The sequence below is a fragment of the Watersipora subatra genome, chromosome 7 (genome assembly GCF_963576615.1).
Source record: "Watersipora subatra chromosome 7, tzWatSuba1.1, whole genome shotgun sequence".
Lineage (NCBI taxonomy): Eukaryota > Metazoa > Bryozoa > Gymnolaemata > Cheilostomatida > Watersiporidae > Watersipora > Watersipora subatra.
Genome location: NC_088714.1, coordinates 14,718,573 through 14,824,206, shown reverse-complemented (window position 1 = coordinate 14,824,206; position 105,634 = coordinate 14,718,573). Strand labels below are relative to the sequence as shown.

At 35.7% G+C, this 105,634-nt stretch overlaps 3 protein-coding genes across 4 annotated transcripts; 1 reads left to right on the top strand and 2 right to left on the bottom strand.

The window, feature by feature from the left end:
• Positions 1–27,630: 27,630 nt before the first annotated feature.
• LOC137399839 (uncharacterized) lies at positions 27,631–68,927 on the bottom strand. Its single transcript, XM_068086075.1, has 26 exons — positions 68,849–68,927; positions 68,506–68,579; positions 68,301–68,335; positions 67,508–67,598; positions 66,815–66,921; positions 65,607–65,697; positions 64,944–65,069; positions 64,714–64,816; positions 59,577–59,671; positions 56,435–56,536; positions 55,044–55,160; positions 54,113–54,217; positions 51,936–52,088; positions 49,958–50,144; positions 49,317–49,402; positions 48,469–48,603; positions 47,923–48,027; positions 46,734–47,522; positions 42,915–43,043; positions 42,422–42,529; positions 40,763–40,945; positions 35,850–36,071; positions 33,776–33,949; positions 29,192–29,353; positions 28,621–28,755; positions 27,631–28,029 (listed from the first exon to the last, which is right to left on the bottom strand). Exons 2-25 carry the CDS (start codon positions 68,546–68,548, stop codon positions 28,649–28,651), a joined length of 3,555 nt encoding a protein of 1,184 aa, XP_067942176.1. The 5' UTR covers positions 68,549–68,579; positions 68,849–68,927; the 3' UTR covers positions 27,631–28,029; positions 28,621–28,648.
• Positions 68,928–69,528: 601 nt separating this feature from the next.
• LOC137401077 (molybdenum cofactor biosynthesis protein 1-like) lies at positions 69,529–86,609 on the top strand. Of its 2 annotated transcripts, none has more exons than XM_068087425.1 (11): positions 69,529–69,677; positions 75,976–76,157; positions 76,810–76,915; positions 77,005–77,172; positions 79,096–79,266; positions 81,320–81,453; positions 81,578–81,730; positions 83,455–83,565; positions 83,910–84,030; positions 85,096–85,143; positions 85,731–86,609. In XM_068087425.1, exons 2-11 carry the CDS (start codon positions 76,011–76,013, stop codon positions 86,426–86,428), a joined length of 1,857 nt encoding a protein of 618 aa, XP_067943526.1. In that variant the 5' UTR covers positions 69,529–69,677; positions 75,976–76,010; the 3' UTR covers positions 86,429–86,609. The 2 variants fall into 2 exon arrangements, with proteins under 2 accessions (XP_067943526.1, XP_067943528.1); XM_068087427.1 differs by having other exon boundaries at positions 85,096–85,158; positions 85,731–85,872.
• A 145-nt stretch (positions 86,610–86,754) lies between these two features.
• On the bottom strand, positions 86,755–104,004 carry LOC137401076 (RNA-binding protein 25-like). The gene is made up of 16 exons (XM_068087424.1): positions 103,941–104,004; positions 99,856–99,986; positions 99,682–99,764; positions 99,449–99,538; positions 98,634–98,726; positions 98,313–98,462; positions 97,296–97,526; positions 96,454–96,534; positions 95,265–95,470; positions 94,795–95,097; positions 94,389–94,620; positions 94,173–94,263; positions 93,960–94,076; positions 90,965–91,104; positions 90,120–90,266; positions 86,755–87,049 (listed from the first exon to the last, which is right to left on the bottom strand). The coding sequence occupies exons 2-16, from the start codon at positions 99,926–99,928 to the stop codon at positions 86,960–86,962; spliced, it is 2,127 nt and encodes a 708-aa protein (XP_067943525.1). The 5' UTR covers positions 99,929–99,986; positions 103,941–104,004; the 3' UTR covers positions 86,755–86,959.
• Between the last annotated feature and the right edge of the window lie 1,630 nt (positions 104,005–105,634).

Genomic DNA, 105,634 nt, shown 5'->3' with positions numbered 1-105,634 from the left:
GACGAAAGTCAAACAGCCGTGACTATTTTACGAATTAGCACCGATGCCAGAGCCCACTTTACCTGGGTAGCATGTAGTGCAACTTCATTTGTTAGCCTTTTGTTAGAAGCTCAAATTTTTAACAAAGAATCAAACAACAATTTGGTTAATTAAATAAAAATGGTTGCAAAACAGTTTAAATAGCTGCAGCATTGTAAACATATCCCGCAACATTTATTATGGTTTTTTCTGGAAAAATAGAATTCAGCATTTGCTGAAACCTAAACTGTTTTAAAATGTCTTAGTTTAAAGTTTCTTTCCATTTACTCCAATTAAAGCTTTTTATTGTTTAAACTTTTTATACGCTTTTAATTTGTCATAGATATACAAATAAGACTTCTCTGTTTATCACAAGACATGAGTTGACTTCTTCAACATAAATATGGTAGATTTCTTTGAGCTAATTTTCAAACATTTAAACTTACAGATTTAAACATTTTTAGCACTAGAACACAATGCCAAGGTCACACTGAAATGACAGCATAAGTAGCGTTATGTGAGAATACATGAACAGTTACAAGGATACAGATTGTATATATTTCTTCCAAAAGAACATTGTTCATAGGTTAAAGTCGGCCTGGAAAGATCGACGTTACAGTGCCAAAAAGAAGTGGTCGGATCATAAAGTAATAAATAAGGCAAAGAATTTGTAGACACGAGGCTGGGTCAACTATTGCTTTTAGTGACTTTGACACGCTGTTCTCGGCGTTGATAAACAAATAGAAAGAGGTACCATGAATGGTAATAAATAAGGCGTGTCATCATCAAAAAGATTGAACAATATCATAGGCCAACGATAAATTTATATTTTACAAAAATCGACATTTTTTGGAAGAAGAATCAAATTAGGTCATGAACATCGACTAAACGATACGATTGAGAAAGCAATCCTACCTTTTCCAATCTGTCTATACTAACATGTTTAACCCAAAGAAACAAGTGCATTACAGCGTGAAAAAGAATGTACACCCTTACGTTCACAATCTGGAATTCTTGGAACGCTCCATCGGCCACTCCACAAACATTGAATGGTTGAAGTCACTCCCTCCAAGCCATTGTCCTGAAACTCATAGCCTGAGGCACAAGAGATATCTACGACTTCATCATAGATGTAGGGCGACTCTTCTGATAGACCTGTTGCTTGTGTCAGCATTAGGTCAGGGCAATCTGTCAGCAAGAATCAGTATCAGTGAATTGAGACATTTTATAACAACACATTATTGATTATACCAATAGGAGTGGAGCTAGCTCACAACAAAAAAATATTGTAGCAAATAATACCAATGTTTTCCAGCCATAACTAGCTATATATAGTTGATGATACTATGAAGACTAGAAAACAGAAGAGCGATTAGCGAGTCGGGCGAGATGGACAGTGTAACTGTTGCTGAGGGTGTATAACACAGTCCTAGACTTTATTCAATTACTCAAGTTTGGAAACAGCATGAAACAAGGAGAACTGTATTGTCGTGAAGATGCTCATGGTTATCAAGCAGACAACTCCAAATATTATTGCATGAAAGCTGATTATATTATGTAACACAAACATGAAAGCTGTACACAATATAAACAAATGTTTCTGAGCTTTTTAATCATTGTTTTTTGTGAAATACCTAAATTAAATCAAACCGGTAAGTTAGGGTGGAATTTTACAGCGGATAGAATATAAAAGCAACCTTTTGTGAGCAGGTGGGCCGACTCGCTAAAGTAGAGAAAAAGGTCTCAGGAGATGTCAAGGTTAACCAAAATGAAAAAGCATGGTTTCATTAAGTGAATGTGGTCTCAGTGATGCACAGTTTGTCATCACATCTCTAATCTAAATGACTCTTGCTTTTAGCCTACACGAGCGAAACATGGTATCAGAGGTAGAGTGGTTGTAGGTAGATTCTGTCATAGTTGTGAGAACTTATCAAAACCAGAAATTTAATTGGCTAGAAATCTAGTAGCTGAAGTTGTGACACACTGTGATGTGCTACTTGAGAGAGAATTAATGTAAAACAGCAGTTAATATGTATAGTTGGCTATACTGAAGGGCAGAGCTTTGGATAACAATTAAACAGATTTCAATGTTTTCACGACGGATAATAAAAATGAAACAACGGCCGACGAAAAACATTTATAAACAAACAAATCCCAAAAAAAATTCAAATTTAGACTTGTTAACTTGAAATTGTTAGGATAAGCGTTCGCTATGATTGGTCCTTGCCCCAATTTATTGATTTACGGCTGTGAACTTGAACACGACTCGAACTAGAGGTATCTTGAAATTGGCTTGCTGACTATTTCAATTCAAACTAGCAGCACAGCTCCACAATGTGCCAGCTATGTACTCAGCGTCTACAAATGTTTAATACAGTCTACCAAAAGGATCTTTACCACAGAACTATCGTGGTTGCGCCTTCAAAAGCACTCGTGCTGCTCATTATTAGTTGTTTCTCCTGCAAAGTGTCTATCTTTAGCTGCTTTAACAATCTTCCACCTATTAGTATTTTAAAGTATCTAAAGTATTTTAAACACTTTATATAAACTTTATTATAAACACAGTCAAACTATTTATTTGATTTTAGTGGCTAACTGTTGCCATTTTTTTCTTATTTCTGATTATTGTGGTATGGCATAACTTGAAAAACAATTATATTTAATTGAAATTATCGCCAATAAAGTAATATTAATATATGCATATTTATTTTTATTATAAGATAAACCAGCGTTAAAAGCTGTGGTTTTTTGGTCACACTTAAATCATTTATAATAGATTCCACTAATTTTTACAGAAGAGCTTACTTTCTGGTTTCGTATAACAAGGAAAATTAGAGTTATATTTATATTAAATGTTTATCATTTATGGTGCTCCAAATTTTAGGATTATGCTAATTTTAACATCAGGGAAATTTTTAGAAGCAAAAAAAGATGAAAATACCTGGTATTGCAATATAATCAGATGAAAATACCTGGTATTGCAATATAATCAGATGAAAATACCTGGTATTGCAATATAATCAGATGAAAATACCTGGTATTGCAATATAATCAGATGAAAATACCTGGTATTGCAATATAATCAGATGAAAATACCTGGTATTGCAATATAATCAGATGAAAATACCTGGTATTGCAATATAATCAGATGAAAATACCTGGTATTGCAATATAATCAGATGAATAAGTTAAATATTCAAGGAAAACCTTGAGCTTCAACACTGGTGTCGCTAATAACCTGACAGTAATAATAATTATAACACTAGTTCTACAATGATATCAATGTGGGAGCTGCCTACAGCCAGCCCTAAAGGTTGTATGTGGTGAACATATGGTGCAGTATGAACAGATAAGTGTTAGGTATGGTGTAAGAAGATTTACAGTAAATTTTGTAGAATCTTCTTATCTGAACTCAACTCAAAAGTGAGTACTAATAAAAATTTCTTTGGCTGCTGGCAACATCCCTTTAAATTAAACTTTCTAATTGGCAGCTGTCATGTCAGGTACTGCAATTAAATAACTACATACTCACTTCTAGAAAAGTAGATCTTAAATCCTTCGATACCAACATTAGCGGTGACAGGATTTGTAACGAGGCGAATGATGATGGAACCGATGGCAGGATACTGTCCCGAGGGAGCAATTGTGCTGTACGATGTTATCTGTAGATCATCATTCAGCTCAACTCCAGGTGTGTCAATCTACAGCAGTTTGTGACTAACCATTACAGCAACCAATGTTTAGTAGCTGACGATAGTAAAAGTGTGTAGTTGGAGATAACAAGATATTCTAACTAAAGTGATTGAGTTTTTGTATCCTATTTCTATACACTGAAATTTGAATATTTACTTACTGCGATCATAGTGAGGACAATTATTTTAAGTTTAGAACAATGTACAGAGAGAAAGAAAGAGAAGGAAGAAAGAGAGAAAGAGAGGGAGAAAGAGAAAAAGAGTGGGAGACAAAAAAAAAGTAAGGTCACCGAAGGAGCGCAAATGGGCCCAATATTGTGTCCTTATATTTCCGGTGACGTTACTTTTTCTGTACTTTACTCTGAGAAACTAGAATAAATTTAAACAATAAAATATCTACTTTTATCAAACAACAGAGTAAATTATATTGTAGAGACCAGTGTTTGAATAATAGCAAACAGCTATATTTTGCAGAGCAAATGTAACTATGTGTTTTTTGCGCATGTGCAGTAGTTTAAGACGAAGTAAAGTGTAAAAAGATTTATATCACAGGAAGTATAAGATCGCTATATTTATTTTCCATAAAGTGATGACCACACGCAGCTCTTTGTGATCAGAGGTTGACAACAAAGAGTTTTGTGATGACAGAGATTTTATAATAAATCCTTTCTGATTCAATACTGAGAAAAAATTTACGTCGGACACTCTTTCAATATAGCAAAGTACTCATACTAAAAGTTAAAGGCCTCCATGTACCACACTGAAACATTCAGTAAAATAGAAACTTTCTGACCATCTTATTATCTCTATTTATTTATTCAGAATTTAAAACTTTTCTCTTTATCACCTGACTGACATACTCCGCCCCAATGCAAGTAGCTCCAGTTTTATTTGAGCCACAGAGATAAACTTATTCTTTAATCTAATACAGCAAACTTCAGAATAAGTTTGCTTCCTGAAATCATTAAACAGGTATCTACACATGTATCTACAGATATCTACACATGTATCTACAGATATCTACACATGTATCTACAGATATCTACACATGTATCTACAGATATCTACACATGTATCTACAGATATCTACACATGTATCTACAGATATCTACACATGTATCTACAGATATCTACACATGTATCTACAGATATCTACACATGTATCTCACCGTGAGCGAATCGTCAAGGTCTATACCAAACTGCTCATCAAACCAGAAAGTGAAGTTCCCATCATCTGGCATGCGGATTTCATAAGAGCAGTCATAGTTGAGCGGATAGGGAACTGCCACACCTGCCGAGTAATGCCAACAATCATATTAGCTGACATCAAACTTAAAAAACTTGGATTCTCTGCACATTTTATAGCTTTTAGGAACTGAGTGAGATGAGACATACAATTGAATGTTAGAGTTAGAGTCATTGAGAGACTTAGAGTTATTCTGTATAAGTCGCTTTCAACAGTATTTGGTAGATACAGCAATTACTCTCTCAAACAAACGGCTATACACGGCTGAATCCAATAGAAACAGTTTTAGTATTCACCAAGCACCGTTTGTCCCGAAGTTGTCAGATACTAATTGGGCTCTTCACTTCAATTAGCCAATCTATTGAGCACATGGAGCTTTCATCAATGAGTTTTAAGGTGTTTATTTTTTTACAATTGTGTTACTTAAGGAAAAAATAAAATTTAATTTGATTGTATAAAACCTATAAACATTAAATATTTACAACAATTTTGCACTACAATATTTAGTGGTAGTAAGAAGTCTGCTTTAACTCACTACCAATGAGGTCTACATAACTCGGTTAGCATATATCATTGTGTACACCAATCATCGCAAGAAACACTGCAATGCTTTTATAATCACTAGGGGCACACAATTGCTACACGAGTGTCTTTTGTGCTCCATACTCACACAGAACCTCCGCCAAAAAATTCCGAGGGTTCTTTTAAAATAGTGATGAGTATTCATTGATTTTATGAGCTCAGCTTAGAGACCTTGTTTACCTATTCGCTGTAGCCATGTTAAGAATTGTATAACTTTTGTGATTGCTAACTTAAGGAAGATTTTATCTTCCAGTAATCTCTCACATCAGGTTTTAGATTCTCCAGCACATGAAAAAACGTTGTCTTTGTAATAAGACAGTGTATTTTATCTTTTGCAGCAGCTAGGAATAGGCTTTAGACCATTTTCAGATTCCAGTTATGAAAATGGATAATGCGATCAACTCACCTTTGTTAGTTGTATTATATCCTGGAGAGGTGAGGTATCCAGCAAATGCGGAAAACACCTGCTTGCATTCTGCAAAAGTGAAACAACAGAAATGAAACGGAAGAAAAGCTTGTAGGACTCACATTATGAGGTCTTCAATTGATTAAATGTGGTTGTTTAATTCAGCATGAGTAACTTTTCTTAACAAAATCGAGAATCATTCATTTGGCTGCATCGGCTTACAAACATAGAACCTCGGATATATCTATAATTACTCATGTGGACACATCTAAAAGAATACATCTATGAATATATGCTAAGTATAATCAGAACTCTACATTGTATACGTATACAGCTGTATATTTAGATACATGCTTTATAGCTATACAGAAACATAGATGTGTCATTAAACACATCTATGAGTTGACACTTGCCCGTAGAAAGGCTGTGCATAAAGATGCAAACATATTGTTTATACATATACATATACATGAACAACATAGATGTACATGTATTTATTGATAAAACTGTCTACTTGTGTCAATAACTGTACAGTAAGATACATCTGTAGTTACCGATCTAGATTTACATCGAGCCTCGCATTTGAATATGCAGTATAGGCATATGCGGTAGGCTATATGAAAAGTTTTAGCTTTTTATTGTCACAAAGTAAAATGGGTGCGAGAAGCTGCTTTGTAAAGAACACCTGCGCTTATTATATAATATATATATACCGCAAAAGCAATTAGCCCCACCGAAGCACCTATGTTACCACTTGTCAAATACTACAGCTATATACATGTACATTCTTGTCTAAACTGCTGCCTAAGTTTATACCCACATAAGTGTGCAAAATAAGTTGTATCAGCTTGTTGGAAAAATAAAATTCTCATTGACAGCAATATTACTCATTGTGAATTTGGTTAATAGTCATAAATTATATATTAAATTAATTGAATGCCCAGCACTGCTCGAGTGACATAAGTATTTGCACTGAAAGTTTAAAATCCACATTTTGTCCTAATTTTAAATATGTAAACTACACAGCTATAAAATTATTTTAATGATTATCTAGGCCAAATTTTGAACCTTTCATCTTAAATGGTTGAAGTTGACAAACGGTGCAGATACGATTACATCACATACTTTATTACATGTATTTGCCTATTTCAAGCCATATACATGTACATGCATATGATTGTTGCCTGTACCTACACCTACACTGTCGCATAGTTTGTGGTTAGAGTACTGAAGACATCATTGCAGTTTTGATCTCTATGCATACATACATTACTAGTCAAAACCAAGGCAGCATACCAATCGCTGTGCTGATTATGAAGGAGAGTTTAAAACCTCTGCTCAGCCAGTGAGGTCCTGGACCAGTTCTGTATATGACAGAACACGTATGAGTTGTAGAGATGATTGAGGTAAAGTCCAAAACTTCTCCTCCTCTGAAAATCGTGAGGAGCACAGAATCTCCTCCATCAACTAGTCCCCAAATCTCAAGGACGCTGCCTATATCTAGTACCGTGCCTTCATCCAGCTGTAACATATGCCGTATCAATGGTAACAACAAGCTCAAGTGCTTCTGACATACTCGAGCGAGATGCAAGCTGAAATGTCTCACTATGGTCAATAGAACTACTTCTATTGCTACCTACAACTAGGTATGTTTTCAAGACTGAGCTCTCTGCCTAGTCTTTTAGTATGGCTGGTTAAACAGGGTTCCAGTAGTTGGAAAGGAGCAGTCTATGGCTCTCTGGTGTGCTGAGCAAAGGTTGTACTTAGGAACAAGAATGCAACTTAAAGTCTGTTATAGTATTATCGTTACGATATTTATTCATAATAGTATAAGTTGTGTTATAAATGTATTGTATTACAGTAAACCACTATGTATGAGTTATGCTTAACATATTTTAGGTAGATATATAGAACGATTAGCAATATGATTTTATACCGTTGACAAAAATACTCCAATATGGGTTATGAACTATTCTTCACTGTGCATACTAGCAAATTAAAATTTTTTTAAAGAAAATTTTGTTTCTCTAAAAAAAACTTCTGCAAACTTGATAATATATTTTCACATGTTGCACAGATGCACTTTTTGTTTCTAGATAGCCTGATTTATTACTTTTTAATACCTTTAATATTTTTAACACCACTAGCATCTAGTATTATCAATTTTTATGTATCGTACTCTATATCACAATGTATTTTAACATTTTTAAAATTGCCAAAAAAAACTTCCCCAACATACCACTAAAATGTTTTTCATAAACAATTTTTTTGTTATCAGAAATCAGTTAAAGTTTAAGATTATCAACCTCAAGGAGACAGTGACATCAGTAAGCAGAGTTACAATCAAGTTAATCAGATGAGGGAGCATCATAGGTTTTCAACTTACATCAAAGACGATCTGGGTGAAAAGGTCAGCCGTGAAGTACCAGGTAGCAGTGTAGCCAGGTAGTTCTCCGCTTAAGTCTGTGAATCCTGGTGATTCGATGTACCGGAGACCATCAGAAATGGTTACAGTTATGAAGACTTCAAACCTTGATGGAGGTATGCTGACTGTAATACAAGAAGTTCAATCATATAGCATAGTCTTTGATTTATAAAAAAATGAGAACTCGAAAGCCATTTAACCCAAAGCTTGTGAAATAAATAGTAAGTTAGTTCTCCATTAATAGTAGTTATAATAATAATAATGAATGTCTCTACTGAGAGTTGATGTGAAGAAATGCCGATTAGTACAATCTGTCAGGCAAATAGCAAGTGGCATGCAACTCTCATTACTTCTCATTGTTTATAAGATAAATTTTAATACTCAAGCAACACCCGATAGCACAGCTAGTCTACCTATATATATATATCTATATATAAACCTCAAAGTTTGTCATCGCCTGTCGTTATCTGTCTGTCCATTTACCTATCTGTTCAGTTATCTGTCTGTTCAGTTATATGTATGTTCAATTATCTGTCTGTCCAGTTATCTGTCTGTTCAGTTATCTGTCTGTCCAGTTATCTGTCTGTCCAGTTATTTGTCTGTCCAGTTATCTGTCTGTCCAGTTATCTGTCTGTCCAGTTATCTGTCTGTCCAGTTATCTGTCTGTCCAGCTAAAGCTATTATAGTCTTAAAACGAAAACTCGCTTCTTGCTGAGTTTGAACTCACAGAGACTGCAGCTGCAAGTTCCTAACCACACATTTAACCCCTGAGCTACACAGTTCTTATATTTTAATTGTTTTTATCATATGCCGCATACCCTTTTCTCGATTGCGAACGCTAAATGACGTATTAATCGATATATTGTGCCCACGGGTTACGATACCCCTGTTATACAATATTTTTTGCCTAACTCTATAAAACACGATGTTTTTTTGTCGTCGCCATACTCAGGCAAATTTGTTTTCTGCCATACAGCATCAACAATAATTTCTCTCTAATTTAAAATTTAGCGATTGTTGTACTGACTACGAGAACATTACAAAAATGTTGATATTTTTTTAGTGTCGACTTTTTTGTTGTCTTTTTTATTACCCGCACCACACCAGGCATTTATCTAGTATATATATAAATCTCAGTGTTTGTCATTTTGTATTTTTTTAAACCCTGTCCAGTTATAGCGATTAACATCTAGCGGGGAAAAATGTGCATGACACTGGATTTGATCTCGAGACCTTCAGATCTAGAGGCAGCTAACTTGACCATTAAGCTATGCAATGGATACATTGGGCAAACAGTCATTACATTAGTTAAGATACTCCCACTTGAAGCGCTTTCTTGGGGTTGATAACTAGCACTGTTAACCGTTATGTGTAACGATTGTTAAGCTGGCACAAAACGCTGGTATCGTTTTAGGAAATGTTTTCGTAGCGATCTAGCTTTCCAGGTAAGTTACTCAAATTTATTAGGTAATTATTCTATCACCCCTGTAACGCCGGACATTCAGTTAGTTACTAATATAACTGATATCACAGATCATCCAGATAGTTGTTACTTGTAGGTCTTACAAGGCAGGTTGGTAACGCTGAAACCCCGTCCATCTCTATTTGTCCTGTCATCAGTTCGGAGTACAATAACCATAAGGTTATTAGAGCTGTAAACAAATCTGCCTTGCAAGTCTGCAGCGTTGGTGAAGCGTCCATAGAGTATGGCTGAGCTTATGTCTAGACTGCCCACGTATATCTCTATGAAATCCTGATTGTCATAGCCGAGTTCAAAAACATCAAACTACAATTAGAATGTATATAATCAGTAGTTTAAACAACCAGAAGGTTATAAAATAGAAATTTGGTTTGACTTGCAAGGATTCATAGAATCCTCACAATATCTCTTGCAGCTGTACAAATGACGCCTGCAAAGCGCTTTTAGTATTATCAGTAAGTTTATGAATTCGCATCAATTTGACAGGAAGTGTTGCCTACTTATAGATGTTACACCATTAAATATAAAACTAAATCAATATACCAAAATACTTTCGCTAAAGCAATTTTAATTTCTTCTCACTTAAAGCCTTGCTTAACAAGAGAGAGCTTGGATGTGACTGGAGTTTATCAGTCATAGGCCTAGCATGTCAACATTTATTTGCAGCCACTTAGCGTTGCTCACATCTCACTGGCCAGGAGTTTAAACCATAGTTTAGTGAATCATATTCAACTAGAAAAACAATTCATGCGCTGAATATTTAACAGATGTTAAAGAACTTTCCCAGCAGAATAAAAAGTCATGTATTACTAACAAAAGACTGTAGACTGTTTTCCTGTTCGCAGAAAAATGTGTGAATCATCAAACTGCAGCTTTGCTATTTACCTTTTTTGTTCATTGATAATGGCGCTTAGTTAGGCGTCAGGAATAATCTAACAGGAAAAAGCTATTCAAGTTTATGCCTTATTTTAGGAATTCACTAAATTGATGTGTTCAATGCTTCACGTAGGCCTACTTTTCATATTATGTTTCAGGTTATAAATTGTTTGTATGCTGCTAAAATGTTACGTGTTATATTTTAATCAATTAGCTTATATCCTAAAAAAATTATATAGCATGTCATCTTTTCCATAACATACAGTTTCTATTTCAAGATTTTTCTCAAACCGACAAAAACATGAAATTTCTTTTTGTTTGCTTAGAGTTGTATTCTCTTTGTGCCGTAACACTATTTGAGAAACCAAAGTTTTTGCTAGGAATTTAATATCAATGAACTCTCATCAGTTTTGGTATTTTTAGACTTGAACACTCGAAACTGCTCTTCATTTTGTCAAGTTTGCTAACAGCTTATACAGAAATTAAAGAGAAGCAACACACCAAAATTTTGAGAATAAATTCTGAGGAAGTGAAAAGCTTGTATATGCACACGCTGCCAGCAGGGTAGCCGCCATCAACATAGCCAGTGCTTCTGAAAGTTGAGCTTATGGCAAAGTCATGGAGAGCGTCGCATGATACTTCCGGTGGAGGAATCTCTCCACATTGAGAGAGCTCATCAACGCAGGTACCATCATTGCATCGCACTTCACCTGCAAGACAGAACACGCGTGTCGTAAAAAACTGCATGCAAGAGACAGCTGAGCAGAATTTTTTTTCAAGCGTTATTGGACTAACAGCCACAGTAGTTGACAGATATTGACAGGTAGTTGCTAGATATTGACAGGTAGTTGATAGATATTGACAGGTAGTTGATCGATATTGACAGGTAGTTGATAGATATTGACAGGTAGTTGATAGATATTGACAGGTAGCTGATAGATATTGATAGGTAGTTGATAGATATTGACAGGTAGTTAATAGATATTGATAGGTAGTTGATAGATATTGACAGGTAGTTGATAGATATTGACAGGTAGTTGATAGATATTGATAGGTAGTTGATAGATATTGACAGGTAGTTGACAGATATTGCACCGACAGTCTTTGAGATGAGCAAAGATTTGTGCACCCAACTTTAGCTGTAATACTTAATATCGCTTCTGATATGACATCACTAAGCAGTGTACTAGCCAATTACATTTTAATTATTTATAAAATAAGGCATGCTGTTGTTGTCTTAACAATGACTTAAATGCCTAAGACATTCACATGTGTTTTATTATCTACATCAGAGAGCTTACCTGCATAACACGACCACTCGCACAGGAAGTACTTCTTGTCCTTGCACTTCTTGAGCTCCCACTCAAGGCCTCCCTCCTCTCCGTGCTTTGATTTTTTCCCTTTCTTTTCTTTGACCAAAACACATCCATAGTCTTTCTTGAGGCTGGGCTGGCGAGGTCCCCAAAATCCGATTTGATCGAGGCTAAATTCAGCTCCGTCCTTTTCTCTTATGATGTCATAATACTGGTAGTCTTCATCTGGTTGACTGCCACTTTTTTTCTTTCCGCTATGGCTGTGGGAATGACTGTGGCTTTTGCTTCCACCGGGTAAAAACCCTCTCAGTCGAGCACCTGCCAAGAATGCCACGATATGCATGTAACTTATAAAAATGTAAAAAACTAATTTAGTTTTTAATGAAATTTCTCATGATTTGTAACCAGCTCAATAAATTTGATGAAAGGATTAATGAGCAATTTTATTCGTTAGTCTTTGCTAGGCTTTCTAAATGTTTTAACAATGAGTAAAACAACGTATTGTTTAATTAAATAAGGAAGACAGTTTGTCAATTTGTTCATGAAATTATCTATTGCAAGATATTTTAAATAACATTTTAACATCCTAATCCTATGTAGTGTTGTTTTTTCTGTAAAAATAACATTTAGCAGTTGTTGAAACCTAAATTGTTTTGAAATGGCTCAATTTAAGCTTTTTTTCTTTTGACTGCGATTAACTTTTTTTTATTGTTTTAGACTTTTTAAATGTTTTAATTTGTTATAGATACACAAATAAGTCCTTTCTGTTTATCACAAGACACGGGTTGACTTCTTCTACATAAATATCCTAGATTACTTTGAACTATTGCCAAAGTTAGAACCTAAAATAACGTTGATGTAACTTACTATATGAAGAGATGAGAACCTCATGTTATACAAGCTTTTTGAACCGACATATGTACAATAATAAATGTACAGTTGTTTATATACACTGTAAATGCTAATATGATTAAATTTATATAATAAATACATAACGCCAGTTAGTTTTGATTGCTTATTAATATTCGCAAAAGATTTTAAATAGCCACAGAATAATGAGCTTCCCAGTGAGGTACATTTGGGTAAACCACCAAGGCCGCAATTAACAATCATTCTACCCAACTCTCTAAATAGAAATCTTTTACCTGGCAAACAAGCGCCTTAGTTGTTTCGTTAGGTTTTTTTATCAGTTGAAAGTTTTTGGTTTAGCAAGTAGTTTGAAAACTAAAATGCTAAAAAATGCATTATTTAGTTATTTGCTAGAGTTTTTTGTCAACAACATTAGTAATAAAATGTATATTATACTTACCTATCCAGAATTCTTTGTACAAGTCAATACCGTTGAACACCGCTTGCGTGATCGTGTAATCACCAAGCCAGGCAAGATTTCCTCCCTCACTGCAAGCATCAATTGTATGTAAGCCAGGACCACTAATAGCCAGATGTATTATCCAATGGTAACCATGGTTTTACACAAAACAGCATGGTAAAGAATAGATATATATCTGTCAAAAATATATCAGCTCAAAAGTTAAAAATAAATCTATCTACAAATGCTTACATGCCAGCATGTTAGTCACAATTTTATTTGACCATGTACTATGGTTTTTTTTAAGCTTATGTAATGAAAAATATCATTTTGTTAATTGGCCAATGCCAATCAAAGGTTATACATACATACTATGAGCAAAAAAATGTCTTTCCTTGAGCTCATTACATACAGCAATTGTGACGAGATGCTATTTCACCCCTAGCTTACTTGCGTTCATAAACTACTATTGTTGGATTGAACAGTCTACACTCTATTAATATATTTTTCTTGCTGTCCCTTAGTAATAAACAAGCAGCTCTGAATAACCTTGACAAACAAGAAATTCTTATCTAGATTCGATGTCATAATATGCGGTTGTGAAACTCACTTGGCACAATATTCCTGAGAATCTGCAAAGTCTCTTTTGTCCTTGACAAATTTGAAGCACCTATCAAGGATAGCTGTATAGTCTAAAATAGAATAAGCGCAAAATACTTCTACACTCAATTTAATATTACAGTTCTTTCAAATAGTAATGTAAAGTTACTTGTGATGGTATTTAATCAATACTTCACAGCCTAAAGCAGAGATGTCAAATAACATTAATAATTATTCACTGTATTACTCACTAATTAGGAAAATATTTAATGATCCACTAAGAATCAAGCACTCTGCTTTTTATATATTTTACTATAATACGTGTATTTTACTATAATAAGTGTATTTTACTATAATAAGTGTATTTTACTATAATATGTGTATTTTACTATAAGGTGTGTATTTTACGATAATATGTCTATTTTACTATAATGTGTGTATTTCACAATAATATGTGTATTTTACTATAATATGTGTATTTTTATGATATGTGTATTTTACTATAATGTGTGTATTTTACTATAATATATGTATTTTACTATAATACATGTATTTCACAATAATATGTGTATTTTACTATAATGTGTGTATTTTACTATAATATGTCTATTTTACTATAATGTGTGTATTTTACTATAATTTGTGTATTTTACTATAATATATGTATTTTACTATAATACGTGTATTTCACAATAATATGTGTATTTTATTATAATTTGTGTATTTTACTATAATATGTCTATTTTACTATAATGTGTGTATTTTACTATAATGTGTGTATTTTACTATAATATGTCTATTTTTCTATAATATGTGTATTTCTATAACAGAGTATCTATTCTCATGTGCCATGGTTTTAAAAATTTTGTGATAGCCACAGACTAAGACTCGAAGATGCAAGGAGAGATCCATTTTGGCCCATGTCAATAATATCTGGAAATTAGAGCTGAAAAATTTAGAGAGACTTTTGAAAAGTCTGAGAATTAGAGCAAAGTCTGACAGTTGGCCATGGCTAGTTTAGAAGGTCAAGACAGTAGATCAGTTTAGCTGATCCAACTATAAATAGAAGGCAACCAAGTGGCTGCGATAGTCATGGTTGAAGGTTCATTATGAAAAGAGATTTGGCTTTCAAAGGAAATATCCATTTGCGTCAGATCAACAATGTCATAAGCATGCGAGTTGAAAAGTCTGCCGCCCATGCAAGCTAATCAAGCGTAGCCAAGTTCAAATTTAAATTAAGCCCTGACACATCCAAAATTTGTGAACAATTTCTAGCCTAAAGAAGGCGTAAGCACCCGAAAAGGCAAAGCCAACCAAGTAGGTAAAATATCTTTATCACTTCCGGCAATAAGCCAACAAGAAAATTTAAACCAATATGGTAGAGACTCACCGTTTGGGCACGCTGCCGCTGTAACCTGAGAAAAGAAAAGATGATAAATTAAAATAATACAAAATTGAACTATTTAAACTCGACGCCCATAAAGAGAGAAACAGCAAATGATGGGTGGGTCTGCACACGTTGCCTCGAATCACACAATAGAGTTATAGAAACACGCCTATAGCCTATTGATCAGTGACTCATACATAAGGAATAGTCAATAGAGAAATGGTCCTGCCCTGTACAAAAATGTCATGCATCTTGATAAGCATAAAACTATATTGAAGGGAAAAGAGATTTTGAATTACATGCACGTATCAAGTAGTACAGCCATTTTCAAGATGTGCTGTGCAGATGTAAAGCTAAAAATCCTATATGTTTTGCTTGTTCTCGTCGCCATTTATCACACTCCCGTAGTTATTTTGTACACTTTCAAAGTCAATCTGTACACTTTCATTGTCATTTTGTACACTCTCATCGCCATTTTTCACACTCCCGTAGCTATTTTGTACACTTTTAAGTAATTCTGTACACTTTCATTGTCATTTTGTACACACTCATTGCCATTTTTCACACTCTACTTTCACACTTCACTTGTCATTTTGCACTTTCGTAGCCATTTTGTACACCATTGACATCATTTGTACACTCTTGTCGTAATTTCGTACACTCTTGTCACCATTTGTACACTCTCGTAATAATTTTGTACACTCTCATCATCATTTTGTACATTCTTGGTGCTATTCCGCTCACTCCCTTTGCTATTGATAAATCTGACATCCTGCCTGTTCACACAGTAAGTAGTGACTGCTACTTGTGCTGCTCTTAGCTAGAGTTCAACGATAGTGAACATGTGATAAGCATGAAGTTCTGTTTGACTTTCTTGGTAAAAGCTGTCACTACAAGCATTCATTGCAAAATATGAGAAATACATGTAGTTATTCTTCATCTTGCAGCTAGTTAGCATTTTTGTAAATCTTTATATTAGGCAGTTATTGTAGGCCAAAGGATCAATTTTTTTGTCATCAAAACGATCTTTTGAACTTTTTCAACAAAATATTTGTAAATATGGTTTTTAGTCAATTTCAGTAGCTGAGCTTATTTCTACAACCTTTTATGAAGTCAGCAATTAGCACTGCTGCTAATGTGAAAGTTAATATAGCCTTAGCATTGGCTCGCACACAAACAAAAACCTCTTTCGTAATGGATAGGCTGAACCATTATAGTAATATATGTTCTATAGCCTTTTTAGCTACCCTCTCTGTCTACTCACCACATTTGAGAGCAATAGACAACTGTCACAATGCAACTGAAATGTAAACTTTTGCAGTTGAAACTAAGGTTTAAGGTCGAAGAGGGTGCTGTTATTGATCTCTCCCTATATTAATTTTATATGAAACACTGGCTATATCAGTAATCCTGAAAAGCAATGATAAATAGATAATGTGCTATAGAATGCATTTATTCTAGTGTAGATTTACAGAGAGCAGCCTAGTAGAATTATATAAGTATAGACACCGCTGTCTCTCTCTCCCTTTCCAGTGTAAATTACTTTAGCATTCTTGGCCATTCGGAAACAATAGTGTGCTCGTCTGCTCGGTGTGAACCACTCTGATCAACAAATATTTGCATGCATTCTTATGAGGAACTCATATGAATTCTTCTAGGTGCAGCCATGAAGCTTATATTACAACGAACTCAATCGTTACCACAAAGTTATCCACTCTCGACTTCTTGAGCGCACAGGCCCTACCCATTCAATAAATAGTATAACTACTTAATGCATCCCTGATATGTTTCAATTCCCAAGTACCAGATATCTGATGATTTTATTTTGTACTCACCAAAAGATGCACTCAACATGCAACATGCACTCTCAATGCAATGTATTTGGATCATTAATAAATAATGATTACATACAATAATAAAGATGTATTGTTAATTTGTTTAATATTTTGTCAAAAGAGATAAGTTATATACTAACTTTAGTAGATTATCTTCCTTGTTTAAATTCTTGTTTTTGCGTTTATGACAACCTATGGAAATACTTTTTTAATTATTTGTTTATTTTAGTGGCACCATATGTAAAACATCTTCTTTATAAAAAAAAAGGGTTATAGACTGCCCAGTGAGAGTGTATATAGTTATACATATACCCAATGCTCAGCATTTGCTCTCCTGATTCCACGGCTTTAAAATATGACACAAAGTTTGAAGTCAAAAGTGATGCTTACTCTATTTATAAAAACACTCCTTTTTTCTGAACCACTATTAAAATATCCAGAGCATGCGCATACTTAGGAGGTTTAGGGATAAACTAAGTTAAAAAATCAATTACTCAAAGTCGATCAAAACCCAGGAATGTACGTGGAAAGTACATAGAAGCATGTGCCAGCCAGTTGTCTTCAACTTTAAAAACTGCACTATCCTCACAATAATAGTGCCTTGCGAGAAAATCATTCATAAAGCAGGTTTTCTGATAAAGTAAGTTTAGCTTCAGCTTTAAGCCCAGACTAGACTTAACAGTAATTCCAAACATGAAAAGATAGATGGTAGACTACAAAGTGATGCAACTTCTAGCAGACCTAATTGAGAGAACTACTTTTGTGGTTACTGGTAATATGCAATATTTATGGAAATAAATTAGAGTTTACCCAATACATACAAATGAATTGTAGCCTAAATGGAGTGGTTCATTGGCTCACAATGGATGTGGAACAGGATTTTAGAAGAATATACAAGGTTTCGCGTTGCAGCATTTGGTGAATGGAATGCTTTATCAAAGCACAGGCTAGTCAAGCGCCCACAATAGTTTGAGCAAACTAATATTATTGTCAAGGTTTGGTGGGTGTGCCTATTCAAAGTGAAAGTTTGGAGACCTAAGGCACCAAACTGTTAAAAGTGGTTTCCAAGAAGTGTGTCATATTTAGCAACAGAGAGTTGAAAATTACTGATATCATTATGTCCAGTACTATTATGTGCGCCATACATTATTCTACAGGTTGCCTGACAGCTGCAGAGATAGTGACAAGAAATTACGACTAAAGATATCAGTATGAGTTTAGGTCAAGGACAGGGCAACCTGTTGCAATGTGTAAAGCTTTTGGTTGATGGTGAAATGTCTGCTTTCGCATGAGGAATACTATATGCTAATTTTTTTCCATTATGACTAACATTATACCGTGATATAAGTAATAACTTAAAATAGAAATAAGTAATGGAGAAAATGGAATAAATGGAGAAAATGGAATAGAAATAAGAGTGCAACATATTTCATAAGCCTGTGGATTACAGTGTTGAAATATCTAGATGGGGGCAATGCATATTGCTCTGAAATTATTGTCTGCAGGTATAGTTGTAATAACTACTAAAAACATGTGCTAGTACAATCTAGCCATTTAAAACTGGTCTTTCAAAACACGCAATGTCAACGTATTGATTTGCAACTTCTGAGTGAATATTCATTAACTAGTTTGACTGACTAGCCTTACTACCTTGGCTGTAACCTATATGTACAAGTTAAATACAGCGAAATCCTAACAGAGGAGGGCAAGACAATAAGTTAGCCACATCAGCGAGTCTGAGAGACCAAATAGTAAGTGAAAGTAAAGTGGACTTACCAACTGGGGTGGGGCAGCAGCCAGAAGCAGCAGTACAGCCGCTGATAGCAGCATGGCTACCGACTAAACTGTTTTAAAAACTAATGCTTATTAGCAAGTGCTAGCGAGTGCTTGTACAAGCTAGAAGAGAAAAAGTGTCATATAATGACACCGGTCGGCAGGTATATAACCTAGTTATACAGTGGCCAGCGTAGGGTGTGTCGAACGAACACGGACTTGCGCCGCTCCATAAAATTCTTTTCGTGCCTAGAACGCAGCGTCGAATGAGTAATTATGTTTGTGCGTCAGGATAGAGCAAAGAATACTTTAGGGCGGCTACTCTGTATACACTACAACACTTTTATTCAATCGATTGTCAAAGGAGAAGAATAGAGTCTTTAGAAACTCATAATAATGATAATACTACCAGTAAGTGAAGCTATGGGGAAAACAATGCTTATGGAATTAGTGCTAGCGTTTCGACTGACATTATAAAACTTTCCTTTTACGACCCTATGAAAACATATGTTTATAAACTAAGTAAATTTTGCTGCTGTAAGACATACTTATAATAATAACTGTGTTATGAGACCAGACTGAATGATGCTGATTAGCTCTAGTGTAATTCATGCGAGTAGCCATTTATTTTTCACAGTTAACTTATAGTATCATCAGAGTTGCCTCCTCTGTGAAGACAACTCACTCGCAAACAAAAAAAATGTTAAAGGGTTTTTACATTTAATTGTAAATTTTCTGGTAAACGGTGACTCAGTATTCATTCTCATAACACAAAAAAGCTTAAAAACAGATTTTTCTTGAAGGTCAAGTGCTACTATGTTCAAAAAGCTGTGCCATAACCTGTAATAACACCAGATTACAATTATATTATTTGAACACCTCAAAAACTAGCAACATTAATTTTCAAAAAACAAACTAACAATTATTGACTTGTAAGAAGAAAGCTAACCTCATTATTGTTTGCTATGATAAGAGATGAAAAGAGACAAGAGTACAGAGTGCACTATTGCCCAATTTCAGTCGTGGCTGGAGCTAAAAAAGCAATTTAAAGTGTTACATTAGGAAGCAGGTCGGAACATGTATCATCACCGGACTGCAGAAATTTAAAAACTTTGTATTCAATAAGCAAAAGCACTGGCTAATAGTATTCATGTAGTGATTTTGATTTAGTCATGGCGATGGCTACAACAAGCAGCATGGTGGGCACTGCAGCGAGCTCATAATGTTAGTTTGCACTTGGCCTCAAGATTTGACTAGACTTCCTGGCAAACACTGACAGTAATGTTAAAAATCTTTCGCACAAACAAGCATGTATGGGTAAACAAAATGGTTTTAAAAACTGGCTAAAATTACAAACTCTAATACTGATGAGATTTTGCTCCTAAAGTTAGAAAACGTTGTAGGTCGTGGTAAGAAATAATGGCAAATGGTATAATAAGAATGCATCGCATAACAATATTTTACACCATTAAACATCACATTACGTTTTGCCAGTACGTATATCAGTAGTGATTTTCTCATGATACGATGCAGCAAACAAAGGTCAAAGGGAAAAAAGTTTCTCCTCGAGAAGCTTGAATAGAATTCTACTGATGCTGTCTGTTGATAACATTTAACATCACTAAACACACTTGTTTCGGCCTGACAAATTGAAGATGAACAAATAGATGAATTTATAAGTGAAGAACTAATTGTGGGTGTATTAAATGTCACAGCTCTATTATTTAAAACTATTAACTTGGCAAGCTCATGTGCCGGAAGAGATCATCAGGTGAATAGGAATAAATATGTGCACAATTATGCGGTGATGTTTGAAGTGAGTTGATTGGTGCAGGTGTTATGGTGCCGGGTGGCTAAACTGATAACCAACAGTTCAAAACATACATGAAGCAGTTTTTTACCAACTTCCAAGTATTGCTGCAAACAGACGTATGGCCACAACTTTTATTACAGCACAATTATGAAACTAAACAAATAGAATTCTGCAAATACTAGTCCGAAAGTAAAAAAAATAAATATATACAGAATGTTGTGGAATATTTTATATTGTACATATAAAGGTTTTCTACAATTGTATATGTGACATTTATTGCTTCTTGCTTTTCCATTATACAGGGTTAGGCTTGACGCTATGCAATACATTAAGCATAGCGTAAAGTAGTTTATGTTCGTTTTGAAAAGGTTGAATTTAGCTGGTTGTTGTGTGCTTTTGTTCTTTTGCAATGCAATCTGTTTATTATCACTCATTCTGATCTTGCTCCATTCAAAAGTATGCATAAGCAGGCCTGAACACTTACTTAATTTGTTTGATATGTAATACTACGTACTCCTATTACAGCTGTAGTAGCTATTTGCTACGATTTTTTGATAAGTAGTACAGTCACTAACCTACTGCAATACTTGCAGTACTAACAAAATTACAGCGTAAATCTAAACCAGTTCAAAATACAAAAATAAGCAAAACACTAATATACTTTTTCTTAGCCGGCGTTGTGAATTTTTTAGTTTACAATAAAACCTGAATAAGTTGGTCCTAAAATAAGTAACCTGAAATAAGGTCTCTTCGTCATACCTCACATTATTAAGCAACCTTGAATAGCATCGGCCTATGTAAGTCTATGGCAGTGTGATACAAAAAAAGGTAAATTTACAGAGAAGGTCGTTCAATAAATCCAAATTTTTATTATATATATAGTTTGACACAAGTAGTTGGCACTACACAAAGTAGTAAATGTATACTATATTATAGGATTGTCAAACAATCATAATGAGCCCTAGCAGTACTAGAGTATTGTTAGCGATCGCCTGTGCTAAAAAGCTAAAAAAAGCAGCTTTTGGCACAAGGAATTAGCTTTAGATGCACACCAAGTGCTCCAATAGATTGTGAAAAGCACATAAAAACAGTGATATGAAATCATCGAAACAATGCTTGAGAAATGACAGAATAGTTGTGTTAAGAATTTAGAATCATAAAACCTGAACAATTCCTTAGTTACTTGCTTCATTCTACTCATGGAATGCATGTAATGAAGCCATCTTGATCTTCCCTAACAAAGGAAAATGGCTAACTGGAAGTTGCCTGATGGATCATCTCTTCAGCTGTTAGCAGAATTTCAAGTCGCCATCATAAAGGCAGATGTCGTCGAAAACTATTACGGCGATGTTCAAAAGTTTTACAAGTGCAGTTTGTACAACTCGTACTGTCAGGATCCTGAGTATAACTACGCTACACTCAGTCTACAACATGACGTCCGCAAAGGTGTTATCGATTTCTACTCTTCTAATACTGGTGACTACCTTTTCCAATTGTCTGGAGACACTTCAGATTGGCAGAATCTTTCACTGAGATACCACAGGAGCAAGCCTGTAATCGCTAAGTTTGCGCAAACATTTGTCTATGACCAGGAAGATAAACCGATGTTATGCTGCACACGCGCTGGTAGTACAACGTTTGATATAGCGGCGCGGTGTGTGCCAAATTACGACTATGCAGACCTAGCCACACTTTACTTTCGATCGGAGGAAATAGTGCTTGAGTTGGGTTACGAAATGAACTGCGTAAGCGATTTACTGAAGGCATGTTCTCTTGCTCTCACCCTCCGGATACTAAAACTAGAGCATGTACTTGAACGTGATGCAGTTTTTGATAACAAATTGTTCAAGACGCCCGAGCAAATTAAACGACGGCTAGCAGCAGCTCGGCCCTGGATCAATATACACCCTGTTAGTGACAAGGACATTGCAGACCCATCGGGGTTGTTGAACAACTTAGATGATTTCCTAATTAAAAAGTGTGTAGAGCAGCACCAAAACAATCTTTACATAATACGAGCAACCAGGAAAGATCTGGTTGAAGCCTATCTTGCAGAGAACCTCTGCAGCCCAGGTGTACGGAATATACATCTCATCAACATTTCGACAGGGCGAAGACTGTTCACCGTTTCAATTTCATCAAAGGAAGATAAGCACTACATACACATGGAGGATAACCCCGTTGGATATGTAGCGGAGTTGGGAGTTTTTGATTGTGAAGGGAACAGTATACTAGATGCTGATGTTCAGTATCATGATGAAAAGGAGGGAAGGTTTTCAGTCTTCTACAGAGTTTGCTACAGTACGCCTAAGAAAGAGAACGCACGAAGGCCATTCATTGCTATTATCAGCGCTGACCAGATACAAGGCCTCGTCCGTACGAGGATGATGAGTGACATCAGTGTTGCTAATAGAATAAGAGTAATCTCGTTAGCAATCTTTCTGAATTTCTCCCAGTACAAAATGCACTATGGTTGTGTTCCCAAACGGGAAAGTGATGAAGCAAGTGCGGCTCTCCTAACCGAAGGTAAACATTCTTGTCATGTTCCTAATTTATCAGAAGATGATGAAGGGTTCAAATCTAGCTTATCAGAGCCTTGGAAAGCTATGCTAAAATACGAGCCTATCGCACTAATAAAATTTGCACAACATGCCAAAGAGCTTGATTATTTCAAAGTTCAAGTTGCTGACAAGCTAAACCTTTTCTTTTTGGTCGTCGATAGAAATAAACAGACTTTGACAGTAAGACATGTGCACTCGGAAGAAATTATTCTAAGCGCGGACAACCTTTTCAACCCCCGAAGTAATTCTGTCATTTTTGACTCTAAAAACAGTAAAATAGGTGGTGTATTTGGATTTAAGCTCTTTGACTCGGATCAACAACAGACTATGCTAGCGGAATACAAGAACGCTGATGACGTATTCAAACAAAATGGAGTGTTTACTATTTTTTCTCGTAAAGAAACGAAGCACATTCTGGCCGAGCTGCATGTCTACCCTAAAGAGAATACAATGCTGATATACTTTAATCCCGACCTTGATCCTGCAGAGGCTAGGATAATATTAGCATTTGCTGCCAAAGCTGTCTGTAGTACAACAGAGTTTACTCGCGAAACTCCAAATGTGGAGCTAGACAGCCACATTTGGTGCCGGTTAAGGACAACTGAGCCATATTGCTGGAAGCCAGAAAAAAATCGACCGGCTTTAACTCTACAACCTGAATATTTTGGCTTCATTACTCATTCAAATTATGAGTTAAAACCTGTTGCACTTTTAACGACAAATCAAAGTCCTGTATTTCATCTGATAAACGATGGCAGCCACCTTATAGAGTTTGAATACATCGGAGAAAATGCAGATATACTGGAAGCAAGACTTGTGATTAACAGCCGGTTGGTCTTTTATGCTACAAATGTCGCCAAAGATGTCTACAGTAGCGCAGCTTGTGAGATATATGACCAGAAATTGGACTTGATAGGACATACCAATGGCCTAAATATTAGCAACGAAAAAGAACGAATCTACACTGTCTTCCTCACTCAGCTAAGTTTCGAAGGCATTACACAGAGAATATTCGCTGTAAATGATCAAGAAGGGAAGACAATGGCGAAATTTACATCTTCCCCAAATGAGTCGAATATTAGTGTGACAGTGACAGAGTCGCTTGGTAGCACAAACTGGCTTCTGGTTCTATTTATGATTATGAGGATGTCGAGGAGTGTCTGTGTGACTTCCTCAGCATCTCGAAGAATCTCATCAATTGCAGAGCTGAACTCATATGCGTAAATGAATTGTGTTTAATGTTGTACCTGTCAGTAAATGTATTTATATCTGTTAAAATTAATGTTGGCTTTGCTTAAAATATATGTTCCAGTAATTGAAATGCCTTCTTGAGCTACATGAAAAATACATGAATCCTGAGAAATTTATATTTACCTGCTAAAACAATCAGCTAAATTAATCTAATCAGGGAATCTAAAAATACTAACGGAGATAATCTTGACTAGTTGTCGAATATTACATGTGTTGAAAATACAAATAGAAAGCCTAAATATAGGCCTTGGCTTTATTAGAATTTTTTGACGGTTTTATAAAAGTCAACTATATTATTAATAGATATTATATTAGATGAGCTATAGTATATAAATATATATTTATATATATTATATCAAGAGGTGAAACATAATCGCTAAACTAATAACAAAATTAAATGTTACTTTATATAAAAATAAAACACCAAAATTATTGGAGCACCTTATGATGATTACAAAAAGAGTCCTACTTGTTAGTCAATTTATTGTTTGTCAATAATTGACAAACTATAGATTAATTTGACTAATGATTAACAATTTTTATCATGCTGTATACGTATAACCATTATGATTACAAAAGAGGAAGGACACATGATTACGCATGAAAATGTTGGCTACTCTGTTTATGAATCTGTGTTTGTTTGTCTGTCATCATTAGTCATTCGTGTGTCCAGTTATTGTAATAATGTTTGAGGAACTCAAAAACTGCTTTGAAATAAGTCTCGAAGGCCCGAGTTTTGCACACAGGTGTGTTGTCCACTATGCTACACAGCCTACTTGCCATACCAGCGAATAATTGTGTACATACTTATCACGCCTTCCAATCTTTAATGGCAATTGGTTAAATTCAAGCTAATCCGCTAAAAGCAAAATTTTACTAGAAGAAAAATATGTGCCATAAATTCTCCAAAATGCTATAAATATATGTATATATAACATAAACTTAATTAAACTCATAGCACACACTGAAATAAACACACACCTTCATTTAAAGGTTAGAATGGTGAATGTTGCATATGTTAATTAAAAAGAAATCTTCTATGCACAAACCTTTTTCATTACCCGTGCAACATCGGGCATTCAGATGGCCATTCATGAACACAAAATATAGGCAACATCACATTTTGCATTTGATGTAACTATTGGCAGATTTAACTGAGCTGAAATCTGCAAACTAGTTGGCATACTTTTGCTTCTACCTAACGAACTAACAACAAGCATAAGATGTTAAGGAGATGATCTACTCGCAAGATGCAAACTCGGTATGTAACCAGTATGTGAAGGAAATCCACAAATAAAAATTATAAACTTTATTTGTAATTAACCTAAAATCTTCAGAAACTAGCTAAAACTAGAAATTGAAGCAAACAGATCATAAATCTTTTGAATTAACTTTCAATTTAAACAACAGTTACGCACAGACCCTACCTAAACCCAAGAACAGCACACTATATGTACTTGAACACCACTTTCAACAAAAAAGTTTCAACACCACTTTCATCAAAAACACCTCTATATAAACCTAAACAAATGGCATAGCACATTGATATCAAAAGTGTCCAAATTTGACAAAATAAAACTATCAATGAAGACACACTAAAACAAAGTGGCTATAACCACCAATTTCAATACGCAAAAAAAACACCGTAGACAACATAAAACAATGTGGTACAACTCCCCAACATAGGAAAAAGATACCTTCAAATAGTTTCCCAATGTTTTCAGATGGTTTCCTGATGCTTTCAAATAGAACACTGTCTTCACAAAATCGTTAACAAGCTTGCACCATAAATCAGCTACTTATGCATGCTGAACATGGAGAGCTTAGTAAATACACAGAACAATAAACTGAATGAAGAAAAAAAACACAATGAACCGGACAGTAAATGAAAGTGCAGACAAATCCTAATGCCCGCTAGACAGCAACTGTGCCACCAAAAACATCACTTAGAAACCGCAATCACAAGACTGACAAGAAAACAGAAATGTACATTGGATTGTGGGAAACAGAAATCAAATCCAGATTCAAACAGAATTCAAATAACACAAAACTTCATTCAATCCAAAGAGTAACCACAACTTAGACAGGACTAAGCAAATTTGAAAGAGCAAAAACGTTGATAAAAATTGGAAAATAAAAGCACACGCCAATCTACAAAAACATAGCCAAACTTATGCCTATTAGTAAAATACGGTAAATTGTTCAAACCTGAATTAGCAACACCAAACAGAAGGAATATATTATATATATACGAAAAGTTTAAATGATTGCTTATATTTGTTTTTATCTACTGTCAGTTTCATGTGTTGGCATTCCTCAGTCTGTACTAGAATATGCTAGTGCAGCCATTTTTTTCAGTCAATTTATATTATATAGTTAGTGAAGTGTAATGTATATATTTTTTATCAAGTTTATATATAAACATATATATTATATATACATATATAGATACGTATATATGTATATATACGTATATATAAATCTATATACATATAGTGTACAAAGGTTGATGCAATGAGTATGGCCTCTATAAACCACAACACTAGTGAAAAGCTACCGGAAATCTTATGACAATGACCGTGCTAAGTTTCTCTGAGACTTGTACATCCAGACTGACAAGCATGTCATGGCAAACCAGCCAGATATTGCGATGGTTGACAAGGAGAACAAAAGGGCTACTATAGCAGATATAGCAGTACCTAATGACTACAACATAGCCAGCAACAAAAAGTGGAGAAATATCTCCGACTCGAAGAGGAGATGGACAAGTGCTGGTATGTAAGAACAACTACACATGATTCTAGTAATTATTGGAACATTGGATGTAACACCTACTTGCCCACCACTACAGTATCTGGCGGTACAATATTTGGCGACAATAAGGTGGTCTATTGAAGTCATACTAATTGTACCAACTTCTGTGCACCATATATGTATAAATATATACATGTATATAAATGCTGAAGTTTTGAAATGGGTTAAAATTTTCTTTGTCCAAGTGAAACATCCTTGTATATGATTATAAAAGCCCTCATACTATTAAAGAAACACAACAATGCTGTGCAAAATGAAGCTATATTCAAAACTATACTGCACAAAATGGTACTCTCATCGAATAAGTCACACACCGAGATTAAAAATACACAAGCGCAACTTCATACAGCAAGAGTATATGACTCATATTCAATATAATTTGCATGCAAAAATACAAAATTATTGCTCAAGCAGCAATATGTGACTCATCAGAATGGATTGGGGAAAATCAATGCTGGAAATCAGTGCAATATTAGCAATTTCATTGAAGCTTCATCGTACATCTCCATCTCTGAGCTATGTGCAGGCTTTGAATATGTTGTATATCTCACTTGTACAGGCTTTGAATATGTTGTATATCTCACTTGTACAGGCTTTGAATCTGTTGTATATCTCACTTGTACGAAATTTCAATTTTTCTGTGATTAGCTGTAAAAGGTCAATTGTTATTTTCAATTAAAGTACAAATTTCTGAAGCAATTAATTTTGGTTCACCAACTAGAAATATAATAATACATATTTAAAAGAAAAACTTTAATAGATTCTATTAGAAAGTATCAGTATTTCTCCACCATTTGCTATTGTTTTTGAAGTTTAAAGTAATACGACTGCCAAGATGTTTCTAGATTAAAATCCACAAAACTTGCCTGCGCTTATAACACTCAAATGCAAGCAAAAGTGCGATTATGACGTCTATAGTTGCACTTTGGCAATGAGACCAACAGAATAGAAAAGCATAACGTTGAAACCCGATCTCAATATATGATATCAAAAACGGGAGAGACACAGGCAGCCCGCACAACTAGTGACGTCATTCTGGCTGGTATTCATTTTCCGAGCGTTTTAACCGCGATCAGGTTTTATTGATTTTAATGTTGAAATAATTTGTATCTGAGATCACCTCAAACATCCAAAAACAATCGCAAATGTTAGAAACATATCGATGCTTTTTACAATTTTGTGTAGGTTTATCTATAATGAGAGATGATAATGCTATCGAAGGACACTGGCAGCACTCACATGGCAAAGCTACGCACTGTTCCAGTGGCTAGAGTTGTCTTATTCCGGTGACAGTGCAAGTATGAAGGGTGTTAGAAGACAGCCACTTGTCACCTATTGCGTAGACCTTTCCATCATAACCTCTGCACTGGGAGGCTGCAGCAGACACGTGAGTCATAATCAGGTGAGGTGTGGCCGATGGAGCAACTGAGAGGATAGTTAGTCAAATGTAACAAGATATGAAGAGGAAATCGAAGAAAGACAGACGCAGAGAACAGAGCTGCGATTCGAAGAATCCAAATGAATTTAATCCATTCATTTGCTTTACACTTTTACGAGTTTACGGACAGCTGCTACTTGCAGATATCAATACTGAAACCAATGAAAAACTAATGAAATTTGCTTAAACCAGAGTATAATGATAAGTATCTACCATAAAGCTTAAAATATTTCAGTGTTTATCCACAATGTTTCTCGAAAACCAAAATAGACATTCTATATTCTCTGAACTTCAAGGTTGCATTACCAACACTCTCTCCAGCGAGCAGCGATGACATTATAACTTTTATTATAAAGTGAAATTAGTAGATACCCTGGCAGAGGCCACAAAGTGCAGGGCAAACACGTGCCATAAAACTTCTCCAGCCAACACTGCTACTTGTACACAATTCATCAGTCCAAAACTCTGATGAAAGCTGTCCACATTTGGGGTTGTCTACTCTGCGGCAGGGGTAAACAACTTCTGTTGACAAATCTGCAGTAAATGTGTTAAAATAATGGAGCGCACAGGAAGATTAGCAGCTAGTTTTAAAAGCTGATTGTACAATGTTGACCATACTAAAATAGCTTATTCAGGTGAATGACTGTCTCATGTTAGCCCACAGGTTTGCCCAGCCAAAACAATTGTGACATCTCCTATAAAGGTTGATTTGCAACAAAATTCACATTACAGTTATTTGGTATCAAAAGATTCACCATGTTTTACTCTGTTGTGTTGTAGGTGCCAAATATGTGAAAATGTGGTTAGAAGCTCTTAAAAGCTCAGAAACGAAAAGCCGCCGTAGATTGGAATCTCTTTATTTATCTGACGTAGTCATTACAGTTTGGTTATTGTTTTGTCACGTGATGTTCTCACGTGAATTGAAAGGCCAATAAAAAGCTTAATATAAAACTTATCGTAGCACTAGTTTATGACAAACACTTTGGGTTTTACCAAAACCCCGTATCAAATACAGATGCTCGCTACTTTACAGTTTTGTTTCAGGTAGATCTAATCGTCAAGTCGTAATCTGATCATGTGACCCAATACTTCGCAAATAATTTCTGCTGCACTTTTCGATTATCACAGGTGACCAACAGGTTCGTCATGATTATCAGACAATGATATGTACTTCTTCAAGCTAGGGTTGAAAAATTTAACGAATTTTTACGGTAAGTTATAAGATGGCAGTGCTAAAAATGACAGTATTACAATGACGATAAAATAAACGCGTAAAAACAATAGACATGGTTTTATTGAATGCGTGAAGTACATTTGTGAAAATATTTCGACGAATGAGGTTGCATGAAAATGTAAACAGAAACCGTCTTGTAACAACTACGTCCCATTTGAGTCGTTTTGGAAAGAGAATCCAAACTACGGCGGTCTTGTATGGCTGCTATTAACTGTTCGTTTTTTAGCTTTTAAGAGCTTGTTATCATATTCCCACATATTTTGCACCTACAACACAACAGAGTAAGACATGGTAAATATTTTGATACCAAATAACTGTAATGTGAATTTTGTTGCAAGTCAACCTTTAATAAACAACTGACAATTCTGTTTTGTGCAAAGGTGGTCAACAATGATGAAATGTTAGCTAGTGTAGAGCTTCAGATCAATTACAAACTACTGTATCTTGCAAGGCAAACTGCAAATTTTATGACACAATTAATAAACACAGCAAAATACAAAGGTAACAAAAGAAATCATATTTTGATCTTCGAAACAGAACATTAGTTAATATTACACAAATCAATATATTATTAAATATAAAGAATAATTTATTTTCCTCAAAAACTATGCCTATAGCAGACAACTTTCCAAATAAAAGCATAATTTAGATATTTTCATTTTTACAATAAAATGCAGGCACAGATTTTGCATAGCTGTTATTATAAAATTTTCGTTGGTTGAATAAAACACCAACAACACAAAGATTAAATTGTTATTTTGTAATGTTCAAATAGTTTGACTTCACAACTTGTTCAAAGAAAAGATGACTAGAAATTGCTAAGCTCTATATATAAATCTAAATGTTTGTTTGTCTGTCGTATTTCCAATTATATTGATTATAATTCGCTAAGAATTTAAAAAAAACACTTCGCGCTGGATTAAAATTTAAAATACCAGTTTTGCGCTTAATCGAGCTAACCACTGCGCTACGCAGCCATAGTATAGAATAATTGTTTAATCTATCAAGTTTGAAGATCATGATTGTCTGAGAGATGCGTGAGGATTATAAAAACAATTATTAATATCCGATGCAAGTGATAGCGCACTTGGCTTTATATGTGTGCATTCGCTGAATGTATAGGTGTGAGGTGCAACCTTTCGAGGTGTGAGGTACTATGAGGTACAACCCTTTTTATGCCCAGACAGAAAAATGGACACTGCTCTTATTGCACTAAAGCTTGAGACTATTACAAGTTACTAGCTTAAGTTACTTGAATTCATTGGGTAAAGAAACTCAGCCAATGGCAAATACTCTACTGGATACTGTTTAAAAGGTGTTTTTATTACCCGTGCAATGCTGGGCATTCAGTTGATTTAAATCTTGAGCAAATGTGTAGCGTAAGTAAAAATGTTTTTCAATAATCTGTTTTAGCTACGCCTCGAGCTTTCAAATACTTGAATAATGCATTGATAGGACACACACAGAAATAAACAATCACCTTCATTTATAAGTTAAGGTGAAAACACACTAGGTGATATTTAGCGCGATATCGCGCTGTGTGATGCTAATCTGCGCTAGAACTCACTCAGCGAGCGATAACGCTAGACATTCTCATCACAACTTTATCGCTAGCGAGATGTTTTTCGATTGGTTAATGTTTCCCCAGAATGCAATTTTATGACGGGTAATTATTTCTTATCGACGTTCACCAACGTACAGCAGCAACATTTTGCTATTTTGTTATAATTGAAACATCATCAGAATGAACACGGACTTGTTTATATATTTAATAAAAGCACTCCCAGCCTTGCACACCAATGCAAACAAAAATTCCAAAATATCCGAGTTGAAAACCAACATGTGGAGTCAATCGTTGCGCAGGTTGACCATCTTGAGAATGATAAATATTTAATATAAAAAACAACTACAAAATAAAATATATATAAAAACCATAAAATATTACAGTTAAAAATACAAGAACCGTTTTTTATTGTCTTCTTGTATCGTACAATCCGTGAAAGTGAGATGAGTTTAATAACAAAAGTGGAAGTTGTTTACATTGTCACCTAGACGGTGCCATATTGACTTACCTAAATTTATTAACTCCGAAGAAATTAATGATACAGAATTTTACTGTCAGTTTGTGAGCGTGCCCACTATATTGTTTGCTAGTGAATCGCTCAAGTGTGTTTAGGCCCACGCCAGCGATATCTCCGCCCTCTTCATGACGCTCGCGATAAAATCGCCTAGTGTGTTTGGATCTTTAGATTGACAAATGTTGTAAATATTGATAAAAAATAAATTTTCTGTGCAAAACCCTTTTGTTACCAGTTTAACGCCGAACATTCAGCTAGTCTTTACTATAATAAAAGTCGTGTCCATCCAGTCACATTTTGAGGTAAAAAGAGAACATAAACTGATAAAAAAAAGGTAACACTGTGTAGGGTCTAGCCTGCGGTCGGTTGTTAATCCGATGCAGTAACACCTGTACCAGCCGGCCAAATAGACATAACTGAACAATTGTGCATATAATTACTTTCTGAGCTTTATTGGCTCACCTGACATTCTCTCCCAGTACTCGTGGCCCCCAGTGTACTAGTATACATAACAATAAATTTCATAGATTTACATATCGTGAAAACTAGAAACACGCTAACCAATATACACAAACCAACGAGCATAAGTTAGCAAATAGTAAGGAATTTGCAAATTGTATGGCTTGCTATATTTAATTGACTGAATTATTCGATTGAATATGTATTGATTAATTGATTGCTCCATATGTACTAATAGGTCTCCTCAGGTCATTCGCTAATCATTGAGTGATGATCAAACAAGAACCAAAATTTTGATGACATATTTAGTTTTTTAAATATGATAGGTCAAATTTTAATTCATCTGGCTGTGCATTGTGCCACTAAACAAAACGTTTAGAGAGGCCAGACATAAGCTGTTGTTGGCATGCATCAGTCTATGAACAAACAACACCGAGCTCTATCAGTTCATTATTTTTGCGCATTCTCGAGAGAAACTACTACAAGTAGCTCAGGTACTCTTACTATCGACAGCTCTAATAATCCAACTCAGTCAAGGTCTGGCAACTACAAGTAGCTTAGGTAGTCTCCCTATCGACAGCTCTAATAATCTAACTCAGTCAAGGTCTGACAACTACAAGTAACTCAGGTACTCTTACTGTCGACAGCTCTAATAATCCAACTCAGCCAAGGTCTGACAACTACAAGTAGCTCAGGTAGTCTCACTATCGACAGCTCTAATAATCCAACTCAGTCAAGGTCTGACAACTACAAGTAACTCAGGTACTATTACTATCGACAGCTCTAATAATCCAACTCAGTCAAGGTCTGTCAACTACAAGTAACTCAGGTACTCTTACTATCGACAGCTCTAATAATCCAACTCAGTCAAGGTCTGACAACTACAAGTAACCCAGGTACTATTACTATCGACAGCTCTAATAATCTAACTCAGTCAAAGTCTGACAACTACAAGTAACTCAGGTACTCTTACTATCGACAGCTCTAATAATCTAACTCAGTCAAGGTCTGTCAACTACAAGTAACTCAGGTACTCTTACTATCGACAGCTCTAATAATCCAACTCAGTCTAGGTCTGACAACTACAAGTAGCTCAGGTACTTTTACCATCGACAGCTCAGTCAAGGTTTGACAAATCTCAACTCTCATGGTACAATATTCAAGTATTGGAAGAATAGCACCAACCGGGACGAAGCGTAGTGACAGAGAGGCGAGACTTTTTTCGCTGTCCCTCACACGAAAGCTGATATCGGTACTCAGATAGCTGGTCACACTTGCAGTAGTACTCTGCTCCTGATTGGTTGTATGTGTAGTTGCCTCCAACCTCAATAAACGTGTTCCTCTGAGTAAATCTACAACCTGCAGTTGACGAGGCCATAGATTAGAAGAGCTAGCGGTTATATTGCCCTCAACATATAGGGCAGGTTCAACCATCAACCATTATTAACCATCACTGAACCGATTGATATGATGTGTGTCTTTAAAGCTTTAACAGAAAATTGCCGTAAAACCTCTATTTGAATGCCACCTTCATTTGAATGCCACCTCTAATATAACGCCACTATAGAAAAGGGTTGAAAAATACTAAGCCACCTTTTAATTTAATGTTACCTCTATTAGACCGGCACTTTGACTTTTTCTTTTACAAACCCATAATAGAAAGTGATCCTTAGAAGTGTCTGCAAAATAACACTAATAATAACCCGGTTACATCAATAACTCTTTTGCTATTACTGTAGTGGTGCCATGGGTTTAGTTATGATGTACTGAGAAGATCAATCGTCACAATCATCACAACTACACACTGATACGAAGTCACTAAAGTCTAAATCATATCTGTTGTTTTCGGGTTCGTCTGTAATGTGTGGTTTACAATATTACCTCAAGAATTTAAAGCGTTTTGATGAAGGATGAGAATACTCTTCAGGAAAACCGTACGCTGTAATAGCAGCCATTTTTATGGCATATTCTAACTTCAAATTGTTAAAAATGTCTTTAAAAAAGTTATGTTTGTTTTTTAACTCCAAAGCTTTACGATTTTTTCTTTAAAACTCTGAAAGCGACACCCTCAAAATACTCGATATAGCACCACGCCGATATTTTATAATCAAAGTAGTTTCTTGTTTACCTTGGTCTGATACTTTGACGTGAATGAAAAGCGGTTTAGCAAAAAGGAGAGTGTAAAATAAAGGTGACGTGAGCATAGCTTCGCCCATTTATCTTAAATTTATCTTTCCAAAGTTTGGACGAGGTAGTCGCAAAAATACAGCGCCACCCTTCATTTGAACAACGCCTCTAACTAAATGCCCCTATAGGGAAGGGGTTGAAAAAAAGCGCCATAGCATTCAAATAGAAGTTTACAGGATCTTATGCTTGGAATAGAATTCCTTGTTCTTCACAATCAGCTCAATAACCTACACCTAAATGTAAAATCAATGGTCTAAGGGTCTGTGAGAGCTAGCGAGTGATTTAACTGTTTATGAGTTCTTGAAGAATAAATTGCTAATAATGACAAGAAATAATCAGCCGAGATTAATAATTATGATTTAGCTGATAAGTCATAGAACAAGTCAAATCTTTTGCTACAGAAAGCTTTTATACCTCGCCTTAGTACATGTACCTATAAAAAACATTGATGACGCATCACAGAGTTAACCCAAAATTTTACCACAATAAATTTAGAATATTGGGTTATTTTTGCCATAAAAATGAACCAATTAGTATTCTTTTCACTCAGTTTTACTTAGTTTCCTTTCTTATTACTTTTAGTTCAGGATGGTTGAAAAGAAAAATTGTAAACAGCAACCTAAACCTATTTCTTCCAATGAAATTCTTCAGCACTGGACCTAAGATATTTTGAATAACTATATATTTATATCAGAGAATGGGTGTCTACGTTTTGGTCAAACAACGAAGCCGTCTTTGAAGCCGTTCTTGAAGCCAGCTTTACTAAACTAAAACGAAATATTTAAGAGGACTTTTGCTGGTCAAATGCATTGATTTGTGTGCAGAACTTTCTGCTGACCACAAACAAGCTTCAGATAAAAACTCTATGACGTAAGCTTTAGCTTTTACAACAAGAATATTGGGTTTACATCAGCAAAAATCTTTCGGCAAGAATTAATTCTGTCAGAAGCAAAAAATTCTGTAGTAAAAGAGTTGAAAAACAAAAAAACCATTTGCATTTGATGAGAAGCGTTGCAATTTTTAACAGCCACAATACGAAAACAAACTAAAAATGCAGCAGAGATATACCAACCTCTGAGGGTTGTTACACCCTTTTCAGTACAGACAAGTTTTCCATTGCCTGTGATCCAAGATTCACCTACTGCATGCACCCTCCCAGCCGAGTCCTGACACTGTGTGGCTATGCACTTGCCACACATAGCTCCACAGATGCTTGCCACTTGAATAGAGGTACAGTCTGTGATTGTATAGTAGGGGTCTGTGCATCTGTGATCGTCGAGAGTGGTACACTCGCCTACCGAAATACAGGCTGGCTAACAATGGGAAAAGGTTTAAAATGGACACGATAAAACTGCAGAGGTAAAACGCACAGCAAACTTGTATACATAGACAACAGACTACCAAACTTTTATGGAGTTGAACTCACGGTGATTGCGACCACAAGTTTAAAAACCTCGAATTTAGCCACTGAACTATTAATAGGCCTACAATCCTTAGCAATCTATCGCTCTTATCATATACCCCATACCCTTTACTCAATTGCACACGCTAAATGATGCATAAATTGATACTCTATGAACTCTGTTAACTTTATGAAACATGAGGCTTTTTCATGTTTTCGTGAACTTCTTCGTTTTTCGTAAGGTTCAATTTCTAAATCATGGTAAAGGCTAATATTTCTCATGCGGAAAATTGTATTATCTCGAGTAGCAATAGCCTTTACATTTTTTCTTCATACAGTTGGACAAAGACCACCCGATATCTCATTTTTACATTAGTACCAGTTATCCATCAAAGTTTTGATGAATAGCTAGTACAATAACCTTAACAGCACACATACACGCACACGCACACACACGCACTAACACACACACACACATCACTTACAATCATTACCAAACCATCTGTTGTTGTAATCCTAGAAGAACAGCCTTAATTTGGATATTACTTTCTAATTATTTCGCATTTACATTAAAACACTTTTATGGTTGTTTTATTTTGTTTCTTAATTTATTTGACCAGCACAAAACATTTTCTCCATGATATGGAGTTTGAAAGTTATTTGACAACCTTTACAATTGTTTTATTTTTTCTCTTAATTTATTTGAACAGCGCAAAACACTTTATTCATGATATGAAGTTTGTGAGTTAGAATGGTAACTGTAGTTATAAGTTAGATAAAAATAAATTTTCTGTGCGCAGACTTTTATTACCCAGGTATTCATTTAGCCCTTTATAATCTATTCAGCTCCTCATCTTGTTGTAGGGGATGAAGCATTACGTTGTACTAGTAGACTATTTGTCCATCTTTAACATCGGCCATAAAATAAAATGGAAAAAATGGAATTGATGTTGCATAAATCTTATTTATCTTAAATATAAATGATATTATACGAATATGAATACAAGTCTTGTCACAATTCAAGCCGAATCCTGTCTCAGTTTTTCAGAATTCCATAAATGGATACAAAATAAAAGTCGTACCAACTTCTTCCTTTATATCATGTCATTGGCACTGCCAGCCTCTAACGACAGACCCTTTGAGGTTTTTAAAGCCATAATGCAATAGCAGTGTTATATAAAAATGATGACTCCTGCTATTTCATTTGTTTATTGATTGATCTCCAAGGTATGAATGTTCCGTTATATGGGTGAGTTATGAAGACTGAGTCCCTTAACCTTTATTTGATTAGGAGAGTACTGGCTGGTGCCATATGCAATGCTGCTTATTCTTTTTTTGGCTCCAAACAAAATCAGCAAGCAATAAAACTCCCAAAGACTTGCGAATTTTTGCTGTTGTATACAAACAATTGAAATTAGAAACAGATCTGTAATAAATTTTTAGAAACATTTAAAAGGAACAGTTACAAACTGTTAGAGTACTATTCCATGAGAAACAGAAACATTTGGCCATTTGTCATGAAACTTTTACCAAACATGGTCAATATTTATCCAACATTAAAAAATTATTTCAAAGAATAAAATAAAGTGTAATAAATTGGTTTTCTTTACATAAAATTAGAAATGTTGAGCAAGATAATCTTTTAATAATTCTTAAAAATAAACTTACACAAAATTTTAGTTGATTTTAGAAAAAAGTATTGACATTTTTTTACCAATTGCGATTGCTTTTTGAGATGATGTTACTAGTAGGATGTTTCAAAATTCAATACACAATTTCACGGTTAATACGCTACGCTTAGAACAAGCAAAAGTGTGATTACGACATCTACAGGTGCAGCGAGACCGGCAGAATAGAAACGTGTAACGCTGCAACTTGAACATACATAATAGCCGATATAAACTATAGCAACGATAACAACTAGTGATGTCATTTCGCATATGTTTTTCTTCTGAGATTTTTAATCCCCATCTAGTTTTGTCGTTTTAATCTTGAAACATCCTGGCGGTCAGATGCAATCGAGCAGATCAAAAACAATCGAAAATGAGAGAAAACTACCGATACTTTTTGATAAAATCTACTAAAATTTCACGTTTACTTTTATGGAAGGAGAAATGAAGTATCGACACTTACGAAGTATCGACACTTACGTAGTATCGACACTTACGTAGTATCGACACTTACGTAGTATCGACACTTACGTAGTATCGACACTTACGTAGTATCGACACTTACGTAGTATCGACACTTACGTAGTATCGACACTTACGTAGTATCGACACTTACGTCAATCAATTGCTTACAACTAAAAAGTGTTTCATAAAGACATGAAACACTACCAACTTTAGCTAGAGAACTCCACTGCTTATTCGAACAATTGCATTACAGTCATCATAACGGGTTAACTTCTACTGAAAACAAGTAATATCTAGATCTCAAAATTTACGTAATACAACAATGTATTTTTGTTTAAATCATTTCCAAGCCCCTATATAAAAGGATTTTAAATGCATTCTTAAATGGTTGTTAGAAGCAAGAAGTGCTTTTGAGTTGAGGCCATTTATGAAGATTCCTCCATATCATAAAATTATTTTTTTAATCTGACCATCGATGTACTATTTCACATGCATAATACCAAACAATTAAACTTTTATAAAATAATACAACAAAATTCTTATTCAGTTTTCAATTAAAATCTATAAATAAAATGGTACTTCATTTTACCGTAAAGACGAAAACTCCAGATAGCAGTGTAGCCAAAAATTCATATTTACATTCAAGCAGCGTAAATATTGATAGAATTACTCCAATACTCCTACTGAGACATACCAATGTAAACGTCTGAGTATTTCCACGACCAAACACGAGCGAAGCAATTGTTTGGGAGCTTTATGATAAATGCATGTTTGCACACAATTCACGAAAATTATTCATCAACACCGTCGCAAACCCTTGTACCGAAATCTCATTAACAAATTTAACCATTTTTTAATGGAGTAGTTTAAGTATCATAACAATACAAAACATTTATACACCATATATATATTCATATAAACCTATTTAACTATGTTACCAAGTCTTTGAAATTTGTAGACAATATCTTAAACCTTACCTATTTGATCGGATAATACATAACTAAACAGATTAATTTGGACTAAAATCGCGATTAAAACCTGCCACCTTTTTTATCAAAATTTAGACCGGCCAAAAAAACGCCGATAAAGCCGTGCGACCGAGAGTAGGAACCATTAAGCCGTGCGTATTTCACGAAAAAAAATCTTGCACATTTCACCAGTCTATGGCATTGTCCAATTGCCGAAGGTTTCTAGTATCTTTCCGTTTTTAAAATCTTGCAAAAATATTTAATTATAAGAATAATTATCTGATTTTATAAAATTATTATAAGATTTAATTATAAAAATAATCATTTGAGTTTATTTATCCGAAGGTTTCTGTAATAAATGTAGACCGATTTACAGGTACAAAATTGTGGTACACCGTTTATCAGCCAATGTTTTTTTTTGTCCAATATCCAAGGTTTCATTAAATTATTTAAAACGTTAGCCAAAATTCTTTACATCTTATGTACAAGCTAGGGCCGAACTACAATGCCCTTTTATGACGAGAACATTTTTTGTTTTGCTCAAGTTTGCAGACAACTTCCAGACGCGTGAATGCTGATGCTTGCTTTCTGTTACAGATCGCTATCAAAACCATTCCAGATTCAACACAACCAACTTTCAAATTGCGTATATTACACAGCAGCTTGCCATTTTGCTTCTAATATTGCATTTCAAAGATATAATAAACATATTTCATTATCGCTGTTGTTAAATTTCATACAGTACAGTAGGTTAGGCCTACAGCTTTAATTAATATTTATTTTATTGTTGTAAAACATAGGTTGAGATAGTAGTAGATTAGGTGTGATTTTTATACAACCTTTTGTTTTGCATAAATGACTTTTTGAACTTAATTTCAAAACAATTTGACAACTACCATAGACATACAACTTTCCAGAGCACCGCGTCGTGGCCGACGCAGTGGCCGTCCATGTGCCTCTCAATTATTACAGCTCAATAGGAGGATAAATAGAAGGTCCTCACAGCAACCATCAACATCAACATAAAATTTTGGCTCATACAAATACTTGAAAAAATAGTTTCTTTTTATGGATTATCACTTATTGTGCCGCCTCATTACCTATGAAAACAGAAGGATCACTGTCATGCGTTTTGTGTTTGTGAAAAAAAGCTCAACTATAACCTAGGCATACCATAAACGATAACCTAAGAAAACATAAGCTATAACCTAAACAGAACATAAACTATAACCTAAGCAGAACATAAGCTATAACCTAAGCATGACATAAGCCATAAGCTAAGCATAACATAAGCCATAACCTAAACAGAACATAGGCCATAACATACAAAGTGATGAGAACAAACAATTACAATTTAGCAAGAGAGAGCTCCTTGTTAACCTGTAAGAGCACAAACTGTAAAAACACAGACAGCTAGTTGCATAGACTGCAGCAAGCACAATGACAAGAGGTAGCCCTGAGGCCAAAAAACATTGAATACCTTTCTGAGGTGCGACAGTGATTTTCTGCTCAGAACTGACACTTCTATGGCACTCGAGATCATGTGACCAGATGTCATTCTGCAAGGCCACATCACATGTGCAATCATAAACTAAAAAGCCATCTTCGTGGTGGAGTGTTTCACCAGCCTCAATGAATTTCCTCAATTGCTCATAAAAGCACCCTGTCATAACAAGAAATTTGAGTGTATATAAATGCAACCAGGTGTGCAGACATGTCAGTAGGTGGGTATCTATCTATGTATATTGTTATTTATTATAATTGATTAGTATTCCATTTATATTATTATTGATGAGTACTTCATGTATATAATTATTTATTATTGATGAGTACTTCAAGTATATAATTATTTATTATTGATGAGTACTTCATGTATATAATTATTTTTTATTGATGAGTACTTCATGTATATAATTATTTATTATTGATGAGTACTTCATGTATATAATTATTTATTATTGATGAGTACTTCATGTATATAATTATTTATCATTGATGAGTACTTCATGTATATAATTATTTATTATTGATGAGTACTTCATGTATATAATTATTTTTTATTGATGAGTACTTCATGTATATAATTATTTATTATTGATGAGTACTTCATGTATATAATTATTTATTCTTGATGAGTACTTCATGTATATAATTATTTATTATTGATGAGTACTTCATGTATATAATTATTTATTATTGATGAGTACTTCATGTATATAATTATTTCTTATTGATGAGTACTTCATGTATATAATTATTTCTTATTGATGAGTACTTCATGTATATAATTATTTCTTATTGATGAGTACTTCATGTATATAATTATTTATTATTGATGAGTACTTCATGTATATAATTATTTATTCTTGATGAGTACTTCATGTATATAATTATTTATTATTGATGAGTACTTCATGTATATAATTATTTATTATTGATGAGTACTTCATGTATATAATTATTTATTATTGATGAGTACTTCATGTATATAATTATTTCTTATTGATGAGTACTTCATGTATATAATTATTTCTTATTGATTAATGCTCATGTATCTAGTTTCTGAATTTAATTTAGTTTTTACAATCAATCTGTCATATAGTTTTGTAAAATGCAGTTTTATAGGTATATCTAAGTCGTGTGAACTAATGAAGACTTCATTAACTGATTCGGCTGTAAAAACAATTTAATAAAAATACAATGTCTTATTAAAAGACCATTTTATTCAAAATAAAAATTTGGGAAATGAAGCAAATATCTGAACCAGCAATCTGCTTACCTGTCAAGTTAAACTCTTGACTGGGGCGTCTATGAAAACCTGTTATATGATTTAGAAAGATGAAATGAGAGAAAACTTCTGGTTTTACAAAAAAGCTTTTGAATCAGCTACAAAATAGCAACTAGTATAAAAAAGCAAGTTCATTTGCTCAACTATGACTCCTTCTAAAAGATGTCTATTCTATTAATAGTCTATTATTGATCTATTCTAAATACGTGTCTATTCTAAAACAGCCAGCATAGTGAGCTGATAGCTGATGGCATTGAACTGATTCACCAGACAATGAGTGAGAAGATGAAGAGTGGAAAGATGGAGGAAAAAATGAAGAGATGAAGAAATGCATACGCCGCTGCCACTTACCTCTCTTGGCGACCACTCCTCCGGAAGTGCAAGTAAGTCTAGCATAGTTGCTGTACCAGGTCTGCCCTGGACTATAGAACTGGTTACTGTAGTCCTTACACGTGACCACTGCAAGTGTGCAATAGAAATTACGATCAGATAGCCATCTTTTTCTCAGTCTGCATTTTCATACACGATCTTCTTTTACCATGACATCAACTCACCATTATTCTAATCCTGCATCTATTTTATGAAATATATCATAGCTTATTGCACTAGAACAAATGCACATGCTGGCTTTAAAAGCTTTAACAAGCAAAAATATTGAGCCTAAGTTTGGGGCGAGTACAAACAAAATTTTCTTTCTAGCTTGCAGATAAAGACACGGAATACCAATGCTAACGGCTATAAAACTAGGCCTTGGTATTATAGTAAAAGGCCATGATGCCTCCGTATCTCATATAAGAAAAGGTAGAATGTGTACTGAATCCTGAGCTTGCTAATTACTACTCACCCGTGCAGAGACCACAGAGCCCGGGGCAAAAAAATGGGTTGCCAGCACAGTCCTCACGGGAGAACATGAGAGACACATTGCCAGAGATGGGCTGGTTACAGTAGGATCTGTCTGGCAGAACGCAAGGGGCTGCAATCATAGTAACATTTTATATAAATATACTATAGTTTGTCATTGTGTGTATGTTAGTCTGTGTTACCGTGATGCGTTTTTACGTTTTTTGCCGGCTCAATCGCATATGCTTCGTGCTTTCCGGCGAGTTGCCAAAAATATTTGTCTACAAAACTCTGTCTGGTTTCCTGAGAACCAGCCCCTTAAACATCCATCTGTGGACTATCCGAAGATTTTAGAAGATGAGATGAAAAAGATGAAGACTAGATTAAGAGGTAAAGATGGTGTTCTGCTAACTTACTATAACCTTGACCTTGGTGAAATTTAAACTAACTCAGCTTATATATTCTTTTATGATTTTAATTTTAACACCCTTTTAACTTTTGCTTACAAAACTTCAATACTTGGAAAAAATTGTACGTGTATGTTGCCAATTCATTTGGTCGCTAGAACTTAACATATGTTTGAAAATTCATAAATGAAGGCTTGACTGTATCTATAACTGAACAGGCTAGTCGTGAGGCTAATGACCATGACACATTAAGCATGGCCACTGATAGTTTTATTAGTTCCCATACTGAACTTTGATTGACCAATCAAGATGTATGTACAAAAGAATAGAAGGTGTGAGAAGGACGAATATTATTGCTGGTTTGCTGTAATTTAAGTTAACAAATCACACTGTCATTGTCTGTCTGTTTGTCTGTCTGTCTGTTTGTTCATTTGTATAAATGTTATGCGTTTCCCCTTTTTTTGGTTGATTTAATCCAAACTTTACACACATATGCTCCAGGCCTTCCGCCGAATAGATCAAAATATTTGGTATCAAAACTCTGTCTGGTTTCTGAGAACGAGCCTCTTAAACATCTATAAGATTAGAAACTCAACACTGCATGCGTTAATGACAATTGCTCTCAATGAACGTGTTCGTAGGTTGATGTTGTGAAAGCGGTGTAGCAATTTGCGTTAAAAATCTACACACTTGCTGCAGATTACCTGATTAAAAGTGGAAAAATCCCAAGCGACCCCGGGCTTAACGCTAATAATACATAAATTTAAAACAAAGTTGTAGTCGCGTGCTCACCATGATGTAAAAACCTTGACCTGATGATAATAAAATATTTATGTGGCGAGCGCGCTACATAGCTCGCAGAATCAGCTGATGAGCCTCTCAAGTGAGTGAAATAAACCTGTTTTAATATGGTAGACTATTTTATACCCCACCTCTCTATTTCTGAAAGATTTTAAATGTTTAACGTGTTATTTGTTACATTGACTGATTTTTTCTCAAAGTAGCCAAGATGCGATAAAATAGAATCATGGAAAAAAAGTTGGGCAAACATAATAACCCAGAATACATTCATACCTCGACATACGAGTGCCTCATACAAGACATTTGAGACAGGAGCAAAATTTTGAGCAAGTTTTGCCTAGAATTATGAGACAAGTTTAAGATATGAGCGTGCGTATGAGACGGTTCTTTATGCGGCCACAAGGGGGTCGAATATGCACGAGGCTGTATTAAAAACAGCATTACTCAATCTTTTTTGTCAGACCAGTTTGAAGTTTTAAAAAGGCCAGCTAAAAGGTATAATGAAAGCGAGGCAAAAAGAGCCAAGCCGGAAGATCATTAAAAATGAAAACGAGGATAAAATCAGAATCAAGTTTCCTGTAAGATTATAACTTATTTTTAAGTGTGTGTTTAATCAGCTAAATTTATTTAAGTTAAATTTCAAGTTTATTCCATGTTACTTAGTGTCACAAAAGTGTAGTGTACACAACAGATTGCTGTCAAGTCTCTCTCAAGTTTATTCCATGTTACTTAGTGTCACAAAAGTGTAGTGTACAGAACAGATTGCTGTCAAGTCTCTCTCAAGTTTATTCCATGTTACTTAGTGTCACAAAAGTCTAGTGTACACAACAGATTGCTGTCAAGTCTCTCTCAAGTTTATTCCATGTTACTTAGTGTCACAAAAGTCTATTGTACAGAACAGATTGTTGTCAAGTCTCTCTCAAGTTTATTCCATGTTACTTAGTGTCACAAAAGTCTAGTGTACAGAACAGATTGCTGTCAAGTCTCTCTCAAGTTTATTCCATGTTACTTAGTGTCACAAAAGTGTAGTGTACAGAACAGATTGCTGTCAAGTCTCTCTCAAGTTTATTCCATGTTACTTAGTGTCACAAAAGTCTAGTGTACACAACAGATTGCTGTCAAGTCTCTCTCAAGTTTATTCCATGTTACTTAGTGTCACAAAAGTCTATTGTACAGAACAGATTGTTGTCAAGTCTCTCTCAAGTTTATTCCATGTTACTTAGTGTCACAAAAGTCTAGTGTACAGAACAGATTGCTGTCAAGTCTCTCTCAAGTTTATTCCATGTTACTTAGTGTCACAAAAGTCTAGTGTACAGAACAGATTGTTGTCAAGTCTCTCTCAAGTTTATTCCATGTTACTTAGTGTCACAAAAGTCTAGTGTACAGAACAGATTGTTGTCAAGTCTCTCTCAAGTTTATTCCATGTTACTTAGTGTCACAAAAGTGTAGTGTACAGAACAGATTGTTGTCAAGTCTCTCTCAAGTTTATTCCATGTTACTTAGTGTCACAAAAGTGTAGTGTACAGAACAGATTGCTGTCAAGTCTCTCTCAAATGCCTTTATTCACTACTTCTGTCTCGAAAGTAAGAACTCCAAACAATTAACTGTACATAACAATGCTACACTTTATTGCAGATCAGAACCACAAGATAGATATGGGTTACTTTGTAAAAGTAGATAGTGAATTAGATCAATTAAAAACACATTTTTCCATTGCATTATCATGCTTTTAGGTGGTTTGTTTTCAGAGGATGGAAATGGATAGTTGTATTTTGCTATTCTATATAGAAAAAATAGATTTGGGATACGAGAGAATTGATGTCGAGGTATGACTTTAATGAGACCCTCACGGGGGAATCTTAGAACCAGTTAAATTCAGAGCTCATAAAAAGGTAACATGAGCAGCGAATAGCAACAACATCTAATACACTCGAGAGAGCTGTAAGACAATTTCATACAAGAAATACAAACAAATCAAAATGGTTTTTTAAATTTATTCGAAAGTTAACCACCAGTAAACCCAAAAATGATCCAACAGACTCTTAGGAGAATTATCAAATTCTCGAACCAACAACAAGTACCCACAGCGGTACTAACTGCATCAGAACCAATGTGAGTACATTTTAAAGTAACAGACGTACTGCCAAGAAGTTTCCTGTCAGCTCACTATGCATAGGTCAATTATGAACAGAGTTGGATATTTTAAAATAGAAATCTTTTGGAAAGGATCATAGTTGAGCTATCATGGAATTTGATCAACTAAACTTTATTTTTTATACTACATGTATTTGCTGTTTTTTAGGTTTGATCTCAAGTCAACTTCCAAATCATATAATAAGCTTTCATAGACGCATGAATCAAAAGTTTTACTTGATGGTCAAACAGCTAGTCCACTCTAATATTTGCTTTGTATGCCAAGTGTGTCTTTGGTGGCAAATATTCTTATAATGTGTTTACTACAGAGCTACTAATAGATAAGTACTATCCACTATACATCTTACACTGACCACAATTACAAAGAACTCAAGACTCCGCTAGTACTCACAGCGCACTCTCTATAGCCTACCATTTGCAACATGACGTTATCAACAAAGCATCAAGCACTGAATACCAACCAGTCTTGTTGGGGTAGATAGCATCTACCAATTCCTGGTTCGCTCTTGAAGCAACGAAATTTCCATTTGAAATTTTCCTTCTGATAGTAGAAGTAGTTTGAAGCGGAGTCGGTGAGGGCTGTTGAAACGTACGAGGAACTGCTGATGTAATTGTAGAAGAAGATAGAGAGGTAGGTAGAGTGGTAGGTTTGGATTTGGCTGTGGTGCGTGTAGAAGTACTACCTACAGTGCCAGCAGTATTGCTGATAGTCAAACTGGCAGGGCCACTACTGCTGGGACTAGATGTTCTAATAGTAGGTGACCTTGTTACTGTTTTGCGAGTTTGATCCCGATCTAAAAGCTCAAGGTCAAAATCAATGAACTCCTGAATGATGCCAGAGCCTTCAGAGGCCTCCGCTGTACTGGTGGTTGGAGTCGTACTATCAAGATCGATGTCCAGCAGCTCGCCGTCCTCAAGATAATCATCTGCATATGGGTCATTCTCTAAGGCACTATTTATCCACTCTTCAATACCTCTAGCGCTAACAGTTGTTACTGCAGCAGGAGGGAGTGATGGTTTGGTACCGCTACCTGTGGAACCTGTGGTAGAACTATGACCAGTTGAAACAGTACTAGAACTAGTTATGGTTCTGCTCGTCTGAGCTACTGTGGATGAGACAACGGAGGTAGAGATGATGGAACTAGTGGAAAAAGCAGACGATGGAGGAAGTACAATATTTGTACTATGGTGCCTCTGAACATGAACTGAAGTCTGAGTTGTATGATTATAGTCAATTGTTATCAGAGGGCCTGCAAAAGAAAAACACATATTACATTCAACTAAGTTTGATATAATATTTTATCTTGTCTCAATCAACATGGTTTAATATATATTCAGTGTACGTAAGAATAGACTACCCATTGAGTGTATATTAATATACAGTCAGTGTACTTACTGTATTTACTGATGAACTACCCCTTCAGCATATATTACGATACAGTCAGTGTACCTACCTATGGACCACCCCTTCAGCATATATTAATATACAGTGAGTGTATCTACCTATGGACCACCCCTTCAGCGTATATTAATATACAGTCAGTGTACCTACCTATGGACTACTCATTCAGTGTATATTAATATACAGACAGTGTACCTACCTATGGACCACCAATTTAGTGTATATTAATATACAGTGAGTGTACCTACCTATGGACCACCCATTGAGTGTGCACACATACAAATTGTTCTTGTTGTTGTTAGTTTCGGTGAGAACATCAACAACTGTGCCATTATACATCCGGCATCGCTTTGCTAAAAAAGAAGACATACTTTTTACGTTGAATGAAACTACAAGATAAATATTTAATACCTCTTCTTCTAACTTATAAACCTTCGCAAATAGATGTTTGCCGAAATCCTTAGCAAGCTTTGGACAACAGGTATGTGGACAATTCCACAAATATTGAGCAGGGTACCTGCTTTACTAACTGCAAGCAGAGGCTGTGCATTTGTAAAAACAAACAATTTAATAGCAAACATGTTAAACAAAGAATGACTCTGTGATCTTAGATAAACAGACACAACGACGGAAGACATGCCAAAGGCAGAGAGCAGTATAAGGTTAGATGCCTCCTCTTTCACCACCAATAGTTTTTATGGGAACTGAGCTCCTTTCTACTAATTGTTACAGGTCATGAGCTTTCGACCAGTAAGACAGACACAACAGGTAGTGCAAGTGAGAAGGTCCCTTACCTGCGCAAAGGCGGCACATAGCAGGACACAGTTTACGCACAATTCTTAGAGTGCAGTGGGATCTGTGCCAGTATCTACCTTGGGGATTAGGCAATCCACACCTTGCCCCCTCAGCTCTGTCGCACGTTTCAAGAACTGAAAACAAATCGAAAAACAATATATATATACATATATATATATATATATATATATATATATATATATATATATATATATGTAGCTTAGTTGACATTTAAAACAATTAGTTTTGGTTGAAGGCAGTGAAGAGTGATTGAATGATTACTGGCAGTATGATGCTTCTGATTGGTTGAATGACGATCAGCAAAACTCTAATTGGTCGAATGGAGACACAATGGTTGCAATTGGTTGGTGAAAGTACACTGCGGTTTAAAAAAAAAAAAAACGTCACTAAAGAGTCTGCCAACATATAATTATGAAACTAAACATCCCAACAGACGACCTGCCCAAACATCACAACAGATGATCGCCCAAACATCACAACAGACGATCAGCTCCAACATCACAACAGACGATCAGCTCCAACATCGCAACAGGCGATCAGCTCCAATATCGCAACAGACGATCAGCTCACACATCACAACAGATGATCAGCTCCAACATCACAACAGATGATCAGCTCCAACATCCCAACAGATGATCAGCTCTAACATCACAACAGATGATCAGCTCCAACATCACAACAGACGATCGGCTCCAACATCACAACAGACGATCAGCTCCAACATCACAACAGACGATCGACTCCAACATTACAACAGACGATCAGCTCCAACATCCCAACAGATGATCACCTCCAACATCACAACAGACAATCAGGTCAAACTTACCTGGTTTTGCAGGTTCTTCGGGCTCGATAGGAATGCAGTGCAGCCGTTGTATATCATCAACAGCATCTCCTGCTTCACATGTGCAGCTGACAAGAAAGGATAAACCGATTTTATATTCTTAACACTATACAGGTAGCTCATCATATCACTATAATTAAACATGACAACATGCAAACATGTATGACAAAAGGATAGCCATAATATTTTGGGCGGATTCTAGTGAGAGAGCAGAGAGTAAAGGTTAAAAAGACTAAGGAAGTAGCGCGTTCAAACATGCTAGTTTTATAAACACCTTGTTTCATTAGCTTTAATAATTATATTAAACTGATGACAGTATAAACTAAAACATATATTTTAATAAAGAACACATCTTTCAGAGGACTCAATTTTTAAAGCAGACATCTTTGGTGATGCTATGAGGAGATGATGCTATAAATAACTAATAATCTAATAAAGTCAGCTCATCATTTCTTTTCTTTACCATCAAGAAAATGAGACATTTCTCTATGAGCCTGTGACATCACAGAAATTCCTTGCCTTACATTTATAATAGAACACGCAGACCAGGTAATAGAGGTTTATTGAAGCAGTGGCACCTCTATCAATATATAGCAATTAAACTGTCTATCCACAGCTGTTACCTGTAACTAGCATTCTCATGTTTGATGAATCTACTGGCATCAAGGGGTACGATATCTTTTCGGTCCTCCGTCTGGCAGCCCTGCTCCAGTTGCACTCCAGACTCGGTGCATGTGAACCGGCCATACATGTTAATCCAACTTTCGCCGATGTTGTAGGAGTTATCTGCATAGTCACGGCATGTCCTCGCTGCCAGTGAAAAGCAGGAAAAATAAGAATACTGAGTGCTGCCATTGGTGGTTGTTGACCAATCACTATTACTGTATCAATCGAGTGCGTCTATAGCACCATGAACACTTCCCTTTTAAACCTTATTCTATCAGAAATGGTATAGAAGTTAATTTCAAAATTACTGCAACAAAATGAAAATAGGTTAAGAAAGCTTTCCATAGTTAAAGTGAATAACACAAATTTTATTTCTGTTTTAATGCTTTAAACATAATTATGGCTGCGCAATCAGTATACATTGGCTATTTGAGTTTTATTAAAACGATTGCGGCAAGTGTGTTTTTTTACATGTAACATCCATAACAGAATGTCTCAAATATGTATCAATGGCAAAATCATAAATTCAAAAAAATTCAAAACTCATTGTAGATGTTTTGATGGTGAGTTGACTTTAGCATTTTGTTTGAAGAGCCAGTGCTCTCGGTATGGTGAAAAGATACTGATTTAAACACAACTGATGGAACATGCTGGTAAGGCTGATTGACCTATTTTTATTGATAGTTTTATTGACCTATTTTTATTGATAATTTTGATCCATTTTTATTGAAAAACGATCACTCAGTCATCAGTCTATTTCAACATGCATGTCCCATGAGGAAGTAAACAAACATTTCTTCCGCTTGCTGCTACGTTATAATTCAGGATAAAATATCTAAAATGTTTGAATTTCAAGATTGAATATAAGATTATAAAACTAGGTGGTAAAAATATAAATTGGTATAAAGATTAAAATAAATTATGTTCATGTTTAATTAGTTGCATTAACTTTTGGAATTGTGGTTGGGCAAAATACAACAATTTACTATTGTCGAATATGAGGGCTTTTACAAATTTTACAAAAATATTTTTGTGGTCAGACTTGGTTAGATCATACAAAACTGGTCAATCTCTCACCATTTTCATAAACCTTTTGAGATAAATTGTTTTTTCAGCTATGGAACAGTTGACTAGGTTATTTTCCATAGATTAATGAATCGGTAAGCTAGACATTGAGCGAGTTTCAGGCATATATTTTTCTGCCAATAATAACACGAGTTGAGTGGGTGGAACTTGTTCACACCTACCTGAACGATATCACCAACACTAATGTTTTTATACTTTGAAAATCATATATCATCTTTACGTACGCTTCAGTTACTGTCATACACAGCTGTCAGATATTTTGATCAAACAAATAAAGAATTGGCAGTGTAGATGTTACCCTAGCTCTTTAAAATTCATGATACATGTTTTTTTTAAATGGATCAATGATGTTTCCTGACTACTTAGGCTAAACCATGGCTTTTGAAATAGGAAAATATACAATAATTTATTTGATATCTATCCATTTACTTGTTAGTATGTTACAGGGCATGGCAACATTGAAGTATAACCTCACACCAACATTATCATGCACTTGTATGACTTCTTGTTACGGTAAATGATATTGTAAGCTCCTGCTGTGAAAAGAGGTATGACAGATACATTCTTATAACAGACTATCACCGTGACAGTCTGGTGTGCCATTAGAGATCATCAGATGTAATAACTATCTGCACAATTATTACAAAATATGGCAAGTTGGTTGATTGGCGCAGGTGTTAGAGCGTAAGTGGGCTCGTAAACCGAATGTTGTGAGTTTGATTCCAGTTGATAGCACATTTTTTCTGAACTCCAACAGTAGCTTTGGACAGACAGATGGACACGGCTCTTATTATAGTAAAGATTAGGATTAGCAAACAGCATGCAGATATTTATAAGTCAGCAACCCACCTATACAGAGGCCACACATTGCAGGGCACAGTCCAGCGGTGTTTTTATTTAGACATACAGATGGTGGTAAATAGCTCGTCTTGCTGTTGGGTTGGCCACACAGTGCTGGCTCCTCCTTCTCACAATAGGACATTGCTAAGCTTGCTGGGGGTTCTACAGAAGATAACAATGGCGGAGTATCCCTTGCCAGTTTATGACTTGCAAATACAGTCCAACCTCGACTTATGATGTTCACCTCTACAGTGGAACCTTGGTTCTCGAACGCTTCGATTCTCGACCAACTTGGTTTTCGGCCAAAAAAATTGAGATTTGTTCGTCTCGGATTTCGAACACAAATTCGGTTCTCGACCAAACTGGAGCACGCACATTGGAATTTAACATCCGGAACAGCTCCGGAAACAACATGGAAGCATTCGTTAACAAAGGGAGAAGCAAGTTACGCTTCATCAATTCTTCACAAAAAGAAAGGAACCCTCCTGCACAACGTCCCTCTACCGAAGAGACATGCTAGGGAGACAACTCCTCCAGTCGAGTTATTCTCCTTCAAAGATGTTAAGTAAATGTGCCATTGCTGCTTATATTTTCTTTTACACATGATTGTTGATGTAACTGATCTGTCGTATTTTTTGCTGTTTCGTTATCAATTTCTGCAATTTTTGGTATTGTATTTTAAAGTAGAATGTTCTTGATGTTCTAAGCGCAAAACATGCGAAATGTTTACTTTTTGCTTTCTGTTTTTATCATCATAGATAGAAAAGCTTTTATTAAAAATAAAAACGATCTATATCTACCTATTTTTATTTATAGTATGTAGTATACGGTATAGTTTATGGTGTAAAATGTTAAAAAATACTTTACTGAAGTTATTATCTTGGCTTGGAACGGATTAAAATTTACATACATTAACTCTAATGGGATTAATTGTTTCGGATCTCGAACAGCTCGGCTTTCGAACAACCTTCAAAAAGGATAATGTTCAAGAAACGAGGTTCCACTGTATATACGAAATTTTCATCGTATGACACAAAAATTGAGTAAATGTTTGTTTCAACATATGAAGTACTTAGAAGAGGATAACATCCAAAATACCTCAAAAAATTAAAATTCTGTTGATTTAAAATTAAATGTTAAATTAAAATTCAAGAAATATGAAAAGCTGTTAAAATAAAAAATAAAACAAAAAAAGTAATACAAAATACAAATTAAACTATTTTTACCTATGTCTAGTGTAATTGAGAGAATGAAATACCACATACATGTATGTGGTAAGTGATGTATGAGTAAGTGATGTATCTTTATCACTTACTCTAGCACCGAACCTTGACACTGTCAAGCCTGCACTTCTGTTCATCTGTCTCTAAAGCCAACCTCTTACTGATTACTACTTTATTAATTCTATTTTAAAATATAATTTGGGTTTAGCCTTTCACATAGGCCTATACGATGTATTTGTTTTAATGCTATATTTAATTATTCAAAGTATTTATCATTGTTCCTTTGGTTCTTGAATGAATTAAACAAAATACAATGTATTCTTATGAAAGTACTTGTTCCAACATACAGCTGTTTTAATGTATGAAACAATAATTGAAACAGATTAGCTTCATAGGTATGTCAAGGTTTGAATAAATAAACATTATTTCATATGATGAATGAAGCCTGCATCTGTCAAGGATGAACACAACATCTAAAAAGTAACGCTGTTAGACGTAAATGTGACACATAACTTGAGAGAGAGAGAAAGAAGGAGAGAGAGGAGGAAGAGAAAGGGGGAGAGAAAGAGAGGGAAAGAAAGAGAGAAAGCGGGAGAGAAAGGGGGAGAAAAAGAAAGGGAGAGATAGAGGGAGAGAAAGAAGGAGAGAGAGAGAGAGGAGGGAGAAAAAGGGGGAGAAAAAGAGAGGAATAAAGAGAGAAAGAGGGAGAGGAAAAGTAATAAAACAACTCCTGCAGCCTGACTAAATCACTATAGCGGGAGCAATCAGAGGTGGTCCAACAGCATAAAAGTGAAGACAACTATCAAGGCCACTGAAGTTAGAGTTTAAATATGAAAAGACATGAGTGAAAGCAAGTAAACAAGTGAGTACCCATACATACACGCCCACACAAATACAGGAACATTCTAGCAGTGACATGCATACACACCTGTACTGGTAGCTGACAGTGACATGCATACACACCTGTACTGGTAGTTGATAATCTATGAGGAGTTATCCTACCGATAAAGACTGAAGGTGTCTGCTGAGTTGTGGGAGGAAGAGGTGGTCTGGCAGGCCCTACCTCAACTGCAAGCAACAGGGTATTGCAAGGAACTCATACACAATAAGTAAAATATATTTACTGGTATCATGTTACATGGATCCCTTAGGAAAAACCCAAAACACCAGATCTTGCGAGATCCACAACGTCAATAAATCTGACATAGACAGGAGTTGTCTATGTAATACAATGTTAATCATAAAATAATGGCCGAAGGTTTTGGGTTGGTTTAGACCAACCATGAACCTTTGCAATATGATAGTAATTGTTAAAATTTTATGAAAAATATGGCTGAAAGTTTGTCTGAGAAATCAAGTATTCAAAAAAGTAAATATAATTTTTTGTAGTTATATGAATAGGTTTCTGCTGATTTACCTACTTCTGATTGCATGATACCACTAAGAATAGCCATAAATAGTATGTTTATACCGAAGCTGTGTGTACAGCATTTCAAATAACCTGAAACATGTTATTGTATGCTAATTGCAAAAAAACCTCTCTATAAACTAGAGTAGCACCGCACAAGACTTTTCTTTGCCCATGTAAGGGGCCTACTAATGGGCACCCGATGAATAGATATCCAGCAAGAAGGTCCATCGTGGACAATCCTATGATGGATGGAGGATGGAGCTCCATCTAGTGACAATTTTAGTCCCACTGGGATGCTCCATGGAGCACTCAGATCTGAGTCAGCTCTAAGAGCTTGTAGCAGTTGAATGATGAATGTATTCAAGAGAGGTAATAAAACAGCCCACCAGATTTTCTTATACACCAAACAAAGAGCATATCTCCCACCTGCAAACTGTAGAGACGTAGGTGCAGATGTTCCGCACATGTTGGATGGTAACTTACCCGGGCAGACTTTGCACATGTGTGGGCAGTATTCAGCCTTGACATTTGTATAACGGGAGCAGTAGGATGTGCCCCACCTGGCACAGTTTGGGTGGTCTTCAGCACGCCCACACATTACTACAATATTCAAACTTTATTATGCAATGAAATGAAAATGGAGCCAATGAAATAACCCCTTTTACTGAAACAAAAACAAGTTATGATTAAAAACTGAATATTTATAAAAACTTGGCATTTCTGATAGTATAAAAAGAAAGCAGCCACTAAAAGGAGTGTCTCTTCTCTCTAGGGAACTTATGCCACATTTACTATGTATAATTCTAGGTTTTTTATCTTCTAAGATATGTAGAAGATGTCTGAAAATAAATATACACGAGTGTCGAAGGTTTAAAAGGTTTTCCAGAATACTTGCTAAAATATTGACAAGAAAGACTATTTGAATGAGTGCAACCGGGCTAGTTCAGATTAGTGAGTACATAATACCATGCAAAACTGAGGAAAAACGTGTTTAATTTTGTATTTCCTGTTGGTAAATTTTATATTAAATGCAGAGCTTGACTTTCATGTAAAACTATAACCTCAAAGTAATTTAACGTGCTATGACTGCCATCGTAATATTGTGATAATTGTTTCAGTATATGAGACGTGCGTTGTACCAGCCTCAGTTACATGTGCATATGATTGTTTATTTTATAATTAACTTTAAAAAAAAATTTCAAGTTGTGCTCTCTTGTCTGATAAATAAAAGACAACTTCCTCAGAACTATAATTGTCATTATTGTCTTTTGCTAAAAAGCTGAATGAGCAATTCTGTTGTGAAATTGTAGCGCTCATTTAAATGCCACATGGTAATAGTTTCAGCACATTGTCAGCATAGTAGTACATTGTCAGCATAGTAGTACACCTTCAGATGCTGCAGTTGATAGTGCATGAGGTGAGATGAGAACTATGTTTGATTAAGTTTAACATTGAAATTTGCCTCAGGTCAGCTAAAGCTGATATTGTGAGCCAAAAATTGCCTCCATGAGTATAGAATTTTGTTGGTCAGTACAAGTATCTGTACCAGTATCTGTACCGGTATAAGTATTTGTACCGGTGCAAGTATCTGTACCAGTACAAGTATCTGTATCAGTATAAGCAATATTTAACAAGTAACAGTTCGTATAAGGCAGTACAATGTATGATTAGCCTGTGTGGCAAAGTGTGCCCCTTGCCTCATACACGTTTATAAAACATCCGCCAGTATAGATGCCTCTCTTTGGCGGTATGCACACAATGGTTGATATTGGCTCTTGACAGAGGTGCTGTATTGGATTGCGAAATGTCAGCTATGGTACTAGTAAACAGAGAAACGAAGAAAAAGGGGCAGAGCTAAAGGATCATATACTCACAGGCGCAATTGTCTTCTTGCAGCCAGGCAGCTCTGCGGCAGTTACATGTGCAGGACTTGGTGTCAACTACCCCTTGGTTGAAGCATACACTTTGTGGGCACTCTGCAAATATATATGCGCAGAGTTGAGAGCAGTGTTGCCTACTAGCTGTTTAAGACCGCTGAAGCTCAGGAGTGTCCCTAGTATCGAGGGAGCTAGAGTTGATACGGACAGCGCTATCCACATAGCAGGATTGTAGCTACAGTGGAACCTCAGTTCTCGAACGGTTCGGTTCTCGACCAATTCGGATTTCGACCAAAAAATTGAGATTTGTCCGTCGCGAATCTCGAACATGAATTCGGTTTTCGACCAAACCGGAGCATGCGCATTAGAATGAACCATTCAGAACAGCTTCAGAAACAGCATGTAACCAATCGTTAACAAAAAGAGAAGCAAGCTACGCTTCATAAATTCTTTACAAAAAAAGGCACTATCTGGAACGCCGTCTCTCTACCAGAGTTTTGCTAGGGAGACAACTCCTCCAGTCAAGTTACTGTAAATTGTTTTGGAAGAGGGTTCCCCTTCAAATAGGTGAACTTGTGAAGTAATCGTGCCATTGCTGTTTATATTTTCTTTTTTACACAATTTTTGATGTAACTGATCTGTTGCATTCTATGCTGTTTCGTTATCAATTTCTGCAATTTTTGGTATTGTATCTTAAAGAATAAAGAAAGCATAATATTATTATGCTTTATTATTTATCTTGAGGTGTTGACTGATGTTCTAAAAAAAGAATCAAGGAGATTGACCCACCAGAAGCTGAGATATAGCCAGCCAAACACAGGTCTACCTAATAACAAATCAGAGGAAAAACCCTTTGAAAATCTCGAGAATTGTGACGTATGAAATCGACTTATTGAAGATGTGCCGGAGTTGCGCACCCTTACCCCCATTACATATACTGATTGTTTTAGGCTACGAGATGTGAAACGCTTCTCGCGATAGTAAAGAATTTACAGACTAGCTCTGGTTTCTCAGGAAAACCAAGCAAACATTGTGTGGTAAAGACATTTGCCCACAACCCCTCGCCGTGATTTTTCAAAACAGAAGAGCAGATTTTCACTATTGTGCCTCAAACTTTAACTCGATCTCCACGGATATGCTCCGAAGATCCTCTGTTCAACGAAGGGCACGTGTATAGTCTATATTATACGATATCCGTGATTTGCAGTTTGTTTAGAATAAGAAATGGGAAGGTGAATTTTTGTTCATTCATCATCTTTCTGTGTACCTACTGCAGCATTCAGTTGATTTGCATGATTATCGTCACTATTAACCGACTGTAAGTTCACTACAGCCATAATTTTAAAAAGAATAACTTGACCGTGCTGCTCTTGCTGTAAGAAAAGAAAAAAATGACTTTTGATTTGATTTTTCTATTTATCAATTATCTTATCTATGATTATTTTTATGATAAACTTAAAAAATTATTTTTTATGATTAATATAATAACCATAATACATATTATACAAAATAATAATATAACTGTGTATAGAACAAATGATGTAACTAATATAATTTGTAGAAAATTCCAAGTGATAACCGAGATTGATGATTGATTTAATTGATTCCATTTATTAGCTATAGATAAAAAAATCTGAACAGCGCTAAAGATGAGTCTGAATAGGAAAGTTAAGTGGGAGAACAACAAAACCGAGCTGAACTAGCAAGATAGCGAAATATTGCAAAATAATAGATGCATGTAATTATTTCATGCTAAAACTAATCTACACGTCAGAGGGACTGGTTCGGAATTCTCAGAGCAATGATTGATAGGCCCAATTTGATTGTTCTATACTTCAAGGGATTAAACCAATTAAAACTCTGTGATTGTTATAGGAGAGCGCATTAGTTGGCTTAATTGACCAATGGCACACAAGTCGATTTCATAACGTCATATATTGATGCTAATATGAGGATTACCAAAACACTTATGTCTTTTGGTAGACCTGTGTTTGGCTGGCTATATCTCAGCTTCTGGTTGGTCAATCTCCTTGATTCTTTTTTTAGAACATCAGTCAACACCTCAAGATAAATAATAAAGCATAATAATATTATGCTTTTTTTATTCTTTAACCTAGAATGTTTTCGATGTTTTAAAAGCAAAGCGCACGAAATGTTTATTTTTTGTTTTTTGTTTTCATCATCATAGATAGAAAATCTTTTATTAAAAATTAACACAATCTATATCTACCTGTTTTATTTATAGTATGTAGTATACAGTACAGTTTATGGTAAAAAATGTTTAAAAAATACTTTATCGAAGTTTTTTTCTCGGCTTGGAACAGATTAAAATTTACAGACATTTATTGTAATGAGAATAATTGTTTCGGATCTCGAACAACTCGGTTTTCGAACAGCTTTTTGGAATGGATTACATTCGAGAACCGAGGTTCCACTGTAATTAATACAGGTGTAGAACTAGTGAAGGCCTGCCTATCTTTGACCAAAGTTTGACCTTCTTTAATCATAAACATGCCATTCTCTGACTTACAATATTCTACGAACTACAAATCCAAATTGCCCACAGTAAAGCAAAACTCTACAGTTGACTTTTAGTACAGCTACTAGTAGCCTCATCGTTCAGATGTTGCTGAGTTTCACAAACATCTACATTCTTATAAAATTATTGCTTATTAACATACTAACTAATATATACTAATATACATTTTGATATTATTTAATACAAACTATAATACCTAAAAGGGAATATATTTAATAAGAATAATAAATAATAAACTAAAATAAATAAGAATAATGTTCATTTTTTCTTTAAACTTATAAATAAATTCTAAGTTTACCATTTTATCTATTGTTCAAAACATTCTCAAAATAGCGATTTGATTCAATTCCTAACATAACCAATATTGAGAGATGAGTCACACTTACCAAACTACCTCATGTCACATGATTTTGGAATATTCAAGTAGATAGTCACTGCTGAGCAACAGAAGTTACCAGTATTCAACGATATGTTAGCCATGTATGATAGCATACTAACAGTATTTAATAGTATATTTAACAGCATGACAACGGTGTTTGGCAGTATATTAGTCAGTTACAAAGAGTAGGTTAATTTCGTCACCAGAAGCGACAGACTCACCACATAGCCCAGTTTCAAGATTGTAGTGCTGCGGGCAGTCCTCATCTACCGAGCCAAGCTTGTATGGTTGGTATAACCGATCAGCCATATTACCGCTAAAACATGTTTGTGTGACAATTTCAACCTCATCCTCATGACAATGTCTTGTTAATTCCAATATAACACAGTCACACCACTACACATAAAACGATTCATTCACAGATTCCTCCGTAAGATTATAGATTACTTTGTATTTTACTTAACTTATTCTGCAGCACCAAAACTGTATGACAACTCCTTACTAAATGCTGCAGATTATTACACAATACAATTAAGACAACTGTATTTTATAAAAATATGTACAAAACAAATTTAATAAAGAAATACAAATAATTCGAGGTTTTACTTGAAGCGTAGGCTTGGCAATGCATAAGTTAATTAGGCGAGAGGATGAGAGAGATATGTGGAGCAATTTGCGAACTTACGCTAGACAAAGTTTATACTAACTCCGCATACATATTCTCCATTAGTTTCACATATTTATATGTTTTATTTTAAATTTTCATCAGTAGCTTTAATTTCCCTCTTGAAACTGCAAGGCTTAAAGGTTGACTTGCAACAAAATCCACATTACAGTTGTTTGGTATTAAAAGATTCGCCATGTTATACTCTGCTGTGTTGTAGGAACAAAATATGTGGAAATGTGATTACAAGCTCTTAAAAGCTCAAAACGAACAGATAATCGCCGCCATCACGAGACCGCCGTAGATTGGAATCTTTTTCCAAAATGGCTCAAATGAGACGTAGTTGTACAACAAGATGGCTTCTGTTTACACTTTCATGCAACCTCATTCGTCGAAATATTTTCGCAAATACACTTCATGCATTCAATAAAACCATGTCTAGTGTTCTTATGCGTCTATTTCATGATCATTGTAATGCTGTCACTTTCAGCATTGATATCTTATATCCTACCGTAAAAATTTGTTTAACCTTTTAACCTTACTTCGAAGGAGTACATATCATTGTCTGATAATCATGACGAGCCTGTTGGTCACCTGTGATAATCGAAAAATGCTGCAGAAATTATTCGCGCTGTTTGCAGGCCTGTATTCCCTGGTTGCAAGTTGGGGCGGCTAATGTTAGGCAATTAGTTATGCGCATCTGGTGGTTTGGAGGAGGCGGTGTCAGCCCCCAACATGTTTCTTTTATGTAGGGCCTCAACCGGGCATCTCACGTAGTTTTAAAGGGAAACTAAACACAATTTACTAATGAAGGCCAACTTTTATCCTATTTGTTTTGCGTAATTTACTATGTTTAGCAAAATATAAATTATTTCTTACAACAGATAAATACTCAAAAATAATATTTTAAAAACAAAAAATGCCTGCGCATTCACATATAACTGAGTAAGATCTTATCGGAAAGTATAAACACTTTTTCTATTATTTGAGATTTGTTTGTTTTAGGTAGTGTGACTGCCAAGACGTTTTCAGATTAAAATAGGCTAAACTTGAGTGCAGTTGAAACGCTCAGAAAAAAGACAGCCTTTTTTAGCGTTTCAACAAAGACCAATTTTGCCGATTTTATTTTAAATTCATCCGAAGGTTTCTACGCTTTCGTTGGGCCATTGCCAAGCGGATGTTTGTTAAAACTTGACATTTTGCAAACCTTTATAAAAGTCGTTAGCAAGAATATTTTGACGATGTTGATAATAATGACGCCCAAGAACTATTAAAAGTTGACGCTTATCTCTATGGCTTGGAATAAAGTGATATTCTACGGCGATAAAAACTGTTCCCGTTGGGCAAATAACTGTTCGAGTTAATAATGTTGAGGCTGAGTTATTTAAAGCAATTTATCATTGCCTGTGAACAGACCAAACAAATCCGTTCGAATTAACCAAGTGTTCGTGATAAAATTTTACATTTTATCCGAGGGCGAGTTATTCGAATTTGACTGTACTTAGCCGTCAAAAATTTCTAAAAAGTTGGGGCGGCTCAGCCGCCCCAGGGAATACGGGCTTGGCTGTTTGGCAGGAAGTATAGGTCACATGATCAGATTACGACTAGACGATTACACCAGGCCAAAACAAAACTGTAAAGTAGCGAGCATCTATATTTGGTTACGGCTTTTCGATAAAACCCGAAGTGTTTGTCATAAACTAGTGCTACGCAAAGTTTTACATTGAGCCTTTTATTGGCTTTTCAATTCACATGAGAACATCACGTGACAAAACAGTAACCAAATGTAATGACTACGTCAGAGAAATAAACTGATTTCAATCTATGGTGGTTTTGTGATGGCGGCGATTAACTGTTCGTTTTTGAGCTTTTAAGAGCTTTTAATCACATTTCTACATATTTTGCACCTACAACACAGCAGAGTAAGACATGGTGAATCTTTTGATACCAAACAGCTGTGATGTGAATTTCGTTGCAAGTCAATCTCTACAAACATTCAAAGGTTCTGTGTTGCAGAGTGAAATACTACCTCAAACATCACACCAGATAATGAAAACATTTATACTGAGGTGATTATAATGCAACTGTATTTAGAGGAATAGTTTCAGGCTGTACCTACAGTGGGGACAGTAATTTACTTTTTTGTTATTTATGGCATATACTCATTTTTTTATTATTTCAGACATACAGACTACACAGACATATTTGAGAAGCAAGCTTTATACACACTCTGTCTGCCAACAAAAGTATTCTCAATAAATATAATATAATCATTAAGCACCCATTTTATCCTATCATGTGATTGACCATAAGAGTTGGCCAACTAAATACCAAGATGTGGCTAATACTTCAGAGGCCACAAGTTTGCTTTCATATTGTCGCATGTATAGATATGTTCCAGAACCATGTCAAATTTGACTAATTTTGTCAACAAATATGGTTGACTTTCATATAGTTAGATGAATGTGTATGTTCAGAAACGATATTAATTTTGGCCAATCTTGTTGAACAGGATAAACTTCGCTTTTATTAGATTTTTGTCATAATTAGCAGAAACGGATATATTATAACAAAGCCAGACTAAAAAGGCCAATATCTGTAAATGATATTCAAGCATAGAACATCATAAGTTTTCCACTGATATGCTTGCTGCCATAATTCATCTAATAAATACTCAACAAACTATGAATTAATAACAAGTTTATTTTAAGCAGTTCTGTAATTACAATCACCACTGTATATCTTTTAAGAATAGTCTGTAAACTACTGGCATACTTAAACTAGTTTTACTAACAAATACTTACCTGTCTAACGAATACTTTCCTGTCTCACGAATACTTTCCTGTCTAACAAATACTTACCTGGCTAACGAACACTTTCCTGTCTAACGAATACTTTCCTGTCTAACGAATACTTACCTGTCTAACAATATACCTACCTGTCTAACAATATACCTACCTGTCTAACAATATACCTACCTGTCTAATGAATACTTACCTGTCTAACGAATACTTACCTGTCTAACGAATACCTACCTGTCTAACAATATACCTACCTGTCTAACAATATACCTACCTGTCTAACAAATACCCACCTCTCTAACAATATACCTACTTGTCTAACAATATACCCACCTGTCTAACGAATACCTACCTGTCTAATGAATACCCACCTGTCTAACACTATACCTACCTGTCTAACAATATACCTATCTGTCTAACAATATACCTACCTGTCTAACAATATACCTACCTGTCTAACGAATACCTAACTGTCTAACAAATACCCACCTCTCTAACATTATACCTACCTGTCTAACAATATACCTACCTGTCTAACGAATACTTACCTGTTTAACGAATACCCACCTGTCTAACGAATACCTACATGTCTAACAAATACCTACCTGTCTAAAGTTATAAACTATAGCCAGTATAAAAAGTAGACATACCCTAGGAACCTTATGTATTCGCGGCATCTAACTTTCGCGTTTTCGCGGTGTCATCCTCTCGCGAAAATTTAATGAGCGAAACTAAACTATCATAACGAACGCGAAGTTAAATAGCTTTGTTCATTGATATCCACAATAAAATCGTAATATTAGAAATGCAGGCAATTTTCGTCTGTGGTTAGGATAAATGGGAAATTTCTGGTAAACTCATTATAGCTAATACACCGACTGAGCAGCATGGCAAAGCAAATTAAGATTATATCAGTTTAGTCACCGAATTTGTAACTGATGAGGATGAAAGTCTGGTAGGTGAAGTCATAAAATTGAAGAATAATTATTGTAGTGATGAATTTTATTACCATCCACAAACAATATCAACCCTCATCAGGTCCAACCACATTATCTCTTTCACTGCCAACCATGTACAAATTTGTTACCCGCCTAGTGCCAGCCATTTTACCAAAATTGCCGATATTGCTTCATGATATGTATACAGTATTTTTTCAAGTTCTACTTTAATTATCTGTATAATCACGAAAATCTAAATTGGCTATTATGTCATCAACAACTAATTACCTGTTTTATGACTAGCGCGGGGTATTTAATGAACTCACAGAAAAATGTTCGTTTTTAAATTAGAAATTCTCAAACAAAAGTTTAAAATTGCTTCGTTGTTTTAGGCTGATTTTATAGAGAAATCTTCAGACAACACAGTCAATTTCATGAAACTCTTAAAGATCGTGGGTTATGTGGTCAACAAATAATAAAATCAGGTTACCACGCAATTGCTGAGAAAGTCCAAAAATGCGTTTATGGCAGTGGCCCCTAGAAAACACATAAATGCGTTTATGGCAGCGTAAGGGTTATACAGTTTTGGTTGTGAAGTTGGTTGTTACCTATCAATCTTTTTCTTGGGATTCGAGTGTGAAAGTCACGGCGGGAGGGACCTAGACGCCATTGATAGTCTAAGAAACAAATGGCAGCAAGTGATCAAATTGAATTGTCGATCTCACCCACACATTTCAACCTGTGGTTTACAAATACGAACTATTCCCAAATTAAATTCTTTTCTTATTAGTGAACTAGACCTGAGGAATGTAATGTTTTTCCACTGCATTTATTTTCACATCACTATATTTTTGCACTCATCAGAGCCGCGAAATTAAGTTGCAGCGAAATTGTACTCTGTGTGCTACTCGCGAAACTAAATACTAGCGAAATATAAGTGTCCTAGGGTACTTACACTGGAGCATAGTTGCATACGTAGAACTTTCTTGTACCATTACAGACTTGCACACCACACCCAACTCTAGTAGACTCAGCCCATACCATCTGCGTATAGTGACCTAATCAACAACATAAAAAGATAACCGGTTAAGATAAACATTAATGTAAGTCCCAGCACAAACCAGCTGGTTGTAATACGCTGCCAACCCATCTCAATTAACTAAAGCAAGCTCCTATGAGTCATACCGATGGATCTTAAGTTAGGTGGAGGAGAGCCGTAAACAAAATAGTTGACCTCAGAATGCCAGAGGTCAAGTGTGCTCTTCCAGTCCGGTGTGCCAATGGCCAGGTTTTGACCAACATCGTACTTGCCTGCAGTGTACAGAGATAAAGTAAACATATGCACATCGGCTTTTTAATGTTAATGATAAACTTACACAAAATTTATAGTAAATTGCATCCGAAAGTATCGGTATTTTTCTACCACTTGCGGTAGTTTTTGATGTTTGAGGTGATCTGATTACCAGGATGTTTCAAGATTAAAATCAATAAAATTTGAGCGCGATTAAAATGCTCAGATCAAGCAAAAGTGCGATTATGACGTTTATAGTTACAAAGGGACTGACAGAATAGAGACGTACAACGATGCGACATGAACACAATAGCTGATATCAACTATAGCATATATTTTATTAGCGTTTTAATCGCGATCAAGTTTTATCGATTTTAATCTAGAAACATCCTGGCAGTCAGATCACCTCAAACATCAAAGACAATCGCAAATGATAGAAAATTACCGATACTTTCTGATAAAATCTAGAAAAAACTTGTGTAAATTCATATTTAAGGTCATTTGAAGAATAGGCAGTGAATAGCAAAAGGAAAATAGAGTAGACACTCACTACTCACCAGGTATGTAGCGATTATTTCCCTCATCATGAGCGAATATACAATTAGCAGCCCAAATCTGAGCTATGTTCTCCAATTCCCTGTCATATGACTACAGGAAAAAACAGATAGGATGCTATATTTTGACTGCTGGTTCTCACAGATTTGGACTAAACTGAAAAGTGTATAATTCCAAAAAAACAAAAAAACTGATAGCTGTACAATTCATCAAAGCTTATAAACATTCTTCCAAAACAACATTAGCTGTGCTTAGTTAATAGCCTATGCCACAATGATAGAACTCCATGTAAAACAGAGGTTCAATTCCCATAGAGGACTATTAGGCTGCTCTCAAAGGAATAAGAAATGCAATCTTTTGACAATACTACTGAAGGAGTTTTTAGGGTGGCACAGATTCACTATGAGTAGTGCTACATGATTGAGGTTAACATGAGGTGTTTGGATTTTAAGTGCATACTAGTAACATGTTTACAAGAAACATGGTAGAGTTTACCTAGACTGTTGTGCACATTGTTACAAGACAACTGTGTAAGGTAAGGGCCTCTGACAGTAGATGAGCTCACGTGTGTTGATGCATCAACAAAAGGCATAATCAGAGATTTTTTAGATACAAAGTACGCTGGCAGTCCTGCACACCATGATAGATTGTCTCAAGTAATAAGTATCAGTACAGTTATTAGACACAGCAGCAAAGTGGTTAGTCAAATGGCGCAGTTGGTAGTGCCGAGAAGCCAAAAATCTGAGTTTTGATTTCCGTGGAATGCATTCTTTACTACCTCTAATCATAGCTTCAGACAGATGGACTGACACGTCTCTTATTATAGTAAAACATCTTATTATAGTAAAACATTGAAGATTTTAATGTTTTCAGCTAAGACAAAGAACAATTGCTTTACAATTTTACTAGATTTTTTCGCAGGTAGTCGATAGAGAAATTACCTTGTAACTCGCATAAGGCAAATAGAAAGTGGCATAAAAAAGATAACTGGAAGGTAATAGATACGAGTAGGACTATACGAATGCTCATCTTGCTTCACATTCAGAGAGCGATATTTTCTCAACATTTTATCACCTTAAGAAATGCAAAAGCGCTCATACTGTGTTAAGGACAATGCTCATCAGTCAAGTGCCGAATGAAATAAAATATTAAATGCAATAATCTGGTTCATAAACAATAAGTGAGCTAAGAAAGACAATATAACAAATACCATAGGCAACATGTCGGATGCTTTTTTCCCTCCATTATACAGATGCACAGTACCCCTGTACTCGTTATGCACACGTACTATCTCTGCTCGATCTTCATCGCCGATCGCTGCAGATAAAATATTCATTGGTCATGCTCAAGGTCGTCTGCTCTACTGTTAAAGACGACTGTTAAAAAACTGCATTGGTCCTAACCTAGTACCTAATTTACTATAAGAATGACCTTATTCAAATAAGGATGACCGTAAGGAATGATGGCATACATTTATAGAACTCAGGCTCTGTTTGCGATTGGTCCTAAAGGCAACCTAAAAGCCAGGTCAACAAATGCCTACTAAGTCTTATGAAGTGCTGACAACTTTAGTTTTGAGGTTATCCGAGCAAGTGAATCCTCACAGACAACTAAATTATTAAGGGTGAAAGGAGATAGAGGTGCATATACAAATATTACGTATTTTGGATCAAACAGTTCTGAGAAGATAGTTAGAGGCAACAAAAATCCCCCAAGTTGAAAAATGAGCTCTTTGTGAAGGTTGCACAGATAAGATAAGCAATGCATAATTGATGCCTGATGACCTCAAGCTATCCCGATTTGGTGTTTGAAGACTTGTTGCGTAAACATACACAAATGGAGAAACAATAATCTACCTAAATCTAACAGAAGGTAATATTAGAATAAATGAATGAATACTTACAGTTCCAATCCACTTTTCCATTAGGAGTTGCCTCCTTCCTAATGCATGCAGTATGGGAGTGAGAATAGCTGTAGTAGTTTTCTGTACAACTCTGAATTCAGCCAGCAGTACCAAGTATTAATAATAGCACTAATATATGCCATGAACATTGCTGTTAACAAACTAGCAATAGATATGTTAGAACTGTCATGAACATCGAGCGAATGAAAACTCTCACACCCAAAGTATCTGACTGTAAATCACTGACTCGTACACCATTTAATTAAAAAAAATACTAAATACCTTTCAACACTAATTTTTCACTTAGCATTTATTTAGTATAAATGCTAAGTGAAAAACCCATTTACTTGGCGTTAAAAAACTAATTATGCCTAGAGTTTTAAATAAAAATTATTTTATAAAATTACTCAAGTCAAAATACTATGGTGTTGAATAGATTGCAACATGCCCATGTAACGCTTAGTTGAACATTTGTAATTAGAGACTAGATTAGTTTTGTTTTTAAAGTTTTTAACTCTGTGAAAAATGAAACCTCTACTTCAACCATCGAGTTAAACTAGTGCAGGTCCAGACAGACAATTACGCATATGTTCCCACCTGTGACCTATTCTATTCTAAATTGTGATCCATGAGTTGAGGTTTACTTTTTACTGTGACGCACTGAACCCACACACAGCCTACAGACATGTGCAAGGCATCTCATTCCCTAATATTATGCAGTCACCACATTTAAAATGCCTTTTGCAGCAGAGTGCAAAGCCAATAGTATGTGTTGAACCTTTTCTTTTCTTACCTGGGCAGAATACTCGGTACCCCACACGGAAACGCCTACAATAAATGTTAATATTCATCTCGCTTGTTTGTGTTTTCTCATTAAATATTACAAAACCGTGAAACTGACAAGTATAAATAAACCAAGTCAATATATCTTGCAAACCACGAAAACCACTTTAACATTAAAGGCTAGATTAACATCCTCACATTAGTCAGTCACTTACTACATAAAAAGGTCACTGTGATGATTAATCCAGCAGATTTCATAGCGCTTTAACCCAGGAAGAAGCTTTGCTTACTACAACAACACAAACCTCTGACTCCACTCGCATGATGAGAGTAAACATAGAATGATGCAATAAACATTGGGATCCTAACACAACTGAAAAAATCAATAGCTCAGTAAACTGTTCGAGTCACTTTAAAACACAAATGAAAGCATTAATACATGAAGGTTTATTGAACTGAAATTATTTTCTTTACTGTAACACTGCATCTGTCCCCCAACATAACCAATCAGCAATTTGGCTATGATAACTGATCAGAGAAAAATATAGACAAACAAACCAGATTGTTTATATTGCTGACCCGAAGTTACTCATGAACTGTGACACAGACGAATCTAATTCAATTTGCTCAAGTAACTACCGCATAGTATTGCACAAATGTATGTCTAACACACACAAAATTATAGATCACCAATTCCACGACTGTGCAAACATTCATGAAAAATGTTCATCTCACGATCTCCATAAGCAATAAAACGTAATTATCAGTTGGCTTGCGTGAAAGCGTATACTACTCACCGAAACTGTACTAAGCACTGACCCATATGCATTGGTTGTTATGTGTAATTAATTCCAAGTTCAAATCTGAAAACAAATTGGCATAACAATGAGCTTGAGGCAACACGTAAGCCTATGAACAGTAACAGGGAACAGATGTCTGCAGCAAACATGTTTAGGCCATGTGTTCTTTATTAACAAAACTCCAAACCGCAAACGTCCGTGATATATTCGTGAATAGTTTCGTAATAGCTTCATTATGCACGACGTTATGGGGGCCGTGTCGCTTGGCATTTCTCTTCTTTATGTAAAAGGCATTTTAAGTAGGACTCACTACAATGCACAAAACATAAAAACGCAGGTAAACATACAAATTGACCCCCATTACCGTTACCACTGAAGCATTTGAGTAAACTTTGTTTAGGCGTACTGAGCAAAGCTAAAACCCCTCCCCGAGAACGCCCCGTCACCTTGTCACCACCATTGGCTACTGCGATTATTTGTTGTACAATCACCTTATGACCGTACTGTTTTAATCCGGAACATATTAAGCATTGCGGAATTTAACAAAACCTCATGCATCGGTAACAGAAGACTGACGGCAATTAGCTGTAAATTTACTTTATTTATGTTATTTCAATTTTTGCCAGTATAATGATGCGTAGAAACACTGACGAAATTGGAGTGGCCATTTCCAGCTGTCTTAAATTCCATGTGAAAGCTTGAAACAGTTTTTATTTGTACTAACCTAGAAAAGCCGTTGATTCTCTGATACATATACTATACTGTCAGAAAGTTCAATAAAATAGTGTATTGAAGTTTTGCGTGTGCTTCTCATTAGTATAGCGGATTAATGCGAATTTGCAAACACTACTATGTGCATCAATTACAAGTTGGCTGATCTTACCAAATTTGATTATTATTATATTATTTAAATGTGGTTGTATTCGTGTACTGCGTTTTTTAGTCAATGATTCACTAACACTTGTGATTAATTGTTGTAAGAACAAGAGTATAACAAGTTGTTCAAAACCAAAGACTATGTGCAGACCAACACGATAACAATGTTTATTTTAGAAAGTTGATATTTACCACAAAAAAATCGTTACATACAATAAAAGTGAGAAAATTAGCGTAACCGCATACAAGTACTCGAGCCACGCGACCACAGCCTTTATGTATAACAAGCTCAACTGTTAAGCAAACTCGCAGCTACAGCCTTTATGTATATTAAACGAATGCTGAGTCACTTGTCATGAAACTCTCACTTTCTTTTAATGCATTGGTTTCTCCTAAAAGAAAAAGTAGAAAGGTAAGCATTTTTCTAATAACACTAACCTTAGCTTTTTTATAAGCCAGTATTCATAAAGAATAATGTTAATTTCATTGCTTACAGTTGACAAACCAGTGCGGAACACAGGTTATCAATAGCTTTGCAGGTTTCCATGAAAAGCTAATTTTCAGGAAATGCAAAGACCTGCGTTTGACAAACAGTGTTATATTAAGACTCGCTAATGCATAACCTGACCACGTAATTTCACCACAACATTGAACCAATTGACAAACAGGAAACTTAGCACAAACAAAGACACTAATGTGTTTAAAACATACTCAGACAGGATATAATAATAGCTTGTACTGGTTAAGTACAATAAATAGTACGCCATTGTTTGAATTTTCTCATATCTTTCTATCAATTCTTATCATAGCTTTCTCATTATCTAGACAAAGGTATTTAAACGTAACTAATGAATTGAACCAATTTTTTACTTGTGTATGACCTATATGAATATTTCTCCTTTTGTGATGCTTGTTATATTTAGTTTATACTTATACCCAAAAAATATAAACTCAGAGCATAGCATTTTAACTAATGCCATGGCCGCTGCCAGTGCTAATAATGAACCGGTGAGAACATTTAAGCGCCTAAGCGGCAGAACTACTTTTCGAGGAACTGACTCAACTTATTCAAGATTTAAGTGTAGTCCACAAGTCATTTAAAACGGAACCAAACTAGAAGGAAGTGCTGTTAGAATACTCACGCACAGCGCGCATGCGCATTAAGCTATTAGATGGCTTAAAAATATAACAGGACAGTACAGCAGTCTAAAACAAGCCAAAATTGATAATCTTTTTAACAAATGCATCGGAACTAAAGTTGATAAAGTGACTGAAGACAATAGAATGCTAACTGAATCAGGTGAAACACTCATGCTTTTCACTAAACCAAAAATGGATAACATTCAGCCATGATGTGTAAAGAACAACGGATGAAATAATCAGCCTACACACACTAATAGTAGCCTTGCTAATGAGGATATCATGCTTGCATCCAAATTTGTTGCTTCTTATCATACACACCCTGCTCTGTGTCAAGACATTCATCAGAAACGTCGAGAACAAGTTCCACCAACCAATCGCTAAAATTAAAACAACTAAAAGCTGAACCACTGCAGCAAAATTTGTAGTGCTACAAGCAGAAAAGAAAGCATAAGAACTTAAATTGAAATTCAAAAATATCGTTTTACTCAAATGAAACTGAAGGCTGAAATTAAGGCTCAGCAAGCAGCTGCCCAATTATATGAACAAGCGATAGCAGAGGAAGCGGAACGCAGCTCACTCGTGCACCTTTCTACTCGCCTCTTCTGTACAGAACCACAGCTGAATTCTCAGTTATCACAGCCTATATTGCCAGTTAATCTTGCCGCCCATGCCATCATACCTAACAGGAACCCTGATCAGCTGATGACATACACACCTAAACATACAACCCCCCACAGAACAGACTCAACCAACTCACCCAGCAGTTCTTTTGGTGTCTAACTTTGATCGTGCCGGCCAGCAGCAATTACAGGCCACAAATACTCCTCAGGCTAAATTCACTGCTGGAAAGACATGGAAGGCAAAACAAAATAAATTATTTCTTTCAAATCCATTGGTTCAAAAGTGTAAATGAGTTTCTCGTGTTCTTTTTGAAAAGCAGAAAACCTCTCAAGGCGTGTGGGAATTGGCATTGCTTGGGGTGCAGCTAAATGACACAAAGTTAGTTTGCATTGTGAGGTACCATTAAAAACTAATCTTAAAGGTCTACTTGCAACAAAATTTACATTACAGCTATTTGGTATTAAAAAGTTCACCATGTCTTACTCTGATGTGCGGGAGGTGCAAAATATGCGGAAATGTGATTACAAGTTCTTAAAAGCTCAAAAACGAACAGTTAATCACAGCCATAGAGTTATCTCCCCCTAGAGTGATAACTGTGCATTCAACAACACGAGCGTTTCCGGTGCCAACAAGGAGCGTTTAGGCCACGCCCCTTTTTTGTGCTAGTCAATCGTAGTGATCGACAGAACAATAACGTCAGCCATGAGAATGATCATGAATTTCCAGTTAAGAGAGTAATTATTGCTCATATTAAAGAAATGATGATTATAGTTTATTACTCTAATATATGCTTATTATTTAAAGCAATTCAATACCTACACGCATTGAAAAGGCACTGAATAGATGGTGTTAAGTAAGTGAGTTAATGCAATCAGTTACTCCAATGATATACAGCCCCCAAACATGAGGGGCTGTATATCATTGGTTATTCATAGATAAGATAGATAGTCATACTGGGGTTGTATTACATTGGTGTGATGGGAAGCTAATCGACTGCCATCAACTGAAAGTATTGACATTGTATGGTGATAGAGTGATTCATTGTCACCTCAGTTCACAAACAGCCCTTGCATGTAATCTTAGATTTCAATACATATCAATCAAATACATAGACTAGCTTGAAGCAAAGATGTCCACTAGTTAGTGGACATCTTTGCTTGATGTAAGCAAGCAAAAAGTTTGAAAGTTAGAGTGGCAAATGTTGTTATATGTTAGATAAAAATAAATTATACTTAATTATACTAAATTATAATTATTTAAAAATAAAATAGACTTTTTATTACTTTATTTATTAAATTAAGTAATAAAAATTAGCTATGATTACAATAATTTTTTATTGTAATCATAGCTAAACAGATTATAATTAGCATTACTTGCTAATTAATTTACATTTAAACACATTTGCAGTTTCATTTTTCTTCCTAATTCATTTCAACAAAAAACTTCTTTCATGATATTAAATTTAAAAGTGGTAGTTGTTTGAATAAGCTTGAAAACATTTACAGTTGTTTTTATTTTCTCTCTTCTCTTCATTTATTTCAATTACACAAAACACTTTTCATAATATGTTGTTTGAAAGTTAAAGTGGCAAATGTTGTTATATATTAAATAAAAATAAATTATACTTAATTCTACTAACTATAATTATATAAAAATAAAATATACTTTTTTATTACCTTATTTATTAAATAATTTTTCATTGTAATCATAGCTAAACAGATTATATTTAGCCATTACTTGCTAATTATTTTACATTTAAACACATTTAGTTTTATTTTTTTTCCTAATTTATTTCAACAAAACACTTCTTTCATGATATGAAATTTAAAAGTTGTAGTTGTTTGAAAAAGCTTGCAAACCTTTAGAGTTGTTTTCTTTTTCCTCTTAATTCATTTAAATTGCTTAAAAATATTTTCTTATGATATGAAGTTTAAAAGTTAGAATAGTAAATGTTATATAAAATTAAATTTTCTGTCCAAATACTTTTTTATTACTCGGGCAACACCGGGTAGTACAGCTCATAGTTGATGGCAGTTGATTAGCTTCCCATCACACCAATGTAATACAACCCCAGTATGACTATGTATGTTATCTATGAGTAACTGCTTGCATTACCTTCACTTTCACTCACTATCTATTCAGTGCCTTGGCAAGTCATGCAGGTATCAGGGATTACGTGTATGTCACAATTTCCATTTTCATAATTCATTTCCATATTATTTCCATTTCCATATTATTTCCATTTCCATAATTCATTTCCATATTAACTCCATTTCCATAACTCATTTCCATATTATTTCCATTTCCATAATTCATTTCCATATTAATTCCACTTTCATAACTCATTTCCATATTATTTCAATTTCCATATTAATTCCATTTCCATAATTCATTTCCATATTAATTCCATTTCCCTACTTCATTTCCATAGTATTTCCATTTCCATATTATTTCCATTTCCATAATTCATTTCCATATTATTTCCATTTCCATAATTCATTTTCATATTATTTCCATTTCCATAGCATTTCCATAATTCATTTCCATATTATTTCCATTTTCATACCATTTCCATACTTGTAAAATAAAATTTCCATATCCATTTCCCTAAAATTATGGAAATATTTATGTTTATGGAAATGAAAAAGTAAACATTTCCATAATATGTTTAGCGATCCCTGGTAGGTATTGAATTGCTTTAAATAATAAGCATATATTAGAGTAATAAACTATAATCATCATTTCTTTAATATGAGCATTAATTACTATCTCAACTGGAATTCATGATCCTTGTTTAACCCTTCTCATGGCTGATGTTATTGATCTAGTCAATCACTACGACTGACTAGCACAAAAAAGAGGCGTGGCCTAAACGCTCCTTGTTGGCACCGGAAACGCTCGTGTAGTTATCACTCTAGGGGGAGATAACTCTATGATCACAGCCATCACGAAAACGCTGTAGTTTGGAATATCTTTGTTTCAATGACGTACGCAAACATTGTGATTATTGTTTTGACACATGATGTTATCACGTGAAATTAAAGGCCAATAAAAGGCTCAATATAAAACGTCTCGTAGCACTAGTTTATGAAAAACACTTCGGGTTCTACCGGAAAGCCCGTATCAAATATAGATGCTCGCTACTTTACAGTTTCGTTTTAGCTTGAACTAATCATCTAGTCGTAATCTGATCATGTGACCCATACTTCCTGCTAAACAGCACGAACAATTTCAGCAGCATTTTTTGACTATCACAGGTGACCAACAGGCTCTTCATGTTTATCAGAGGATAATATGCACTCCTTCGAGCTAAGGTTAACAAATTAAATGAGTTTTCACGGTAGGTTTGGAGGTATCAGTGCTCAAAGTGACAGCATTACATTGATAATGAAATGGATGCGTAAAAACAATAAACATGGTTTGATTGAATGTGTGAAGTATATTTGTAAAAATATTTCAACAAATGAGGCTGCATGAAAGTGTAAACAGAAGCTATTGTGTTCAGCTACGTCCCATTTGAGCTGTTTTGGAAAGGGATTCCAATCTATGGCAGTCCATAAGTTCAGTGGCAGAGTCGGTAGCAGAAAAACATGGCTTACCTTGCCTTACAATAGATATAATCTAAATTAATTTCATTTGTACTTTTTTATTATTTCAACTTTTTATTTCCTTTCTGGTGTTTTCGTTCGTACAAAACTGTAATGTTTTAAGAAGTTTTGGACATCGTATGTTGAAAGAAATATTTGCTCACCTTTTACATTGTATTTTGATAACTTCGTCTGTAGAAATGATTGAAAGTTGATATTCGACTGTATGGAAATAAAAGACAAGTCTTGTAGCAGAAAAGCATCAAGTAGGAGTTTTAAAATTTAAAAAGGTAGTTTCATAATTATGCAGAATGACTGGTAATTGTCAGCTCACCATGAGTTACTAATAGGTATTGGACCTACACAAAGAACTAAAGGAATATTCTGCCTCTACCATTGAAAACATTTAAGTATCTATTGCTTCTGATAAATCTTGGCCGTATGAAAATTTTCTTCTCTCTGCATCCTCATAACCAAAAGATAAAATCTTGAAATGAATTGTAATCTCAGTATTAGTCTTCCATAAAAGTTTTATTAGTTGGCATGTTGGATATTTTGATTGGTTTTAGAGACTGCAGCAGATGGGCGCCTATTAATTACTGTAATTTCACTATCCTCTAATCAGATTATCTACTATGGTTATGTATGTGTTTTTAAGGTTGAAGCTGAAAGTATTTCGCTAAATTTCTCAAGATGTTGTTGGGTGTAGTGCTGACTATGCAAGGAACCATGCGATCCGTGATTTCAAAGGCAGGAAAACCAAAGTTGTTTCGCTTTTGTTCAACCACCTCTCACAAATACTCATCTGTTGCAGAAATATGTAAACCATCTCTCGGCGTGGTAAGATAACAGTTCTAGTGCTGCAGTCGAAACACTGCATATGATGCATCGAAGTTGTCTTTCTTAGATGCAAAGTATCTTTCTCAATGTTTTCTTTAAATATCTATACTCTCTTCAGTTATGTAACCTTCTCTGTGTTATCCATGCATCTATATATATATATAATTCTCAAAGTAGGTTTGTAGAATTGATTGTCCGGCTATTGATCTTAACATCTTGGCAAGAATATTCCGTACCGAAGATTCGATCTCAGACCCATCCATTCTCCAGCCTGACGCCTTTCCCACTAGACTACAGAAATCGAATTGCTAGCTTGCCAATATAAGTCATTATATGAGAGCAAATACCTAACTGCTTTGCGTATGATGCGAGTCATAGCATAACGTCACGAGAAGCTGTTCGCTCACATTATTAAACTGGCTAACAGCGAGCAACTCTCACTACTTCTCATTGTTTATAAGACAAAACACTTTTCTCATGATATGTAGTTTGAAAGTTAGAATGGCAAATGTTGTCATATGTTAAATACAAATCAATTTTCTGTCCAAAGACTTTTCTATTACCCGGGCAATGCCGGGTGGCACAGCTAGTATGCATATATTATCTCTTCAGCCATCATATATCCTCTTCTCAATGTGAAACTGACTTGTAGAGTGATGCAAAGCCTGACCTCCCTTTCTCACACTTCCTTACAGACTCCTTCTCTCGTCAGCACAGCTACTTGAGAATCTCACTGACCGAGAGATGCAACTTGCGCTGTAGGTGAATCAATTAACCATTGTTTTCCCACACCATACAGCTCTCACTTAAACAGACCATAGCGAGTTGTTACTCTACATGTTTGTAGGCAAGTACTGCATGCCGGAAGAAGGAATAGTTCTCTCGGAACAAGAAAAACTTCTCAGTACATCTGAGATTCTTAAGCTCTCCAAACTCTTTGTGTCCGAAGGCGTAGATAAAATACGCCTTACTGGTGGGGAACCTTTGGTGCGCAAGGATATTCTCACCATAATCAGTGAGTTAGTGAATTTGGTAGTTTAGTGTGCTGTAAGAGATCCTCAGGTGTGCTAAACGGCGCAGAGGACAACTCCCTAAATATTTCTATAGTTTTAGAACACAAATGATTGCGCGAGTTGTAGTGTGCTGGGTTGTGTTACGTCACATGTCAAATGTCGTGGGTTCGAATCTTGTATGGTGCGATCTTTTTCTCAACATCCAATCACGGCTTCGGACGGCCATGGCTCTTATCATAGTTAAGACTAGCTATGCCACCTGGCGTTGCCCGGGTAATAAAAAATGTCTTTGGTCAGAAAATTGATTTGTATTTAATATATAGTAACAACATTTGCCATTTTAACTTTCAAACTACATATCATGAAAAAAGTTTTGATGGATAGCTTCTGATGGAACAGTAACCTTTTTTTATACACACATACTTCTATGCAAGAATTGTTATTAATTCAACATATTCAGGATTTTTGTTTTGTTTTCTCAGTTTGTATTAATTTTATCATTACCGAATGATCTTTTATCATAATCGTAGCACAACCAACTTAAGTTAGCTACTGCTTGCAAATTATTTCACATTTAAATCTAAACTCTTTTATAGTTGTTTTATTTTTTTAATTTATTTGACCTGCACAAAACATTTTTTTCATGATATGAAGTTTGAAAGTTACAGTCGTTGGACAAAGTTTAAAAACCTTCACAGTTGTTTTTATTTTTTTGCTCAATTTTATTTCAACTACACATAACACTACAAAAAACCACTACACAATCGATACTGGTGCAAATGTAAAAATGAAATATTGTACTGCCTTTGTCTGACCGAGTGGAGAGAGAATATCGAAGCTCCTCCCATAAATATCCGCGTGAGAAGAATTGGCTTTGACCCCATATATTAATTGGAGTTTACGGAAAAAAATTTCTTAACAGGTGCATCGTAACGTGTGAGCGCATTGCTAAAATAATTAGTGTGTGGTTACGGTATATCGAGTATGATAACATCTTAGATCGAAATTTTTTAACTGGGCATCATAACGTAACGTGTAGGGGCAACTCTAAAATAATAGCTATAGTTGGACAATCAAAATGACGGATACACATATGACCAATTTTTAGAAATTCATATATAGATTACGATTCATTAATTTAACTTTTTATGGTTATTTTAGTTTTCCACATTTGTCTTTGTATGTAGTTTTATATAATGCTTTAGCTTTAGTGCTATGTAAAATTACTCATGTATTTAGCATATTTTTAAAGCTGTGGAACAAACTAAACGAAATACAATATTCATTCATAAGAATATTTGCACCAACAATGAGGATTGTGGCATACAAGGAAGATTTGTGAACAGTTTAACTTTTGTTTATGGAGGCAATATTTACTATAACTTTAGTCATGTTGACCTGTTCAAAGCCACCTTTGGAGGTTGGGAAATAGATCACATCGTGTGGATCTCGAACTAGTGACCTTCAGCACGATAGACCAACACTTTAACAACTGCACCAATCGACCGCCTCCTGGCGTTACTTTAATAATTGCGCGTCTGGTTATTACGCCAGATGGTCTCTCACGACACCCTAAACTGCTAGGGTACTAGTAATAAAAAAAAAGAGGTTCCCATTGTCACTCCACTTAAACATAAAAGGATGAAGTTGAACCTGCTATTACGCAGGGTCTATCATGCAGTTGAGAAATTTGTCTAACTTTACAAATGCATATTCATCTAAAGTGGCAATGTAGCTGTTGTCTCTAATATTCTCAGTTTTTAAGGTTGCGTTTCTTCAAGTCTCATTTGTTAAGAGCACATTTCATAAATTTGTATTGAAGCAGTTTATTGGTAAACATTAGAAAGTGTCAACTTGTGAGTAAGTCTCAAGAAGGAAAACTGATGTATATAAAAAGGAAAAGTTGATACTCTGATATTTGGCAGAGTCTTTGAATGAACTCAAGACTTCTGGTCTCAAAACCATCGGCTTGTCAACAAATGGCCTGACGCTAAAGAGAAAAGCAGCAGCACTCAAGGAAGCCGGACTCACCAACATTAACATCTCCTTAGACACTCTCATTCCAGAGAAGTTTGAATTCATCACTCGTCGAAGAGGTGAGAAGTGTTTCAAACATTCTATCGCCTTCTATTCATTTTGCAGAGTTTGAGAATTTTATATATTACTCAATAGTTGTTAACACTCTCTTGTCTATTTAATCTTCAGTTCTCACCTTTGTGCAAAAAAATAGTTAGTTCCGTCCTGGATACTTTTAAACACTGAATATCTCTTTTGATTTCGGTGGTTGTAACTCTAGTTACGTTATCTTAACACATTTCATCAACTCTAATAGCAATAATATATATTATTGACTAGTTTATATTAACATGGCTGTTGCAAGTTTTTAAAGTTTTCTAGCGGCATCTGAATAGATTTTAAGATCAGTAAAGTAAAACAGATTTTACCTTCATAGAGAGAGAATAATGAGTTACTTAGCTGCTTGAAAGGCACAAAACATTTTTTGCTGGAAGAGTTTTGCGAGAAGACAGCGCCAATAAGGAAGTTTTTTACACCTAAAAGTTACCTAAAACCTTTATAAGCCATTTGAACACCCCTTTTCAACACCTACTGTTCATGACGATCTACTGGCAGTTGGCTTTGACTGATGTTTTATGTTTCAATTCTGTTATCAAAAAAGCTTACGGTTGAAAGTTTGTCATTAGCATCTACTTAAAATGAGTGCTTCATATTTCTGAGGTTTTGTGTCTATAATAGTAACAGCACCGTGACAATGATTAGGCAACCTGGAGTTTAATTATTTTTAAAGTGCTGCATTTCCTTTCTTTTATCATTGTTGTTAGCGCAAATATAACAAAACCCTTAAAAATTTGGAAAGCTGTAAAGCTTTTTCTTTGCAACTCTTGCTTGTATAAGAAATCAAACTTAATGTACCAGTTCCAATATATCTCAGAAAGATTTCTTAAAACAAGCTTTTTGCGGTTTTGCATTTTTTTTACGAGTTTTCACAAATTGCTGGTGTTGCATTTTGCACATTTTGTTGCAGGAAGTGAATTTGGCTAAAATCGATCGCAACATTAGTTGCGTAGTTGTCTTATTTGACTGGAGTCACCTGCAATACTCATTTGGTTAAAGCACATAAATTACATAATTGTTTTATCATATATTTCAATACATCCGAGTCTCGGCTTTCGAATGAGCCTATATGCAATACACAAAGAATAATAGAACTATGAAAAACAGTGTGTCAAAAGTATGTCCTGCAATAAAAAAAACACTTGGTTGCGGTTCTCACAATGCGATGTCATAATTATTATTCAGCCTTAGGTCATTGATCCCTTTCGCTGCTATTCAGGCTGCGCTTTTCTGTGACAATCCGTGCTGTTAAACCCTGAGAGCGCTAATAATAAACTAGGATTCTAGATAATCAACAATGCCGATCAATACAAACACATGTTCTGGGTTAATTAATTATGCTTCAATAAATATACTGTCGTTGATAAAGGTAATGAAATCACATCGATTAAATTGTGACCTGCAGTGGCGTGGCCATAGGACTATATATGTCAATTGCACTTTCGCGAGATCACAGCAATGCTTGAAATTAATTAGTCTCAGTCATGCCAATTAACATCACAATAAAAAGAGAGGGCTAGTGCATAATATCATCGGGGAAACATAGTATGGTGCTTGGAATCCGAGTTATTTGTCATAGAAATAATCTGTACATGGAGAGCTAATGACACTGATTCCTTTGTCATCTTCATTGGTTCTCTGGAGTTGTCCTACACTCGCCTGCCACTAGCGTCATTATCGTAGTTGATAAATATAAGCGGTAAGCAATAAAATAAGCGGTAAGAGCACACAACACCTAATGTGAAAATTATGACGTCACAATTTCCGAGCCAATACCATTAAACATTTCTGCGGTAGAGCTCAGGGGAAATCCCATGAAAACCAACCAATGTCTGTCTCACCATGTCAAACAATGGCTCGTTTAAAAGCCAAGATATTGAAGGACCTGAATAAGCTGAAACAGTACTTATGTAATTGATGTGCTTTAAGGTTTTTTATAGCTATAAAATTTTATTGTATATTCATTTTCTCCTACTAATTAGGAATTTTACTTACATCGAATGCTGTTATTTACAGGCCACCAGAATGTTTTGGATGGACTCAAGGCTGCTGTTGCAGAGGATTTCAGGAAGGTCAAGATCAACTGTGTCGTGATGAGAGGCCTTAACGAGGAAGAAATTGGAGGATTTGTTAACCTTGCCAAAGAAATGGTTAGGATTGGCTGAATGTTTAGCTATCTTAGGTTTTCCTTTTTATAATTTCATAGCATGATCTATAATTTTGCTGTTGAATCCATCAAAGCCTCATTTCAAAGAGTTCACTTACATGTTGTAGCCAATAGACGTACGATTCATTGAATATATGCCATTTGATGGTAACAAGTGGAGTGAAGGGAAGATGTTTCCATATGAGGAGATGATTGAGGTTATCCAAAAGGAACATCCTGATCTTTACAAGCTCACAGATGAGCCGAATGATTCTGCAAAGGTCTGTAATACAGACTTATTGGCTAGTGTGTGAGGAATCCCTTGAAGGTCAAGGATGATGTGTGTTTACTGTAGCTCACTGCAAGTGGAGGCCGTGTGTGTTTGTAATAGTATTGTTGCACAAACAATGACTCTGTGATCTTACTGGACATATCTGGGTAACAATGGCTCTGTAGTCTTACTGGACATATCTGGGTAACAATGGCTGTGTGGTCTTACTGGACATATCTGGGTAACAATGGCTCTGTAGTCTTACTGGACATATCTGGGTAACAATGGCTCTGTGGTCTTACTGGACATATCTGGGTCCAGTGGCTCTGTGGTCTTACTGGACATATCTGGGTAACAATGGCTCTGTGGTCTTACTGGACATATCTGGGTAACAATGGCTCTGTGGTCTTACTGGACATATCTGGGTCCAGGGGCAAGGAAACCTTGACGACTGGAGACATGCCCAGCAGAGAGCAGTTTGGGGTTAATTCATGGATGTAATTCATGTCGTTACCAGTAGCCTTTTTGGTAATTGAACCAAATCTATTGTTTGCAAGTCAGACATGCTAGATGATTAGGTCAAGGCTGCTCTAGTATTTGTTGAGTAAGAAGCGATAGCCAATAAAAAATTAGTCCTACCGTTACTGTAGGTTTGCTTTGTCCAAGCTTAAGTTCACTCTTGGAGCCATTTGAAATTTGGTCGGGTTACAATACATTCTATGTTTTCAGGAAGTTTTCTTTACATACTCATGAAAGGGGGTTTTCTTTTGATTGTGTAGTCTTAGTGCCAACTTAGACTGCCTGTAGCAATAGGTTTAGCATAACATCTCCGTAGTTTGATGTCATCTCTTGTAACTTACATTGTACGAATGGTGTGTGTGGTTTCATGGCAAATCCACAGCTGGGCAAACGATATTATTTCTTATAGCCAGCTATGAGATGCAACACAAATGATACTTTCTCAGATATCTATATCAATATGTCATATATTGTTATTCCTTTACTGATAGTATTTCACCTTTAAATTGTTTGCAGTTGGTTTAGTGTTGGTATATTTCGAAGCGTAGAACAAAATAAATTGTGTGATTAAGCCAAACATTCCTCTTTGCATTATCACTATATTTCCATTGTGCAAATGGTGTAGATTTGGAATTGTGCGCACTTTGAGTTACCACGCGATACGTTTTGATAGGCATTCACATATTGGGGATAAACGCCGGCACATTGTTAAAAAAGGTAAGGAATTTTACGCCATAGATCAACAATTAGCGATGCAGTGTTTAAAATTGAAAAGCTTGTGTGGCATTTATTGCGTGTCATTCGCAAGTGACGTTTCCATCTTTTGCAAGCATAAAACATTTAATAAAAATTTACCAGTAACAAAACTCGCTTGACTTGCGGATTCTTGCCGCGTCCATCTTGCGGATGACTTGTGGATTAACCGCGTCATGAAAACAAAGTGAATATGACAGATTTATGTATTTTCCGCCAATGATCTGTTCCGCTAGTGCTCTAATGTCTCTTCCGCTGATTGACACATCTTGTCAATTTTTCCTCATTGCCGTGACTGAGCCGCATCCTGTGATGTTTTCAGTACTAGTCAGCTGTAGATTACCATCCACTCTTCTGATGAACTTGTCTGATACTTTTCTTAACCATAGTGTGTTGTGAACTGCTGGTGAGGGTAAACAACTCCTGTGACATTGAAGTAGCAAAGACTCTTCTATCTTATAGTCATACACTGTACCGGGCTTTGCTGGAACACTTGGATTTATCACTTCGATGAGTCAGCACTTTTGTGGTGGTTGTAATAGACTCAGGATCACCGCTGATGGCAATCTGAAGGTAGGCTGCTTGTAAATTCCCAATTAGTTGGTAAAAATTTGCTAAACTGTGTGTTTGTAAAGATGTAATTTAGTCTTATATTGATCAAAAGTCTAACATTGTAGCATGGCAGTTGCTGTCCTGGTAATACACAGCTTTAATTATGCTGTTTGTTTATCTAAAGTATAGTTGGAGTTGTATGCTCTCTGAACATTATTCATACATGAAGACAGGACAACTTCTCAAATAACTGATTTAATCTTTGCTCTAAGTTATGATAGTGTTGTTAACGAAGCATTAATCAGCTTTCTAAACAGCATTCCATAAAGCTTGTATGTGTTTTACCACATGAAATATTATTGCAGGTGTGCCTGTTTGGCAACTCAGAAGTTTCCTTGAGAGACGCCCTCAGATCAGGCTATTCTGACGAGGATTTACTGGTGATGATTGGCCTCGCCGTGAACAGGAAGAAGAAACAGCATGCTGGTATGCAGTCACTATGCACTGTCTTTTAAAGAGTCATGCTCAGTCTGCAGATGAGTTGGCTCAAATTCACTTGCAGCACATTCAGGAGGTTTTTGTCAGTTCTTTTATGGGCTCATCGCATTTATCTATTGGATGAGCTCAGCTCACATGTCAATCATATGAGCTTGTTTAACTTTCATCTTCGATGCACCCCCAAATGTCCATTCATTTGTCTTTCTCACAATACCCAACTTTCATGTCTGTTTGTCATGTTGACTCTCAGTCCATCTCTCCTGTCATCTCGAAGGCCTACTTCAAAATAGAATTTCACCAATCTATTTTAGCTATTTATTTCACACATATATTTCATTTCTCTATTTATGGATTCCTAGCATACAATAGGCTATGTAGGTTTAGACTTTGTTCACCATTTGAAATGCTTTTAGTTGCATTTTGCATAATTTGGCTAGTAAACTTCGCAAGTCTAAAATCTCAGACATGCTATTGTAACACTAGCTATCGGGTCAATCAAAACTATTGCCGATCAATTGCTTCCTCGTTACTATGGCTATAGACATTATATAAAGATATTATATTTTTTTATGATTTCATGTTTTTTCTGCCTGTAAAAGCTTGTTTTTTCTCACATTCAGCAAGCTGGAACGAAAAGAGCTTTTCAGTTCAATGTTGTGGCGCCTTAATCGTTACTGTAACTGGGCTCCTTCACACTTACTACATCTGGTGTGATGTACTACTAGCATATCATAGGTAACTCAGCAATCTTAAGCCCAGTAGGCATGAACTACATGTCTATCGTACATGTAGGCAACTGCAGTTTTTAGTCCTAGTACATACCTAGTAGGCATGAAGTACCACTAGTTAGGTCTAGGTATGAAATACTACTAGTCTAACAAAGGCAAATTGGCTGTTTTAGCCCCAATATGCTCCTTGTAGGTATGTAATACTACTAGTCTAACAAAGGCAAATTGGCCATTTTTAGCCCCAATTTGCTAATTGGAAGTATGTAATACTACTAGTCTAACAAAGGCAAATTGGCTCTTTCTAGCCCCAATATGCTCCTTGTAGGTATGAAGAATCTGGTGAATATGAAGAACAGGCCAATGATACTAATTGGTGGGTGACGCAAATGTATGTACATTTTGTTCATTGGAAGCTTTAATAATATTTGAGAACAGCAATCCTTTACTTTTCGTCGCTAATGGAGACTGGCCCCCATCATTAGCGAAAATCTACTAAGTAGAAACTAATTTTTCAGAGTATATATGAGCCAGTTTAACACCATAACAGTTAAACTGTTTTCTACACATATTGTATTTATTTCCTATATAACATGTAGGAAATATGTAAATTGCAGCTAGCTTGATTCGCTTTCAGTCGATGTTTCAACTTCAGTTCCAGCATTATTGTGAGAAGAAAATCACATTCATATATTTTATGTAAATTTATGTATTTTACTTTTTATTGTTTTTGTAATTAAATTACTTTTATTTTTATGACCATTTTTTAACTACGAAGTAGTGAAACCCCGAAAGGTGAGCAGTCAAGTAACAGTGAATTACTTTACAACTCTAATTGATACTTTTGTGGAGCTGCTCATCTAGTTATCCAATTCTTATTCCCATGATGCATCACCAGGAAGCCTATTCATGTATCGATTTCGTCTTGATAGCATTTTATAATGCATGGTTATGCTATCACAGGTAACGTTTCGCCGACTCCTGATGACATATTTCTGCAGAATAAGCAAGTATCGCCGAAGGTGTATGGAAGAACTCGGCGGCATTGTATCTCAGTCAGAGCCTATTCTAGTCATTCCAAAGGTGTAACCTATTCAGGTGACTATTGGGAACAGCAGTATGAAGACCGTATGGGAACTTCAACGAACTCGCCTGTAGGGCCTCTACTCCATACTCCGACAGATTCTACATCAGCAACCTTGACCCACACAGATTCCGATGGTAAAGCATCAATGGTCGATGTTTCGGGCAAAGCTGCTAGCACAAGGCTAGCCAAGGCAACGGCTACTGTGTACCTAGGAGAGAAAGCCTACAGGCTCACGAAGTTAAATCAGCATGAAAAAGGAGATGTACTGGCAGTAGCACGAGTTGCAGCTGTCTCTGGTGCAAAAAAAACCAGCGATTTGATACCATATTGTCACAATATTGCCTTGAGTAGAGTGTCTATAGACTTTACTATGAATGATTCAGACAATAGCATAGACATTAAAACCGAGGCCAAAACTGTCGGTGTAACGGGTGTAGAAATGGAAGCTTTAACAGCTGCATCCCTGGCTGCATTAACTATATATGACATGACCAAGGCAGTCTCACATAACATAGTCATAAGTGATATCAAGCTGCTACTCAAGTCTGGAGGAAAATCGAACTACCACGGATAACATCTGTTGATAAGTTACCAAACACATCAAACTAATTGCACTCATGGTTACATACCAATCACTCAAAGCTTGGCAACCTCGTGTCAGGCCATTAACCGATCTGTGGCAACTACCTAATGACCCGCGGAGCTTTCGTTAATACCATGTTTCATTTTTAAGCGATCTCATTGTTTGCACTCATTATTTTGCAAACGTCTGCTGGCAAATGTAAAAGTGTATATATGTATATATGGAATTATGAGATTGCGTGAAATGAACAGATTTTCTACAAGCTACCTATAGATAGCTCAAGTGATGGGCACCACCATTCATATTACCTAACGTCGTTTTATGAATTGGCATGAACTTCTATATTCTCTGTACAAAAATGTTCCAGCAACTGGCTAACTAATCAACAAACATACACAATATAATATATACAACTGGTTCACCTTCAACGCATTGGAAATTTCCATATATACAACATTTTAACCTGTGTAAGTATAGGACTTAGTGACATGAAAATATATAGACTAGTCAAATTGGGTTATATCATACAAGTCCCGCCTTTTTAGCTTCAGTTTCATACACTAGTAGTCTCCACATCTTTACTACAAATGTTTCTGCCTCATCATCTAGCACCTACAAAGTAAGGATGAGCCACTAGTCAGTGTTCAAGTGATATGCTACTACAAATATTGAGCAGTCATCGAAAATGAAAAACTTCATAGCACAGCTGCACACTAGATACACCGTTTCTAGGCTTTAAATGGGTTTGAAGTAGAGTTGTCCCGATTTTGGTATCGGAATCGGTGCCGATATGGGTGTCAAGTATCTGAATCGGTATCGACCAATCTTTTCTTAAAAAATCTGAAATTTCAAATGTTTTACAGATCAACTATTTAGCAGAAAACAGTATTTTAGCCTGCTACACCAATAAAAATCATTAACTGCAAGTTCCTTACTTTTACTTAATGAATTCCGGGGCATGCCACACATTTTATTTTACGTCTTTAGCCTGATCAACATTCCAGGGCTGATACTCTGAAAAAAACACCCACCTGGATAGGCCCAGACTTGGATATTGTACCCCCCAATCACTTGGTTTTGTCAATTTGAATTTGGATATTGTACCCCCAATCACCTGGTTGATAAATTTGAAATACACCCCCTAAACACTGGGAGTTCCCTAGAGAGTGCCCAGGTTCCACGCCCCGCTAAACATCCAATATGATTCATGCATCGATAAAGAAAAAAAAAGCTACGAACAAAATTTTCAATCTTATTTAAATACGTATTTATTTCAGATTCTCCGTTTGTTTAGTATTGCAAAAACTATCGTTTTTTCTTCTGCAAATGGCTTATTTTTTTGTTGTTAACAGAGACAAACATATTGTAGTTTGTTATTGGTAAAAAAATTAAACAAAAAAGGCAATTAGCTAACCATAAATCAATTTATATAAACCGTTCGTGTGGCGACATAATAGTTGCTCTGCCCACTAACGTCAGTATTGCAAAACAACAAAATGTCGCTATGCCTGCAAAAGGGTTAATAAAACTGATTCCAAACAACTATCAGATCATCATTTTAATTTACAAAGAAAAACAATGAATATCAATGAAATAAATATCATATCATTTATTCTGAATATATTGCCAAAGGGTTGCTAAGATGATGCAGTGTCGACTGTCTCTTTTCCCTTCCTTTCCTGTTAGCAAGCAAGCAGCACCAATCTGCTTTAAAATGAAGACTGGAATTTCGGTGCAATTTCTTGGTATTACTTTGGCTGAATAAAACCTTAATGAGCATGGGCCCTTTTACTGGCTTGCTTGTGGAAACCCCCTAAAGTAGCAAATTCACTGACAGTGCCCCATGGTCTGAAAACCCCGCCTAAAACGTGATTTTGGGCCGAACCTAATGGGCCTTTTAGGGGGGAGTATCAGTCCTGGGATCAACATCAACACAGCCGAGAAACATTTTTATTTTAGTCAGGACGTAATCTCAATGTGTGGTATTTCCACAATTTATTGCAGCTAATCACAAACAAGATAACAAAGATGGGAAACAAGAATACAGTGTAATATTTCCATTTACTAGTATTACGAAAGTAATTTAAGCAGTCGATGCATAAAGTTATCTATCACTCTTTTGATCCTGACGATAAAATGTATCGTTTGTATCATACAAAATACGGTAACCCCAATGGCTTATCGGTATTTAGCCGGTCTTCCATCATCTGTGGCAAGTGAGTCCCTCTTCAGTACGACTGGCTACATTGATAGTGATAGAAGAAAGAGACTGCTTGCTAAGAGAATTGAATCACTAACGGTAATTAAAAGAAACATTGATTTGCTCTAAACTTGTACGGGCGCAGCAGTTCGTTAAGCAATATAAGAGAGACCTCGTTATCACAGAGAGAGCTGTAGCACTAACAGTAATTACCTTTATTAGTTAAAAATTACAAGAAACATGGACTGTTTTGTTACTAAATGCACGCTATGTCAGTATGTGAATATATATATTTTCCATAAATACTTACAAATGATTACATTAAAATTAACATTTTCTTTGCATTGTATCTATATTTGCATAATAAAATGAACAATTATCTATGCAACACAAAATACCGGAATCGGCATCTAAATCGCATTATTTTTTAATAAGAATCAGTATATCGGATCGGTATCTGAATCGGCTGGTGAATTTAGAATCGGGGCATCTCTAGTTTGAAGTGCACTTCAAGCATAGAAATGATAAAATCCAAAGGCATTCAACACCATTTTGCTTGGCTAATTTCGTGAGGCCTTTGCTGTGAGCGTACTTCGACGTCGGAGAAACAACTCTCCCTGGTAGACATAAAGAAACCTGGCACACAAACTCACGTGTCTATGCTACAAAACCTTTCTGCTGTTATTCTCTGTTTCTGCTTGACCTTTTGCCTTTACACTAACATTAACATACCGAGTATGGGTTGCTTGTACGATGACGAAATTATTTTCTTAGTACAACTACATGTAGTTGACAATACATGAATTCAAAAGTGACTGTAACCTGAAAGCGAGTCTACTTTGACAAGTTTTGTTTTGATGAATACATCACAAATCTAAAAACATCTATAGAGCAACTCTGATTCGTAAAAACAGTAGGGTACAAATTCATCGACATTGGGAAACTTTGAGCCCAGAAAGCATTCGAACCCATTCAAGTTCATGGAAACAGTGAGAGACATCCATAGCATATACGTAAATACCGTAGAACCTGTATTTGAACATCACTTCTGTTTGAGCGCTACTATGGAAGAAGGGTTGAAAAATAGAGTGCCTCCCTTTAATTGAGTGCCACTTATTTGAACGCGATTTTTACTAATCAAGGTTGAGGATAGTAGAAATCGCGCGATGGGTTGAGGTCAGAAGACATTGTGGAAGGCATTGAACAGCCAGAAGAATATGAAATGGTTCCAAACATAAGCAATTATCAGAACGCAACTGACTGAACAAACGATGCTAATATTTTTGTTTTAAAAATGTTAATATTTGTTTTAAAATGTTAATTTTTGTTGATGCATGTATTACAATTATACATACAGCAGGTGTCTCTAAACTATCTACATACAACAGGTGTCTATCAACTATCTACATACAACAGGTGTCTCCAAACTATCATAGTTATAATAAACAATAAATTGTGTTATAACAGGAAATGGCAACATACCATTGCTACATCCGTAAGTATACTTTGAGCTGAGCTTTTACCCATAACCTTTTGACATATGAAATCTGTGAGGGTGGCTTCTTCCTCTCCGATATACTCAGATATTTTCTTGTTGACCCAAGGTTTAATCCTGCTATCTAGCAATGCCTGTTGATGAAAGAGCAGAAGAAAGATGTAAAAAAAATTCATCGCCATCCCACCTCGGTCTAGTCTAGGACCATGAGCTACAAGCCAAGCCATAATCCATATAACACACTTTTTTGTACCAACGAATTATTGCAAAGTTACTCTGGATTGCATAAAAATGTTAAAACAAACACACTTCCTACTCCTCGTAAGCCCAAAATTATACTGCTGGTCAAAACTTTCCCAGGTTATTCATTCATAAAACAGCCAAAGAAAACATTGGTATGTACACAATGATAAGTGAAAACAGTGGTATGTCTACAATAAGTAAAGCAGTTGTACATTTAAATACAACAATATTGGTGTTTTGAACGCAGTATAGTATAACAGGAATGGTATGGAAGGAGCCTAAAGTTGTAATCTATAGACTAGACATATATATATGTATATATATATATATATATATATATATATATATATATATATATATATATATATATATATATATATATACACCCTTACATATGTATATGTATATATATGTAAGGGTGTATATATATATATATACACCCTTAAATATATATACATGTAGACATAAATATCCCTACATGTCACCAGGTAAAACGGTGAAAACATGGCTACTGACTGATTAAAAGAAGTTAGTAAACACGTAACCATAAGACGAAGCGAAATAGATGCTAGTAAGTGTAATGAGATACCTTATCGACCATATCCCAATTCATGTGCCATGCAAAAAGCTCAGATTTCTCGGTAGGTATCTGTTCTATCAGTTGCTTTATAGCAGCTTTCTTTTCCTCACTCGAAAGCTTTTTAGGTTTTCTTTTTGACTCCTCATAATCTGGAGAAAACATGCATCATTATTATTATTACGCTTCAATGTCATCAAAGGGTGCTAAACATACTTGTGGTTAGTGACACGACAGTACTAGTCTGAGAGTATTAGTAAGGTTTATCATGTAGATGAAGGCATTACCACCTGTTGTAATTGTCATTGATACTAATAGTTGAGATGATGTGACCCTATGTTAAAATTACTTCTGAAAAGATAATATAGATTTTTGAGCTCAACAACTTATTTTATAGGCAACACTCTTTCAATATTATAGCTTTTATTGTCTGTTACAGCAGCGTTGCTACCATAAACTTTCAAATAGGAAACCGGCGACAAAAAATCTCCCAATGTCAAACTGGTGTTAGTTTTTAGTAGCGATGCAAATGAACAAAAATCACACAATTTTGAAGTTATCAACCCTTACAAACTTATTGAGCATAGGATTAATCGAATTTTTAAACATCCAATAAAGTAATTGATGGAGATTTGCAAAGCGTTATATTTAGGTTAATGAAGCTGAGAAAAGTGGGGGTCCTACCACACAAAGCTGTCGTCAGAATAGTCACTTTAAAAATCACTGTCGTCACTTTTAAAATCACTGTCGTCACTTTTAAAATCACTGTCACCTTTTTCAAATTGGTAACCAAAACAACCTCTTTCTTCACATTCGTTATTTTAATACAAATATCTATACTGGTGGCACTGGGTTGCGTTAAAAATCTGAAACTCGCTAGGTTTAAACTTCTGCTAACCAAAAGCATGGCTCAACCAGCGACCTTCACAAACATATTAGTGATGTTTGGGAGCGTTGCTGATTACTCCGCGAAGAGTGACAGCCGTCTTAGGTTTTTAGAGCTATATTTCTTGTACTGAAAATAGACCGAGATTGCCTTTAATAATCACTGTCAGTCACAGACTTGGAAACGGATTTGCTGTCAATGTCGTGGCATTTCATTGTTTTAATTATTTGGCAGTCTATAAATGCTGGGCCAGATGCTTCAAACCAAAACTAGTGAAGTTTCGGTTGACCGTGGTGATTTATGAACAAATAATAAGTTAGTAACGGTACGGCAACACGTAACAAAATTTCCGTTGGTTCTAACCAAAATCACGAAATGATTGAAACACACAGAATTATTCTGCGCTGCTAGAATCGTGCTAGCGAGCACGATCTCAGCAGCTTTTGCAATTAGTATAGTCCAAGAGACGTATAATGACACACAATAGTAAAAGTATAAGTGCAAATCAACATAGTACACACGATGCAACTGCTTAGATTGCGTTATTGAATGCATTTATTGTTTGGACGCTATAGCTACAATTTGTTTATTTTTTAATTATATTTCCTTTTTAGCAGCAAAAGTTTTGCGGTAGAGAATGTCGACATCTCTAGCGCAAACAAGTCAGTTGCATCGTATTTACTATGATAACTTTCTGTAATAATTTTCTTGTGTGTCGCATTATGTTTTCGGACTACATATATCTTAAAATTTGCTCAAGTCGTGTTCGCTAACTAAAAATAGCGCGACTTAGACAGTTTTATCGTGTGTTCTATGTTGAAATGCTTTCGTATTTTTATTGTGTGTCACGGTACATGTCTTGGACTATACTAATTGCTAAAGCCGCTAGAATCGTGCTCGCTAATAATTTGTTTAATCTGTTAAAAGCGTTCGTCGACGAACTTGGTGGGCATGCACAGCTCAAATAATTCTGTGAATTTTGACCGATTAATTCTGCGTTTTTCGTGATTTCGGCCAGAACTCCGAACCAACGAAAAATTCGTTACGTGCAGCCGTACCTTTAGTAATCCTATTTACGCAATCCTCGTCACCTACATTGGTAAATGGTCGTCTCGTCTGTCACTTTTTAAATATCCCTGTCGTCGGGTCGTCAGAATCGTCACAAAACATGGGAGGACCCCCAAAAGTGTGCTGTATATGATTGTAGTTGTCTTATGGCAGTATATAAAATCCCTAAAAGTTATTTCAATGCTCTGAAGATACCGATCATTAACAATTTTAGATCTACCAACAACTCGTATAACCGAATAAAAAACAGAGTCCATAGATGTTAAGGTAAATACAGATATATTTATGTTATTAAGTTCCGCAACACTAAAAACTTACCTGGACTCCGCAAAGAAATAGAGAGCTCAGCTATTGCGCAGCAGTTAGTTATAGGTCGGATTTTCCAAATCATGATAAGTTATATTTACACATGTTTTATAGACTATTTATATAAACACTATATATAAAACACTGAGCATGGATATGGATATTTATTGTATTTTTACAAGTGGCCATATTTGCTCTCACTATGGTGTGACAATCAATTTTAAGTCGCCACAAAAAGTCAACTTTTGTTCAACCCATTTATACAAAGTTTTTGACAGCCAGATGAAACTGTATATGAGTTACTACAGAACATTTAGATATAGGAGAATAAATTTAACACATTTTTTGATGCTGACTTTAAATACACTTAATTCAAATTTACGATCTGAGTATTTCAAATGAGCCTTGGAGCATAACTTTGCACACATTTTAGCTAGAAAGTTAAAAATAAGCTAAATAATCAGAGGAGATTAAGCTTTCACTAAATGCTCAAGAACTCACACTATATTCTTGTTTTGGTGATAACAAATCGCATTGACCCTGATTAGCTGCAAATGTGACAAGTTTTATATCAGGTATTGAAACTGACTATGTTTTGCGTCCATGCACCGAAACAAATTATGAAAATTGTTTCAATGACAATGACATGCCCTCGAATGCTCGCTGGACAAACCCAACATAGACCTAATGAGCTAGGTTAAGACTAATACCGCCTAACGCAGAACTAGAGCAACAGCTGGCACCTACCTAGAGGTACGAGCGGGCGTTTTTTCTTATCATCAGTTTTGTCATCATCATTGTTGAATACATCCTTAACAGTTAACCTTTTCTTTCTGTGGGCGTCGTCGGAGTGAGACATTTCTTCTACATACATGAACGATGGCTAGTAATGGTATGAAAAAGGGTGCTGCAGTTAACACAAATAAAAATGTAACGAGGCTGATGATTGGTTGAAAATACCTGAGCTATCAACGGTGTCACCATTAGCGGCCACTGACATCTCCTGCATAGATTCCACAACACGGGAGTTCTGTTCATATGCCATATTATCCTAGAAAGAAAGCAATCAATGAATCGAATAGTATAGATTCTCCTCACTAAAGTAGACCTGTTTACTGCCAGAAACATGATAGTGAGATCTGTGAGAGTAACAATGCTTGTGATTCGTTCACCCACCTGTATTCCACTTGTCGCAGGTGCTTGCTCTGACGGACTGTCTTGTATCTCTACCTCTGGAGCCGCGTTTGGATTCTGTCTCCTATTAATTTCAGCATCCGGGTTTGGATGCCCCTCTGCGACTAATTTCTTACGTAGCTCTTCCATCTCTTCTCGCTCTTTATGTCTGTCTCTAGCATCTGCCTCCGCTTCCTTCTCCCTTTCCTTCATTCTTCGATTCAATGCAGTAGACCTGAAACGACCGGATAAAACCATTAGTAAGAATCACAGCCAAACTGGCTGGATAAGAGACCTAAGTCTGAAACACTCCTACTATTCTCACACAAAAGAAATAAATGTACTAAAACAGCTGAAACGAGAAGCACAGGATACAGATACATCCATGCGGCTTTCTAGAAAAACTTACTTGTAATATTTGCTATCATCCCTTTCATCATCGTAGTCCTCGAGGAACTCCCTCAGTCTTCTCGCCTCCTTCTTTTCTTCCGCCTTTCTTTCCTCTGATCGCTGACGCTCTCTCTCAAATTCTCGAATCTTTTTCCGCTCACGCACCTCCCAGTTCTTGAGTCTCTCTTGGTATGCCCGTTCCTTATCCCTCAGCTGCCTCTCCAGTCGCAGCCTCTCATACCTTTCATCTGGATCTTCTTCCGGGTCCTCTCTTTTCCGCGGTGACCTTGACCTCTCTACTCGTCGTATGTTTTCCTTTGACCTGATCAAAATGCAAAATCTATTAACCAACTTGACACAAGCAAGATCAGTAATTATTAGCTAGACATGTGAGCTGAATTTTTTCATACAGCTGGCTTTGCGAAATCGCGCTGACCACTGCCAACCTAACATATAATTATGATTGCAGAGGAGGCTGTGTTCCGATACCTGGATCTACAAACTCGTCTTTCCTCCTTCTCCTCTCGTTCAGGCTTCCTGTCGCGATCCCTCTCCCTCTCGACAGGCTTCTCACTTCGCCTCTCTCTTTCCCGCTCTCTTGCCCGCCTTTCTGGAGACTCCCTGCGTCTCACAGGCGCCTCTTTTTTTGTTGGATCCCTTGAACCAGGCTTAATTTCAGTGACTACTTCATCGTCCTGACAAAACAGAGCTCAACAGGTGGGAGGCAGCAGACAATCTTACCATGGAAATGAGATAGAAAGAGAGACAGAGAGTAAGTACCACCACCTCACCTAGTACTGAGAAGGTGGACAGCACGCAGCAAGTTCCTGCTGCACATATCAAGTGATCTGTCGGTGGTTAAACCGCTATAGTTGCACGGTTTCATTGTAAACAACTAAACACTCAATAATCGCATCCTATCAGCCACAATAACCACAGAGTATCCAGTGAAATTTATTTGTAGATCCACTAACCTGGTTTCGCTTTGTCGCTCCATTCTTCTGACCCCCGAACCTACCTTTTTACTAGTTCATGATCACAAATGGTAATATTTATTTAAATCAGTTTTTGATAAAATGGTACACTTCTTACAAGAAAAAAAAACTTGCAAATGTATAGACGACTCACCAAAGAGCCAGGTGCATCTGGGAGCTACAAATGTGACCATTAAGTCGTGACGTACCTTAATGAAGCACAATGCCTACAATTTATCAACATGGATGAAGGTGCACGCCTCTTCTGGCAATCCACCCCTAAACTCTGACCAGTAACAGAGTAGCGTACGGACGCAGGCAGATGAAAATCTATATAAGGGCGTAACACAAAACCTTTGTTATCTTTCAAGGAATGCTTTCAATGTTAGTAAACATGCATGTAGCTAATAGTTGAAATTAAACGACTCGCTAACAACGAAGATTAAAATGCAAATTTTTCATGAACACAAAAACTTTAACAGAATGCCATCGATCACGCAACAACTGGCAGGATGAACTTGAAGAATAAAAGGCATCGAGTACTGCAATGTATTAAGTTCTCATATTATATTTCAATTGCATCCTGTCATAACAGGAACAAGTTTAAGTTTTTGCGCACAAGTGATGATAGTAGAGAGACAGTAAGATGGTAGATAAGAGAGAGAGATATTAGAATGAGCAGACTTCCACTCGGTCTCACCTACCTTGTACGCTTCCCTGAACCTGTTTATCTCACGATTTATAAGATTCTTAGCATCCTCGTCCTTTACGACTCCGTCAAGACCCTAGGAAGAAAGTGTCTTCATTTGAGTATTTGTGAAATAAGTTGAGGGAATACAAATCATTCAATCACATTAATTGCAGAGAAACAGACGGGTGGATATTATCTAGCTGCTGTAGCAGGTAGTTTTTAATTTCTCGAAAGCTATCTAAACAAAGGACACGAATAGTTCATAGAGACAGTTGACTAGCCAGATAATCACTGCATTTACATGCTTGAATGGGTTTGGAGTTGCTTCCACTCCGAGACAATAAAACCTGAACGCATTCGACGCAATTTCACTTCTCTAAATTTGTGTAGGAATACTTTGACATCATAGCAACGCTGACTGCTGGTGGATGTGAATCAATGATACTCAGCTAAGCTCTCCTCAGGGGGGAAAAATTCAGCATACAACCACAAGGGTCTCTGATATGAAAACGTTCTACTGCTAATCACTGATTCCACTGAACTTTCCGTTTTTACATTAACATTTAAATGGGCTGCTCGTACAAGGATGACGAAGCAACGAGTTTTTAGAAAATCTAGTGGACGAGAAATGGTGACCGTAACATGAAAGTGAGTCTACTTTGACAAGCTTTGTTTTGAGAGAAACATCACAAACCTTGGAGAGCTCTATAGCGCCACTCCTAATTGTTGAAACAGCAGGGTACAAATTTATCAGCAGCCGGCAATTCTGAACCCATTCAAAGCGTAGAAAAACAGTGATACAGTAGCAATTGAAGGACGAATTTCGAGGATGATGATAGTAAAGCAAAGACCTACCTCATCAGCTTTAGGACCACTGGCCACAACACCAAACTGCTCACGAGGGTGACGGGGTGTACCCGCTGGAGCTGGAGGAGCATTACGTCTAAGTTCGGCAGCGAATTCTCTCATGACAGCATCGAGGGCTGCAAGAGCAAGCCTGTCTTCCCTCTTTACCTCATCTTCCTCTGTTGCATGATTCTTCTCATACTCCTCTAACATGTCTTTTGTTTTATCATCAACCTTTACCTGTCCCGAGAAACATTACCAAGAACATTACAAAGATGATGCCAATTTAATCTTTGCCTATGCCAATCTAATCTAAATTACAGGTACCTGCTGTTCCTTTCAGTAGAGTTGACCATATCAACTGTGTCAGTGTTACTGTATAGAAAACAGTGCCATTACAGAAGCCTGATTACTAATTGCTACTGAATCTGAAGTTGAACATAGCAATACTTTGTAAGACCGATAAATGCTGCAATTATTACTCTATGTACTCACATATTAGTCTTCCACCCAAAAAAAGAATGATGTGAAAACTTTTATACACGATGATCCCCAAATACTATTGCGCTGTTTGGGCTCATAACACCAAAATATTGATATGCAATAAACTGATTAAGGATCATTATCATAAAATGGTTAAATTTCTCTGCGTTTTACTATTGCTCGCGCAAAGAAACTGCTAAATCCTGTATGATCTGCAGGAAAGATGGTTGCACCATGAGTATGCACAATATGCTTACTTGTTTATCTAAGATAAGTTCAAATTAATATTAAAATTAAGAATTAACTTCAATTAGCGCTACCTTGATTTTACCGCTACTGGTAGCAGTGATATTGCAAGAGTTTGAAACTTCCATCATGTCATTTTCTTTGTGTGATATTAAACTCAGGTGAACAAAACTGACCTAATTGTAGAGTCAGCTAATATACGAGTATATAGAGTAACCCTCATACCATACTGTCAAATAAATACAATGACCATGCGCCATAGGAGATGACCAATCAATATGGGAAGTGACAACTTACGACGAGTTTCTTGTCAGCAATCGGCCAATCATTGAGCAGCCTCATACATCGCAATGTTGCCTCTGGAATTTCAAACTCACAGAAGCCAAAAGCCTGCAGTTTACCATCAGCCCCTTGCACCCTCTTCCAGCTAACTATGTTACCGCACCTCTAAAGCAACAGGAGAATGTGCCTCATCACAATCTAAGGTCTAACAAAGTATAGCTGACTCACGTCATCCGAGTGAGGCAGGAATGATGGCCGTCAGAGAGAAGCAATAAAAAGGGTTGAGCGAGTCTATTTGACACAAGAATATACTAAGAATGAATAAGTAATCCACACCTGCAGTAGTGTTCTGATCATATTATCAGGGGCTCTGTCCGAGATGCTACCTACAAATACTGTGGTCACCGGTGGCTTAGTAATCTCTCCATCCTGCAACAGAAGTCATGCGTATGTGCATACTTATAAGGGGGCCTTTCTTACCATTCCCGCTGTCACTTGCCAAGGCTGTTCATGGCTATAATTGCATAATCGTTAATGACACAAATCGTAATGCTACATATTATATAAATCTTATGGCCTAATATAGATAATAATCCCAAGTCTTTGAACCGGACAACAAACAAACAAGCAACCAATCATAATCTGAGGTAACATATTTTCAAGGATGAAGCAAGCTATTTAAAAACAAAACTTAAGCATAATTTTAGATTTTATCAAAATGTATTGGTATGTATTTACCATTTGCGATAGTTTTTGATTTTTGAGGTGATCTGACTGCCAGGATGTTTTTAGATTAAAATCGACTAAACTTGATCAGGGTTAAAATGCTCAGATCAAGCCAAAGTGCGATTATGATATCTATAGTTGCAAAAAGACCAACAGAATAGATGCGTAATACCACCACTTGAATGCAATAACCGATATCAACTATAGTGACTAATTTCGGCATGTATTTTTTCTGAGCGTTTTAACAGCGATCAAGTTTTGTTGATTTTATCTTGAATCATCCTGACAATCAGACCACCTCAAACAGCAACATCAATCACGAACGATAAAAAAATGCCGAGACATTCTGATAAAAGCTACTGAAATTTTGTGTAAGTTCATTTTTAAAAGAGAAGAACAAACGTCATCTACTAGCCTAAACATACCTCAACTTCAGAGATGTCTTGTTTTACTAGCTTGCTTTTGTTCGCTAGCTGATTCTGGTTCGGCGGAAGATTTGGCCTAGGAGGCATATGCTGTAGAAAAAGAAAACAAGTTATACAAAAAGGCACCACAAATAATTACAATAAGAGACATGTCAAAAAGCTATAACCCAAAACTTTACAATATGTACATGTAAGTTGAAATAAAATATGCAATTCAAGCTTGACAGACTTACTCGTTGCATCATTGGAGGTGGACCATTACCCATGTTGGGAGGAGGAATGTTCATTGGTGGACCTCGATTACCCATCATCATTCCTGCAAGTTCACAATATACAGACAAGCTAACTAGATGAGGTAGGTTGTTTAAATTAGTATTTGTCAATGAGTTATTGTATTTGACAATTACCAGGAGGAGGTCGGCTGGTGAAGTTCGGAAATCCCATGTTTCCCATAGGTCTGTTTGGACGAGGAAATGACATCGTTTATACTTTGTTTGGTAGCTGAAGTTCTAGAACAACCTTGCCACTAAAAGGTCACCTATTGTAGGAAAAAAATCTAATAATTCTAACTCATAGTTGGTGGAGAGTAATATTTGATCAAAGTTGCAGCCTGTGAGCACTTTGACCAATGCCTTGATAAGCTGATGAAATAGAGACAGCACAAAATGATACGAAAACAGAAATAAATAAAATTTAATTTGTGCAGAAATAATTATGAGAAAAGGAGAAACTTGATGATAAAACAAAGCTTCCGAGGCAAATGGATAGGTTGCTATGTAATATTATGCAGCGTGTTCATTAGCAGCTATAATGTACAAGCCAAGATGTATTCTGTGTTTCTAACCGCCTTTATCAAGAAAATTTAGTAATAATAAGAATTGCAATATGTGACTTCTCATTTTTCGTGGTTGAAGTAATACAAGGATACCCTAAGACACAAGAGAAGAAACAAATTTATGAGATGCCTAACTAAAGGCAAACAAATTATAACATAACCAGATTAAACACTATTAAAAGATAGAGGTCATAAAAAACTAAACTTAATCACAAACAGAATGATCAGAATATTTAATCTACACAAGGAGTATACAAAATAATTTACCCAGAGCATTACCATGTGTGGGAAACAACTTTGTGAATACCACAGAAATTTTCTTCACTTTTACGTCTAATTGATGAAAATGAAATCAAGTTTAAAACTACATACTACAGTGTAAGCCCAAAATGAACAAAAATTCAAAATTAGCGTTTGATTTATAGTTATGATTTCGCTCGTTAATACTGCAAAGTGGGCAACCCCAATGTTCGCGGAATTTTTAATTAAAATACTTTGCGCTTATTTTGAACAATAATAACGAAAGAATGAGGCTAAAAAATCAAATAAATTTGTGTCAAGAAGTCTTTCAAGGTTGACGATTAATAACAACCGCATGAAATACTTCAAGATTGCTTTAAGCATGTCCAGTATAAAAATAATATTCAATTAGCATATTTAGTAAGATTGGTTTGTCATCACAATAAGGCTTGTTATGGAGCACTGTCTACAGAGGACCTTCATTTGATAGTAATCAACAAAATAGCTCAAAAGAATACAAAAATTGAGTTATTTGTATTTCTGAAAACAGTATTAGACTTAATGTCATGAAATTCACTACATATTTTGGGAGAAACATGTTTGAAGTAAGCATGTTTAAAGTAGTGTTGGGCCGGTATTGGGTTATCCGCTCTTCCCGATACCGAGGGATTCTCGGTATCCGAGGAAACCAATCATTTTCGGAGGCAGCTAGTTATCCGCGGCCGGTTTGATATGATCGGTATTTATCCGTAAAAGCCTATCGGTAAATGGTTATACGAATATCCGGATACGCTTCGTTGACGAACTTGCTAATCTCAGCACGCATTGGTGAACAAATTCAACAAAAATTTCCACGCTTACTGTATCTACTATTATATTACGTTACATTGATAATGCCACCAGCCTCGAAGGTTTGGGAGTTCTCCACAGATGGGAGGATGTATAAAGATTTTAACGGGACTGGACTCTAATTGGACTGCGTATAATTATGTGATTACATTACCTGATTACAATATGTGATAGTAAGATTTCTGTAAACTGTCTCAGTATATTTAACAAAGAGAGCCCCTTGCCATTATCTATCTGTTCTCTATTATACATAACGTTTGTATCAATAACTATATTTTTTAATAGAATAAACAATTAAAACATCTATCATGAAACTTATATTTCCATTTTTTTTGCTTGCTAAAACAAGGAGTCTCCTTGCCGTGACAATATACTGCTGACTAAAGAATGTTTTTTGCACAGGCTACTTTTTGCACAACGATAAAAGTTGTTCGAGACAGTTATGGTTTAAAGTTTAAACCATTAAACTTTAAACCATTTAAAGACGCACACTGATAACCACATACCGAACAATAGTACCGACAATACCGAACTTTCTTAGTTGGCAAAGGATACCGAAGATGGTAAATACCGAGGATACCGATACCGGGAAAACCGATAAAAAAGTGCAAGGATATCCGATCTGGCACTAAATTAGATACCGGCCCAACACTAGTTTAAAGCGGTGGTTAATAGCTGCATAGGCAGGACTATTTGCCTTGAAAGTTGGTGGTGACTGTGCCCGCACCATCATTGTTATTATTCAATATGTGGTCAAAAAATTGGTAAAGCATAATTGGGGGTTATTGTTCCCGATTGGCACTATTCAAATGGTCTTTTGGAATTGCTTGTAATAAACTGATAAATACTAGAGCTCAAATGAAAATGCTGCTTCAGTATAAACAGACTGAGATATGATATTAAATATTTCTGTCAATGCACATAGATTAATTATTACATAACAAGTAATACAAATTTTAGTCTGAACATTGAAGTTAGTTGCCATTGTTTAGTCCTGTAATGCAAGGATGACACATATGTATATCAAAAATTAACGGATGTCCTTGAGAATTAACGCAGAAAACTGTTTTAAGTTATTAGCTCCGGTTTTGCTCATGGCCTGATGTGTTGAAAGAAAATTTGGAGCTACCAACTTTGGTATGTTAATTACTAATGTGAAGCCTACTACTTTTTTCCAGAACAATACCCAATCTTCGAGCCTCTAGGAACTAATAATTCAAACTAGCACCTTATTATCTCGCACATGCTTTGATGAAAATGAGTTTATAAATTACAAACTTTCAGCACAGTTCAGGGCAACTACGTCCAATTGGCCACATCCAGCCCTTAGTACTTCTATGTATAATCATAAATTTCATAATTGAAAACTATTACGATAATTTTGTATGAACATATATGAACATGAGTGAAGGTTAACAGATACGAGTGGTGCTCGTCAGGTCACCCTCTAGATGATAGCTCACTTTAAGAAAAGTTGATAACGAATGTCATGTCTTGAACGTAATCGACAGATAATTAAAACAATTTAAATTTAAGCAAGTGGTACGCAGATTGTTGTGCTTGTTAAATGCAGAAATCTTTCCATAAAGAGCATACAAGGGATTCTGATGCATTACTTGCAAACCTACACACCAAACCAGGTTTTTTTCACTGATCTTCTCACTCCCAAAGATACAACCGTCAGGACAAGTTATGCCATTTCTCATGAATCTCCCACCAGAAAAAGTAAGACATTTTACAACAAAGAGTTTATCAAGGAGTGTTTATTGAATTTCGCTGTGCTAATATGCTCAGAGAAGAAAGGATAGATCGAGAGCGTTTCACTTTCCTGGCGCTCTGTAACAAAGCAAATAGAGAATAGGTGAGAAAAGAATCGAGAACTGAAGAACCGAGCGGCCTAGTTTGGGTAACGTTGTTATTTATATAAATGCTAATCAGTGCTATTGTAAGTCTCCTTATTCTAATTACTTCTATTGTATTTACAATGTAGTTTTTGTTTCCCTCACTAGTTTATTAAAGTTACCATTTGTGGAAAGTCTTTAAAACATTTTATCAAATACTCACAGTAGGTATAGCTATATCATAGGATATATGGAAAAAAGGAAAATGTCGTTTTCTCTTGACCGGTGCCTAATATTGCTGCATAAAAACTCACTTTTTAACAAATGATGCGTCAAACAACAACATGCCAGCTTGAATTATTGGTGTTTAAATGACACAAGACTTGGTGTCTTCGTGATGTATGCCGTCATCGTTAGATTGTTTAAAGTTCTTCATAAAAAGACAGATGAAAACTGTTAAAATATTCATTGAATACTCAAAAGTGTTACGAAGCTAAATAAACAAAATAATCTGCTGCATTTAGGTAGTGCTTGGCGCGAGTTACGCTGGCTGTCTAATAAACGTGAAACAGCAATGCAAATATATTATATACAAATTACTTTATATATTACATAATTCTTGCATGAGAATATCTACAAAAAATTAGTTGTAGCTAAACATATATATTGTATTTTAAGTTAACATCAATCTTATTTTAATTCAAATATAAAGTTTTTCCACTATTACCGGCTAGGTGCCCTCCAAGGTAAGTTTATACTATCGCCTCAAACAAAACGAACGGGCGGACCGCGAGCCGGAAGTTAAAGTATGGCTGTGAAGTGAAGCGCTAGCACGCCACATTTCAACGAAGAACACTTCAACGTAGTATACTCGAATCAGGCTAAAAGAGAGTCTATTCACTTTATGACGTATACCCTTTTCGGCCATTGTGAAACCAACTTTACTTCTAGTTTCCATTTATCCCGCCAGTAAAACATCACATTTTGTGACATACTGTTTTATTATTTGCTAAGCAAAGTATTTGCGTATTGAATTTTACTGGATTTGTTGTTTAATGCAGTTATATATATTTGGATGCAGCTATTCATGTTCACGATAAAACAAGTTCTTGCGAAGGAAACTGAAACTGCAAAACATTACAATATGGCTGTCGTTTCATTTTCAACGAACATGTCTCGCAGTTTTCCTTTGCAACGTTGCGGGTTTCCTTTTGATCTGGCGATATTATCAACCTTATTTCGTCTAAATGAATTAAATTCAAATTGTTATTGCTTATCCTTTGTTATATTATCGATGATTGCTCTCAGAAAAGCGGCATGTTGCTGGAAAACTAGTCATCTTGAAAATGTGTGTTTGCAAATCTTTGCACAAACTAGGTACACTGGGTAAACTACCGGCGGTTAAGTTATATATGTCTCATGACCATCGTTGCATTTAAACAATTTTAATCAACTTTTTTATGGTAAATGCTGTCATGGGTGGATATAGTTTAATTATGCTATGCATAACTAACCTGAATCCACACACAGCATCAGTGTTGAGTTTGCTTTGTCATATTATTCTATCTTGACTATGTTCAGCTTGTGCACTTTCGCTTAGCTTGTAGGAACCAATTTGATTATTGTTAATGAATGTGTTGAGCTATTGTAAGCAATACTGAGATTTACCAGTAAAAGTTACTTCTTCATTTTATAAATCAAACAATTAAAATACACAACTAATAAAATTCTAAACAATAATGTTAATGGCAAAATATTAAAATAACCAATAAAAGTTACACCCTTACTTGAACGGTTGTCCATGTTTGCTTGCTCGATCCCGTACGGCTGCGAGTTTCAACAGTCAAACAATAATCATGAGTCCTTAGATATAGAGGTTTGGCAGTTGAGATAGTGAAGTAGAGGATGATCAGCTGATGATGGAGAAGGCAGAGGAACGTGCCTCATCCGACAGGGAGAAAGAGGGAACCTCAGCAGGCCTTTTAGAAAGAATGAGATAGAGAGCTAGATGAGTCATTGGAGCTGTTCTCTTTTATAGATGTTTCTGCTAGTTTGTGAAAAGGTGTTTAGGTGCTCAGGCTCTGCTCTTTATACATATAGCAGAAGGTTAGCAATGAGTGGACATGTCTTAAGCACGTCAGAAGAGTGTAATGATTGGAAATAATGATTAACTCCAATTGTTTTGGTCGTGTCTGGTAGAGCTCTAATTTCTTTTTAATGGTTTTCTGGCACATCAATTGATGTGTCTTTCTGCATGGGCTACTTTTACAGGAGATTTCTAAGTTGCTTGTAGATGAGTATATGATGACTGTCTTCATTGTTGGTCTTCTAATGTGTTAGGGGTCATGTTCATTGTTGTAATATTATGTACATTTCCGGTGTTTCTCCATTATGCTATCTGCTTTTGCTTATATACAACAA

Coding starts and splice junctions, on each gene's coding strand:
- LOC137399839 (XM_068086075.1), bottom strand. CDS start 68,548: ATGAAATCTGCTGGATTAATCATCACAGTGACCTTTTTATGTA. Junction 65,698..66,814: donor CATCCGACATGTTGCCTATG/GTATTTGTTATA, acceptor TTTTTCCTGTAG/TCATATGACAGGGAATTGGA. Junction 50,145..51,935: donor AATGTGTGGCCTCTGTATAG/GTGGGTTGCTGA, acceptor TTTCACTGGCAG/CGAGGACATGCCGTGACTAT.
- LOC137401076 (XM_068087424.1), bottom strand. CDS start 99,928: ATGTCATTTCCTCGTCCAAACAGACCTATGGGAAACATGGGATTTCCG. Junction 90,267..90,964: donor ATTGGGATATGGTCGATAAG/GTATCTCATTAC, acceptor TTTCATCAACAG/GCATTGCTAGATAGCAGGAT. Junction 87,050..90,119: donor TACTTACGGATGTAGCAATG/GTATGTTGCCAT, acceptor CTTACTTTGTAG/GTGCTAGATGATGAGGCAGA.
- LOC137401077 (XM_068087425.1), top strand. CDS start 76,011: ATGTTGTTGGGTGTAGTGCTGACTATGCAAGGAACCATGCGATCCGTG. Junction 77,173..79,095: donor GGATATTCTCACCATAATCA/GTGAGTTAGTGA, acceptor GATATTTGGCAG/AGTCTTTGAATGAACTCAAG. Junction 81,731..83,454: donor AGCCGAATGATTCTGCAAAG/GTCTGTAATACA, acceptor TCTATCTTATAG/TCATACACTGTACCGGGCTT.